Below are 144,179 nucleotides of genomic sequence, written 5' to 3'. Positions count from 1 at the left end.
TATTACTCAGAAAGGATTTCATCCAGGCCGTGGCTGAGGTCGAGAAGTGGGCAGCAGAGTGGAGGTGCCTACATAGGATCTGGTGATTGACCAGATCAAATGCCGCAGAGAGGTTGAGGAGAAGTAGCATTGCTAGTTTGCCCTTGTCCTTCAAGACCTCAATTTGGGTTTTCAGGTCTATCAGAGCCGTTTCAGTCCCATGTCTGGGACGAAATCCAGATTGTCGTAGACCTAGAAGATTGTTGGATTCCAGGTAATCTTGGATCTGAAGGTATGCTGCACAGTCTAGAATCTTAAGCAGGAACGGGACAGTGGTTATAGGTCTGAAGTTAGAAGGTATGCTTGGGTCTAGGGATGTTTTTTTAAGCAATGGGATCACCCATGCGTCCTTTAGGTTGTCAGGGACAATACCTGTTTTAAAGGAGGAGTTGATGAAGGCTGTGATGAATGGGGCCAAATCATGTGCGGAGTCCTTACTGATGGGAGCAGGGCATGGGTCACCTTGGCAATTAGATGATTCTCAGGATGATGTTTTCTACCTCAGCAATAGAGAGCGGTGAGAAGGCAAAAGGTTTAATGTTAGACGAGTCTAGAGGGAGGGCCCTTGCAAACTGTCTTGTTTGTCTTTAATTTTGGATTGTAGCATAGAGATTTTATTCAGTAAGGCTGACTGAATGTTGGCACACCATTTACTATCTTTAGCGCAGGTGTCAGGGGGGGTGGCTGGAGTTTCAAGCTCTTTTAGGATCTTAAAAAGTTCCTTTGTGTTCGAGTCAGCTTGCAGAATACGGTTATTAAGGGACTCTTTTTTTGCAATGATAACGGGATTTTTGTAGGTGAGTGAAGCAAGGAAGAAACCGTCTTTATGCTCATCAGAGGGGTGGCTTTTCCAGTGATTTTCAGCACTGCGTTTAGCTTTGCGGAACACTTTTAACTGTGGGATAAACCAGGAGTTGAGATGTGCCCGTGGTTTAGCCTTCCTGAGTTTGATAGGGGCTATAGAGTCTATAGCCTTAAGCATATTACGGTTGTAGGTGTCTGCTAGGGAGGTGGGATCAGAACAGGTGTCTGAGGCAGCATTGAGAGATGGGAGTAGCAATGGGAGGAGTTTCTCCATGGTTACGTCCTTTTTATTTCTAGTGGGGAGGGCTGGAGCTATCAGAGTCGGGGCCTGAGGGGTTGCTTCAATATTAAAGGTTATGATATGATGGTCAGACCATAAGCAGAGGGTATTAGCGAGGACATTAATATTGCAGTTGGAGCTGGCTAACCAGTCAACGGTCCTGCCTTTGGTATGAGTGGGTTCTTGAATGTACATAGTGAACCCGAAATCGGTTAGTACGTTCTCCAGATCTAATGCAGTGGGATCTTTCGTGTCACCAAGTCCCAGATTAAGGTCGCCTAGGATGATAGTTTACGAGTTAGCTTTGGTTTTGTCGAGGAGGAGGGAGGATATTTCACTGACAAAGGAGGGTGCAGGACCTGGGGGCCTATAGATAAGGTGGAGGGTGGCCGTTTGATTAGGCGTTAGTGATAGTTTGACTGACAGTGATTCAGCTGACTCAAGTATGGAGTCGGTTGATACTCTTAGACCAAGAGAGTTTTTATGGATGAAGGCCACACCACAGCCTCTGGATTGGGCAGTGATACGGTCACATCGCGTGATGCCGTAGTCAGGCTGTAAAGCCAAGGACAGTGAGGGGCCAGATGCAGAATGTAACCAAGTTCGGATATGGCAATGAAGTCAAGACCTGAGGTAGTGATGAGGTCAACAATGTCCAGTGCGTGCACTGGGAGAGATCTGGCGTTGATAAGGGCGCCCTTGATCAGAGGCGGTTTAACCACTGTAATAGTGGATTTGCAAGTAGTGGAGAGCGAAGGTGAGCAAGGTGGTGTGTGTAAAGTTTGCTTGGTGGTGTTGCTGCGGGTGTGTTGTAGGTGGAATCTAGTGCCTAATCTGTTGTTTCTGAGAGAAAGGGAGCAGGGTTGGTTATGGGTGGGTTTCTTGGCGAAGTGTTCCAACCAGAGAGCAGGGTGATTAAGGTATTGGTTGATGTGGTTGCTGGAGAAGTGTAGACCTGTGGTGGTGGCTGTGGGGCTCATTATAGGAATCACACTGGACAGTACCTTGGGTGTAGGCCCGGACAAACCAGACTATCAAGTGGCTGAATGAGTTTCACCCATGGGGGGAAAGTTATCACAGTGAGTACCTGAGCAACTGAGGCAGCCTGTAAGGCCAGAGTGTAGTACAGCACATGGAGCGCACTAATGAGCATGATGGTAGCGCTGGGTACCTTAGGTGTAAGATACCTGCAAGATAGGTCACACAGTAGGTGAAGGTGGGAGCACCTTGATGCTTAGAATTAGATTGGGGCTCAAGCAGACGGGACTATAGTGGTGCAGCGAGGTACAGCAGGGCAAGCGAGAGAGCAAACGCTGCGCACAGTGGTCAATATAATCAGTTTGTGTCTTGAAGTAAGGCTAAACTAGACAAGCGTGGCAGCGAGCCTGGTTACTTGTGGTGTAGCAACATAATGGGCCTCATTACGACCCAAGCGGTAAGGGGTTAACGGTGCCGTAAAAGGTGGCAGCGCCGTTAACCCCTTACCACCTAATTACGAGGTCCCTTTGCTGGTCCCTACCTTAACGGCTGGTTTTACCAGCCATTAAGGAAGGAACCCGCAAAGGGACTTAGGAGGTAATTACCGCCTTCCCCATTCCCATTGAGCCCTATAGGGGCAAAAATGGGAATGGGGAAGAGCCAATGGTGAATGGGGAATTACCTCCCCGCCAACCTTGGAATGGGGCGGTAATTCCGCCATGGCACAATCGGTAAACTTCTGGTGTCAACCATGGCGCTATTAGCACCATGGTTAACGCCTGGGTCGTAATGACCCCCAATGTGTACATGTGCACACTCAGCTGAGAAGCAGCACAGGCTCATCCAGGTTTGGGAATGAAACTATGGACTAAGTAAGCACAGAAAGGCTATTTGTGCTATGTTATGCAGTGCTCAACGCGGGGAGCAAGATGCATCATACAGTTTAATAACTTAGGCTATAACTGTTCAAATACAGTGTACCTAGTGTGTACTGGACGCTTAGTAGTATACCAAAACTACCAAGCATAAAGCATTACAAGCTGGGGGTGAGTAGTACAATCATATGCAGTTGATAGAACAACAAGCAACCTTGTGCAGTGCCTTCAAGTAATAGATGCAAGCATTTAATAACGTTAGGAGTAATAGGTGGCATTTGCAAAGAAAGAGGAAGATGGCCGGTGCGTGGTAAGTCTATGCACACAGATGGGGAGTTAAGGGACCATGATAGTGCGGGCTGTCGGTGCCTGGATCACCTATGCAGTAAACACTAGACAATTAGCACGGAGGCAGAGCACAACTTTCGTAGCAACGTGCAAGCATTAGTAATGGGCTCCGGTGCAGGTAGGAGATTAAACAAGCAACATTTAACGTAGGTACAAAGTTTTGCAGAGCCTAAACCAGTGGGAGATGCAGGTACAATGTTTCTAAGTGTGCAGGCAAGTTATAGTACTGGTCAGCCGAACATGTTACTATGGTAGGTCAAGAAGGACTTGCAAGCAGCAGTATGCAGTTTTATCTAGTGCAAAACGTTTGATGATATCGCTGTTAGCGGGAGTAATGGTAAGTTGGTATTGTCAAAATGTCGAGCAGGACATGAGTGGGATGAGAGTCTATCAGGAGGGTGCACTCTTACAGTACCTTCAGGTTTCTTTGTGATCCGGCAACGGGCAGGGGTCCCGGCAAGTGGCAAGTGAGCAGGCAATGACAGGCTAAGACAGGGGATCTGCCTTTGTGCACGCCTTCGTGCAGATGCCGGCTAGCGCCTGCTGGCTGCTGGTTGGTTCCAAAGTAAGTAGATGCAGCCAATAGCAGGCCGCTGTCAGCCTGGGTAGGCTCAGGCAGTAGGAGGCAGAGCCTAGGAGCAGCGGGCGGCCATCTTGGAATGGTGGACTCGTGAAGCAGATAATGGGGTCACGGATAATTTTCAAGAAATGTTGCAGATCGTAGCAGCTTCAATGATAAAGGAGTTACATCTGCGGTCAGGTGGCAAAGCGCACACGACCGCGCTGGTTCTTTCTAATTTTGCCTAATTCAGAAAAAAGGTAAAGTGAGCCCCGATGGCATACCTTGTGGGAGGAAGCTCCAGCTTAACTCCCCGGCAGAGCACTGCGCGTGCAATGTAGAGAGATCTCCTGATCCTCAGGGCTGTGTGCGAGTGAGCAGGCACAGGCTAAGACAGCCGATCTTTATTACAATTTGCTTCTGAGGACATTGCTATGTAGTATGATCAACTATAAACGGGATACGAAAGCTGACGCTACAATTCTATGTGCTCATACATAGAATTTTAATGACATATTAGCGTTGAACCTTGGAGAACTGAGTAATGGTTTACTGCCCATCTGGACAGTAAAAAGAACATTACACAGAAAGGTTATACCTGCGTTTCATTGTAATATGACACACAGAACATACAATTACAATGTATTACAATTACAATGTAAACCACAAATAATGCTCAGATAATGATAAGTTGATGCTCGTTCGAGTATAAAATCATCCAAATTAAACTTATATTACATTCACCATTTCCATTCTCTTGGCATAACTCAGATCGTAAGGCAGACACCGTGCGCACCAACAATTTTTCATAAACCTAATTTACATGTTCCTTAGTCCACTTTTTGAATACATAACCTTATCATATCTTACATTATAACAACCCTGCTTCATTCAATTCCTTTTGGAATGGTCCCTTTCTCTCCGGGTCAAAAAACAATTGAACCTTATACTGTGTGTCCGATGCGTGGGCTTTCTGAGCTCGCAAACAAATATTATAAAAATTCAAATCTGGTGACCTTCACTCAGAATCAAAATACATTCTTACTTTGCAACAACTTGCCACACCGCATCCATGAGACCTGTGATTCTCATGCACGTGCAGGGCGGTCTTTGCATCAGGCAGTGCAGGTGGCTGCCTGAGGTGTGACTGTAGGGGGCGCCAGTCTGACTCCATTATTACTTTAATTACATTTTAACACAGACATGAATAGCCCTTTCTTTGCCGCACTCTGGGTGTAGCACAACAACATCAATTAATAAACATCAAGCTTTTTAATTAAGAGTGTAAAATAGCCTGAAATTACTTCTATTTAATATTAATAAATATTGGACAACCAATATAAACAATATAGAAGAACGGGCATTCGGAATGTAGTATTACTCTGTAATACCACAAGGTAAGGTTGGCGTTGCAGACTGCAGAAGCAACAATCCCACATGGGGCTATTGCTAGAAACACTTTGACTCATTTTTGTGTACCCTCTACTTCAATGTTGGAGTAGGGCGCATTCTGTCATTGCAAAGTTTCTTTACCCCTTAGCAGTGGGTACTGTATCACTTCTCTGCACAGTGCTTTTAGCCTGCAACCTTCACTAATTTTCAAGTTGATTGCATTATTTGAGTGACAACACAGATGGTGAGTCAGAAACGTAAATGGCGGACTTGTAAACATAGATTATAAGTCAATCAACCACTTCTTCCGGTCCTGCACAGGACTGTTCCCAAACATCCAAACTGTTCGCACCTGTTTTTTGCTTCTTGCAGCCATATCCCATCCCATCCTTATCACCCCTCACCTCCCCAGAGATTATTAGATAAGTTTGACAAGTGCAATGTTGTGTTTTTCAAAATGTTGATACCGCGATGTCCGCAGGCACCAAGCACGGATCCAAGATGGCGGGCGTTTCCAAAAAAAAATCAAGGGACACGTCGCATGTCCGCGGACATGACGCAAGCTGATTAGCCATTCGGTGTCCTGCCCGCAGAGCGGACAGGGAATTGTGTCCACTTAGCGGACATAGATATCACTAATTATTTGTGACCTACTTTTTGATCGTTTTTAAAAAAAACTACCAGACAGATTTTCACCAAATTTACAAAAGCACGCTTTTGGGATCAAGCCGCTGCTCCTGCCGCAAATTTGGTGAAAATCCGTCCAGCGGTTTGGGCTGTAGGCGTGCGCACATTTTTTTACCCATTCAGTCTATGGGAAAAAGACATTTTGGGACCCCTCCTATAACTTTGCCCCCTGGATCAAACCTCACCAAACTTTGCAAACAAATTCTGAGTGGGCCATATACTTTGTTTTGCAAAGTTTGGTGTGCTCCTTGTTGCATTGGATTGCTCTTGCTCTTTGAAACAGCTGTGCTGATGGCATCCATGGCTGCTGCTGGTGCTACTACTGTCTCAGCAGCACCCCCACCCCTCCACCACCAACACCTCCCTGAGGGCCTGCAGAGGTGAATAGGCATCAGGATACAGAGGAGAGTGATGAAGAGAATGAAGAAGATGAGGTAGTAGAAGTCCCTACTATTAGTTCTCACCGTGAATCTTGGGTGTGGAGGTTATTTACCACTGTTAATGGAGTACCAAAAGCACATGCACACAAGCTGACCTGCAATTAGTGCAAGATGGTGCTGAGTTGTGGGAAACCAGGTTCCGACAGCTATGGTACTACCTCAATGAAGTGACACCTAAAATCGTTCCACGGTGGGGCTATTCATAAGGTTGTACCGTGCGATAAATGTAGTAGGTTGAGTTCCCTTGCAGCATCCTCTGTTTCCCCTTTCCTGCCACCAAAAGAGACTTTCCTGTGGGGCAGCGCATCCCTCCAGCTGCTTTGCAGGCCATACATGATGCTATTCATCCTTACCTTTCGAGGATCACAGTATTGTGCATGTACTGCGATGCAGTACTTTGCAAGTGATTTCGAGACTGTGGTCAAGGAGCATGAGAACAACTGCTAACTACCTGAATAAGACCCACCCTACATCTTCCTCTCTCCACCTGCCCTTTCTTATCCCCATGGTTGGTGTCCCTTCCTTACCCTCCTTTTCCTTCCTTTCCTTGTGTGTCATGTTTAAAAAAACAAAAAATATATACAGAAACCCCCCCCAAAAAATGCTCTTTTCAGAGCCGCCTTTTCTCAGTTCAAAAAGAGAATTGTTAATGAAATGCGCAGGGCCTTGTGCATTTTTACAAGTCTGTGAACTGTCTGTGGACCTCTAAAATCTTTTGGGTGCATGCTTGTCACAACCATTGCACTTTTCTCTGGGAGGAAGTGGTGGCTCTGAAAAGAAGCTTTTTGACGTGTTTTTTTGTGTTTCGCAAACTTCAAATGGTCAATACCTACTGTAAAATGGATTGCTTGGTTCCAAAAAAGGTTGAATGCATTTTGTATATTTCGCTGAAAAATCTGATTGCCGGTATAATTAAGATGTACTTCATCTCGGCGAAAAATGTGTGTACTACGAAACATAATGTTTTCATTGTGAAAAGAGGACATACCAACATCTCAAATGGCACAGACAGCCTTGTTAACATTGTGCCTTGCTTTCTCCAAATGAAGAAGAACACAGCCACATTTGTCTGCGCAATACGGGAAAAAATTACTCTGGAGTATGGATACATGTCCATGACTTTCCCAAGTCCTTCTTTCATTGCAAATTGCAAAGATTGATTGATTGATTTTTTATTTCTATCGCGCTCGTACACAAGTGTTTCAGAGCGCGACAAGGCAAGGGAGGGGAACAGGGGAGAACAAAACAGTGATCTTACTAGGCCCAGTGACATTGAGAACGCGCAAGTGCATGGGAGAGGGGGCAGGGGAAAAGTGCATGGAAGGGGGAGAGGTGGAAAGTGCGAAGCAGAGGAGAAACAGATAAATAACAATAAATAAATAATAAAGGCAACAAATAGTGGTAATGCAGCCAGCAATTTGCAAGAGATTCCAGAAACATGTCCTAAACTGTTCCTTCCACAATGAATAATAATAATGTCTGGATGACACTGTGTCACCAAAGTAGCACAAAGAGGTACCAAATCCAGCCACTTCATTGCACGCACTCCATGCCAGTGCACTTCCACATGAGGGAATCCAAGATGTACAGCCACTCGGCAATGATTTGCATGCACCTCCAACTAATTTGTCCACAAATCTCCAAAATCTAGACAATCTGCTTTCTTAAACACACAACCATAGCTATCTCTTCCCCTCTCAGGAAAAAGACTTTCTGACAAACTCTCTGCTCACACATCACACCCAGTAAACCCTATTGACCAATCCCTTGCCATTCTACGTCTCATTTTCATCCCCCTCAACCTCAAAAATCCTGTATGTAATACGCATTGTCCATGGACAACAGCAGTGTCCGCGGACAAATCGAAAAATCTGAGGGTGGGGAATTAAAATTTAAATAGTGTGCCTCATTTCCCCTTTGAGATTGATTCTGAAAAGAGCCTTTTTTTTGGCAGATGCTTCAGAAACACCTTTTATTTTGTCTTTTTTGTTTTTTTTCTCCTTATTTTCCTACAAAAATCTTCACATTAGCTTCTCCAAAGCAACCCATGTTCCAAAACAGCATGGCATTTCCCACAAAAGATAAAGACATGCCATCTTCTTTAAAGTAATCAACATTACCAGAGTCAATGTTGTCATTGTTGCAAAAGTACATGCCAGCTCTAAGCATAAAACCAAACATGCCTTGGTTGATTAAACCCCTAGCAATATTTTCCTGAGGACAAAAAACAGAACTACTGTCCCATATTGCCCTAGGTACCAGACCAGAAAAAATTGCCTTGGCATTTGGAAGTTGTTTCATTACTGCCTGAACCAAGTTTTCTAGATCTTTTAACAAAGTAGGGGCACTGACATAACCCAAATGCAAAGCACCACAGTGCAGGACTACCACATGTGGACTCTTAACCCTAGCCATATCTTGGCAAACGTCTACCATTGCCTGCAAATTGAAACCAGGCACAATGCTCCACACCACCTCCACCCACTCCTTTAACATCAACATTCTTTACCACATTCCTACATTTTGGACACTGCTCCAAACCATTCACACACATATCTCCAAGCACCACCACACTGACTTTCTCCACCTCCACCATCTTCACTACATAACTCCTCTCTCAATACGAAGCAGAACCTCAACACCTGATTGGCTATTCCTCAAAATACACTCCCATTTCATGCTCCGAAGTCCCAGATGTGGCATGTCCAGTCTGCAAATAGCTGTGCTGTCCACGGAGCACATAAGTAACACTGGGGCAGCCCTTCTACCCTTTCCACTTCACTCTCTGCACCATTCCCTCATTGGCTACTGTTAAGCAGTCACACAACCATCCACCAATCACATTTAAAACCTCTACAGCTAACTCCATCATCACAATTCAGCACTTTAGATGTACTGTTGATTACTCAGAGTACAATTGCGCTGTGACTGCAAAGCACCTACAGCAACTACTTGTAAACTCTCCAACATTTCTACTTGCAGATTCATGCACATCCACATGCATGAACACAAAGTACATGTATGAATATTTTTTGCACAGTACATCATACATTCCAACATTCTGACCCACCTGGGAGGCACATTTCCTCCGCAAATCGGGAGACAAGATTTGTGTCATAAGAATGCATTGGGCAAAGATGTATTTTCGGCGGGAGAACATGAAAAATAAAAATATTTTTCACTGCGAAATGGGGAGTCTCTCGGCGAAATCGGGAGGATTGGCGTGTATGGTACATGTACATCTATTGTATAAATGCATGTAAACAGAGTAACTGCCACTTACCCTCTGTAACCTGTAAAACAAGTTTACCGTCATTTCTCCCACCTGCTATGATCAAGTGTCACTTGCAAAGTTGTCTGCTATCCAAATTTGTATTTACCCATATTATTAACTGCAATGTGCAAGCTGTTATTTTCTTCATTCATTCTATCATTTCTGTAACCACTGCCACGTATTTAACCACATTTCAACCATGATAGCATTTAATGCATTATAGTGCATAAGATGTAAATACAATTTCCTTTTTATACATTCTGCATATTTCACATACATTCTATCATTTCAACTTCCTTTACAAATGACTATATTAGTAATCAGACACAACACACACAGCTATCTAACAAAGTGCCATTTCATGTTAAAAGATGGGATAAATAACAGTATAATTATGGAAAAAGGCTTTCTAGTATGTTATAAAATTACACGCAGCCAGGATGAGTACATGCATCTTTATTTATGCACACAGATAGCCAAAATCATTTGGAAGGCTCCCAGCTGAAACAACACCACTGCCTCTACAACTGTTCTTCCAATCTACACAGCTCTCTCATTACAGCTGGTTGCCCATTCCGTTCTAGATTTCACAACAGCATTCAACTATGCACAGGTGCAGTCATATCTATCACATCATCTACAACTATGTGCACTGTTGTAAAGCAAGACATACAACATCTCCCCCTTCCCTTCAGTCTGCAACACAAGCACCAGGTCCTTCCTTGCAACCCTTACTTTATTTCAGGCTCTCCCATCTCCAAGCACCACAGAATCATCCTGTACTTTAGTAATCACCTACTGAGTAATAAGCTGCTGACCCCATCAAATCCTTCTGATTTATTTCCCACACCTTCACAAATACATATATTGCATACTTTCCCATATAGTTCCTGCCATTTACCCTGTAAAAATAGCAAACATAGCATACAATTATTTCTTCTATCTCCTAACATCAAACAACACCGCCTTACGAAGTGTGCTCTGTGCGCTTTCTATTGCACACATTTCTAAAGCACATTCAACTAACAGATTCCAAATAAAATATACAGAATGCATATAGGCAAAGAGTGCATGTACATGCTATGCACAGTTATCAGAAAGCACTACTACTGCAAAAACAAAGACATCCATGTCTACATTAACAGCAGTGCTATTGATACACATATTTACTAACTTCTTTCACAATTTCAGTGAAGACCACTCTCCTGAAAAGCAGCAGCGTCTGAAGTACAAATGAGAACTCAGAAGAACCCTACTCTTTCCATCCAAAAAAGTAAATGCAATACTGCCATAATGTTCTAAATGTTACACAAACACTGTAGAATTATAGTATTCTAGAACAAACAATTGTATTAACCCTGCAACATTAGATTCAGTATTAGTGCTTCCCCTCACCAGCTCCATACTTTCTATTGCAATCTGAACACCAGTATAGTAACACACAAATACAAGAATAGCCTTCCCAGCCTGATTTAGCAGTCCATTGCACAATCACACACCTCTACATACATCCTTACCATCATACTCAGACACCCATGCACAAAGCACACATACACTGCACAAAATCCCAACCCACACTTTCTTTTTTCTCCAACAGACCCCAAAGAATGCCTACCAAAACGCAACTCTGTAGAAAGCAATGCAAAAGTAAACAAAATCAAACTAAAACTCCTTAAATAAGCATCCACCTCTAGCAGAATTTCTACAAAAAGTTCCAACAAAACAGCTGATACTGTCATTAAGCAAAACAAAACAAGCTTCCAGTATAGAAACTTTGTCTCCTTCAAAATGTAAAACGAAACAGAAAGTGATTAACAAGACTACAGCTACCACTAGTGCTAACACTGCACCTATAAAACTTGATGTAGCTGCAAGTAAGCATACCAAAAGAAATCCTTTACAAAAAATGTTCTACCACAGAGTCCTTCAGAACCTTATAAAAACAGGAGAGAAATCACGCACAACCCTTAAAACCTACCACAGAAAATTAATCCTCGAAACTTTTATAGACAGTGCAATCCTTCTCAAAAGGAAATTATTTATTTTAGTTTTAAACAGGATGACACCACTAACAAAACTAAGTACTAAACTACAAAAAAGACTTCTCAATAAACGGAATATCAACAAAGATAACTTCACAAACATCTGTGGAGGTGAATGGAGTCACACCACAAGCACAGCACCATATTTCAATGAAAAAGCATACAAACAAAACCAAATAAACCCAATTGCCATACATAGCAGTGGACGACGGTATGAAAAACTTAATAATAACATTATGGAACAAGAAACGCTGCTCACAAAAATATCCCCAGAAAACTCAATATCACCTGTCCATTTCACTGAACCAATACGTCCAGTCTACAAATGGCTGTGCACATCAATGTGTAACATTGCAAAAAAATCTTTCAAATCTTTACGCCAGTTCCTCAATCAGTATGTGAAAGGCAAAGACAAATTCCAAATTAAACTACTACAAACTATGGACCCCTATCCAGTGCGTAAATACACAGCACTACAGGGACATTCATTAGCCTACATTTCTGGACCTATTTGCAAAAGCACCCTCCATCATATCAAAATGATATCAACACATCATTCAACTGTAAGAAATATGGTCCATAAACTGTAATATGGCAAAAGTCCTGCTTTAGCACTAGCCAACTTAAATAACAATCTTCTACATGGTATAGCCAACCAACTACTCTAAGAAATAGAGCATATCCAGTGAAAATATTTTGGAATTGAAAGGCACTTACAAAATGCAATAGATTTACAAGAGACTACCGACAACTGTACAGATGGCAACCTTCTATTATACACATACAAAAAAGAAATACTAAAGTTTAAAAGTACATCTGCTGAAGTACCCAACCATTTGTGTGTATGTTGCCGCGGGACTTTTTATACAAAAACTGTAGATATAACATACAAAATAGAAGACAATGAAGATTCCAAATGGTTCCAATTATCTCTCTATCTTATAGCAGAAAACAAATACGAAATTACTGACCCCTTAATACTTTGGAGTTACTGCACTGCAAAACTTGACAACAACCAAACACCTTCACGTGCTATCACAAATAACTTGGAATCATTCCCATTACCAAAACCCCTGCAACAACTCAATTTATATCAGAGCCTCATAATTCAAACAGTGTACCCATTTCAAGCAATAACACGCCTTCAACCAGAAACAGCAAAACTACCTCCCTCTGAATTACTGAAAGACATTCGTGGCAAAATAGTTTATTTGCCATTAAATCTAAAAGAAAATGTACCCACTCTGGATTGCAACGTCTAACAGATCAATCCTTAATTATCTTAGTAAACGGCATACCTACAAAAGACAAAAATAATTTGGCAACAACTCGTGGACTTACATAAAGTTAGACAAGCCCTGCAATATCTAAAAGACAACAATGAATACTACAGAAAAATTAATATTGAAGAAAACCTGAGTAAACCACTGAAAAAATTCAAGAGTCATCAGAAACTGGTCAATTTCAACTTCTAGATCCTTCTACAGAATCCACTATTTTAGACCATTATACAATTCACCCATTACACTCTAAAGACACCATAGATGATGCACTGGAAATTTACCAAATGCAACATGCCAAAGGATCTCCAATTAGCATATGGGAAAAAAAGTATTGAAGCACGTGCCTTTCCTCTACTCTTTCCTACTGGAAAAGGAGGAAGTACGATGATAGACCCAGACAAATAAAAGCATCAGAATACCGCTCTTTACGAATGTATTCTGAAGACCCCAGATTCTGACAAAACGTGGAATACATTTTCCACCTTCTCTTTGAAAGTGAAATAACAACTCTATGCTACGGAGTTGCACACACAATGAAATCAGGTACCCATTTTCAAAATATGTCAGCTACAGAATTACTGCAAAAAGTGCAAGAAAAATATGAGGTTTTACAAATCTTTTAGCAAACATGCGTGGTACAAAAGAATACTGGTTCCGATGTCACGTAGATGTATGCTGTATGATAAGAAACCTTGGCCCACCCACTTGGTTTGTGACATTAAGTTGTGCAGAATATTCATGGGAAATTTTACATGATTTCCTACACATAGCAAACAATAACAAAACAAACATAGATATAAAAACACCAGGAGAACACTGCTCTCTAGATTCTGTGAATGTATCAAGATATTTCCATCATTGCTTCATTGCTATACTACACTTCATTTGTAATAAAATTGTTCCTCCCCTTGGAGAAGTGCAACACTTCTTTTGGAGAAAAGAATAACAAGCCAGAGGAGCACCACACATCCACATGCTTTTGTGGATTAAAGATGCTCCTAAATTTGGTCAGGATAGTGATGCCACTGTTTTGCAGTTCATCCAAAAATATGTCACTTCTGAAATCCCTTCACAAACAACACATAGTGACCTTGATGCACAAATTTTACAATTTCAACAACACAAATGTGGGAAATATTGTCGTCGCAAATATAAAAACAAGGGGAAATACTAAACCAAATGCTGCTTTGGTTTCCCTAGACCAGTTTCAACAACAGGTCAAGTAAACAACTTCAAGTCTTCAGTTAGACATAGTGTCAAAGGTTAATCACCTAAGAACACATATTACATAAAAAGAACAGAAGAATCAAAATACATCAATGATTACAATGCAATCATTGCCCTCCTATGGAATGCAAACGTAGATGTACAGTACATTGCAGACAATTCCACTGAAGTTGCACGATATGTCACAGAATACTTAACCAAAGCAGAGAAAACAGAGCTTCAGGACCTCTGGGATGACATATCATCTGACAAAACTCTATCACAGAAATTGTACAGCTTAGGCATACAAATGCTCTCTCATAGAGAATGTGGCTGCTATGAAGCTGCAGACCGTTTAACCGGTAGTGTCTTGTATGGACAATCTGACAATATAGTATGGCTAAGTCTTGGTCCTGCTAAATCTAGAAAAAGAGTTCTTAAATCATATGAGGACATACAAACAATAGCCAAAAATGATCCCAACAGCCAAGACATTTGAAAAACAATTTACTAGACACATACTACCCAAGTAGGAGTACCACTTTTGAAACCATTTGTCTCTACCACGTAACCCAAAACTTCACATACAAAATAATATTAAACTTGTTAAAAAGAAAGGTAGATACAGAGTAGCAAATTGTGAAGGCAGCTTAGTGAAACTTACCAAACGCAGCTTAATTAATCATATCAAATTGTCATTAAAAACTCCTCAACATAAAGAACTGTATTACATGTCCCTGCTACAACTTTTTAAACCATGGAGAAAAGAAGAAGAGTTACTGGATATGTATGACTCCTATGAAGACGCTTTCAGAGCAAATGAAAGCACTATAACAGATGTAAACTTTACACAGTACCAAACAATATTGCACAATGAACAGCAATAGGTAGAAGAACTCCAGGCTCAACTATATGTGGACACTCCTGACAGTAGTCAACCTTCTGTAACAGGAAGCCAAGAATCACTTGGACAGCCACTATTAGCAAATGAGGCAGAATTAGCCATGACAGAGTAGAAAACACCATGTGTCAGTATGAGCAATCTACAGAAAACTTTGCTGTACTGAAATCACAATTAAACACTGAGCAGCGTAGCATTGTCCAAGAAGTAACAAAAGAAATTGAACATGGTGTGCAACATGAAAATAAAAACTGTACTTGCCAAGATTACAAACCTATACTGCTATACGTGAGTGGTCAAGCTGGTTCAGACAAAACATTCTTAATCAAAATTATCAGCAAGTTCCTCCAACAATTGACAAACAACAAACTCTCAGCTGTTGTAACTGCCCCCACAGGTGTAGCTGCCTACAACACATGCAATGTCACTTTACAATGAGTACTACTTCTTCCACTAGAACACCAAAACATATTAGACTATTACAAACTTTCTACAGAAACTGTAATGGAACTACGCAGAGTTTTCAAAGAAATTAAAATGCTGCTAATAGATGAGGTGACCATGGTCTCCAACCTAATGTTGACTTTAATTCACCTCAGACTACAAGAGGTCCTCAAAACAGACTACGAGGAGCTCTTTGGAGCAAAACACATTGTTGTTTTTGGAGATCTTCTTCAATTAACACCAGCGAAAGCTGTACATATTTTTAAAATATCGGGCCCAAACTTTGCCGTAAAACTCTTGGCATCATAGGAAATGTCAACCTTTGGCAACATTTCCAATACAGAGAATTAACTGAAAATATGCGGCAGTATTCAGACCTGACATACGCCAACATTTTAAAAAGTATTGCAGTTGGTGTTCTCAAGAAGCACAAACTATATTAAAAACCAGACACATACCTGCACTCTATGGCCATAACTCATGTGCTACTGATGTCATGGAACAATTAGCACACTAAAATGTCAATTGTATGTCCTTGATGCCAACTCTTGCAAGCTGTTCAAAATGTAATGACACAATGTTAAAAAAAGAAATGCAACCAATAGTTAAAATTGCCTCCACAGACAAACTGGAAGTACATGGTATGACACTACCCATGTGTCAACAAGCCACGACAAGGCTAAACACCTTGAATCTCTAACACAGCTGGTTTGGAGAAAATATTAAAATTATCTTTAAACTGTAAGCTTTAAACTGTAAGCTTAAACGTAACCTTGACGTGGACCAAGGACTAGTTAATGGAGCACTTGGTACAGTTGTTGGCTTAAAAACATACCCATGTGACAACAATATTCAATTTGTCAATCGTCTCTTTGACAAACTATAAGAAGCTAAAAGGATAGTTTGCTCAACTGCCCGCTTCCTTCTTTTCAAAGACATGTATGTACGCAAGCAGAGAACAATTTTCTCTAACTCTAGCATACGCAGTCACCATTCACAAATCACAAGGACTTACCCTAGATAAAGCATTGATAGATAAAGCATTGTGGTAGCACAGTCTTTAAAGACGGCATGAGCTATGTAGCACTAGCACGCTTAAGTAAACTTGACAGACTATTTTTAATCAACTTTGATGCAAGTAAAGTAAATGCTGATATTTCTTGCATTCTAGAATACAATAGACTACGTTCACTCTACACCCCCATCTAAAAACCTATCCTGTTCCGCAAAAAGCAAAACTTTGTAAAAGAAAACTACTTCAGACTCAATATATGCAGGATCTCACAACAATTCCTCCAAAGAAAGTAAAAGAAGATAATACTTCATCAAGGACCACAACCAAAGAAGAATCCACTGCTCAAAGTAACTCAACTACCTCTTCAATGAAGTAACGCACACTCCCAACAAATGACTTGGACACAGAACTGTCAGGTCCATTCAAATTTTCAAATACAACTGGTGTAAATTGCTACACAAATGTAGCAATAAATATTCTATTTCAATTGCCACAAATTAATGACAACATTTACTTGCACGCTACAGACCAATTGTGTTTGCAAATGTTAGTCCTTCATAGAAATGCAACCAACAATCCTAACAACACTTACAGTGTTTCTGGAATAAGGCAGGAATTGGACTACTGTGCTGGAATGGTCAAATTCACTATAAACTCACAAGAAGACCCACACAAATATCTAATGTACTTGCTACAAGTACTAGAAAAGAAAGCATACCTATAAATGAAATCTTCCAGATTTCATACATGTGGAAACATACATGCACTCTTTGCAGGCATATAGTACAAGAAGAAGTTCCCAATGAACGCTTCGTGTATGTATCCATAACTAACTGTGAATCCATTCCATTTAAGCAACTTGTACAAAATACAAACCATGGCAGATTATGTACTACCTGCAATTCCGATAATCATTCGACCTTACAAATACAGACACATAGTAAATACGTAATAGTAATGCTTTTACATTATAATGCAGATGGTACCAAAAACAACTGCAAGCTGACTGGATTCACACATGGTCAAGCACCACTTGGTAAGCAAACCTTCATAGCAATAGGTATAATCTACCATGCAGGAGCCACAACCAATGCAGGTCACTACACTGCATATATATGAAAAAGAATTGTGGATGGTTCGAATGTAATGATAGGACCATTACTCTAAAGCAGAGATTACCAGCAAATCTTGTAAACGCTTACTTAATATTCTTAAAACCAAAATTTTATAACTAATCTGTGTATGAACATAAGCAAAACTTGAAATTCAAAACTATGACCAGTTAGAATACGCCAAAAGGTATCTAACTGCCCCAGGAATCTGCAACAAAGAAACAGATAAATGAATACCACTAAAATTAAACAAGAAATAAACAGTTAGAATATGCCAACAGGTATCTAACTGTCCCAAAAATCTGCAACAAGCCAACAGGAAAAATAAATAAACAAATAGAATACACCAACTGCTATCTAATTGCAACAATACTACCACTACTTCCAAATGAAAAACCATACACCTATTCAATTCATCCTATTGAAATCAATGAAAGAAATATATTGAACCACAACATAGAACATTTTCTTTTAATCCAGCATGGATTTTCTTCCCACAGACCCTATGATTTAATCAACAAACACAGGAACTGAGCAAATTGCGCAGTACACTTGTTTGAAATATAGTACTTCTAAAGTACTAACTATGAGGGTCGACAAAATACGGAAATGTCTACTATGCAATGCAATACTCATTATAAACTACCTACACTAACATGTGATTTTTTCTTTTATCACAGTGATTTAAAAATAAATGTGTGCTCCAACTACCCATGTCAGGAAAAACTGCATACAACCACAAAAAGTCAAACAGTAAGTATATAATGATTGGACTCACAAACACCACAGCATAACACACCCATCCAAGAAACCACCCTACCATAAACCACAATCCAAAATGTTTGCTTCCATGGGTATCTTATGCTGCAGCGCTTGTTGACAAACACTACAATCTTGACTGCATGCCCTGGTCAAAACTCTTCATACAGCCTCAACAAAAGAAACAGTATGACAGTATGTATATAATAATTAAACACACAAACACTGCAACATAACACAGCCATGCATGGCTGCGTGATGCCAGACACAATGGAAAGCTTGAAACATCTGATCCTCGATTGCACAGGTACAAACGCCAACCGAGAAATCCATCTTGGCCATCTATATTCAAAATTCTCAAGGTTGGACGAAGATCACTGGTGGACGTTCTTGATGAATGGGCGAAGTCGAAGACCAGTCATCGCAATGGGAAACTTCCTGCATACCCTTAATTTGGATTCCCTTTCTTGGAAGGCGAAACACTAAAGGACTTAGCCCTCGCAAGCCAACCCAAAGAAACAAAACGAAGAAATAACACAAAGCTAACGAGGAAACGTGTTCTTTTGTAAAAACTGTCGACACAGTTAAAAAAAAAATAATAATATTTAACAATCATAATTCCTTAAAGTCTCATTTTATAGCAGGCTGTGATCCCCATCATGAAGCTGCTTCAAAGACACCACTCCATGGATAACATATTAGCCATGACTAGATCCTGGCTCATGGCTGAATTTCATGCAGATGCCATGAAACCTTCAAGCCCAAAGCAGACCCAACCTGACAAGCTCTGAATGATGAGGGCTACCATTTACAACAAAGGACTAGGGCAAAGAGATGCTGCCGGTGTTGTCCCGCTCATGCTGACATGTACACATAGGGGTCTTAAACATGCCTACTTTGAAGAGGAAAACATGTAGCAACCATTTGAAGCAGGGACAATGAAGAGGTAGTCGTGATGTATGTATTGTGCAGTGAAATGGTTCGTGGGTATGAATTTAGCATCAACTGATCCATAGGCGTGGTCCTGCTCTGCATTGGTTATCGCCTCAGGATAAACACATTTGGAGGCAGCACAAACCTCACTGACTAGGTCTTCCCAGTGATTTTCTGGGAACTAGGAAAATAGGGAGAGTGGTGCATCAAACTGACCATCATTGACTCAGTAAAACCTGCCGCTGGAAACTACAGAGGTGCTACCCTTCAATGGAAAGAAACAAGTGGAGGAACAGCATCAACTTATTTTCGAAAAAGGCATAATTGAGCTAGTTAGTGGCCCCATAGCATGGGTCTCCCTCAGTATCTAAAAGATGAGAAGGCACAATCTGCATATGTGTTGACATGTGCTTGCCAAATCAGGATATCACAAGAGAAACTGAACCCTGCTTCTATCTATATTATGCCATTTGCTACACATAAAGGTCTATTCTGATAATAGCCCTTACGTGTTGTCAATTAATTATCAGTGGAGGTAAGTCAGTATGAAATAAGCAAGGTAAACAGGCACAGCCCTAACCGCCTAAATTATAGCAATGGCATTGCAGTGTTTGGTTTGATTCAAGAGGCACGTGATAACACACTCAGTAAGGTGTGCATAGATCTTAAAATGCACAATTGACTTTGAAAGAAGAGAAATATGAATTTAAGAAACCCACTCTGAAATGTTATGGGCATTTTTCCTCCCAGCAGTGGAATGAAGGCTGATCCGGAAAAGGTGGTGGCCCTCACGTCAATGTTTCCATTCCACAATTGTCATCATTGAGATATTTTATGGGCATATCAAGTTACTGTGCCTTTTACTTTCAAAATTGTGCATCCGTAAACAATCCCCTGTGAGAATTAATAGGATGGAGTTGGGAATATGCCTAGAGCTTTCAGTGTCAAATGGCTTTTCATGGTTCAAAACGGAGAAATGTGTCAGCTGAATGCATGACATATTACAGTTCTTATTTAGTCACTAAACTAATTGTCGGGTCAAGTGCCCTGGGTTTGGGTTCTGGTTTGGCTTAGTCTGGATAGTGTCAGGATACCCAGAGACACATTTCCTACTATACTAGTTGAAGCCTGGCTGGCTCTGAACCCTCATCCTCATAAGCTTAACATGGCGAGTTTGATTGTGGTCTAGGTCTATGAAGGCCATGAACATTTTCTATATGGTAAGTCTTTTATAATCAGGACTGATCATCAGGCTCTTGCCACCATTTAAGGGAATCCAAAAGCCAAGATGACACTGAGAATCAAGAGATAACACAGCATTTAAGATCATTCACACGCCAGTGAAGGAACACGGCCCAGCTGATGTCTTCTCACACTACCCACTTGACAACATCAAACAGCATAACGTCCATAGGGGAGACATACAACCATGTTCGCAATGCCAGGCCATTTCCACTTCCATAAATGAACCCAATGTTGACACTGATGTCTCTCTTATTTACTCAGAACGGGGGGGGGGGCATGCCCTTGAACTAGTAAGGCAATTACCAGGTGTAAATCTTAAATTTTATTTGTGTGTGCACCTTGATGTGTTCAAAGCACTCAAATTAATTCAGTCAGAACTCTTCACAACTCTGGATGGTCTCCTGCTAAGAAGCAAATTCATAGTAGTGTCAAACGACTTGAGGCACCCTCTCAAAGATGTTGCATAGGAAGGACATTGAACAATAGTGGCCACTAAATGCATGATGAGACAAACGATATGGTTTCCAACTTTGGACAACATGGTGGACAAAACAGAGAAAGCATGGCAAGAATGACAGAGCATTATAGGCAGGTATAGTCCTGAGCTGCTTCCAATATCTGCACTGGAATATTGGAAGAAGTTGCAGTTGATTTTTATGGGGCCCTGAGCACATCTTGGTGGTCAGTGATGAGTATTCCAGAACTCATGAAATTCAGGTCATTCCATTCACAGCAGCTCTGTCATTTATATCAACACATGACAACATATTCTCAGCTTGTGGAATATCTCACATCGTTAAATCTGATAATGGCCCTTCTTCTAATGGATCTGAATTCAGGTCGCTTGCTGGCTACTTAGGCTTTAGTGGCAACATCATGCCATGATGGCATCGAGCAAATGGGCTGGTGGGCAAGGTTATGGGAAATGTGAAGAAGATAACATAAGTCTCTACCCTCACTCATAAATCACTTGCTCCAACATTCTGACAGCTGCTCAGTTTACAGGAACAATCTACATGACACTACAAACAAGTGTCCCACTGAGATCATGTGTGGGCAAATTATTATAAAACCTCACCTCCCGCAGATCCACGATCATTCAATTTCCATCATTCCAGGAAATGGGGACACACTACAAGCTTGGATCCACATAAGAAAATTAGAATGACCAATCATGCTGATATGAGGTGACATGTTCAGAGTTCTGACATCAGGTGTCTGTGAAACAACCAACCACAAATAAAGCTGTGCTACAATTTCTTTCTTATCCACTGACTGAATCTCACGTAAGTGTCCATGATCACAGCAAGATGACCATCACCAGCAACCCCTCACATATCAATTGATTCAAGCAAGAGATGAATCTCCCTGAACTGACTTCAAGTTTAGAAGCTTAGGTGACCTTTGTGAGAAATTCACCATCTACTGAAACATCTATTAAAAATGTGCTCCTCTAAATCACGTAATGGACATGGGGGTCCATAAAGATAGAAGCCCTCAAAGAATTGTGATGCTTCCTGAATAAACAAAATGCAAGTTAGGTCACTGGAATAAGGGGATCACTGCGCTGATCAGGTGAACTCTATGATACCCTGGTGCACATGTTGGGGTTCAGGTGGGGAGGTACCCTTCTGTCTCCCAGGTAAGGTTTCAACGAATCGGCAGGTGGGAACCCTTGTCACTTGTGCTGGGTAATTGTTTGTTTAAGAATAGAATGCCTCTGATATTGACAAAACGCAAATCCAGTTGGTTTTAAATAGCCTATATTTATTCCTATAGCTGACACATGTTTTGACCCTCCTGTGCAATTATCAAGGCTAAGGTGAAGATGCATGTGAAGATAGTACGTGAAAAATATGTTCACGCGAAAAAGGGCTTTTCCAAAGAATTGGAAGACACATTAACCGCAAAAGAGTGCATCACAAATTCACCAAGAGTGTAATATGTTTGCATGTGAACACATGATATATCATAATTGAAGTCATCATTGAACCATGAAAAGTCATTAAAACCTGATCAGTAATAACTTGTTTTAAGTATAAACAATATAATGTAGATATGATGGAGAGAAGAGAGAAAGAGAGGGTAATGAGTTAGTGTGAAATAGACAGCCCAACTGGACATCGAGCACTGAGCTTACCAATCTTACATTCAGAGTTTATTACTCGATGAGGGAAGTTGCATAGCGCAATTTCAGGAAGTGGTGAGAGGATCTCTCAATCTGGGATCTAATCGGACCAATAAGGACAGGATGCCAACTATGACAATTGTTGCCTGCATTAATGTAGTGGTATATTTACTTGGTATGGTCACCGGTGGATGTGGCTGTGGTAGAGTCCTTCAGTTCGGACAATCCATCATGGTGATAGCCCCGTTATGTTAACAAGTTCAATGGTTGTGTGGGCGACCTGGAGTATGTGAGATATCAGAGAGGTTTTAGAGGAATCTCCTCGGTGCAGCCATTATCAGCTGTATTGCTAGAAATATATCAGATGCCCACATATATTTATTATGAGAAGGCCAGTGTACAGAGTCAGAATGGGACATGCCCTGCCACATGAGGGGATTTGAATGTGAGATTATAGGTGTGTTTGGAAAGGACCCAGTAGGGCAGATATTACTAGTCATTGGTTAGCATAGCCCACGCTATTGAGGCATACAAGTGTATGCAACTCCCACTGTGTTGTTAATTTACTTACATGGGTATCTGTGAGATAATGGTGCTCACCACAGTGGCTAAGGAGTCATAAGGCAGTCTGATCACAGTGTACATCACATTGGGTGTTCCCAATTGGTAACATTTTGTCAAGCAACCTTCAGTGTTTGCAGTGATACCCCGAGATGGATTTACTATCAGTGTATAACAATGATGAACGGATGGATCTGAGGATCTCATGAACAGTGGGAGACTGCATTATGGGGATCATGTGATGTGTATATATAGGCAATGATAGGCGAGGCACGTGTTGATAGAGGGAGGCTTGCCCAGGTGTTGGTTAAAGTAACAATCTTGATCGCAAATGCAGGAGAATAATAGAGACATGCACTAGCTGTTGTATCCTGCCTCCTGCAGGATGTACCCTGGGCCAGTAATTCACAAGCAGGAACCAAGCTGACCCAGGTAAGTGGAAAAGGAAACATGTTTTATTTCGTTTTATGTTCCATAGTACAAGTAGTAAAGTAGGAGAGATAGTCACAGGCCTCCACCCTGGTTCCCTGCCCCGCTCTAAGTCCCCAACTTCCAGTGGCAGAACTCCTGGGTGCCCCAACACTCCAAGCTCCACAGGAGCATTCCACCAGGCCCCTGCACTCACACAGAGCTCAAAAATAACATCCATAATACAACACTAGCACCAACATTGCAGAGACGTGAGATCAGAGTGAGCACGACTTGAGATAATCCCTATGAGCAGCATTATCATGCAGCATTTGGTGAAAGTAATGGATGTTAGAGGTGAAACCTCTGTTCATGAAATACAATAATATTATGTTGTAAAATTAGGAGAGGAGTCCAAGACTCCAATGCACATTATTTTTTTGTATAATTGTTTTTATTGTGCTTATTAGATAAAATAAAAACGTTTTACACATTTACATATTTAATACAGAACATGTTAAAACAGTAGCACAAATTTGTCTTAATAACCCCTAAAACAATCTCTTTCCATAAATAATAGCATGTAAAATTCATGACCACATTTTGTCCCATAAATAAATAAGGGCCTCATTACGACCCAGGCGGTAAGTTACCACCTGGGCCGTGACTTTACCACCATGGCGTAAACTACGTTTACGCCATGGTGGTTGGCGGACTTACCGCCCCATTCCGACCTTGGCGGGGCGGTAAGTCCCCAATCCCCATTTACCCTTCCCCATTCCCATTTTTGCCCATAGGGCATAATGGGAGTGGGGAAGGCGTTAATTACGCCACCGTAAATTACGGTGGCGTAATTAACTCCATGGTCCCTTAGCGCCATGGATTTTAACACCTGCTAAAAGCAGGTGTTAAATCCGCCATGGCGCTAAGGGACCTCGTACTCAGGCGGTAAGGGTCGGCGCTGTTTACGCCGGCGTAAACCCCTTACCGCCTGAGTCGTAATGAGGCCCTAAGACTAGAATTGATCAATATGAATAGAGTTCAAGGCATGCACCCAGGAACCATATGCTCTTTCATAGAAAGTATCCAGCTTGATAGAGTTAGTTTATAACTGTCCAATTCACATTATGCAATAGTTACTTTATACGAGTCAGGGACGTACCTTGGGAGACCGTGTCAGGCCTGTCTTCTCTGCCGAGCGGTGTGCACTTTCATAATAGTACAGACCGCCATGTTGAGTGTTCTGTTAGTGCTCCCTGAACATAGACGTAATGATGTGCCATTTTGTGATGTCATGCCAGTTTTAATGTTAGTCCGAAAAACAACGTTGCACAGGGTTTTCATTGTATGGAGGAGTTCCTCCTATATAATTGTGAAGTGCAGTCCCCCTGGCGATTTGTGCATGATTAGTAGTCCACATTAATGGCATGACCTTACTTATTGTTGGTAAGGGTTGGGTGATCGGGTTGCCACCTGGGGTCTGGTTATAAGGTGGCACCCAATTGCATGGCAGAGCATCTACCATGGGGGCTCGATATGATGGTGGTGAGTGATAATGGCAGCTGGTAAAGTCCCTGGGTACAAACTGACAAACTGACAGTATTGGTGATGTTTAATTGTTGATGAGGTGTCCATCTTGATAGGGGATAGCTTGTTTCTTTATGTCAGTGGTCATCTATGTACAGAATATTTCGGAAACAGAATTTTAAAAATATGTTTAAGATTATTCAGTGACTTGACTTATAATGTTAGTTAGCTTTGTGATGGCATCATGAAGCAAGACACAGACAACAGATTCAAAATTCAAAGAAAAATGGTTTATTAACTAAAATGATGGGATGGTTGAAGGCCTAACTTGCCCTATACTAAGGTGGGATTTCCCTACCTAAAGAAACTAAAGAAGGTCTGAGTCAGGAAGTTCAACTTAAAAGTCTGTGTCCAAAACCTATACTTACCCTCACAACTAAAGCTAAACAATGTGCAGGGATGTCAGTAACATAAGCAATAGTGTTCCAAATAAGGTTCGGAGCTTTGTCCAGCACCTGGTGCACTTTCAGCTCCCCTTCCCCAAGTTCAAGACGGTGCCACAAAGTCTCAGGGTTTCCTTCCCCAAGTTCAACCCAACACAATTTCAAAAAGGGTCTTGAGGTTCCCTTCCTCAAGCCAGCACCAAAGTTCATAATGGTGAACCCAAGACTTCAGTTTACCAACTTGTAAATAGCTCAATCTCTCAATATTCAAAAATAGTTCCAGGTCAACTTTACACTCCTTTTGGTTTCTTGACAGTGCATTCATATTGCTTTCCTCTGCTTCACTCCAGCAACCTCTTTTGGCTTTAACAAAATAGCCCCTCCCCAGTCTAGCCACAGTTATTGGGCCACACGGTCCACCCATTACAGGTCACGCAACCAGGAACCCTAGGCTTTCTAGCCCACACAGGTTCTTCGCTATCTGTACCAGTATGATGATTCACACTCAGTTGGCTTTTCCCTGCCAGCCTCTTGGCTTTAGCACAATGTGTTATTTTCTTTGCCAGTCTCTTGACTTTGCATAATGTATTTTCCCATAGAGTTCACTTTGTGATGCCCTTGTTCCTTCACCACATTGCTTTCATACTTTTCAGCAATATTCCATGCTTGCTTTCCACTATATTTCATAATGTTTGTGCTTTGATTTTCATATACGGTACTTGCATTTCACACACACACACGTATCATCTGTTCATAGGCTTAGTTCGGTATTCAATGATTTTAATCTTTTACATTGCTGATCACACTTTATCATGTCCTTATTATTCCTTACAACCCATTGCCTTGGGTTTATTGCATCTTGCACATACTTTTCATTCATTCGACATCTATTTTGGCCTCCCTACATCCCCCAGGAATGCCCCAGTTCGAGTCCCCTTCCATTTTCACTCACTGGTCCCTGGCATCTCCTCCGGGCAGCTGTTCTCACTCTGTCTGCTCTGCCAACACGTTTTGCTCTAACTGAAAGCCGTGCTCGCACTTCACCTTCTCTATGTGTGTTGCTGGCAGCTCTGCTTTCCCCCTGCAGACGCTGTCGGTAACTCGCAGCTTGCAGATCTCTTCTATGTCCACAGCTCTGGCTGCTGACATCTGACCAATGAGGTTCCCACTTTTGTGGTCCTCCCCCCCGCCCAGACCTTGTCTCTGCAGCTTTTTGTGGTCAGTTTCCGGCATCCTGGCTCTCCTGCAGGACCCACCTCAGCTGCCTCCTGACATGCAGGATTCTCCCTTCAGACCTGCAAGGATTGTCCCGGCTTCCCTTTTGCTGGTCCCCTCGCCCTGCTGGTCGCTCCACCTTTTACATGCCTGCAATCACAGGTGTGAACCAACAGTTTCAATTAACTGGCATAATTAGTGGACGACTCGGGACATGCCTGACACTTTTAACAGTCTGCAGGCCTCTTCCTCGTCTCAGTACTAGAGTGGTGAAATGACTTACTAGAGTTTACTACTCCTAGTCGCCTCTTCCTCATCCCAGTACTATAATGATTGGAATGAGGGTAAATGGGGCAGATGGTCTGAAACAGCCTATAAAGACAGGGGAGGGGTTGGTTTTCATAAGGAAAAGGGGGATACAATCTCTTGCCTGCAGATATCTATTCCTCAATCCCCAAGGACCCTCCACCCATGTGATCTTCCTCGCATCTGCACCGTGTTGGGTGTCCTGACCCACGTTTGAGCTATCATGCTGCAACATGTGGTGCTGTGGGCTTAGAAAATCCAAGATGGCCAAAAAGCCCACAAGTGCGCCAGAATCCAGGAGAACCACGCAGTTTGTGCGCACACCAAAATGTTTACCTCACTTGCCACCCACCAGTGTAAAGAAAGATCTTTGTTAACAAAATCCACTATTATTGATGTCAAAAAGTTGCTGAAATCGTGGCTCACCGGACCACTTTAAAGATTCAACCCTTTTGTGGGGTTCCACATAACCATTTTACTGTAAGGAGCCCCATCAAAACAATGTTAAGCAAGGATTTACTACCATGTAAGAACCATTCCTGTTTGGAATGCATTAATCCAAGAAAAATCCCAAAAATGGTTGCATTACCAGTACTCACCACTATCAGAAAGCCTGCGTTTTAAAACAACACCAGACATTTGTGTAAAACTGAATAAATGAACCCAAAGCAGGCCAAAGAAAGACTTACTGAGAGGTGGATACAATGTAAAGTTATATTCTGAAGTGACTTGAAGGTTTATAACAAGACTGGCTGAGCTCTGCAGGTCTGCAGCGGCTTAAACTGAAACTGGATTTAAAATTACCAAAAATCGAAATGTGTAAATAAACTGAGGGACAGACTGCCACATAGTTTGTCACTGTTAAAATGTCATAGTTTTGAACTTAGAATCAGCATTCTAGCTGCATATGTAAAAATTGTCTTGACTTAAACTGGGGAACAAAAAGTGACATTTTATCTGAAACCTGGCTTAATGAAACTGAATTCTGCCCACCAGCTACCCCGACAGGAGTTGAGACTTGCACAACAGCTGTGTTCCCAGGCCTAGCTGCCTTTTGCTGTTCCCACCAAAAGGGATATGACACTTCTCTGCTTGAATTACCTGGGCTCTGCAGGAAATTGAACAAAGCCCTGTCCTGACTCAGGCAAATGTTTTATTATGGGGGCCGTAAAAGTGGCTTCCTCCTGGAAGGAAAGGGGAAGAGCACTGCCTGTGAGAGCAAGCTGGCTTGGCAGAACTGGAAGAACCAGAAATTCAACCTTGTGCTGGGGGGAAACCACACCCCTGTAGCCAGAATATGGTTTTAGAAAAAGATGAATAACTCATAGTACGGACTTGTCATAATTATTTAAATGATACCATAATTCTTGTGATTTTTCTGTGCACATTTGAAGAAGTGGTAGGACCCGGTGGTATGTTCAGGGGGGTTTTAGCGGAAAAGAGGATATTACTCTAAATGTATGTATGTTAAAAATCTGACACTCCACCACCTAATGCCCACACACCATGGGCACATCTGTGTAAATGCGGGGAAAAATCCAATATTGGTAACCCGCCTAAAAGTGAAATATGTTGCCATTTTTGAACCCAAGCTCCTAGGAAGAGCAGATTTGGGACAGAGACTACCTCATGTGATAGGTAATATGCACATGCAATGACAAACTACTATGTATTTGAGAAGTCTGTATTTGAATCAAATATAGATTTGTGGGCAAACTGACCAGGGGAGGATCCTCTGACCCATAAAACCTACAGCATCACTCTGACTCACAGTTCCTTCCCCAATCATGGGAGAGGGGAGAATTGGGCCAATGGGCAGTTGAGAGAGGGGCTGGCTAGTGATGCTGCACACACACCCACTTTCAAAACACATAAAAGCAGACAGTCAGGACAGATAGGGGGATTACTATTCCATCTGCTGCGGGACGCTCTGCCGGGAAAATCCATACTTTACCTCCATCAACCTCCAGAGAGCCAACATAGAGACTTCAATCTATCCACCTTCAGAGACCAAGACTTTACTTCAGAATTTGTAGCAGAGAGGTCAACTACAAGCTAAATCCCTCTTTAGCAGGCCTCAAATCATTGCCATTATCACAGCCAGGCGAGCTGTTTGAATTCTTTGCAAGAACTCTTGGCATTTGCCAGAGAGCAGTGTTGTATCCAGAGAGAGACCAGCTGAACCGGAAACCACTGTATCCGGACCCACAGACCTGATCAGAACCAGAGACCCAGACCAGACCAGCAGAGTAGAGCTGACCCCGACGCTGTGCGCAGAAACCGTCCGTGGCGAGGCCTATTTTAAAATATATTGTGAGTACCTAGCAGAACTGTGCAGAACCAATCTCTTAGTTAAAATAATATAATTCAATCTATTTTAATCTAACCAGAACTGTCTCCTAACTGTCACCTGTCATTTGCAAAGCTGTCACCTGTCATTTCTAGTTGCTAGCTGTTACTTGTCACTTTGAACTTTAAAATTTCAAATCTGAAAAACGACCTTTACCATATCGCTCATATCTCCGTGACCGTTTGTCTTAGAGACTTGCAGTAACTTTCCTCTGAAAGCTGGCAATCTTGGCTGTTCAACAAACCTAGATCCGCATTCCTATTCCCTATACTATTGCCGCAATCGCGAAAAACGCACTCGCGAATTTTACCGCGATTTGCAAATTTCTCCACGTGTGAAAACAGCAGCTTCCTTGCTTTCCTTGCTAAAAATTCGTTTGCCTCTTAAGAACCATCCCTGAATCATTGCTAGATTGAGCCTGGACTAATATTAACTTGATACCACTCACCCTGAACCTCTAGAGGGAATTAAAAGCATTTTAGCATATGTTTCACTTCATTGCCAGCACATATAAAAGCATTTTGGGCCTGTGTTTCAAACTTCTGTAGTCTAAGCTTGCTGGGGTGAACTGAATTACATTTGATTGCATTTCTGAGAACTGTGTGCTTTCCTTCCATTTCCTTGCATTGCATAAAAGGGGGGTTAATTGTCCAAGAAAGTGATTACATTGTCTTTTGCTGAAGTCCTATCAAGTCGATTTCTGTGCTGCATTCTTTTTCATCTGTGCAATTCATTGAAACCATAAAGCATTCTCTGATACTTTATTCCCCTGTTCCTAGTCATAAGTCACCAGAACTGTGCTATTGTAGGATTACTTATTGCTGATTACCGTTGATAGGTCTAAGTGTGCTAGTGCCGGACTATCTATTATTGATTACTGCTCAGATTAAGTGTGATATTCAATTCTTAATTTATTATAAAGTGTGATATATATATATATATATATATATATATATATATATATATATATATATATATTGTTTAAATTATCAAATAAACCTTTTAAACTTGCAAAACAGAACTACTTCTTGGCTCAGTGGGGTCGGGGGGATTCCAAGAGAGGGGTGTTATATAGGGGTAGTCATCCAGAACGCATGAACTGGACGTAAAGATATATCAATAAGGGTTTCCATTCAGTATCCCAGACTAGGCATTGACTTAGCTGTAGTGTTGAATTGAATCCTCTTACAACCGCCAGGGTCAGGATCTGAAAGCGATGGCCTTTCCCTGGCCACCTGAGAAGGGGATCCTAGGGGAGCAGGTGTGAGGATACCCTCAGGTTTCTCACAGCGTTAAGGTATGGTGACACACATCTCTGGTACAGGAATCTGAAACATCAGATCAATTTAAGGTTGATGCAGATTTTTGTAAGAAAGCATAGTCACATACTTTAATTTCATGTTCAGTATTCAAAACACTAGTAACTAGTCTGTATTTGCAGATGAGTCTTGCTTCTCTTTGTCTGAGATGCTGTTCACGGTCCCCTCCTTGGATGTCACATGTGACCATTTCCAGTGCTGCAAAATGAATATCTCCTTTGTTATCCAACTCATGTCTTTCCTGCCAGTGGGTTGTAAGCAGAGATCTTGGGCCTCATTACGAGTTTGGCGGCAGCCATGGAGGTATTAGCTCCATGGCTGCCGCCAAACCAGGCTCCTTTACCGGGTTCCCAGAATGGGGAATTGCCGGGCCATTCCGAGTACGGAGGGCCCGGTAATTCCTCTCTCTGAGAACCCGGGCCGGGCCTTCTCCATTCCCATCTGTGCCCCCATAGGGCTCAATGGGAATGGGAGAGGGAGCTAACAACGGGGCGATTACGAGCGGCCCGTTGTTTGCTCACTCTTCCCCTCGCGGGACCTGGTAACAATGCCTGGTTTTGCCAGGTGTCCTTAGCGGGTCCTGCGAGGGGAGCTCGTAATTTTGCATAATGGCATTAACGGATCCGCCTCCTTTAGCGGAGCCCGTTAACCCATTACGCAAAAGTCGTAATGAGGCCCCCTGTGTCTTCAGAGCTAAGCAAGGTCAAATGTTCCATGATACTGACACAAGGTTTTCTGATAGTACTTCCTATGTACATGAGATCACAAACACATATAATAACATATGCGACAAATTTAGAACTGCAGTTCATGAACTGCTTGATGTTGTGACTGGTTGTCCCATTGAAATATATTTGGTTAGTGCTCTTAGCATGGGGACACATAGAACATGTTCCACATTTGTGGAACCCCTGGGCATGTGGTGTTTGTAACCAGTTTCTGCAAGATGCAGGGATGGGTGACATGAATGACAGGCTAAGGCTATTCATTATTGTAGGCACTTTTTTTTTTAAAGAGAACAGGGGTACTTCAGAGTACCATTTCTTAATGTCTGGATCGATTTGTAGTAAATTCCAGTGTCTTTTAATTAGATTCTGTAACTGTCCTGTATTGTGTCACAAATCTTAAACGGGTATCCTGTGACAGTGTACGTTTGTCCTTGGGGGTCAACAGTGTTTCTGTAATGATTTAGCATCTTCCTTTTTCTGTTTGTTCTACAATGTTGGTGGAGTTGCCTCTGGATGTAAATCTATCTCTGAGCAGTTTGCACTCAGTCTGGTAGGCTGGTTCAGTCCTGCAGTTTCTTCTAGCTCATATACATTCCGCCTTTGCAATGTTATGTATGACACATTTCTTGTGGCAGCTTGACGCACGTAGCACAGAATTGGCTTCTGTTGGTTTGCAAAACGCTTTGGTGTCAAGTCCTTCTGCACTCACCATTAAGCAGATGTCCACAAAATTAATAGTTACATTGCTGTGCTTGCATGTTAGAGTAATGCCAAGTGTGTTGGAGCTTAGATAAGTATTGAACTGGGCTAGTTTTCTTTCCATGCCCGACCATATCATTATGACGTCATCATTGTAGCGATACCATTTGACAATGTTTTCATTGAATTCAGAGTTGGCCAAGGCATGGACTTGCTCAAATTTATTATAAAGAGGTTTGCTACAGCTGGAGCATAGGTATCAGCCATAGCAATACCTTTCTTTTGCCTGTAGTATTGGCCATTGAACAGGGACACATAATTAGTCAGAGAGAACAGTGGGAATTCTTTCATCATTTCCAATGGGAGAAAAAAGAAGCAGGCCCTTTGGCATAAATAAAGTCAACAGTTTCAAGGGCTAGAGAGTGATCTATGGATGTATACAGTGTTTGGATGTCTAGCGTCACAAGCAGGTAGTCTAACTGCCTGTTAATGTCATGTATGATTTGGAGTATATGCATCTGTCACTTATATACCTAGGGATTTTGGTCATATTCTTGTTTTTATGTTGTTGATATATTTGGCTGTGGGTTCAGTGACCCAGCCCATGCCAATTAGTATTGGTCTCCCTTCCGGGATGCGGTCAAAATTTGTGTTCACCTTTGGCAGGAAATATGGCAGGAAATATATGGTGGGCATCCGGTGATGCTCTTCCACAAGATATTGAGCCTCTTCGTCAGGTAGCAAGCCTGCCCTGTGCCATTTGTTTATCATCTTCTTTGCTAGCATGATTATGCTTTTGCTTGGGTTGGCTGGTATAGATTCATAGCCTGCAGGCGTCTCAAGTTGTTTAAATGCCATTAGTATGTAGTCTGTTTTGTCACGCATAACGAATTTCCCCCCTTTGTCTGCTTCCTTTCTTATGATCTTGCTGTCACTTTTCAGTTTGTCCAAGGCCTTTCTTTCAGTATTGCTGAGGTTCTGTGGTAGTTTCTTCTTATTGCTCCTGTTCTTGTATTCCAATTAGTGTAAATCCTAGATAACAGCCGACTGGAAAATATCAACAGCATCGTCACTTTGTAGGTTAGGTGTACATTTGGATTTCTGTTTTAATTCCTTGATGTTGATACATTGTTCTTCAATGTCCAGATGTTGTATCAATTCCTGTTTAGAAATCGGGTTGGCATCTTCAGTTTCTTCTAAGGATTGTAGCAGGTGTGTGTGAGTAAGATTTTCAATTGTCATATCGCTGATTACTGGTCTAACCATTGGAGTTGGTCTCCATGAGATTTGTTTTCGAAAATAATGTTTTTCATCTCAATTTTCGCATATATTTCAACAGGTCTATATGGGCATCTGTGTAATTGGTAGTGCTATGAAAAAGAAAGTCCTTTGTTGAGCACAGAATACTCCATTGAAGTGAGTGTATATCCTGATATGTTCAACACTAGACTTTGTGTCTCTGTTTCCTCTGTTGTCTCTGGTATCAAGATCTGGTGATGCGTTGATCTCCTTCTGTTCCTGTCCCTGGACTTGTGTTTCCTTCCTCTCTTTCCCATGGTCTCCCTCTGTGTGTTGAGGTATCTGCTTCTAGGGGGTCTTGGAAGTGTACATGCTTTGTAATATTTTCCTGTTCCCTTTCCTGTAGCCCTAAATTACTCCTTTGAGGTTGTCTATAGCGGTGACTAGCCTTCACTTTTCCCGGTCTGCATGTTCTATAAGCAGTTCGAGCATGAATTTGGAACCGGACGTTAAGTTGCCCTCTCATTTCTGCGCGAGGTCTGCATCCTCAGGGTTATTGAATCAGAACCCGGAGCCCCTAGGGATTTTATCTTGTTCCATGTAATTTTGTAAGGTACTCTTTTCCTAGAATGTGTTGATCTCCCTGGTACATAGTCTTCCTGAATGAATGATAGGAGAAGTGGAATGACACAGTATTTGCAGAGTGTCATGTCCACCTTTCAACATATTGGTGGTAACAACCCATATCTGACGTTCAGAACAAGGAAGGGTTAAGAGGTGTAGGAAGAGGAGGCGCAGAGTTAAGAATGCATGAGAGATAGCAGGATGCACACGCACACCACGGTCGGTGTCATCTGTAATACATGACAGTGGTATTCATGTAATAGAAGTACAGTGAATGAGGGATGGAGTGGACAGGATAGTTATGAGGAATGCGCTAGAAAAATAGTGCCCCAACTCACTCCCATCATGCAAGCCGAATGAGAAAGAGTGTGTGATAGAATGAGCTGCCCGGGGGCAGGCATTTTAAGGGGGGAATACAGGATTTGGTTAAAAAAAAATCTGATGAAAAGATCAAGTTTGTTACAGACAGAGTGAACATTGCAGAGTGTAATAGAGTTGACGTCTAACAATGCGATAGGAATAGTCGAGAGATAGAGTTGTCAGGGGACGAACAGGGAAGGGAGAGCTTTGCAGGATTGGTTTATTAGACGTCTTACAGACAGATCTATGTGCATAAGAAACGGATAGGCCAGCTGCTGCAGTGAGAAGTGTAACAGGATAGTGGATATGTCAAGGCACATGAAGGACCATCCTGAATGAGACCTGGTCTCTGGTATGGACCATTTCAGACAGGTGTTATCTGTAGCCCTTCACATCTATTCCTGGGATTGCAGCACCCTATTGGTGGAGTAGAAATGCAAGGCCTCCCCTGGTGTCCACATGCTCCAATGATGAGTGATCTGAGCCTTGTGCGTGGCTCTGTCTCCCAGAATGGTTCGCAGGGGCTCCTCCCCAGGGGTCTGGTTGCTGGAACACTGCTGGTTGGTATAGTGAAAGACCGATGCACTTATTGTGGGACCTCCCCCAATGATCCATTATCTGAAAGAGAGAGTTGAGGCGCCCGGGTCAGGTGGGGAGTTTTACCTTACAGAAGGCTGCAAGAGTTAGTTCAGAGGGGAAGGGTCCACGACTGGCACAGGCCTCCTGCCACAGTCTTGTAGGAGTCAGCATGGTACTGTGCAAGAGCGCAGATGCTGTAATGGCACTGGTGATAGTACATATTTTTCTCTTTCTCTGCGCTCTTCGGTTTTCAGATTTATTCCTGAGCACTGTGCGGATTATGTAAAAAGTTAATAACTGCAAATGCATATTTAACCTTCAACATATATTTTTAAAAGTGTTTCTCACATTTCATTCCTTTTGTGCCAAAAAGCCACCTGGGGGTAATTTTCTTTCATATAATTTAACTATAGATCATACTCTATTTTCGATGTACTTTTTGGACGGGAATTGTACAAGAATTATTGCTCAAACTTGAAACATGGATCCCCTGTCCAGGAAAATGTTGTGGCAGTCTGCCGATTCCGGAGTGCACCCTCCGCTATGAGGCAATTTGTACAGATCATCGCCCATCTCCAGTGTGGATGAAGTCATACACTGTCGAAAAATCAAACCAGACTGGGAGAGCATTCTTTTCTTACATTTCATCAGATCTGACCAGTCATAAACAACTGCTTCACTCTGTTATATTGATCAAACGAAACATTTTAATCCAGTCCAGATTGAGGAAACACACTAGAATGTGGTCTCTGGAACAAATCATCAAAAATAGAAAACAACAATATTGCTCTAATTCCGCACAGATTAGGAATGCGCTTCAGCGATATACAGTGCTTTAAACACAGGTGTATTCTATTTGAAGATTTGCTCGGAGGAAGATTAATTGATGAGACAGGTGCATTCCATGTTACTGACATATGGTCACTTTAATTGGATGTATCCTTCAGAGCGGAATTATGCATAGAACGGCTAAGGTTTGAATTACTTGAAAATGTTGTGGCATAGCACTCGACGCCTTCCGGGTGCTTCTCAGCTTGCTCTTCGGAAGTACCAAAATAGCCTTTAACGGCTAGGGAAAGAAACTGGAAATTTCACATCGGTCTTTCTGTCAAGATTAAAGGTCTCCGCCATACATGAAAAGCTATTGGTCGAATGGTCTATATTGTCGGATGCGGCATTGTCTATGTCAGGGGTGTGCAACCAGCGGCTTTTGAAATGTGTTGAACTATGACTCCCATGATTCTTTACCACAAACTATGCTGATTGGGGTTATTAGTAGTGGTAGTTCAAGACATCTAGACTGCCACAGGTTGCAGACACCTCGTCTATGCGGTCCAATTTCACAGGCCCAGCAGCTGCCTGAGATTTTCTCAGAGTGGCTGGGTAAATGTGGTCAATATTTTTGCCTGTGACTGATCTGTGCTTATTCTGCGTAAAAGAGGTTTTAATAAATCTTTTTATAAATTGAGGCTGGAAGGAGAGGGGAAAAGTAAACAGGGCGGCACCTAATTTGTCAAGAGTGGAGGAAACATGAGACTGGGGAAATGAGGAAGGAATAACTCAAAAAAGATAGGAGTGGGAGAGAAGGGAAACATAATTGGGGATCCAATTGAGCAAACTACAAAATCACCTGAAAAGTGATAAATGTAAAGCAACATTTCTAAAACACAGAAAATCAACAGATTAATTTCTGGTCAGGAAGGACCAAAACCCATCTTTGGCAAATAGGCCTCATCTTTATAGGATTATACCAACCATATACTGAGGGGCTTACCAGTGGTGCTGCTTCCTCTGCCGCCGCAACGTGTGAACCTTCTTTATGCTCAACAGAGCAGAAGTGAATTACAATACTCCGTTATGGGTTGATGGATGCCATATTAAATGGGGTATTTATATCATGCTTCATGCCAGACTCCAACCTCTAAACGCGTTACCATATATGAAATCTCTTTTTCTTGGTGCTGTCTTGTTCTCAAGATGAACGCATTGCTCCTGGGCTATCATCCCTATCGAATAAATATGGGACTGTTCATGCAACGTGTCTATAAAACAAGGCCATCCAATTTCGCAAGTTTGACTTTTGACATGCCGATTTCACTGAAGCAACCACCTAGATGCATGCTGCCCTGTCTATACATTTATATATGCAGTAAACAAACTTTGTGAAAGGGACGTTATAGTTAAGTTGCAAAAATCAAAACAATGAATTTCAGTGAAAAGATGTTGTTAAAGGGACGTTATGGTTACAAGTGAAACCAAAACTCCCCAGAAATTCACCAGTTATGGTAAGCTAAGCAACCGTGACTTGCAGCAGCACGGTGCACTGCTAAAACTAACACCCAGGACATCAAAGATGAATGCATTGAGTGTGTAAACATACACAGTCATGGACAACAGTTTCAGTACTCTTTTGGTACCACTTCCATGCGCCACCACACCTGCTCAAACCACCTGTTCCTTTCTCAGGAAGTAGTAGGCTGTCTTCCTCTACCTCATCTTTCTCAACCACTCTTGCCACCAGACAGGCTACTCCTGTGGGGCAAAAGATCCCAAAAGCTGCCTTGCAAGCCATAAAAGAGGCTGTTGATTCATATCCTTCCAAGACAACAGTACTCTGTATATAAAGCGACACAACACTCTGCAGGTGGGAGCAGTTTTGAAGTGCTTTCGAGGCTACAATCAAGGAGAATGAGAAACACTGCCCCACCAGAGATTTAAGGCACACCCAACATCTTCCCCTGCCTAACTGCCCCTCCATATCTGTGGTTGGAGCCCCTTCCCTCCTTTCCCTTCCCCATCTTACTTTCTGGCCTCTCCTGCAAAAAAGAAAAAAAATGCAAAATCAAAAAACACCAAAAGATGAGGTTCTTTGTGTAGCCACCTTTCAGTTAAAAAATAAAACTAAAAATAAAAATCCTTATAGACTCCATCTGCTTTACATTGTGCAATAAAGTAGTTAGACTCAATAAGATTCTCCAACATTTCCATTACCATGTTGTACTAGGTTAATGGAAGTAATGGAGAATTGTATACTACAGAAAAAGGAAAAAGGGCAGAAACTATTTTCTGTCACAAATACTATTCTCTAGCATACAATAAGGACCATAATCCATGGACCTTCATGACTATCTGCGGTCTCTGCCGTCCCTTTTCCATGCCAGGCATCGTTAAAAGACCTGTATGGCACATGCACACCATCGCACAGGACAGCTCTTTTACCCTTTTTACTTTCATTTTTGTAACACTCCTTCATGGATTGCTTTCGACATCCATCCACCAATCACATCCAAAAACTGTACATTTAAACCTGTCAACATATTATACTTCCACACACCAACTGCAACTTAACAATATTCTAGAAATATGTTGCATCTGCATTTCCTTTACTTATAAGAATAAATTGTACGCACATATGCATTTTTTAACTTTCAAAAAAATGCTCCTAAAAATAAACATTTTTAAATACACAACAATTTCCATTTTTCATTACAAATAAATGTCATACTTTCCAACCTTTCTCTATCCATCCCTTATAGTGCCACCATTCTCCACCTGCTCACGCATATGTGTATGCTACCAAAGTATCTATATACAACACTTGACCTAACAGATAAAGTACTGTTCTCTTCCAACCACTACTATAAGACAACACAAGCTGCTCCAACTACAATCTGCCATTGCATTACCACTAGGCCACAGTTTCCCTTTTCTTTAGAAATACTGCACCACAAACACAGCACTTATCCAACTAAGTAACCATACCAAGTATTATCCTATGTATTATCTTCACAAATAAACAAATACATATTCCACAAACACTATCCTCGATTGTTTGACTATCATAAATCCTGTGTACACTTCAATTATATCCCTAAACCATATTACAAATGCTGTATACTCACCCTACAATACCTACAATTACTTCACACATATTACCATGTGTGTGGCCAGTAACCAGATTCTTGGGTGCAAGGCCTAGATGTGATAGAGGCCTTTAGTCTTACAAGGGTTGAGCATATGGCAGCAGGGATTGCAAGAATGGCAGTCTGGAGTGGGCTAGTTCTTTTCTAGGCAGTTAGGATACTTTGATGCCCATTAATTCTGTAGATTTAGTACTCTTCTTGGAAGTTGCAACTGATCTTTACTTTGCTCGAGAATATTTCACTTGTTTCCTTGACAGGACTCACACCTCACATTGCACAATTCTAGACATACTGTAGACCATGTTTTTATTGCACAGCTGCGATTGACAGATCAGTCACAGCCATACCTCATTTCTGGATGGCAATAAGTCTGTCTACTTTGTCGTCATCCTCCTCTTGCCACCCTCTTCTCCTTACCACCCACCCCTCCAGGAACTAGAGGATAAGCACACCCGTGACCCTTGGTGAAACCTGTCCTGTTCCAGCCTTCCCAATGGGGCAAGCATGTCTGGGTGACATACGATCAATGTAGGGAACAGATCTCCAACAGACTGGACACACTTGCTAGTTTGAAAACGAATAACTCTAAGGCTGCTGTAAAGATTACTAAGCATGTCAGTGAAGAATAGTCATCTCCATCTTTACGTATAAGCAATATTTGCAAAAAAGCATATTTTTTGGCAAGGGTAACTATTGCGATCAGCATTCACAGGGCCATTTTTGTTTTTGTGCATATGGTGGCACTAGCACCACCTATGTGGCAAAGCATTGCTAATATAAGAAAGAAGCATGAGTGTTCAGAAGCAGGCTCTGGTTGACATTGTAACTGGAACGGCTAAAGCATGAATTTTCTGGAACAGAGAATGTTCTTTTTAGTGTCCTTGGACCATTTAAACCAATGCATGGGCGTTTTAAATGTTTGTTCCAATCAGGAGTCTTGTTTGAACGCACATGCTTTTATCCTGTACTGGAGCAGTGATCGTTCCTTGGCATGATCACCCACCGGTGTAACAGGATCTCCTGCAGCCTGGCTTTGCTGGGGAGCATCAGTGCAGGTTGGTACCCCCAGATGCTGCCACAGAATAGGGACTGCAGGGGTCTCTGCTTCTGCTAGCAGCCCCTCAATGTCTACAGTTCGGGCATCAACATAATTTTTAACATGGTTTTGGGCCTTTTCCTAAGGGATTTCATGATTGCTTCCATAAAAATGGAAGTAAAAGCCTGAATTCCGAAGACGAGTCCAAACCCACAACAAGGGTGGGGGAAGGTTAATATATTCGATACCAGGACTGCAAGAAGACCGCAAGCAACAGCATTGGAAGGTAAGTAAAATAAAAGTATTTATATATATATATATTCACTACAAAAAAAACTCTATTGAGGGGACGTTATGGTTAAGTTGCCCTAAAAACTAAAAAAAAACCTGTTCACTTCACTAAAAAAAAACTTTCCACCTCCCCTTTATGGTTCAAATTAAAACCGAAAAACCCCTGAAATTCACCAGTTATGGTCAACAAAGCCCCCAACCCTGCCACCACCCCTGTGCACTGCTAACACTGACACCCAGACCATGAAAGATGTCATCTCACATGTCAATGATGCCATCAATGACAACATCACTTGTTCAGCCCCTTTCTTTCCCTACCCTGCCATACATATATATGTACATTTACTAAAAAGACTTCACTAAAGGAATGGTACACTTCACAGTGCACTGAACTGCACTGCACATTCCCCCTTTATAGTAACCTAGGCAACCATAACTCACACCATCTACGTGCATTGCTAAGACTAACACCCAGAACATCAAAGATGACATCACAAATAACATTGATGACATCACTGATGACATCACATGTTTGCCTCACTTCTTTTGGTGCATTGAAAAATGTAGGCTAGGTGGTTTTAATCACTGGCCGTGCACAATGTCCCCCAGGAGTTCAATCTCCTTTTTTGTTAATTGCTATTGCAGCAGATAGATCTGTTTACAAGGTTTGGACTTCATTGAACATCATTTCTTTTCAATTGTATTTTAGCCAGACACATTGCAAATCATGTTTCATAATCCCTGGTGGTCCAGTTGTCTCCAGAAGCCAAGGAAGTTCTCCTCTAGTGGCTAAAATGCATGGAAGCCTGGAACAGAGAAGAGCTTTCTGGGGCCCTCTGCAGTATAGATTTACAATCAGATGCCAGCAATCTGGGTTTGGGTGAGAGAAGACAGGATGTTCCCAACAGGGGAAATGGTCTGTGGAGGATTGACAACTTCATATCAATCTGTATTGAACATTTGGCAAGTTGCTTTACATTGAAGGGCTTGTTAAAGGATTGAGTTAATTATTGTGTCCTTCTTCACATATCTCTCAGTAGTTTGATACATAAACCACCTAGGGGCAACAGAGTATAAGGGTTTGATGGACCTGGCAAAGACTTGTTGGTGTTTAGGCCTGGATAATAATGTTGTTGTGTGGGCAGGATACTTCCCAGCGTTGCCCTGTAGAGAATGGGATCTCCAGGTACCTGTAAAACAGGAGCAACTGTCTTCTCCAAAACATTTGATGTACAGTGGAAGTGGACCTTTTTGCTTCCTGTCTAATTTTTTAGGTTCCCCATTGTTTTAGTCGCTGTCTTCAGACATTTCCCCACGCGGGAAATACTCCGCCAGCCACACCACAGAACTATCAATTTCTGAGTCAAAACAACAGAAAGAAATTATTATTTCTGCACCACATACCAAAAAAAACACACGCACATAAAAAAATGGCCTGCACTCACTCTTTTGATGTAATCTCCCTTCGTCCTACTGCGTCCATCCACTGTCGTTCCAGGCTGCCGAGTTTCTGTGAAGGGCTTACACAGGAGGCATCCTTTCTTTTTTTTTGGTTCCATCCACTTCATTCTACATGGTTATTAAATGTGTCATTTTCTTTTCACACCTTCAGTTTTCCATATTTACTGATTACTACACACCTACATGAGAATCGTGCCCTCAGAAGTTAATTTAAATTTAAACGTGCCTACATTCTTTTCTAATAAACCTATTTGCCCTTCCTCGTCTTTATGTAGGAGCTGGAGGCATTTTGACTACTCAGGGCCCGATTCTCATGTAGGTGTTAAGTACCGAAAAGGACATTAAAAGGCTTAACAACCTTTTCGGTACTTAAGACCTATTCTGAAGGTGGCGCATTCTTCCGAAGTCGGAAGGAATGCGACACTTTTGGAATACATGTGGTGGTTGCTAGGATGGGTTGGAAACCAACCTAGCAACCGCCACATTCGTAAAGTAGCTTTTTGGAAGCCTATTCTTGTGGCACTCCTCCAGTTTAATATGTGCGCTAAACTAGTGCACATTTACGGTACCCTTTTGGTGCCGTTAAACTGGAGGAGTGCCACAAGAAGGCTTGTTTGATGTAGATGGAAGTGTCCCTACACCCGTGTTGTATATGGACACTTTCATGTACACCAAAGCAAGTAGCTTCAACGTTGCAGCAACGTTGAAGCTGCTCTCCTTGATGTAAATGAAAGTGTTCATATACACCACACGGGTGTATATGAACACTTTCCTATACACCACAGTAAGCAGCTTCAACATCCTGCAATGCTGAAGCTGCTCACTTTGGTGTATAGGAATTGTGTTCTCGGCAGTATTTTCGTTAAATAACGATTGCCTCGTTATTTAATGAAAATGCTGCCGAGATTCTGCAATCTGCCTGTTTCCATTAGAAACAGGCAGATTACAGCGAAAGCACTGTCGTGCTTTGCGAAGACGCCCAGGACCACATGAGAATAGCAGTGGTGCCTGGGCGTCAAGAAATGGCGCAGTGAGTCGTGCTTTTTATCACGCTCACTGCGCCAAGATGAGAATCGGGCCCCAGGTGTGCTAAAGACTACGTCAAGTGTGTGGCCTTTAATGTGGGCCAGGCCAGTAACCTTTAGTTCAAGACCAAAGGATTTCATCCCCTCAGACAGGTGTGACACAGAAGGCAGGGTCTCTGCCCAAAGGATAAAATAACTGAGTATCAAATCAGGGCCAGCTGAGACAAAAAGATGGGTGGATAGACCCAGAAATGGAAGATATCATAGGAATCCATTGAAAATGTCCCCTATAAGAGAATATTGTGGCAGGAATGTATACATCTTTGCAATGTGACGGCAAATGGGTTTTAACCTGGATACACCCTGTTTAACACATATTTTCTGCAGTTCATGGTGCAAATGATGAGAATTGCAGGGATGGTCCGAAAGGATGTGCACAAGTTGGCGGTCTAATCCATGCACGTTTCTCATTTTAGAAACCAACCCCTGATGATTTTCCGATCCCCGCAAGTGCCCCAGCTGCTCATTTTTCATGGTAAATCTCACTGTCCGAGTTCTTCTGCCACTCTTGCGTGTTTGGTGCGCTGAGTGATGATGGAGACAGGGGATGATATTTCTGTCTTCGGGGCTCACTCAGCTAAGGAGGCATCGCTTCTATATCAGATGTCATGGGAGGGAGACTAATGGATGCTATGAAAGAAGCTGAATGGTCATGGGTATAAACATTGACGAAGTTTTAAAACGGGCATATTGGACATCTATCTGATAATGTATGGCAATAGCTTTGAAATTGCTTCCAGTCTTGATAAAGAATGTCTAATCTCCCTCACTATCATGAGCAGAGATTTATGTTATATTAAATCTAGGGGTGCACTGAACAGCATATTTAATATTTCATCGAATACCAAATAGTATTGCAAGTATATGGACGAAGCCCAATAAGAATCCATCACTCTTTCATTGAATAAATCATTTTTCAAACTTGAAAAACACACTTTTTTTTAAAGTTGCCATTGTGAAATCACACACTGAAGTCTCCTGTGGCAGCTGAGGCGAAAAGTGAGTTTCAAACCTTCCTTGCACCTCCCATACAAATGTGCAGTTTCTGTCCATTCTTTTTTAAAGAAGGGACTCCCGCCACATAGTCCAGGACCAAAAAGCTAAAGAATGCACTTGCCTGTTGGGAAGTCACTGAATTCCACCAATTCGCAATCCATGTCCGCTTAAGCCACTGCCTTCCTACAAACACTACAGTGCGGAAGACTCTTTTACTTTTTCTATGTCTCACTTTCTCCCTCAATCTCTCAAACATCATCAGCAGATGTTCACATAAACGAATGCTCTTATCTCTCACGTTGTTTCTGTTGGGGCAGAGTGGCTTATAAGGTGAGCCAGGAAAAATTCCCAATAAGCAAATTCTCCAAAGTGGGCAACATAGGATGGGAAATGCATCCCACATCTTGCGCTGCTTCACATGTCACTGACAAGTCCCCAGCCCTTATTGCTGTAGAAGAGGCAGCCCACCATTTGGGACGTCTTCTGCTTCCAAACATTCTCCTTCTATACTAGTTTCAACAACAGAGAATAGCTCTTTACCTGTGTCCCATACATAGTCATCACACATAACACGCCATACTCCCTGTGGCAGCCTGGCCCAGAGGGGAGCATGAAATGTTTCCTCTGAGGGGCTACTTAAGGGTGGGCATGTAACTCCCCCTGTTCCACAACTACCCTCAAAATCCGACTAGTCTTGCCCACCTGTTGGGAATTCTTCATGCTTCTCCATAAGCATTTCCCGTAGGAACAAACCTTGCTCACCACTCACTTGTTCTCACCACTTATAATCTCCAACACACAATTTATGGCCTTGTTTCTATTTAATGAGGAATGCTATCCATTGCATTTCGCAATCTGCACTCCATGTTTGCCTCATTGAGTTGTTACATTGCATTCAATTGTGAAGACCAAGTATTCGGCTGGATCTGTACAACAAATTCATATTCAGCCGAATACTTATTCAAAAACAAATTCAGCGCACCCCTAAACAAAACATGAGACAAGTATCAGCCCACCTCCCTTTATCCTTTTCTGCTTCAATAGCTGTGTAATGATCAGATGGGTGTGGCTCTAGAAGACACCTACATTTCCTGGGAGGGTTGGATGTGGGCGTTCAACCCGTTGACGGGGTGATATTTGTTGGAGGTCATTGAGGCATTTGAGATGCCGGCCGATGATAATGGTGTACTGATTGCAATCACTGAAATACTGTTGGACATGTTCCCATTGGTCGAGATAGCGTTATGACCCTGACACATTTCTCTGTAAATTTGACCCAAAAAAGTCGTTTTATGGTTGGTAAGTTCGTTTCCTTGGGTGCAGGCAACTGGGAGTATAAAGAAGTTATAGTGCGAGTGTCTTGAAACGATTCTAAACTTCTTCTCGTTATAGTGAAGTTTAGACATTATCAAACAAGATCATCCAGTCTCCTTGATCTCGCGATACCCATCTATTTCAATTAGTGAACCATTAAAAGGGCAATGAAAGGCAGACCTAATAAGGAGTGACTTTCTTCCTCGTTTAGAGGGTTGCAAACAGAGGTAGCTTTGATAGGATGAGGAGAGTTATTCCTAAAACAAGAACGCCATTAAATAATTGAAGTGACATTGGGGAAAAAAATATGAAAGTCCTGTCTGACCGCTCAATTCGCTGTGTGCAAGATGTCCTTTCTAGCTTGTAGAATGATTTAAAGGGTGCAGCCTGAGGGAGAAAAAGAAAAACGGAAAAAACTACTCTGTAATAAAACTTGCAGATCGTTCCAAAATGAGTCTCTGTCAAAATGTTTCAATACCTTTCTTGTTGGAAACAAGCCTGCCAGCTTGAGCCACTTCATATGAAAATTGGAACCAGCTATGATTGTTTATAATGTGATGTATCTCTAATTTCTATTATGCTTGTATGTACCCAAGAAAAGTGCCCAGTTGCCTCAGGGCTTGGCGCGCTATATAAATCAAATACAACACAAAACATTACAGTGAGGTATTAAAAAACATCTATAACTCTTGCTAGAGAAGGAACCAAAATAGGAAGACATCTAGGACGTAATGCAGGGTGCCAACTGTGTCGCCATGGATGGGCAGGGAACTTGTCAAATTATGCGTCTGGTTGGGCAGTATCCCACGTGACCTCCCACTAGTGGGAAGCTCCCTCTGGCTGTTATGCCTCAATGGGGAGTGAGTTGGGCCCGCACAAAAACATTGCTAAGTACAGTCGTTTCCTCTAAAGCCACATTGTTAGACGAAGTAAGAAGGCAGGCACGGGTGACCCCACTTTCTGCTTCATTGATTGAGAAAATGTGTGCATCCGTTCCGCAATTAAAACCATTGGCCAATCATACGCACGCTGGCATGTGCTTTGATAATTCAAAGCTTCGGGTTGTTATCACTTTCAAAACTTTTTGTGTTTTGCATCCTGCTTCGTTTAGTCCAAATCTCTTGGCAATTATGATTTCAGTTGGTTGTTTTATGTCATGAGAATTTCAAGTCACCGAACTATATTTTGCAAGGTAGGAAATCACCCACTGGCTTGCCTCTTTTTCGCGCCATCTGTATGGATCTGGTTATAGGCATGCTCAGGGAATGAGTGGTCCACCATATGACAGGGGCTTGTTTCATAAGGAACCTGAGACAGAAGGGTTACATTTCCTATTTGTATATACACGCAGACACTGACAATGTTGAATACTTTTAAAGAATGCATAATTATGTTTTGTGACTTTAAAAAAACATTTTTAGACATGAGGTTTGGGGTTACTTAAATAATATAGTAATTATAACAAAACTCAAAAAGAATGTAGCAGGATATTCGTTTCAAAATATTATTTCATCAATCCTCTAACAATGGCTGATCACCGTCCTATACGGGTTCTGGCAGCAGCTTCGTGTTCGGAAACTACATTTTCTCAAATGATGTTCATTATGGCTGCATGTTTCTACCGCCTGAGGAAATTGATGTATTATGTAACTAGTTCGGAACAGTGCCCTGATGCCTTAGGGTTTAGGTGCTTTACAAATGAAAAAAAAAGAAAAACCTAAAAGATGTGTTCACATGCACTTATCTTCTTCTCTGGGCCAGCACTCTGCACTCTAGTCACACAAGAGGTCGTTTTTAAGCAAAGCGAGCGCATTAAGGGCCTGATTCACAGAAGCATTTTATAACAGCGCAATCCCATAGGAGAACAAGCTGTAAATTAAGTCCTAAGTATTTGCCCTATTCCCTGCGTTCCTTTAGTTTGAGACAGCGCAGAGAGCCTATTAAATGCAATTGAGAGGAGACTGCGTAGTGGAGATATTCTGTGATTTTTTGTTTTCAAATATTGACAACTTTTTATAGTTACATGATTATTGATTCTGAGTGTGTGTTGTAATACTAGCCTGTGTTGTAAGAGTATGAAGTATAAGTGTGTCTGTGACATATGAACATGTTGCATAACATTGCATGGCATACGTAATTGTGTTTAAGTGCATGTGTTGTAAGTTTGTGTGTCGTAAGACTGTGTCATAAGATTGTGTGTCGTGTGAATTGTAGCAGCATGTGTTGTGGCAGCATGTATTGTAGGAGCGTATATTATAGAATTGCGTGTCATAGGAACACGTGGTGTAAGTGTGTCATTACAGTGGGCCTCATTAGGACCCTGGCGGTAAGGGGTCTACGCCAGCGTTAGCTGCGCCGACCGCTTACCGCCAACTACGAGTTCCCAAAGCGCCATGGTCACTTCTACGCCCGCTTTTTGCGGGCGGAGAAATCCATGGCGCTATGGGACCTTGGTGTTAATTACGCCACCGTAATGTACGGTGGCGTAATTAACGCCTTCCCCACTCACATTGAGCCCTATGGGGCCGAAATGGGAATGGGGAAGGGTAAATGGGTCAATGGGGACTTACCGCCCCGCCAACCTCGGAATGGGGCGGTAAGTCCGCCATCCGCCATGGCGTAAACGGACTTTACGCCATGGCGGAAAAGTCCGCCGATGGCGGAAAAAATCCGCCAGGGTCCTAATGAGGGCCAGTGTGTGTAATAAGAGTGTGTGTGGTAGGAGCATGTGTGGTAAGACCGTGTGACATAGATGCACCATCGACACATGCATCTATGACACATGCACCTACGACACATGCATACGTCCTATGTGCATGTGTGTACTAGGTGCATGTGTGAGTACGTATTGTATGTCCACATGTTATATGTTGTAGGTGCATATGTAGTATCTGCATGTGTTCTAGGAACATGTGTCATAAGTGTGTGTGTTGTACGAGTGCTTGTTACCTTATTCACTATTCTTTTTCTTCATCATTACACTTTAGTATATGTGTCTATTCAAGTGATCATGTTGTACATGCTTTCTTTATGGTCAGATACAGTTCCACATTAAGAAATGGAATGAAAAACATGTTTGTACTTGTAAGGGTGTCAAAGAAGGAAGCTGACACAGAGGTGGCATGTTTGTGGTTAAAGACTTTTATTAATGTAACAGAAACCCTCACTATCCCCATCTTCAAGAGGGGTTTCCCTGCCTCACACTAAATCTCAAGCAACTGTCAGAATATCCATCCAAATAAAAACCCACCGTCCTGTGTCAGAATCTACTTCTAAGCCTTACACTACAACTAAAATTAATATTGTCCAACAGAACGTTATTTCTCCAGGAGAATGACTCCTTTCTCCTGGTGTATGGGCAGCGTGCCCTCAATGTTCTCTTGCAAAGACAATGCCAGGGGTAATGACTCCCTTGCCCTGGCCTGCAGCAATCTCACAGAACGTTCTCTCCACAGGAGAATGACTCCCTTTTCTTGGTGTATGTATGATGGTCATAAAAATTTCCTCTTGAATACAACTGCCATGGGGAATTACTTCATTCTCTTGGCTGGTAACTCCAGCACTTTGTACAGTCAACTTTCTATACTTGGAGAACGGCTCTCTTCTTGTATTGATTACCACTCTCCAATGCCAGGGGAAATTACTACTTTCCCCTGGCACCTCTTCAGTGTAATTGACTGGCTTTGATTTACCCACCAGGAGAGTGACTCCCTTCTCCTGGTGTTTGAGGGTTCTTTTCTCACTGGTATTTTTCCTTGGCACCTTTTCTATGGTGGTCAGTGGGCTTACCTCTGCCACTGGTACAAAGAGGATGTCCTCGGATGCACACTTCTCTTTCATTGGGGTCCCAGACCCTTCTCTGCTGGTTAGTGGTTTTATCCTCGCCACTGGTATGAGGAATATTTCCTTGGATGCACTCTTTACTTTAGTTCGGGTCCCAGGCGCTTCTCTGGTGGTCAGTGGCCTTATCCCTGGCATGACTAAGATTTCTCAGGATGCACTCTTCACTTTTACTCGGGTCCCAGACCCGTCTTTGGTGCGCTGGTCTCTCCAGGGACTGGTGGGCGTGTCTCCTTCCCGCTTCCTGCTGCCGTCAGCTTCTTTTCTGCTTCTGCAGTGGCTCCACATCTTGAGGCTTCTTGCAGTCTCAGCAAAGTTCGGGGACCACACAGTCCACCTTCTCCTGGAGTACGTGCTACTGCCTCACCTATTTGTAGCTGACCTCGGTGCACGCAGTTCCCCTCGAAGACTCTCTCAGATTCCTGCCGACATCCTCTGCAGAACCATTCCGTCGGGCTCACCACTTACTTCGAAACTCTGAGTTCTCTAATCTGCAAGTAAAGTGAAGACCTTGAATCCTTCTTTGCTTTCCTTCTCATGGGGCTTGCTCCGCCCCAGCATAATGTCAACACCTGTTGTCAATGGCTCATTTGTACTCCAAATGCTGCTGTGACCCACCTTGTCTCAGTACCAGGAAAGTCAGTAATCCTTATGCTTTCTATGTTCTTTTTCGTCCAAGTACTTTCTATCTTAGTTGTATGCCTGGTTTAACAGAAATACATTGGTTTACTATCAATGTCGTGGTTGGCAATTGATGGGGGGTAAGGCATGTGAGGGAGTGATGTTATGTAATGTATTGTACCCAAGGTAATCGTCCTTATCCCCAGAGGAGGAGTCCCTCTGCATGAGGTCCTCCTACATTATAACACCTCTAGGGGGACTCTTGGGTAGCAACGGCACCTCCCTAGACTCATGGGAAAGGGCTCCCCATTGGGGAGAAGTGACGATACCCAGCAAATCGTCACATACTATGTCGCCATTTGGCTCAAACATCTGATTTGTGTCTATAACAATTACTTTTTTATTGGCAGCATCTGTATATATTAAAACTAGTGTAAAGGCCTGTGCACACAGGCCAAAGATGTGTTGGATGGAGGTTTCCCCATCATTGTTTTTGTTACATTTCTGTTGAGCAGCATTTTCTTGATCAGTGATGCTGGCACGTACATTTTTGTTGTGTTCACGATTGTTTTCCATTTCAAGGGCTCTTTCTGCGTCTGTCATATTTATTCTACGGGCTGCAGAATGTGATTGTTGCATGTGCCGTTGGAGAACTGTTTCCCGAGCTGTCAGATTGGCCCTATTTTTTAATTTGCTTGCAGTATTCTCTTCACTTTGACTTGGCCTATATTGCTCAGTCTATTTGTCCAATTGATACGTTGAACCTCATTTCTTTGTCGTTTAACATTTTCAGCATCTTCATGTATTAAAATTCTCTTATGAGGCATTATGGAGGCATGCTATGCTGGAAATAATTCTATTTACAGAAAGCCCTCTATATGGGGGAAAAAGTGATATGTTTTGTTATGTTAAATGTATATATTTATTAGTGTGATGTTTTCATTGTCATAGAACGTTATCAGTGGGATACAGAAGATACAGTAGATGTTCATTAACACAGTAGTACCACTATATATCCTAAGATAATAGCTCCCTCTAGCAGTGACAACAGGTGAAGCTACTGCATCGGAAAAACACAGAGGGACAAACATACAAACATACATCTGGCCTTTTATTATATTGTTAGATTGTGCTTATCTAGTTAAAATATTTAGGTGTCATGAAAATACAATTTGTTTGGTGTGTTCTTCAGGTCTCTTCTATTTGTAATGTTATTTATTTATTTGTACATTTATAAGAAGCGCACATAACCCGTAGGTATCTAGGCGCTGGTTACAGAAAAAGAACAAAAAAGGGGGACGAAAGGGAAAGGGGGATGATAGAATTAGTTGAAGAGAAAAGTCTTTAGATGTTTCCTGAAAGTTTAGTATGAAGGTTAATTTTGCAGGTGTGGAGGAAGCTCATTCCAGATTGCCGGTGCATAGGCTGTGAAGCTTGACCCCCACTGCTCTTTTCCAGTTGAATCTTGGTATAGTATCTTGGATAAATTAATCTAGATAATAACTAAAACGTAAAACGTGTTGTTGACATGTTATCGCTATAATAATGTTTTCAAACTCTTAACCATAAAGGGGGCTTACCTTCCTTTGCTATTTGTTATTGACTTTCAAACCCCCTTTAAATTCATGAGAGTTCCTTTTGCTTTTCTGTGCTACATCAATGTCAGCTTTGACTTGCCTTTAATGTGAGTTTTTAGGAGATGTTAATTTTGTAAGATACCAACTGTAAAAGTCATACGCTCTGTGTACGTGATTGCAACACATGTAGGTGCCTCTGTGTTAGGAGTATTTGTTGTAAGAGTGTGTGTCATAGGGCCATGTGTTGTAGGATTGCATCTCATAGGATCACATGACTTAAGAGTGCATGTCATAGGAGTATGTGTTCTAGGAGCATGTGGGTGTAGTAGGAGCGGTGAGTGGTGTGTGTTTCTGACCATCCTGGGCCTTGATTTGAGTATTTTTGTAATTCCTTAATGCCCCCAGGCCCCTACGTCCCTGCTTGCCTCCGGTCCCTTTTCCGTTTTGTTTTCTCCCTTCCCCTCCCTCCCTCCTCACGCCTCCTAGCCCGCCCACCTTCCCTGATTGGCTTCTCTCCTTCCAGGCCTACTGCCGGTACCACTGTGCGCACACCATTTACAGCAGGTGTGTTGCAGGTGAGTGGTGTGGGTTTCTGACCCTCCTGGCTCTTGATTTGAGTATTTTTGTAATTCCTTGAGGCCCCCAGGCACGAGCGTCCCTGCTTGCCTCCACATCCCTGTTCCATTTTGTTTTCTCCCTTACCCTCCCTACCACTACCCCCCAGTCTGCCCACCTCCCCTGATTGACTTCTCTCGTTCCAGGATTACTGTCGGCACCACCGTGGACATGCCATTTACACCAGGCGTGTTGCAGGTGAGTGGTGTGTGTTTCTGACACTTGTGGGCCCTGATTTGAGTATTTTTGTAATTTGGTGAGGCCCCAGGCCACGGCGTCCCTACTTGCCTCCACGTCCATGTTCTGTTTTGGTTTCTCCCTTTCCCTCCCTCCTCCTGCCCCCATCCCACCCACATCCCTGATTGGCTTCTCTCCTTCCAAGCTTACTGCCGTCATCACTGTGCACACGCCATTTACACCAGGTGTGTTGCAGGTGAGTGGTGTGTGTTTCTTACCCTGGTGGTCCTTGATTTGAGTATTTTTGTAATTCCTTGAGTGTCATAGGGCCATGTGTTGTAGGATTGCATCTCATAGGATCACATGACTTAAGAGTGCATGTCATAGGAGCATGTGTTCTAGGAGCATGTGTGTGTAGTAGGAGCGGTGAGTGGTGTGTGTTTCTGACCGTCCTGGGCCTTGATTTGAGTATTTTTGTAATTCCTTAATGCCCCCAGGCCCCAGCATCCCTGCTTGCCTCCACATCCCTGTTCCATTTTGTTTTCTCCCTTCCCCTTCCTCCCTCCTCCTTCCCCCCTGCCCACCCACCTCCCCTGATTGGCTTCTCTCCTTCCAGGCTTACTGTTGGCACCACTGTGTGCATGCAATTTACACCAGGCGTGTTACAGGTGAGTGTGTGTGTTTCTGACACCCCTGGGCCTTAATTTGAGTAATTCTGTAATTTTTTTAGGCCCCCCGGCCCTGACGTCCCCACATCCCTGTTCCATTTTGTTTTCTCCCTTCCCCTCCCCCCCGCCTCCCAGACCACCCACCTCCCCTGATTGACCAGACCTCTGCTTTATCTGACCTACCCAGGGAAGCCCTCTGCCCAGCAGCCCCTCCCGCTAAGGGCCCTAAGGCAAAGGGCGGCTCCCACTGAGGCTGCTCCAGCTAGTGTCTGCAGGTGTCAGCAGGGGAAGCCATTCGCCAGCTGTCAAACAGCAGCGACTAAGTAAGTGACCTGGGTTAGGAATAAAGCCTCACTCTACCCTGAAAACCTGGCCACATAGCAGACTCTCAGACTTCGATGTGTTTTTCCCAGTATTTAAAAATTGCATTGGGATAGTATTCAAAATTGCTTTGTGTAACCTAGGCCTTTTCCCCAATATACAGGACTCTCAGACTTAGGTGTATTTTTCTCTGGTATTTAAAATTTGCATTGTGATAGTATTTAAAATTGCTTTGTGTCACCTAGGCCTTTTTCTCTGGTATTTTTTAAAAAATATATATATATTTATTTATTAATTTGTACATTTATAAAGCACACAGAGCCCAAAAGCAACTAGGCGCTGGAACTTAAGAAAGTGGTTACAAAATGTTTCAAGCTTCCATGAGAGAAAATACATTTACATAGAAATGAGAAGAGTCTGTTACATATCCAGGACATACAAAAAGTGGATAGCGACAGTTACTTTAGTTGAGTATACTTGGTGTTATTATGTCATAGTGTTAGTGGAATAGTCGACATGGGCGCTGAAACTAGGTGGCACAGTGTCTGTGCTTGAAGGTCTGAACTGAATAGTGGGGTTTTTAGGTTTTTCCTGAAAGAGCAGTAAGACCTGTCGTTTCTAAGATTTATTTGAAGTGCGTTCCACAGTTTAGGTGCAATCACCGGAAAACTAGAACCTCCCACTTTCTGTCTTTTAAATCTGGGTGTGATGAGTAAGTTACTGTAAAAAGACCGGGTGGGTCTATTGGATTGAGTTTTGCAGATCAAGTTGCTCAGATAAGCCGGCGCCTTATTAGAGATACATTTGTGTGTGAGCATGAGAATTGTACATTTAATTCTGTCAAGGACTGGGAGCCAGTGATGTTCCTCCTAGTGGACAAGATATGTTTGTTGAAAGGGATTGTCAGAGCTGCTCTGATGGCATTGTTTTGTACAGTTTTTAGTTTTTTTGATATTTCTAGAGCTTGTTCAAGCAAATAGTGAGTTACAATCAATCCTGGAGAGTATCAGAGCTCTAGCCAGGGTGATGGAGTAGTGCAGGGAGAGGAATGGTCCGGCTCTAATCAATTTATCTGTGCAGGCAGCAGAGGAGACTATTGCGTTGACCTGTCTGTTTAAAGTGAGGGAAGAGTTGATGTAGGCCCCAAGAGTTTTTATTTCGTTAGCGACCAAGTTGGAATTGCAATCGATGTTGAATGATTTATACTCTTGTAGGAGATTTCATACTTTAGTTTTGTCTCCTATTAGGATCAACTCGGTCTTGTCATCATTAAGACACAGTTTGTTGAGAGCCATCCAGGCCTGGATTGCAAGGTAGATTTTGTTGAATTTTTCCAATCAGTGTTGTAACATTCAGTAATTGGTATGAGATTGTGTATATCATCCACATATTTTGTATACGTGATGCCCATTTTGTCAAGCTTGTCGAATAATAGCTTAGTCAATGCATTGAATAATGTCGGTGACACACAGGATCCTTGTGGGACCCCGCTGGGCTGCTGAGGTATCCGGAAAGACCCTCATGGTCCGATTAGAGAGAAAGGATTGATCCAATGAATTGCTTCAGGAAAAAAAGGCCGCTGTTTCAAGGTGTTGGCACACGATGTCATGACTGACCAAAACGAAAGCTGCTGATAGGTCAAGTAGAAGGAAGATGCACAAGTCACCTTTGTCTTTGTATTGGTCCATTTGTGTCTTCAAATCTAGAAGCACTGTTTCCGTTCCATGGCCAGATCTGAAACCTGATTGTCTTAGGCCGAGGAGATTGTTGCCTCCATGGTCCAAGATTTTTAATAAGAAGGGTACAGTGGTAATGGGGCGGAAATTGGTAGTGATGTTCAGATCTAATGTGGATTTTTTGAGTAATGGTAGAACCCAAGCAGTTTTTAAATCTTCCGGGATAGTATTAGTAGCAAAGGAGCTATTGATAAGGCTGGTAATGAAAGGTGCTAATTCGATTGCACATTCTTTTACCAAAGTTGCGGGGCAGGTGTCGCCCCTTGCATCTAGAGGGTTTAAGGCCTTTGATAATATTGATAGTGTCAGAGATGGGCAATGGTGTAAAGGCAAATGTGTTAACCTTGAGGAGTTCTGTTGAAGGAAGTGTCAATGGGAAAGATGGGTTGAGATTGAGTTTGGATTTTTTTAAGGAATTTATTTGTTGTAGTAGAGAGAATTTGTCGGCTAAGGCATTTTGGACATTAGAGCACCATTGTTCATTTTTGATGGTATGGTCTGGGGTAGGTGCTGGTGATTCCAATTCATGGAGAATTGTCAATAGTTCTCTGGGATTAGACAGAAATGTGAGATTCTTTGGTTATAGACTTTGCTCTTAAATGTAATGTTTTTTTTGCAACTGTATGCTAGAGTTTGGAAGTGGGCTTTGTTTGTTGATGTAGGCGACTTACACCAATTGTTTTCTGCAGATCTTTTAGTTGTACGCAGGGTATGTTCAGGAATTGATATGTGCGATAGGTTTGGCTTTTCTATTTTTTAGAGGGGCTACTTTTTCAATAGTCGCAACATAATTTTATTGTAACTGCTGACCAGTGCCAAAGGGTCAAGGTCAGAATGTGGCAGGTCTAGTAAGGGTGTTAGGAGTGGTAACATGTTGTCTCAGTTTATATTTTTCATACTTCTAGTTGATACCATGGGTACTGTTATGGGGTGTTTGGCAGTTCTAGTAGTGATAGTGGTGGTGAAGATTATGGTGTTATGGTCGGACCAAGGTATAGGCGTGTTAGAGAGGATGTCAGTAATGCAGTTGGTGTCTGCTATCCAGTCTAGGATACATCCTTTTTCATGAGTAGGTGAGCAGATTCTTCAAGTAAAGCCTTGGGCTTTCATAGAATTGGCTAAAAGGCTGGCATGGGTGTCCAGTGGGTAGTTCAGGACTAGGTTGAAGTCACCCATAATGATGACTTTAGACTGGGGTTTCATATTATCTGCCAAAAGGGATGTAATGTCATCTTCAAATGTGGACAAGGCGCCTGGGGGCCTATATATGATATGTAGTGTAAGCGTACGGGATATGTAAGGGATATTTTTAAAGTGACGATTTCACATGCAGTGAAGGGGAGTTCAATCGAGATTCTTATGTTCAGCTCTTTCTTAGCTAATAAGGCTACTCCACCTCCTTTAGATGTTGTTCTGACCTTCCTGAACATAGCATACCCCTCTGGAATGGCTAGGGAAAGAAGGGGGCCTGAAGCAGTGTGAAGCCACGTTTCAGTGACTGTTATGAATTCAAAGTAATTATTTTTAATGACGCCTGCAATGTCTAATGCATGGGCTTTGATAGAACTAGTATTGATGAGCACGCCTTTTAGTGAGGGGTCATTTGTAATGGCTGGGGACTTGGGGTTCGGATGAGCCTCTAAGATATATTTTGAATCGTCTGCTGTGTGTGCCATAGGTTGGATTGGGATAGTGCTGGAGAGTTCTTTAGTGGTGACTGGATTGTTGTTGGAGTCTGGGGTTGAAGCTGCGCAGGGAGTGCTATGAACTTTAGACTTTTTTTGGTTATTGGTGCTTAACATTTTTGTCTTATTAGGCTGTCGGAACGTAAGGATAGTCTAAATCTTCTAATGTGACCCATGACAGGATGTGAGGCGGGGGGTAGGGTAGTAGATTGAGGGTCGGCAGATGCAATTGTTTGAATGGCGCTGGCCGATGGTGAGTAGCCTGTAGCATTATGGGGGTATCCCTGGGCTGTCTGCGCAGATAAATGGTATCCTCTTTTCCGTGTATCTGAGGGGAGAGAAGTTAGTGGACAGGCGTTGGAGTGGGGGCATGGTCTTGTGGAATCCTTTGTGGGGAAGGATGTTTGGGTCGAGGGTGTCTGGGAAAGGTGCCATTGGGTTAAGGAAGGGAGTTACAGTATTCAGTGACTACTGATGAGATTCGTAGACAATTCAGAGCAGTAAATGGGGTCCGACTGGATTCAGAAGCAGTGCTTGCATCAGCATTAAAGGGATTAACTAAGGCATGGTCAGTACAGTCCCAACATTCTGCACATGTGAATGCACAAATTGCACTGTGAAAGTTGTACCGTTCAGTGGTTTGCATCCTAACATAGCATTCATCTAGTGAACTTTTCTACCATTATCTAAGCTCCTGTCATCTTGTCAAATTGTCTACTTGCCTCGTCTCGCTCAGTCTTGTCTGCTTGCACCCTGTCCTGTCTCCTTCCTGAGTGTTCTTCCCACTCACCCTCTCACCTTTCCTCTTCTCTCCTCTCCCTACGTACTCTATGGTGCTCTCTGTCTCTCCTATCTTTTCTAATTGCTTCTCGATCGACTATCCTGCTCTCCTCACTAAATCTTATGGGAAGAAGTATAAAGGAATATCCTGGTCTTCAACCCAGGCCTCCCTATCACTAATACCTATACCTGTGCCTCCTCTAAGCAAACCCTCACCAACATCCTCCTTATCGTTCCCTTGCCAGACCTATGGACTCTACATATGGTCTCTGTGCTCTCTCCTTTCTCTTCTTCTCCCATTATTGGTGGGAACCCAGTGGGAGACCCGCCCTCTCACCTTTCCTCTTCTCTCCTCTCCCTACGTACTCTATGGTGCTCTCTGGCTCTCCTATCTTTTCTAACTGCTTCTCGATCGACTATCCTGCTGTCCTCACTAAATCTGGTAGGAAGAAGTATAAAAGGACATCCTGGTCTTCAACCCAGGCCTCCCTATTGCTAATACCCATACCTGTGCCTCCTCTAAGCAAACCCTCACCAACATCCTCTTTGTCGTTCCCTCGCCAGACCTTATGGACTCTACATATGGTCTCTGTGCTCTCTCCTTTCTCTTCTTATCCCATTAATGGTGGCATCTGGTGGGAGGCCCTCCTGGCCTCCTTCCAATCCTCCAAGGTCATCATTAATGTTTACCTGAATGGCACTGTCTTGGTCCTAGGCCCTTAGCCCAACTTTTCTCTCTTTGACAGATGCGTCCCATGCCTCATCAATTTCCTGTCTTCTCCTGCTGTCCCTTCTCTCCCTTCTTCTGCCTCCTTGCCTCCCCTTGCTGCCTCCTCCTTGGCTACTTTGCCCTCTGCTCCTTCCTCTTCATCCCCCCCTCGGGCTTCTTCTACAGCTCCACAGGGCGTACCTCCGATTTGTACCCCTCCCCGGAAATCTTTCAAGGACAGCAACCTTGTTCATATTGCCACTCTTAACTCTCACTCAGCTGTCAAACAGTCCTCTGACATCTGCCAACTCCTGGAGGAACTTGACCTCGATGTCCTCGGTCTCACGAGACATGGCTTATGGCCAGCTCTGTCACAAGCTTTGACACTCTCCTCTCTGATGGCTACAAGATCCTTTTTGTGCCCAGATCCAACCGTTCCGGGGGCGGGGGGTGTAGCCCTGATCTTCCCAGTATAGATTCCTGCCTCCGTCATTCCTACACAGGCCTACTCATCTTTCGAATGCTTGTCTGCAGGCTCTCTCTCTGAGTCATTCCCTTACTGTGGCTACTTTTGACCACCTGGTCAGATCCCCTCCTTCCTCTCTGAGTGGGAGGACCTCTCCTCTTCCCTCCTCTCCTCAACCACTCAACTCCTCCTTCTTGGAGACGTCAACATCCACCTGGATGCTTCCTGTCCTTCCTCTGGACTCTTTCTTAACATCTGCAATTCTCTCTCTCTATTCTCCGCTCTGGCCTACTCACTCTGCAGGGCACACCCTGGATGTTCAGATCTCTTCAAACCTTCCCCTTTCTCCTCTCACCACTCCTCCCTCCTGGAGGGATCACTTTCTCCCTTTCTCCCAGCTCACCCTCTCCACCCCTCAGGCCAAGCCAAATCCAGCACTGCCACCTACTTTCTCGGTTATCCGACCCATGAAGAGTGTGTCAGTTGAGGCTTTTGCTGCCACTTTCTCCCCCCCTCCTCCCCTGTTGGCTGACTCACACCCTGACACAACCCTCTCCATGCTTCACTCTGCTATATCTGATACTCTCAATGTTCTTGCCCATGTCATGAGGATCTGCTTGAAGCCCAAAGCCAACTGCAACTCCTGGTATGACTCTGACCTCCTCACCCTTAAACGCAAGTGCAGGGTGGGTGAGAGGAAATGGCGGACTTCTGGTACATCCTCTGACAAACTGGCCTGCTGCCTGCTCCAAAGGCAATGGAGGCTCTCTGTCTGCACCAAGAAGAGAGCCCACATCTCTGCGGCATCTAACAACTAAGCCAAACTCTTTAAAATCTGCAATTAACCGGCGAATACTGTTGCATTATCTACCTATCAGGTCCCCTGCAAGGCCCTCTGCACGACCCTGGCTTCTCATTTCATCTCTAAAACTCAGGACATCCTGTCCTCTCTGTCTCCCTCTCCCCCTCCTCCCTCTACTCCTTGCTCTTCCTCTGGCCCTTCTTTCGGCCACCTCTCCTCCCTCCTTCTCTGCCTTTCTCTTGTTCTCCCCAAGCGAGGTTTCCAACAAGTACGATCTATAAAAGTCTTGTCAAAACAGGTTCACCCCTGTTCATCCAAAACCATCAAGGACCACATTGACACCATGGATCCTGCTCTGGCTGACTTCTGCAACCACTCCTTTACCACTGGGGTCTTCCCTTGCCCCTGAAGCACTCTCTTCTGCACCCTCTTCTTAAGAAACCCTCTCCCGACCCTTCCTGCCCAGCTAACTATCGCCTAGTCTACATCACTCCTTTCCTAGGCAAACTCTTGGTAAAGCTGGCTATCTCCCAGTGTAATCTTCACACTACATCTGTTGGTTGTCTCCATGGCCATCAGTCTGACTTCAGAGCTACCAGAAGCATGTAAACTGCTCGACCGAACTTCCGTGAAGACCTGCTCTCCAACCTTGATTCCAACACCCCAACCTGGGTCCTTCCTCTCCTCTATCTCTATCTCTGCCTGTGGTGTTCTCCCAGTGTCTAACCTCTCTCCCTGGCTGTTCAACCAATACCTGGCACTTCTTGCCCACCATATTGCCACTTTCTGCCCTAACTTTCAGGCACATTTTCAGGCTCCCTTGTGCCACCTCTTCTCCTTCTCTTATCTCTGACTGTCTGTCTGCTATCCAGGAGTGGTGTGCCACCAATGATCTTCGCCTTAATGCCAGTAAGACAGAGATTCTCCTCATTTGCACACCTGCTCCCTCCTTTCCTGTCCCTCTCTGGCCGGCCTCTCTTGGCCCTCTTCCTGCTCCCACTTGTGAGGCTAAAAACCTTGTGGTTATCTTTTGACTCCACACTCTCCTTCTCTCCTCACATCTCCGACATCTCTAAGAAGTGATACTACCAGCTGCACCTCCTCAGAGGTATTCTTCCTTTCTTCTCCTTCCCCCAGAAGCTCACTGTCTCCAGAGCTCTGGTTCTCTCTAGGCTGGACTACTGCAACAGCCTCTTTCAAAATCTGTATGCCTCTACTCTCCCCCCTCTGCAACTCATCCAAACCAGGGCTGCAAGACTTGTCCTTGGCCTCAGGCCCAGGGATTGTATCTCTCCAGGATTGAAATCTATGCACTGGCTCCCAGTGGTGGTGAGGATTAATTTCAAAACCCTCTGCATTGTCCATAAGGCCTTCTGGGGCCTGAGGCTTCAATACCTTCAACTCTCTCTTCCTAAATATTTTCCTTCTCAAACTCTAAGTTCATCCTCCTCCAACACCCGAAGGGTCAGTCGCTGCTCCAAGCAATGAGTTGGTGGTAGATCTCTTTCTTATGCTGGAGCCTCCCTCTGGAACAACCTCTCTGCCTCTTTGAAACTTGAGGAGAACCATCTCCGGTTTCGGAAGCACCTCAAGACCTTCCTCTTTGCTTCTGCTTTTTCTCCTCTGCTGATCTCCTGGTTAAAACTGAAACTGCACTGGTTTACCTGGCTACCCTCTGATCTTGGGCCCAGATCCCCTCCCCACCAGTTGCACACCTGCACTGCCCCCCTGGCAACCCTTGCATTCAGGGACTGTTTTTGTATCCCTACAGCCCCCTGCTAGCACTTGACACCTGATGTCTGCCCTTAATCTTGCACTTGCCACCAGCTGGCCGCAATTCTTATTTATTGTTTTATTTATTTTATTTATTATGTATCTTTATTTATTTCACGTTTATTTTATGTACTGCACTGCCCGTCCCCCTTCCTTGCACTTCCCTCCTCCCCCCCTTCCCTGCACTTGCGCGATCTCAATGTCACCTGGCCTAGTAAGATTACTGTCTCTGTCTCTGTCTTCCCTCTGTTCCTCCTCCCTTGCCTCATCGCGCCTTCTAACACTTGTGTATAGGCACGTTATAAATGCCATATATTATCATATTACATAGAAGCTGCATGTGTCATAGGAGCATGTGTTTTAGGAACGCATGTTGCAGGAGTGTGTGGTGAGTATGCATCTTAATAGTTTCCCTTGTTAAAGTGTGTGTTGTTAGAGTATATGTGGTTGGAGTATGTGTCGTAAGAGCACCTCTGTGTGTTGTAAGAGTGTGAGGTAATTGTGTCAAACAGGTGTGTGTGTGTGTGGCCGGGGCAAGTGTCACAGAAGCTTGTGTCATAGAAGCATGCGTTATATGAGCATGTGTTGTAGGTGCACATTTTGTGTACTGTTTGTATGAAAGGTTTACATGTATCCCATCACCTTTTGAGTCACATTAATGTCAGCTGACACTTAAATGTGAGTTTTTAGGCGATATTAATTATGTACCTAATGTAAAGCTCATACTCTCTGTGGACTGTTCATGATGAAAGTGTACAATTTCCACTACCTTGAAGGGGAAGATCTTTCAGGAATTGTATCGGCAAATGCACAGGGCATGTATGTTTGAGCATATATCGATCTATCAGAAATGTGTTTCCAATGCATCTCACCTTAGATTTTCTGACATTTAGACATGCGAACCTCATGGGTCCTAAGCATGCACCTTGTGATGATTTTATTCGTTGATAAATCACGCTAAGTTCAAGTGCCCTTGTGACAGTAAATAATAACACCCACCCCTCAAGTTAACATCATTAGAGGTTTATGTCCCTTGTCACAATGCCAGTGCATCTCTCATTCAAACTTCCTCTGTGTGCAATCTATGATGTGTCGCCATAGAAAATCCAAGACACCTCTTTCCTCAGTAAGTATCAACAAACCTTTTCTGATCAGACAACATTTGAGTATCTGCTGCCTTTGTGCCTGTCTATTTCATTCTGAGCCCCCACGACTCTTTCTTAGCTCTATTCTGCTAACAAATATGAGAAATAGAACCAAAAAGTTACTTACACTAGCTCTAATGGCTTTTCTCTCCAAGTGTTTTAACTTTCAATAATTATTATATCTTTGACAAATGTCTTTGCTAAACCATATTTAAATTGAATATTTAGATTGGTTGTTTTTTTCTGTGGCATTGAAAACTTTCCTACTTTGAGCCTATTTCTGTTGTCTTTGCACTATGCGTTTTTATAACAAGTCTGTTACTTCTCATAATCAACACCAATGCATTATTTTGTCCAAATTAATAAGTGTTTGTTTTCTCCCACAACTGAATTTCTACTTCTTCATTCCTCAATACCTATAGCCTTATAGCCTCAATTCAACCATACCTTTATGAGCCTGAGTATACTGAAGCGGAAAAGTGTGAGAGAGAATGTCAACGAAAAGATGGTGAATTCGGTGAAAGTCGTTATGATCGCTTGCAGCATTCTGATCCTTGTCACATGGAAGATGTTTCCACTTGGTGTATGTGCCATTGATGTAGAGGTAATGTCAACTTTGGTGGAGAACAGTTATTGCTGAGAAATGTCTGCCTACTTAGCCTACATAGCTGAAGAAGAGCCTGCACCTCTATGCATTACCCAGCTGCATGTCTTCAGGGCAACCTGCATTACAAGATCTGTGTTGAGAATGCCAATGGTGCAGATGCACTAACCTATAGCAACTGTTCACCATTGTGCTCTCAATAATGAGTAAGTACTAGGTCTATCCACTTTATCTCTGACAAGCTTGCACTATAGCCTTTTATGTTGGTCTTCTAGCCCATTGTGATATCATGGGTTCACTCACCATATATATTTTGTTATATTTAAAAATTGATTGTTCTTTGTTCATGCTATACCATTCCATCTTCTATTTTAAGAGTCAACAATATATGTTTTGTCAATTACAGGCTATGACCAAATAATTTTCCTATCTTTATTCCAAGGCACTTACACATTACTATAATACCCTTATTTCAAAACTACTGGATTGTGACTACTTTATCCACAAAGTATGTTTTTTAATTCCTACCAATGCCTAATTCTTGACAAGAAAGGCCAAAAAAGTTCAATGCAATTATTTGAGTCATTCAACTAAACTATGTATCTATCTTTTACACAGATGGTACAGGCTTGTGGCCTATCAAGTGTTTACCTGGAGGAGACACAGAAGACTGGGATTTTCTGCTCAATGTGTTGTACCTGCCTGTGTCATTCAAGCCATTCGTGAAAAATGTCCTAGTGCCTCTGGACACTACAAGGTTTTTTTTACAGGCAGTACCACTACCAGGTCATTATAATTTTTAGTTTGTATACACCATCAAATCTTTTTTTTAATAATGTACTTTTTATTAAAAATGTTTATTGTCAATAAAATATGTATTTAATAATTTCCCATTCTTTGCTTTCTAAGTATTTCAAGTCAGTTTATTTCATTTCAAGTTTATAGTTCTTGCGAATTTCAAGTTTTCTCATATGTTCTCCAACAATATACAAGGCACAAACCAAGTCAAAATACCAAATACTCACTTCTTTCATTATACAGGGAATTAAATTTCTTCTACATATTTTGTCACATGTTTCTTCTTTGTTTCAAGTATTCTAAATTTCACAAGATTCTACTTAGGAATACACAAATATTTTATTAAATGTTAACAAGCATCAAGCTTTGACAATCATAGGAAATGAAACCAATTAAGTAATATGATGACAAGTGAATGAAAGTGATTGTCAAAGTCACCAATACCACCAGGTATAATATTAAAAACAGTATGCTATACCATCAAGATCAACAAAGTTTATTGGTACTGCCATGAATATGTTTGCAATATCAATCACACTAGATCAAGATCTATCCAAACACTTCTCCTTTATCAAAGCACTGTTATCATTTTTTCAATGCCTTTTCATTTGGTTTGGCGTTTTGGGCCAGCAGGTTCAACAGAGTGTAAGTGAATGTACAACAGTGTCTATGCAATCAACTTGCCTGTGCGTAATTTGACAAGGTACCGAGCCTATTCTGCTCGCAACACCCAGATTCATCTCCCTTCGTTATCAAATAAAGTTCTCATGTGGGCCAGACGCTCACAATGGGGCTGGGTGGCTAGAAATGCACAAAGTGCTGAATACCATGTACAACTGAAAGGGGTTTTTCGCATGGGGACCACTGGCTACATGGCCACCCAGACCCGGTGTCTCCATACTTCCCTTTGAAGACCTCGCCCCAGCAATCAACATATCTCTTTGTCCTTTGAGAAGTTGCCAGACATATTGCACTTACCTTTTTCTTAAGTTGTTTCTTTGGAATGTTTTAAAGGATTTATGGATACAGAAGAAAAGATGTGAACTTGTGCAATAAATGTTGCTGTTTCTGTACTGACTTGTTCTTTTAAAAATATATCTTTGACTACTTCTTCTGTAACATTACCAATAGTTGGAATAATTAGAATGTCATCAGTGGCAATGTTTATTTGAACTTCCTGTTGGCTAGTGATATGTTTGCTTTTATGTTCCTTTTTTATGTGTGCCTTTTTTAAGAAATCTTTGTGGTGTTTTTCTTTTATTTTCTTTTACCACTTTCCTTTCATGCTTGTGTTTTCCCTCTGAAGTTTATTAAAGGTCTATGGCCTTCATTACGAGGTTTCTAGTAGGCTGCTGGTAGTACCTGCAGCCAACCGGACACCACAGCTTACCATTTACACCACCCGATATTCCGGTAATGCCGGGATATTACGGGTGGCGGCAGAACAGTAAGTTCCCATTCCCATGGAGTCTCATAGGACTCCATGGGAATGGAATCACAGATGCACCGACACCATTAGTAACAGTGCCGATGCTTCAGTGAATTATCTTCCAGTAGGGGCCTGAACTCCCAGCAGGTTAGAGCTGCCATAGATCACAGCCCCTTGCCATAGATCGGAGTGAGCCGGTCCGGAAAAAGTGTATTTAACATTGTTACCGGCACCTTTTTTCTGGACCGGCTCACTCCTAATAAGGGCCTACGTGCTATGTGCTTTGTTTTCAATTGATTATTACGTTTTTATGTTTAAAAACAATTGTGTTTTTGTTTTTGTGAGAAACTTAATTTTTTTTTACTGTTCTTTAACCACAATTTTGTTTTACTTTTGTTATAATTGCACCTGTTTGTATAATTAAATGTGTTTTAATAAAACATAATTGTATTTTACATTTATTGGACAAAATAGTTTTATTTTTTATTATTACTTGTGAGTAGCCGCAATTTGGGATTTTACAAGAAAGAGAAACCTTTAGGTGATCTCTGAATTCTCACACAATACAGTTTGGTTTTACTTTGTTAACTGTGCAAGTTTTTCTTTTTATTCTCTTTATTTTAATAAAGAATTGTACTTACAAGACTTATGGTAATGCGTATGTTATTTTTTTCTCAATATTTGGTGGAATTGTTTTTTATCTTCTCTTAATGTTGATGTTTCACCTATAAAAAAAACAGTTTGGTTTGACTTTTGTTAACTGTGCAAGTTTTTTTAAACTCTCTTTATTTTTTATAAGGAATTATACTTGCACGACTTATGGTAATGCTCATGTTTGCTTGTTTGTTTATTTGGTAATGTGCACCAAACCCTTAGGTTGCTGGGCACAACGGGTACAAGGATACTTAAGGCTTAGTTACACAATGGAAAGTACAATAAGGCAATAGGAAAATACAGTTCAATACAGAGATAAGATACAGTAAGTTGCATGCATAAGCAGGTACACAGGTAACGTCTCTATAAGGGCAGGGCCTGCTGTGTCATGGAGCCATGATTCAGTGACTTCTAAGATGTTCAGAACATCAGCGGATAGGAGGTCTGCTATTTCAGTGGCATGTGCAACTAAAGATCTTGCATTTATAAGAGCTCCAGCAATCATGATCATATTTTTGGGCTCTTGAGGTCTAGTGGGGCTCAGTCTAGATTGCTTAGTGCTGGCGTGAGATTTCCAGGGCCAGTCGTGGGCAGGGTTCTGTGTTTTGGGCAGGGACTCATAGTCAGAACTAGAAATAAGTTAATCTTAGTTAGTCAAATCTTGCTGTTTCTGCTTTGTGCTAAAAAGTCAAATCTCGCTGTTTTTGCGTTGCTCTTAAAAGTCAAATCTTGCTGTTTTTGCTTTGCTCTTAAAAGTCATATCTTGCTGCCCAGTGCGAAATTCTCTGTATTTTGCTTGTATACTGTTTCTTCTCTGTAACTTGCCAGCCCAGTGACCTCACCACTCTCTTTTGTCTCACACCTACCTGCCTTAGCCCCCCCAGTATCTCCATCCTCTCCTTACTTCCACCCCAATGGCACTTTCTGTTTCTCCTATCTTCTCCAATTGCTTCTCCATTGACTATACTTCCCTTCTCACTAAGTCTGGTAGCAAGAAGTTCAAAAAGGATATCTTGGCCTCTAATCCTGGTCTTCCCATCTCCGACACTTACTCCAATGCTTCCGCCAGACAGACCCTTACCGACATCCTCTTTGTCGTTCCTTCGCCAGATCTATGGACTCCTCATATGGTCTCTGTGCTCTGCCCTATCTCCTCCTCTCCCATTAATGGTGGAACTCGCTGGAAAGTTCTCATGGCTTCCTTCGACTCCTCTAAAGTCATCATTAATGTCTACCTAAATGGCACTGTCATGGTCCAAGGCCCTCAGGCCAATCTCCTCCTCTTTGATAGGTGCTTCCCTCGCCTCATCAATTTCCTCTCATCTCCTGCTGTCCCCTCCTCTCCCCCCTTGGCTACCTTGCCCTCTCTCTCCTCCTCCTCCTCTGCCCCTCCAAGGACTCTTTCTCCTCTGCAGGGCGTACCTCTGAACTGTACCCCTCCCTGGAAGGTCTTTAAGGCTGGCAACCTTCTTCATATTGCCACTCTCAACTCTCGCTCTGCCATCAAACACTCCCCTGACATCTGCCACCTCCTTGAAGAACTAGACCTTGATGTCGTTGGTCTTACTGAGACATGGTTCACGGCCAGCTCTGTTACGAGCTTTGACACTCTCCTCCCTGATGGCTACAAGATCCTCTCAGCACCCAGATCCTCCCGGTCCGGTGGGGAGGTAGCCCTGATCTTTCCTGAGTGGATTCCTGCCTCTATCATTCCCACTCAGACCTACTTCTCTTTTGAATGCCTTGTCTGTAGGCTTTCTCTCTTGCCTACCCATTCTCTTACTGTGGGTACCATCTACCGGCCTCCTGGTCAAATCACATCATTTCTCTCTGAGTGGGCAGACCTCTCCTCCTCCCTCCTGGCCTCTACCACTCAACTCCTCCTCCTCGGTGACCTAAATATACATTTAGACTCTCCTTGCTCCTCCTCTGTACTCTTCCGTGACCTCTGCGACTCCCTCTCCCTGTCCATCCTCCCCTCTGGCCCGACTCACTCTGCAGGGCACACACTCGATGTCTTGATCTCCTCTGACCTCCCCCTCTCCATCCCTCTGACCACTCCTCACTCCGGGAGCGATCACTCCCTCATCTCATCTCTCCCTCTCTTCCCCCCAAGCCAAGCCCACCCCAACACTGCCACCTACCTTCTCGGACATCCGGCCCATGAAGCGTGTGTCAGTTGAGGCTGTTGCCGCCACTTTCTCCCCCCCCTCCACCTTTGGCTGTCTCTCATCCTGATACAGCCCTGTCTCTGCTCTACTCTTCAATTTCTGATACGCTTGATGTTCTTGCCCCTGTCATGAGGATCCATTTGAAGTCCAAAGCCAAGTGCAATTCCTGGTATGATTCTGACCTGGCTATACTTAAACGTTAGTGTAGGGCAGCTGAGAGGAAATGGAGGACTTCCTGTTCATCCTCTGACAAACTGGCCTGTCGCCTGCTACAAAGGCAATACCGACTCTCTGTCCTCACCAAGAAGAGAGTCCACATTCAAGCTCGTGTCTCTGCGGCATCTAACAACTTGGCCAAACTCTTTAAAATCTGCAAGGAGCTGGTCAACCCTGCTGCAGTCTCTACCCCTCCTGTTGCCTACCAGGCTCTTTGCAATGCCCTTGCCTCTCACTTCATTTAAAAAACCCAGGACATCCTGTCCACCCTCTCCACCCATACTCCTCCTCTTCCCTCTCCATCTGTGCTTGCTGACCCTCCTTTAGCCACCCTCCCACGATCATTCTCGTCCTTTCCTCTTTTCACCCCTGACGAGGTTGCTAGACAAGTCCGATCTATGAAAGCCTCTTCAAAACAGGTTCATCCCTGTTCCTCTAAAACCATCAAGGACCACATTGACACCCTTGCTCTGGCCCTTGCTGATTTTTGCAACCACTCCTTTGCCTCTGGATCCTTCCCCTCCCCTCTGAAGCATTCCTTTGTGCATCCTCTTCTCAAGAAACCCACAGCTGATCCTTATTGTCCAGCTAACTATCGCCCAATTTCCATTACTCCCTTTCTTGGCAAACTCCTGGAAAAGTTGGCCATCTCTCAGCTTAACCTTCATTCCAATTCTGTTGGCTGTCTCCATGACCACCAGTCTGGCTTCAGAGCTGCCAGAAGCACGGAAACTGCTCTCCTAAACATCCGTGAAGATCTGCTCACCAACCTTGACTCTAACATTCCCTCTGTCCTCATCCTCCTCGATCTCTCTTCTGCCTTTGACACGGTCAACCATACCATCCTGCTCAACCGTCTCTGTGAAAACTTGGGTATCACTGATCAGGCTCTGGCCGGGCTGATCTCCTTCCTCTCAGATCGATCCTCCCAGGTCCAACTTGGGTCCTTCCTTTCATCTATCTTCCTCTCTACCTGTGGTGTTCCCCAGGGGTCTAACCTCTCGCCCTGGATTTTCAACCAATACCTGGCAACTCTCGCCCACTGCATTGCCATTTTCTGCTCGAATTTCCAGTGCTACGCTGACGACACTCAACTCATTTTCAGGCTGCCCTCTGCCACCTCCTCTCCCTCTCTCATCTCTGATTGCTGGTGTGCCGCCAATGATCTTTGTCTGAATGCCAGCAAGACAGAGATCCTCCTCATCGGCACACCTTCACCATCCTTTCCCCTCACTCTCTGGCTGGCCTCCCTTGGCCCTCCTCCTACCCCCACCTGCGAGGTTAAGAACCTCGGGGTCATCTTTGACTCCACCCTTTCCTTCTCCGCCCACATCTCTGAGGTCTCTAAAAAGTCAAAATTCCGACTGCACCTCCTCAGAGGTACTCTGCCTTTCCTCTCCTTCCCCCAGAAGCTCATGGTATCTCAAGCTCTGGTTCTCTCTAGATTGGACTATTGTAACAGCCTCTTTCTAAATCTACCTGCCTCTACTCTCCGCCCTCTGCAACTAATCCAGAACAGGACTGCGAGACTTGTCCTTGGCCTCAAGCCCTGGGATCGTATCTCTCCAGCTCTGAAATCTTTTCACTGGCTCCCAGTGGATGCAAGGATTAAATTCAAAACCCTCTGCATTGTCCACAAGGCTTTCTGGGGCCTGGGCGCAAAATACCTTCAGCTATCCCTCCGCAAATACCTCCCCTCTCGAGCTCTTCGCTCCTCTACCTCCAACTCACTCAAGGTAAGTCGTTTTTCTAAGAAACGAGCTGGGGTAGATCTCTGTCTTCGCCTGGGGCCTCCCTCTGGAACAGCCTCCCTGCCACTCTAAAACTTGAGGAGAACATCTCTGGTTCCGGAAGCATCTCAAGACCTTCCTCTTTTCTTCTGCCTTCGCTCCCTCTCTCCCCTGCTGATCTGTTCTCTCTTGGCACCGTGCACCTGGCCACCCTCTGTCTTTTGGGCCCAGGTACCTGCTCATCCTGTCACCCTCCCGCACTGCCTCCGGGCCACCCCTTGCACTGGGGTATGTATCTGTACCCATACAGCCCCCCCTTTTTCTTCCTGCACTTATCGGGCCTACCCTGTCTGCTGCCTTAAACCTAGCACTTGCAAATTGCTGGCTGCATTACCACTGTTTGTTGCCTTTATTATTTATTTATTGTTTTTTATCTGTTTCTCCTCTGCTCAGCACTTTCCACCTCTCCCCCTTCCATGCACTTTTCCCCTCCCCCCTCTCCCATGCACTTGCGCGTTCTCAATGTCACTGGGCCTAGTAAGATCGCTGTTTTGTTCTCCCCTGCTCCCCTCCCTTGCCTTGTCGTGCTCTGAAACACTTGTGTACGAGCGCGATAGAAATAAAATATCAATCAATCAATCAATGTCGTGGGGCAGTGGTGTTATAGTTGAGGTGGGGATAAGATTCATGTTGCTGTTAGTTCTGGGCTCATAGAGATGGGGTATTCTGGCTCTGAGTCTGTTGTTTTTGTCGGCTACAGGGCAGGGTGAGTGCCTAGCTTGGGGCATTGTTGTGATGATGAAAGCTAGGATCAGTAGTAGAGTATTCAACAGAGTCTTTCTGGCATACATAGTTAGCCCTAGTAGCTGTGGTGGCGTGAAGGCACGTCCAACAGTTAGCCTCGATGGGTAAGCTAGCCCAGTTAATTAGTATAGTCAGGCACAGTCTGTGGAGAGGGCATACACTAGTAAAGCCCACAGAATAGGCTAGTCCGATACTTAGCAAGGGCAAGCACAATCAGTGGAGTGGGCATAGGTTATTATGAGCAACAGAATAGGCTAGATCGGCAATAAGTCTAGGCAAGTAGGCTAGTTTGACAATTAGCAATGGCAGGCACAAACAGTGGAGTAGGCATAGGCTATTATGAGCAGCAGAATAGGCTAGTCTGGCAATAAGTCTAGGCAAGTAGGCTAGTCTGACAATTAGCAATGGCAAGCACAAACAGTGGAGTAGGCATAGGCTATTATGAGCAGCAGAATAGGCTAGTCTGGCAATAAGTCTAGGCAAATAGACTAGTCTGGCAATTAGCAATGGCAGGCACAAACAGTGGAGTAGGCATAGGCTATTATGAGCAGCAGAATAGGCTAGTCTGGCAATAAGTCTAGGCAAATAGACTAGTCTGGCAATTAGCAATGGCAGGCACACACAGTGGAGTAGGCATAGGCTATTATGAGCAGCAGAATAGGCTAGTCTGACATAGGCAGGTGCAATCAGAAGAACATAGTGTCGATATGAGGTCTGAGGTGTGGTAATGTAGCGATTAATATCCTAGGGGACTGGTTGTTACAGTAATAGACATTGCAGGCTAAACCTCCCAAACCATCATATAGCATGCAGTTTTAAGGACTCAGGGTGTTCAGGTCAAAGATGCATCGTGACAATGTTGCGCTGGTAAGTAGACAGGGTGCTGAATATCTAGAAAGAGACAGAGTGCACAGGAAAATACAGCAATTATGAATGTGTAGAAGCAATACAGTAGGTGTGAAAAGCATTTAAAGTTTTGTTCAACCAGCTGGTCAAGGACCGCATAGGGGCAAATGCAGAGACGCAAGGTGGGCCAAGGGCTAGTGTTAGTTCTGGCGGTAGGGTGGGGGATAAGAGTTTGTGCACAGAGTCGTAAGATGGCTCGGTTTTCACAGTGTGCTCATATAGTCGCTGAGGTACACACATGCTTTGCAAGTGTTGTTGGAGAACTGGTAGTCAATATGTAGTTTGGATCGTCATGGAAGGAGGTTGGCCCTGATGCCTAGTGGTGAACAGGGGCAAACAGGGCCTTATACTGGCATTGGATGTGGCCGGCTCTTCCGCCTGCCGGCGGATGTTTCTGCTAATAACACAGACGTTGCTTAGCAACCAAAAAAAAGCCGAGCCTCGTTTTCATGCCGCATCGCGCCAGACATTTTGTAAAAGTGGGCAAGTCGGCGTGGTGCGGTTCCCATGATCTTTTTTTCTCAATATTTGGTTGAATTGTTTTTTTATCTTTTCTTAATGTTGATGTTTAACCTATAAAAAAGAACACATGTTGTAATATGTAAAAGGTTAAAATCAATAAGATACATTAAAATATTATGTGTGAATTAGTATGTTTTGTAGTTTAAGCGTACAGTTTTACGAGCTGTACATTATGTTTCATGTTGATGATGTTACTGTTTAACATACACATGTGTGGAAGCTGTTTCTAAAATGTTATGAATTTAACAAGAATTGAAAGGAAAGTAGAAATTATACACATGCAAGATTATTTATGTATGCTCATGATGTTATATGTCCTGTTTGGGCTACATATCTTGATGTTACACATATTCAGGTTAATTCATAGAAATTCGCACAAAAGTGGCGCATGCGACTGGCGCACAGCATGCCTGTGTGAATGTCTGCGCCAGCCGCGTGCGCTAAAATCGATTTCCGCGCACAGCGTATTCATGGATTTTCGCATCCAAAACCAGCCGCGGCGCAGCGTGGCGCAGCGACCCTGCAGCAGCGCCAGTTACGCCCCCAAGAACGCCCTCGCGCAAGGAAAAGCCTTCAAAATCCCCAAATAATCGCAAAGGGCTGCGCTAACCCTGGACCAGTTCACAGGGCTGGCAAACAGCAAACGCCAAGCGGGGAACGTGTATTTCAGTGGTTCGTGGGAAGTTCCACACACGATTGTCCTGTGTACGTGTGCATCAGGGATGCGCGGGAAGTTTCACACGCGATTTCAGCAGGGTACGTGTATTTCAGGGGTGCGCGGGAAGTTTGACACGCGATTGGCCCCGTGCGAGCAGGGTACGTGTATTCCAGGGGTACGCGGGAAGTTCCACACGCGATTTCAGCAGGGTACGTGTATTTCAGGGGTGCGCGTGAAGTTCCACATGCGATTCCATGAGGGTACGTGTATTTCAGGGGTGCGCGGGAAGTCCCACACGCGATTGGCCCCGTGTGAGCAGGGTACGTGTATTTCAGGGGTGCACAGGAAGTTCCACACGCGATTTCAGCAGGGTACGTGTATTTCAGGTGTGCGCGGGAAGTTCCACATGCGATTCCATCAGGGTACGTGTATTTCAGGGGTGCGCGGGAACTTCCACACGCGATTTCAGCAGGGTACGTGTATTCCAGGGGTGCGCGGGAAGTTCCACACGCGATTGGCCCAGTGCGAGCAGGGTTCGTGTATTCCATGGGTGCGCGGGAAGTTCGACACGCGATTTCAGCAGGGTACGTGTATTTCAGGGGTGCGCGGGTAGTTCCACACGTGATTTCAGCAGGGTACGTGTATTTCAGGGGTTCTGGGGAGTACTACACTTGAATTGGCCGTGTGGGTCCTCCCAGGTGTTCGCTCTACAACCTCCATGGCCCCTGCAGGCAGCCCACCCCACGGGGGACTACCCTGCACCCCTGCTCATGTCCCGCAGGCAGCCCATCCACCATGGGCATGCCCCCCAGCCAACCCACATGTCACCTTGCACTACTGATCAAAAATGCATGTCTCCCACCACCCCCACCCCCCAGCAGTCAGGGGCACCCTCCACAAGGCCCCCACACATGTCTACCACCACCCCCATCCCCCAGCCACCAGGGGCAGATTCCACCAGGCCCCCACTCATGTCTCCCACCACCCCCACCCCCCAGCAGTGCAGGGGCAGCCTCCACCAGGCCCCCACTGATGTCCCCCTGCACCCCCACCCCCCAGCAGTGCAGGGGCAGGTTCCACCAGGCCCCCACTCATGTCCCCCTGCACCCCCACCCCCCAGCAGTGCAGGGGCAGCCTCCACCAGGCCCCCACCCATGTCTACCTCCACCCCACCCCCCAGCCACCAGGGGCAGCCTCCACCAGGCCCCCACTCATGTCCCCCTGCACCCCCACCCCCCAGCAGTGCAGGGCCACCCTCCACCAGGCCCCAACCCATGTCTCCCACCCCTCCCACCCCCCAGCACTGTGGGGCACCTGCCAGCAGGCCCCCACCCATGTCTCCCACCCCCCCACCCCCCCAACACTGTGGGGCCCCCTCCACCAGGCCCCCACCCATGTCTCCCACCCCCCCACCCCCAAGCAGTGCAGGGGTACCCTCCACCAGGCCCCCACCCATGTCTCCCACCCCCCATCCCCCAGCAGTGCAGGGGCACCCACCACCAGGCCCCCACCCATGTCTCCCACCACCCCCACCCCACAGCAGTGCAGGGGCAGCCTCTACCAGGCCCCCACTCATGTCCCCCTGCACCCCCACCCCCCAGCACTGTGGGGCACCTGCCAGCAGGCCCCCACCCATGTCCAACTCATGTTCCCCACCCCCCCCCACCCCCGAGCACTGTGGGGCACCAGCCAGGAAGCCCCCACTCATGTCTCCCACCACCCCCACCCCCCAGCACTGTGGGGCACCTGCCAGCAGGCCCCCACCCATGTCCAACTCATGTTCCCCACCCTCCCACCCCCCAGCACTGTGGGGCACCTGCCAGCAGGCCCCCACCCATGTCCAACTCATGTTCCCCACCACCCCCACCCCCCAGCACTGTGGGGCACCTGCCAGCAGGCCCCCACCCATGTCCAACTCATGTCCCCCCCACCCCCCAGCACTGTGGGGCACCTGCCAGCAGACCCCCACCCATGTCTCCCACCCCTCCACCCCCCAGCACTGTGGGGCACCTGCCAGCAGGCCCCCACCCATGTCCAACTCATGTTCCCCAGCCAATATGTCATCACAATCTAGATCCCTGGTCCCTATGGTCAGCCTGCAAATGCAAAACACCCACCTGAGTATTGCATCCACCCACTCATAATTGGCAATTACATCACAGAACACCAATTGCAAGTTCCGAAACAAACACATTTCCCTCACATACACCCAATGGGTGTCAGTGAATCTCAAAACCCATATCATGAAATGCATGAAACCAATGAGATACCACACATTGAGGTTCACTAAAAAAATATGTATTAAAGGAAACATAAATAGAATCAAAAATAAAGAAACAGAAATGTGAATGTACAAAAATGAAAAGAAGCATGTCCGTGAAAAAAAGCAAAACCAAAAATCTAATTCCAAAGTAATTGTGTCCAAAGTCACTGTCCACAAAACAAAATCCAATGGGAAATAAAAAAGAAAGCCATTGCTCCATGGTTAAAATGTGAAAGAAAAATACAATCCAACAGTGAACTATGTACATGGGAACAAGCCAGGGTCCATTATGCCAACAAAAGAAAGGAAACCTATCTAACTACACTAACTAATAAAATAAACTATATACAAAAATGTGGCCAATGTCCGAAAGGTCCAAAATAAATCCAAAAAAAAATGAAACCTAACACTACCAACATAACTATGTACAAGGGCAGCAGGCTAGTTTGACGGCTCACTTGTGGATGTCCCGGGCCAGGGCATCATCGAACTCCTGCTCAATGTCCCGGAGTCGGTCCTCCTCCATGGCCCAGAGGGTCCGCAGGGCCGTCGCCGTGTCCACCTCCAAACCTCTGCGGATTGCCTCGAGGCACTCGGCCCGCCTCAGGGCCCTCCGCATGGAGTTCTCCGCCCTGACCATTGTGAGCCGTGCCTCTTCCGCCCGCTGCCGCTCCGCATCTATGGCGTGGCCCAACCGCTGCCACACGGAAGACACTCTCTGTCCTCGGTCCTCCTGCCCTACGGCCGATGCCTGCCCCTCCGATGTTGAAGGCCCCGAGCCTTCATGGCTCCCACCACGTTGCTGCTGCTGCTCTGCCTCTGCCCGTGCACTGCCTCCTGCTGCTTGCACATCCTCCGCCGGCTGGGGTGCAGTCATTGATGTGGCCACCCCTGTTGGACGTCCGACTCCCGACTGTGGCAGGGATGCCTCCTCCACCAGCCTGGCCGCACCGTCAGAGGCAGCTCCACAGGGCACCCAGGTGACTGATGGGTGGGAAGATGGCACGGAGGATGACTGGCGCGTAGGGGGTTCAGTTGAGGAGGGGGTCGTAGCAAGCCCCAGCAAACGGAGGAATCCGGCCTGGGTGACCTGTCCCAGCAGGCTGACGTGGTCAACGAGCCATTCAAGATGACGTGCTGTCTCCTCATGAAAAGACTGCAGGTCGCCTCGCATGGCCCGTTGATGCAACGCCACACCAGCCAGGACAGGCTCAACCCGGACCCGGATAGCCACGTCCGCAGGCAGAGGAAGGCCAGTTGACGTGAGCTCATCCCCTGCCTGAAAACGGGTCTGGACGTAGGCATCCCTGCTGGTGCAAGATGATGCAGGGACAGGATCAGGGACAGGATTGCACACGGGCACCTCCGCGGCGGCAGGTGCTTCCTCCTGTCCCTGGTCCTGCACTGCACCACTAGCACCAGTGGGATCCCCACCTCCAGACCCCGACTCTGTTGCTTGCACGGCCTCCTCCTCCACCAAACCCCCCACCAAATTGGATGACTCCATGCCATCTTCCCCCATTGGGCCCTGTGGGGTCCCAGCTTCCCCTTCTGCTGCCGAGGAGTCCAACTCCAACCTCCGCCTCTTGGACCTCCCCCCGGCAGCTGCGGCCTGGGACGCGGCACCGGACTCCTCACTCCCCGACGAGATGACAACATGGGAGGGGAGCCGGGCCTTGCATCTCCGGCTGGCGGTGGGATCCCCGCCGCTGTGCTCCACAGCACCATTTCCGCCCTCTTCATCAGTTGACGCTGCAGACAGGGAGAAATAAAACACAGGCATCAGGGCACTGTACAATGGACACATACACACATGACAGTTGTACATGAGTGGCATTGGCAAACCTCAGACATGTCATCACAATCCCCAACACACATGTCATTTCAACTCGCACACATGAGCCATACCACAGCCATATCGCAACTGGCAGCACCATCCATACACATACAACAGCATGAGCAGGCAAAGGTGAGCCAGACATCACATGCAACACAGGAAGTGCACCACACATGTACACACACCACCACACTTGCATGCATGTGTACACCTCTGCCAAGTGTCGCAGTGTTCAGATGGGCATCCATGTCACATCTGCCCATCAGGCTTCCACATACCGCTGTCACATGCATCCATGTTGCATCACTGCTGCACCCTTGTCAAATAGACACACATGCACATGTACACAGTGCTGATACATGCAGCTGAAAACAACATACATGCGTCACATCACGGACATGTCTACTTACATACACATTCATCCAAACATGTGCGCCTACACAACTGCATTTGGCATGCAAGCCTACACACACAAGCACCATCCATGTCTCACACATTCCAGCCCTCGCATGTGTTAGCCCCACGGCCCTGTACACCCCCACCCATACTCGACCCCATACAAACAGATGTGCAACCTGCATACTACTGAAAAATCACCACACCCACAGATCACAATCTGGATGCATGTACACTTACCGCTCGACTCCAGACGGGTCTGCCTCTCAAGGACTTGGACGTGGAGCGCTGGGGATGTGCGTTCCAGGACCCTCATCTGTTCTTCTGACAAGTGGCCCCGGCGCCCCTTGGCATCCGCTGCCTTCAAGAGACGCCGGGCCTTGTTCAGGGTCCTGGACCTGAAGTCCTCCCAGCGCTTCTTGACATGTTGTAAGTCGCGGACTGCCACCCCCTCCGCGTTGATGGCAGTCACGATGTAAGTCCAGATCCGAGTCCATCCTTCCTTGTCGGCGCAGGAACTTCCGAAGAGGGCATCATACTGCCCCAGGACTTGCTCCACCAGGACACCAACTTCGGTGGCACTGAAGCTGGTGCCCCTCTGCCTCTCTGGCCGGGGGTTGTCAGTGGTCTCAGATGGTGTTTGCCCCGACATGACAACCCCAGAGGCAGAAGTGGGTGGGCAACTGGGTCCTGGGGCTGGGCGGTGGAGCAATGGAATACCAGTCGGGAGTCTTCAGTTCCAGCAGGGGTGGTCACAGCAACAGCACCCCTGGCTGATGTGCAGGCAGCAAATGGCAGGGCACGTGGGCAGCAGGCAGTCAGGCAGCAGCAGATGGCAGGTGGGAGCATGCTCGGGGCTCTGGGGGGCAGTAGTTCAGCCTTCTGGGCAGGAGCGTGGTCTTCCGTGTGCTTACGCGTGGCCAGCTTGATACAGAGTGATTTGGCATGTGAAAATCCTGCACGTCTGCGTGTAAATCGAGGAAAGGCCCTTAGCGCGTATGCACGTCAGCACGCATATGCGATTTCATTGGACCAAAGGCCCTTAGCGCGTGAGGACGTCTGTGACGTGAGGCACGCGGATGTTTCCCTCATTACACGTGATGACAGAGCACACGTGAATTTCCACCAATCGCGTGTGGAACTTCCTGCGCACCCCAGAAATACACGTACCCAGGCCAATCGCGTGTACGCTCACTTGCCGCCGATTACATGCGATGACACTGGGACGTGCAGTTTTACCATGTGTGCTCGCATATGCGATTTCATTGGCCCAAAGGCCACCATGCGCAGCTGTGACGTCACGCGCATGGCCGTAGAGAATGGCGCGTGTAAAAATAAAGAGATACAGGTCCGAGTGTCAAAGCGCGTAATTGGTAGAAATGGCCTCATTGCGTATGCGCGTCTGTGACGTGTGTATAAAAGGTACGTGTAGAACGCCATTTCCTTGTACGTGCTTTTCGTGGAGAACGAGTGGGTGAAATCTGTACTTCTTGTCAGTTCACACGCGATTTACTTCACAGCGTTTCCAGTTCGTACTCCCTGTTACCTCTGGCAGCTTTTTCACTTTTCCGCTTTTTCCTGGGCCTGTTTCCTCAAACAGCTTCCCTACTACTGTTGTCCTGTCTCCTCAGACAGCGTACAATTCTTCTTTTGGCGGGGGTGTTGCCAACACGCACACGTGCATATTTTTCACGCTTTTGTTCCTGGCAGACGGTGAGTCGCGCACGTATCTAACATCTGTGCTTGCCCCGTGTGTCGCGTACCCCTTCAGAGGTGATTCTAGGCTGCGTGTGACATGCATACGTTCATTGTTGTGTTCCTGGGTGCCACAGCGTAGTGCAGGTTTATTTTTCCACGCACGTGGTCTAGGAGGGGTTGCGTGCACCTTACTTCGCTTTTTTGGGGTGCCTGTGCATTGCGTGACCCGTCATCTTTCCCCAGGGGTGACATACAGCCTTGCTAGAGCACTAGGGTACGATTACCATCTGGTACCCAACCCCTTTGACCCCCAATTGCCAGGACAATAGTTCACATCGACTCCCATACGCACAATAACATCAGTGCCATGTCTGGGAGGCGAACAAGCCGTAAGGGTGGCAAAGGTGGCCGAGCCCCAAGTGGTGGCCGTGGTGGATCCGGTAGGGGATGTGGCCGTGACTTGCAGGGTGCCCCTAGCCCCCCATGTGTGGAGGAGCAGTCAGGGACACCCATGCCCCCCCCCCCTGGTTGAGGTTACCGTGGCTGACACGATCCATGCTCAGCCCTTGTTGGACCAGCCCACTGTGGAACCAGACCTGGCACAGGGTGACTCCATGGCTGACTTCCAGGTCAGCAGGTCTAGGCCACGTGTGCCGGTGAACGTTGGTGTCATCAGGCCACGTGGGTCAGGGGCAGCTAGGTCATCTGCTGCCCTGCGTAGGCAGGCTGGGGAGGCTGCAGGGGCAGCTGCGGCTCCATCCACCCCACCTCTCACACACCCATCCAGGACAGTGTCAGTCCAAGTCCATCATGCTGACATTCCCCCTGACACCATCACACTTGAGATAATGCCTGCACCAACTCCCATGCTGAGTGTGCAATCCCACGCTCCTGCCCCTAGTGTCCAGAGTGCGCAGGACACTCCGGATCCCCACCACCTTCCAAGCGGAAGAGGAAGAGTGCTCGTCCAGTAGAGGCTGATGCCCCAGACACGGCTACACAGTCTGGCCCGTCAAGGAAGCCCAGCTTCAATGAGGCCGAACTGAATGCACTTGTAGAGTATGTGTCCGCACATGACCGTGAAATGGTGATTGTTGCAGGATCCAAGACCACACCTGCACAACGTCAGGCACACTGGCAGACCATTGCGGACATCATAACTGCCCTTGGAATCGTGAGGCGCACAGCTAATGAATGCTACAATCGCTGGAATGACCTGAAGCGCAGGGCAAAGAATAAGCTGGCCTCAAGTCATGCCGCAACTCTAGTGACTGGAGGTGGGTCTCCAGCAGACGACATGGAACTCACTCCACATGAGCAGTTTGCTGGGACCTACATCACGGAGGAACAGATCCAAGGCATGGGAGAACTGGCAGATTACGAGGCATTGTCAGGTGAGTGCACATGCATGTGTGTGTCATCCATGTGCATGGTGTGTGTGGGAGGGCTTCTGTTTGGGTGCCAGGGGAGGGTTTGTGTGCCTGAGTGGTTCGGCTCACCCTTGTGCCTCTTCCTAAACATTCTTGGTAACAGCATTTGGGTATAGCAGCATCCCTTCTGCCAACATTAGACATCCAGCCCAACACCACGCCAGTTTCCCTTGGAGTGTCATCTTGCCACTACACTGTTGCTTATTTACCTCTGTTTATTCAGGCAGATTGTTTGCATACCACCACTTTTACTCGGGATTTCTCAGTCCTACTGTCACATGTCTGACATGGCTATGGTACAGTGGACTGGCTCAGTTTTGTGGACATGATTAGTTTGGACATGTCCCTGTGCTATAGGACCATTTTTGACTGGCAGCTGCATGTTAAACATTTGAACCATTACAATGAAAATAATCTATCATATGAACAAACTGGACTGAATGAACAATTGGTGACCTCCTCTCCCTCTTCACTTCATGGCTGGGGTACATGCCATCTGTGTGGTGGCATGTGTATTTGACCTGCCAATCACTGGCCAATGTGTGATGCCACTGCTAGGCAGCATGCAGCAAATGTGTTCATCTTCCATCTTGGTGTTATCAATGTGTGCCATCTGCCTCCCCATCACACGCAGTGAGAGTGCATGCATGGGAGTGTTTTAGTCATGTGGGACATGTGTCAATCAAGTACTGTTTCTGTAGCCTCTCAGCCCTCATTGTGTGCCATAGTGCTAATGCCTGTTTCCATTTGTTTTCTTTTATGTCTTTGCAGGGGAAGACGCACCTGATACTGCTGGGGTTGTGGAGATGGTGCAGACCCAGGAGGGGTCTGAGGGCCGACCGACCACCAGTGAGGGACGTGGTGTGGTGGTGGGTGAGAACCCCCAACTGTTACAGGTCGTGCTCTCAAGGGGTGTCTCTGGCTGCACCTCCCCCGAGCTGTACTGTTGATTCGGATGATGAGACCTACGTGCCGTCGCAGGTGAGTGTTCCTGGGAGGGATTCTGTTCTGTCCGACCCACCTGCACCAGGGTTAGAACCCTCAATGGGGATGTCAGTGTTGGCAGGTACGCCTTTGGTGGTTACGGATGCAGGGTCACACTCCGTGACATCTGATCCTGTTCCTGGGCCAGCAGATCAGACGGGGAATGCAGTCCTGCAGCCTCAGGCAGTGCCGGCACAGCAAGGCGCAGTTCGCCTTGCCCCAGACAGGTGTGGTGCCCGCCGACGTGGTGGCCGTACGCCACCTGGCAATACCGCATGGGAGCAATCCATTTACGGTATGGCAACCCAACAGGCAGCATCATCAGAGATGATGGCTCAGGCCATGGATAGGGTGGCCACTTCCATTGTCCCCCCCGAAAGGCTGATGGAGCGACTACAGCAGGCAACCGACTCCATCTGCCAGTCACACAGGGAGGACATGTTGGCGTCCGACAGGGACAGGCGGGCGGCACTGGCGACTCTGTGGGAAGCCATCTCCATGGAGTCCCAGGGCCACAGGGAAGCCCTGAGGCTGGAACTCCTTCACCTCAGGACGACTCTTGTTGAGCTTGAGGCTTCAACAAACCGAAGGACAGAACAGCAGCTGGAGTGTCTCACCCGTACGCTCTCAGCTGAGATGCAGGCAACTAGGGCGGGGGTCTGGGCATTCCGTGAGTTGTTGCATGGGGACCTCCGCATACTCATCCTCCAGAACGAGGCCTACCACACCCTCATGCTTGCAGCCATGGAGGAACAGACTAGGGCTTTGCGTGGGCTGCCTCCCATAGTGCCACCACCTCCGGATGCAGCTGCAGAGGGTGAGAATAGCGACAGCAGTGATACTCCCACAATAGGGTAGCCGTGTAGGCCATGAGCCCATGGAGGTGTTTTTTTTTCGCAAGATCCACACAGGTGGGTTTTGGTGTGCACCCTGTCCTCAGACCTCCTGGGTGGCCTCCCCAACCCGCCCCGGGCCCATTAATGGCCATTTTTGATTTCTTTTTTTTTGGGACAGTGTGTTGCCTTGTGTGGCTCCCGTGGGCATACGCTGCATTGTGGCTGGGCACATGCAGGCTTGTCATGGATTTGGTTCAGATGCTTGGGTTTTTGTCACACACACCCCTCCTGCTTCCCATTTTCATGGGCTTGCAAAGGGTGTGCCCAAGTGACATTGACGTACATGGTGACATTGGACTCCCATGAGCTGTGTGGGCAGTCTGTAGTCAATACTGTGTATACATTCATAGTGCATATTGTTGTTGTGTTGTACACTGCGTGGTGTATTGATATGTGCCTCTGCATCCTTCTCATCCTCCATATTTGCAGGTACATTCCTCATGTCTTCACAATACGGTCCACCTTGGAACTGGAGTCCATGTTGTAAGCAGTGCACCTACACTCTTGCGTGGCGCTAATACTGTATACTTGCAAGTGTTCGGAGGGTTGTCATCATCAGGTGGTGAGGCTAGCTAATTTTTAAGTCTGTAATGGCATGTTTAAGGTAGGTTGGAGGTTGTGTAGGTGATTGGTATTCTTGGTAAGTATTTGGTAATGTGGGTTGTAGGTCCTGCATTACTGTGAGCATTTCATGTGTTGGCAGGTTTCCATTAGGGACACTGTAACTGCTGACACTTGGGGCATGTTGTGGGGATTCATTTCTTTCCTCTCACATTGCATGACATGCCATGGTGTGTTGTGTGGCCGTGCCGGGGAGGGGGTGGGTGACATGGCACTGTTTTCATGTAGTATTTTGCAAGTGGGTATTCATTTCTGCAGCATGGAAGTGTCTTTTCATGACACTGCATTGGTGGTGTTTGTGTAGGTAGGGATGCACACATTGTGACACTTCCACATGAACAATCTCAGGCTGCTATGGTTCTGACAGTTGACAGTCCCTTAGTTCGCCTTAATTGTCAGGTCGAGTCATCATTGCTTATCAGATGATATGTGCCAGGCCTGTGTGCACTCCACTGGGGTGTGATTTCTATGTGAAGTAATTAGCCACCAGCTGCGTACAGGCTGCCTAACCCCGTGCCCTCTCCCCTCCCATGCGCAGTGGGCGTGCATGTGGTTGAGGATGTGGGGGCACCACCATGTCCACGGCCAGGCCCGGCGTGTTGCAACATTGTGCAGGACACATGCTTCCACTATGATCCTGCACACTACTGGGGGTGCATATAACAGCTGCCCGCCAGACCGGTCCAGGGAGCGAAAGCGTGACTTGAGCACTCCGAATGTGCGCTCCACTATGCCCCAGGTTGCAATATGGGCTGTGTTGTATCTTACCTCTGGAGGCGTGATGGGGTTCCGAATTGGCGTCATCATGTGGGTGCTCAGACGGTAGGCACTGTCCCCTGGTGAGGAGGTGATGGGTATCATTAGTGGGGTAGTGACATAACTCTGCATCTGACATGCATGCATGTGCAGTGGCATTCATACTCACCAAGCAGCCATGTATCGCCATGCCGGCCAGCTTCTAGGTCCCGGCTTAGGGTAGACATTCGGTAAATGAAGCTGTCGTGGGTGGACTCTGGATAGTTGGCATATACTGAGGTGATGATTCCCTTAGCATTACATACTACCTGCACGTTGATGGAATGCCAGTGCTTGCGGTTCCTATAGATGTGCTCAGATGCCCTGGGGGGACATAGTGCCACATGGGTGCAGTCAATGGCACCTAGCACTTTTGGAAATTGTGCCACACCGTAGAAATCGAGGGTGGCAGCCTGCCTTTCTGCAGGTGTCCTGGGCAGGTATATGTGCCTACGGACTGATGGGCGTGCAGTGATGATGTTCAAGACCTGGTGTAGGCAGCGTGACTGCGTGGCCTGTGACACCCCACCCACTATGGCACTTGTCCGCTGAAATGATCCTGTGGCCAAGAAGTGCAGTACATTGAGGACCTTCTCCAGGGGGCTGAGTGCTTGGTAGCACAGGGTGGGTGATGTGAGGTCATCCTCCCACTCACTGACCAGGTCCAGTATTATGTGTGGGGGAAACCTGTACCTCCCATACATCAGGCATGCCAAAAAGGCTGGTTCTGGGAGTGAAAATTCGGGCCCTCACTATCCTCCTCCTCCTCCTTTGGTAACCCACGCCCACTGCTGCTAGGAATGGTATGTTCATCCTGGCGTATGAACTTGTTTGTTGTTTGCACGCACTTTTATGCTGCGCGGGTCGACGTACGCCTACTTCATGCTGGCGTACGTATCTCAGGATTGGACCATTTTTCGGCACGTCGTAGGCGAACGTGTGAATCTTCCCGCCCACAACAGGAATACACGTAGCACGCTCTCACAGGCACAGTCGCTGGTAAATATTCCCGCCCACCCCTGGAATACATGTAACCCACTCTCACAGGCCCAATCGCGTGTGGAAGTTCACGTTCACCCCGAAGTACACGTACCCAGGCCAATCGCGTGTGGGACTTCCCGCGCACCCCGAAGTACATGTACAATCGCGTGTGGAACTTCCCGCGCACCCCGTAATACACGTACCCAGGCAGATCGCGTGTGGAAGTTCACGCGCACCCCGAAGTACACGTACAATCGCGTGTGGAACTTCCCGCGCACCCCGAAGTACATGTACCCGGGCAAATTGCACGGCTGGAGGATGGGGGTGGTGGGAGACATGAGTGGGGGCCTGGTGGAGGCTGCCCCTGCACTGCTGGGGGGTGGGGGTGGTGGGAGACATGAGTGGGGGCCTGATGGCAGGTGCCCCACAGTGCTGGGGGGTGGGGGTAATAAGGGACATGAGTGGGGGCCTGGTGGAGGCTGCCCCTGACTGCTGGGGGGTAGGGGGTGGTGGGAGACATGAGTGGGTGCCTGGTGGAGGCTGCCCCTGGTGGCTGGGGGGTGGGGGTGGTGGTAGACATGGGTGGGGGCCTGGTGGAGGCTGCCCCTGCACTGCTGGGGGGTGGGGGTGGTGGGGGACATGAGTGGGGGCCTGGTGGAGGCTGCCCCTGCACTGCTGGGGGGTGGGGGTGGTGGGAGACTTGAGTGGGGGCCTGGTGGAGGCTGCCCCTGGTGGCTGGGGGTGGGGGTGGTGGGAGACATGAGTGGGGGCCTGGTGGAGACTGGCCCTGGTGGCTGGGGGTGGGGGTGGTGGTAGACATGGGTGGGGGCCTGGTGGAGGCTGCCCCTGCACTGCTGGGGGGTGGGGGGGTGGGAGACATGAGTGGGGGCCTTGTGGAGGCTGCCCCTGCACTGCTGGGGGTGGGGGTGGTGGGTGACATGAGTGGGGGCCTGGTGGAGGCTGCCCCTGCACTGCTGGGGTGTGGGGGTGGTGGGAGACATGAGTGGGGGCCTGCTGGCAGGTGCCCCACAGTGCTGGGGGGTGGGGGTAATAGGGGACATGAGTGGGGGCCTGGTGGAGGCTGCCCCTGACTGCTGGGGGGTAGGGGGTGGTGGGAGACATGAGTGGGTGCCTGGTGGAGGCTGCCCCTGGTGGCTGGGGGGTGGGGGTGGTGGGAGACATGAGTGGGGGCCTGGTGGAGGCTGCCCCTGCACTGCTGGGGGGTGGGGGTGGTGGGTGACATGAGTGGGGGCCTGGTGGAGGCTGGCCCTGGTGGCTGGGGGGTGGGGGTGGTGGGAGACATGAGTGGGGGCCTGGTGGAGGCTGCCCCGGCACTGCTGGGGGGTGGGGGTGGCGGGTGACATGAGTGGGGGCCTGGTGGAGGCTGCCCCTGCACTGCTGGGGGGTGGGGGTGGTGGGAGACATGTGTTTGTGATCAGTGGTGCAAGGTGACATGTGGGTTGGCTGGTGGGCATGGCCATGGTGGATGGGTTGCCTGTGGGACATGAGCAGGGGTGCAGGGTAGTACCCTGTGGTGTGGACTGCCTGCAGGGGCCGTGGAGGGTGTAGAGGGAACACCTGGGGGGACCCACATGGCCAAATCACCTGTAGCATTCCCCGGCACCACCGAAATACACGTACCCTGCAGAAATCGCGTGTGGAACTTCCCGCGCACCCCATAGTACACGTACCCAGGCCAATCGCGTGTGGAACTTCCCGCGCACCCCTGAAATCCACGTACCCGGCCAAATCGCGTGTGGAACTTGCCGCGCACCCCTGGAATCCACGTACCCAGCCAAATCGCGTGTGAAACTTCCCGCGCACCCCTGAAATCCATGTACCCAGCCAAATCGCGTGTTGAACTTCCCGCGCACCCCTGAAATCCACATACCCGGCCTAATCGCGTGTGGAACTTCCCACGCACCCCTGAAATCCACGTACCCGGCCAAATCACGTGTGGAACTTGCCGCGCACCCCTGAAATCCACGTACCCAGCCAAATCGCGTGTGAAACTTCCCGCGCACCCCGAAATACACGCACGCGTTATTTTTCAGCCCGCGGGTGTCCGTGTTTGTGGGTACCCCTTTGCACGTCATTTGTCCTGGAGGGCCACATTATAGGACATTCATCATAGCTGTATATAGGTGCTATTTGTTGGCGCACCTTTTGGCGCACATTTTTTACAGGCGCAGGGACGCTACCGCCTGCTTTCTTGTGGCGGTCGTTTTTGTGCCTGTGCGCTGGTTTGACCGTGCGCTGTTTTGCCCTATTCGATTCCATGAATACGTGTTGTAGGCGAGCGTGTGGGCGTTCCGCGCACTTGCACCCTCTACTTCCCCCGTGACGCCGACATTTTGGCAAGTTGTTCCCCATTCCGAGTGTTACGCCCCGTGTTCCTCCTACTTTTGTTGTGTGCGCCGCGCCATGTGCGATTTTCGCTGTGGCCTGGCGCACGCCGTTAGATGGCCTGTGCGCCAACGTGCGCCGTGCACTTTTTTAGCGCACATCAGATGGTTTTTTCACGCACGCCCTTCCATGAATCGATGTGCGCTGCTTTTCGTGCGATTTTCGCACTTGCACTGCGATTTTCGCTATTCCACTGCGATTCGCACGTTTTTGCCCACTTGCGCCGCGCTAATTATTCCATGAATCGGCCTCATTGTTTGACTTATATAACCATTTTAGGTGTAAAGTGTAATAAATGTACGCAGTGCTCGCAAAATTACATTAAGCGTACATGAGTCATTATTTAAGGCATGTTATTTCATGTAAGATTATCTATACATGAATACACTTATGATGTGAAACATGTTGTTTTCAAGCTATGCATTGTGTATTATGTTAGTTTTTCTGTACACACTTGTACCTTATAATAGTGTATACACTTGTACCTTATAATTGTAAGGACACTTGTTAAATTAATACGCTTATGATGTGAAGCATATAGTATAAAATCTGTACATCGTAGTTTTACCAGCTGTACATTATGTTTAATGTTGGTAAGTGTGTTTCTGTGTACGTTGATGCTGTTATAGGTAATGCTTAACATACATATGTGTTGAAACTGTTAGTAACATTTTCCAATTTTAAAAAGAGTTGAAAGGAAAGTAGACATTATACAAGTATAAGATTGTTTATCCATGCTGATGATGTTATACATTCCGTTTGTGCTATACACCTGGATGTTGCATGTACTGTTTGGCTTATACACCTGTTGAAGGTGTAAAGTGTATCACATGTATGCCGTTCTACCAATAGTACATGGTTAATTATTTAAGGTATATTATTTAATGGAAAATGATGTAAATATGAATACGCTTATGATGTGAAACATATTGCTTACAAGCTGTACATTGTGCATTATGCTAGTTTTGCTCTTTAGTGCATATACTTGTAGATTCTAACTGTAAGTATTCTTTTTGAATGAATACACTTATGATGTGAAGCTTAACGTTTACAGTGTTATACATAGTATCTAAGTGCCTAGATATGTATTTATTTGTATGAAGCATTACAAACATAAGATCATTTTGCATACACTCTTAATGGAGCTATGCAGATTATAAAGGGTTTACATTATTAGAAAAAAACACTATGCAACTGTTTTAAGTTTTATTTCTTGTATTGCATTGTTAAAAAAGTAACTAAAAGGATTGGTTTTATTATTTACAATGTTCACATTTAAACAATAGTTACATTTACTGGTAAATGGCAATTTTATAGACCTTACTTTACTAACCTAGCACCGATGAAGGCTCTAAAGGAGTGGTTGTGGTAGAAAGTTTCAAATTTGCTGCAATACAATTGTAATACATGATTTATTTTAAAGGATGAATTTGGAAAATTACAAGTTTAAAGTTATGTATACAACTAGTGGTTATTTTTATGAAAATTGTATCTAACTTTGAATCTGTACTGGTTGCTCTCTTCAATTGAAGTGTTAGATATTGATAAAAGGCGTGGTTGGAAAGGTTCTGTGGTTGGGCATGTGTAAAGCACAAACAACACATGCGCTTGTATATGTATTCTTTTGATAGTTTACGTTTTGCTTGCTTTGCTTATTTGTCATTGGGCATGTGTTTGTGCATGCATTGTCCATGTGTGTATAGTGATTGAAAGCATTTTATTTTTCTTTAAATCTAGGAAAAAAGGGTGTTTACAATTGTGTTTTTTGCCTGGAGCATTACATTGTCAGACTGCAAATTGCAAACAGCAAACTGCATACTATATCTAAATGTGGAATAGCATGACTAATGCGTTGGAAAATGGACAACATTATCGAGAAACTTCTGTATCATGAAAGTGGCAAAATCCTAGATGTCATTTTGATTCATGCGGGAGGGCACAATTTGGGATTCCACAGAGGAAATGAATTATGTTTTGAAATTTAAAATGATTTAGTTTGGCTATTAGTATTGCTTCCAGGAACAAAAATAGTATTTTCCTCATTGGCAGCACTTCGGATTTGGATGAATGGAGGTGCAAACCATCACAACATGAACCCTGTGCACAGCACTATAATCAGGAATATCTATACATTTTCAGTTCAACATGCCCTACATTTTCTTTTTCACCAGAAAAGTCCCATTGACAGCGTTTTTAGGGTGGAAGGAATTAATTTAAGTAACAAGGATAACATTTTATTTTGAGGCAATATTGTTGAATGCCCATGTTATGTTTTTATGTTTTGCATTAGGAGCAGCTCTACTTTTGTTTTTGTTTACAGCATAGTTATGTTTTTTTGGTTGGGCTGATGTACTTTTTTCTTTGCAAACAACATAGATATTTTGTTATAAAGTATTATGTATTTCATTGCTTGAGTGATGTTGCAATGTGTATGCAGTGTTGGTGGGCGTGTATGTTGTGTGTGTGTGAGTTCTGTATGCAGGGTAGGAGGGAGCATATGTAGTATGTGAATTCTGTATTTCCTTGTTTGAGTGTATGTTAGAATGTTTAGGCAGTGTGGGTGGGTGCATTTGTTGTGTATGTGTGTTGTATGTGAAATATACATTGTCTTACTTGAATGTATGTTGGAATGTGTACGCAGTGTGGGTTGGTGTGCATGTTGTGTGTGAATTCTGTGAGCACTATGGGTGGGCTAATATGTTGTATGTTTGTGTTGTGTGTGAATTATGTATTTCCTTCCTTGAGTGCATGTTGGGATGTGTATGTGTGTTGTGTGGGAGTTCTGTATGCAGTATCGGTGTGTTCTGTAGGATTGTTTGGTGTGTTTTTGGAGTACAGCGCCACTACACAAGATCAATTTATAACATTTTTTCATGCAGCACCACTGCATGGGTTTGGTGCATTGCTACAATGTGGTACAGCAAGACATGTGTTATTGAGCATTTTTTTTTATGCAGCGCCACTGCATGGGTTTGATGCAATTGCTTCAAGCTATGTGTTGCCAGTGCAACATATGGATATGTAAATGAAGACAGGCTACACAGGTTAAAAACAAACCATTTTCTCATTTAAAAGCACATTTTATTTTTCATATTGAAAATGCACACACATTTTTTTTTCTTTTCATCTGAAATGCCTATGTTGCAAGAGACACATTTGAAGATTAATGAACTAATATAATTAACCGTACTAACATGATTCTAACTTCTTAATAATATAATGTGTTCTCCACTGCAAAATGAGGCAGGCTGAAACTCATTTCAGACTGTGTGCAGATTTTTTTTTTTCTTCTTGTTTTTCTGTGCTGCTTTGTCCACAGTATTTGCAGGAAGCAAGGATTCGAATAGCAGGAAATCAGTTTTGTTACAGTTGCTTACTGTAAAAGATTTCTATTGTGTGCAGAGGGTGGATAGGACATGATAGAATTGTATTGGTTAGGATCCTTTGGTAGGAGGTAACCAGAGTTTTAATGTATAATCTCGGGGACAAAGCTAGCAGACGACATCTTGACACAGCTCGGAGAAGAACTGGGTTGATAGCTGGGGATGCCTGATTCCTAAAGCAGATTCAATACTGCTACAGAGGCTGGGATTTCCAGTCAACAAGTCCCAGTTTGAGTGACAGCAAATGCTTTTCCTTGCTGGGTGAACCCTCCAGAAGGCGACCAGCCAAAGAAGTTACATGCTGAACAAGCCTGGTAATTATCTCGCTGAAGTGTGGGGGCTGTGCGTATGTGTGCAAAAATATTCAGTCAGAGTAGGAGAGGAGATTCCTGTGTTTTAACCACATGTTTAATGTTGCAAATTGAATTCTTGTTTCTCGCCACTCTCTTTTCATTTTGTTACAGATAATGTTGTTACTGTGAGTTTTCCATTTATTTCTGTAAAAAAAGAGTAAGCTCGTGTTGAAATGCAAGTTTTATAATACAAAAAAAATTATCTGAAAGCAGGCGGGAAGTGTGTTTCATTTTTATCTTGTCCTTTGTGCATCTATCATTATAACACTTGTAATATGGGAAGATCTTTGCACAGTGCAATTGTCATTTTTAAAAGTTGCTAAAAGATAAGACATGGCGGTAGCTGTGTGCATGAATCCATTCAGTGCATGAGTGTGTGTGTGTTTTCTGAATGGAACATAATAATAACAAAATGAAATAGCCTGCTGCCGAAGGTCTCTGAGTCGGCAGAAAGAGAGACCCTGGACATAGCTCACCAAACGTAAATAAGTTGGTGATAAATACCACATATAGCTTGCTGTCGTAGATAAGTCAGTGAGAACAGCCCATGGTGGCACTCCAATTGGAAATGTGGTGTTTCTGAAATGCAAGCCTGAGGTCACTCTAGTGATCACACGAACAAACTAAACAAAAATAAGGTGTTCTGGATATTGTGGTCACATATATAAAAGAAAGGATTTATGCTCACCCATAAATACCACCAATAACGCATACCAATATAATGTATACCACTAAATGTATCAGTGTACTGAAATAATGTATGTATACTATAATACTATATACCAAATCTAATCTGAATGCAAAGTGTGATTATTACTGAATTATTTTCATTTTGGCGGTAAGAAAATACCGCTACGCCCCAGATCTATACAAAATACCCAAAATATTTATGGTGCGTTGCAGGCCGGGAAAGTGATCAGAGAGCACCTACTGGGCGGTGGCAAGTGTGTCTCACACTGCCATCTGTACATTAAGGGAACCCATTTTATAATAGCAGTGTGTTACTAAAAACGAATTTCAGAATGTCACAAAGGGAAACCACATTCTCAGACCTAGTGCAATATTTAGAGGCAAAGTTGTTTGCACATGGGACTTTTTCATCGAACAGTACCTTGGAATGGCATGACTGCATTCAGGGTGAGGTGCAGAAAGAAAAACTAGACAATATTTTTGCAGAAGGCAGCATAATTCAGGTCTGCCTTACAAGGTTATTGAATGCAGCCGATAAAACTGCAGAGAAAGACTGTTTAATACGGCTATGCGCCAAGATATGGTTTATTTTGAATAGGTCCCTGCGAATGCAAGAAAATGAGAACCAGCTAATTAACAGGTTAAAGACTGATTTAGATGGGGCAAGCAAAAAAGAGGAGATGTTAAGAGCAGAATTGGATGTATGCCAAAAAGACATGCAATTAAAATGCAGAGATTTTGATGCTCAGTTGTCCAAAAGCAAGAAAAAATTTGAGGACAGTGAGCAAGAATTGGTACACTTAAAAGCCTTAGTGGACCACATTAGACAGGATAAAGATGAGATTGTTTCAGAAATGCAGATTTTACAAAAAGAACATTTTGAAGAAGAAAGCGATCTCCAAGGTGCAGAGCAAGAAATGGTTAAAATGATTCAAGAAAAGGACAAGAGAAACAAAGAATTCAATGAATGCCAAATGCAAATGTGCGACATGCAGGAGGTAATAAATAAAATGAGTGATGAAAACAACTATCTGGAAAATGAAGCACGCAGGCTCCTTAAAAAGTGCAAAGACTTAGAACAACAAATGTGCATTCCCAGGTGCCAGGAGAGGCGGCAGGGTACTACATTCAATGAAGTGGAGGTGAATTCTAGTTCTGCCCAAAGAGCTAGTGCTCCAGTGACTGGGCCGGTGACTGAACTTGGTTGCAGCGCCTTTGGGGGATTTGATACTCCCATTGGGGGCAGGCACAAATCCCATACACCTGAAACCAGGATTGAATCACAAAGTGGTGCAATTCCATGCATTGCAACAAGTAGCCCCATAAAGATAATGAAATCCATTAAAGCCCTGATCAAACCATTTAAAAAAGGAGGGGAATGCTGCATTGAGGATCACTTAGAAGCGGTTCATGACATTTTTAAAGCACTCCAGATACCTAAGGAACAGTACAGACAATATTTTCATTTAACTTTAGATGCCCCGACGGCCAGCATCATAAGGGGATTAAATGAACAGCAGAATATGACATGGGTGGAGTTTGAAAAAGAAGTTAGGCGTCATTTTTCTCCTTTTCAGTCATTGCCGGAGGCAAAGAAAGTCGCTTATACAATCACTGCTGGGCCTAACACATCCCCTCGCCAATTTTTACAGGACTTAAAAAGGGCATTTTCCCGCTTTGATGTATCTTTTGACCCCAATTCCAATGAGTTTAAAACTGCCTACTTCTATGGGCTACAGAAAGACATCATATCACAATTGGTCCGTGAAGTTGACCGTGACAAGTCTCTTGAATGGATTGTACATCAAAGCACAAAACTATATGAGGTACTCTATTGTCAGGGTAAAGAAAGTGATAAAATGAAAGATATTAGACCTAAATCTAAAGAACCCTCAGCCACAGTGATGGAAATCAGGTCAGCCAAAATGTCCCTTGAGTCTGCTCAAAGTCCAGGCAAAAATAATTCGGCACCTGAACAAAGGGTTAATCAACAAAGGTCATCACACTCTGCACCAATCTTCCAATCACATGATCCTAGTAATAGGGAGAGCTACATCAGCCCTAGGTATTTAGGGAATAGACCCCGGGCAGGATATCGGCCTGATATGTCAGGTATGAATAATAACCAAAGACAAAATCAAGATCAAAGAAATGATGGTCCCTACCAGACATTGGGGACACAGAGCATATTTGATCCCAACACCATGATATATGTGGTAATAGGATAGACCCCGATATGTGGATCGATTTGCTGATAATGGGAATCAACATAGGGGTCAGTACCCACAACATGAGAGACAGGACATGAGACAGAACATGAATTATACTCCACGTCAGTACAATGATTCCACACCAGGGGACTACAACCAAAGGATGGGTGCACCCCGCTCCCCTCCACAAATGAATCAAGAGTTCAGGAACCATCCCAATAGAAATCACTCACCTGAGAGGTATCACAATAGATCCAATCAGGGGGAAAACAACCAATATCGACCTAGGCCACAGAAAGAGGATTCTAGAGAGATGGAAAGGTTCCAGTGCCTCGAGGCCCAAGTGAAAATGTTAGCTGAGCAAATAGGGAAGCTCTATAAAGCGCAAAAACAACCATCCAAAGAGGGGGCTGATGGCCATAGCAATGACCGGGGGGCTTCTTCTGAAAAGTGACTAAGTACTCATTATACCTACAGCGCCGAAAAGACAGATTACCCTAATGTAATTTTGCATAATGACTCTGAGATGCCTAATGATGTAAAAGTGAAAGCACCAATGAATGAACATGTAATAGAAAGTACAAATAATTCTAAAAGAGAGGTACGGTTTAACCTAGAGCTAAATCAAACATTGGAGATTTGTACAAATGAAATAAGAAAACCTGAAACTCCAAGAGAACAAAGAGACAGATTTAAGAAAAATGACTCATGCATGGGGAATACCAGTGAACAGGGAGTAAGTGGGGATGCTATAGCTCCTTCCCTGGACAGTCAAAACGGTGAACAAACACAGACAGAAAAAGGAAATACTCAAAAGGAGGGTACAAATCAATCACCTGAGGAATTCTTTGAGCCACATATTTTGGAAGAAGCTGAAAGGGCTGGTAAAACACTAAATGATCACAAATGCACAGAATTAAACAATGACACATTACTAAATTATGTTGTTACACATGTCCAGTTGGAAGGTTGTAATGTGGTCCCTGGTGATACCCAGATGGGTGGCCGAACAGTGGCCACACTGCAAAAAACCTCTGAACATGGAGAAATGAATAAAGTCTCTTGGGTAAAAAGGAGGGAAAAATGTCTTTCCATTTACCAATGTGCTGAGCCAAAAGTGAAAAAGGCCTGAGAAAGGTGAGCCCTGAAATCAGTAAGAATTCATACTTTTTATGTGTATTAGAGGAAGTTGAGGACAGATATTATGCACCCATCACTGTAGAAGAAAAATGCCAAACATTTGCTCTGATTGATACTGGCGCACAGGCCACAATTATGTCCAAGGAGCTGGTAAAGAGTATCAATGAAGGGAGGCCCCCACAGAATCAGATCACAATGAAGGCAAATCAAGGTCCAGTGCATAACTTTAATGGGGAGGAGGTGCCCATCATAGGTGTAACTGAGGTTGACATAAAAATAGGAAAGCACAGAATGAAACAAGAGGTATTGATCACATCTATTTGGGAAATTCCATTTCTGATGGGGACAGATTGCCTGAAAAGATTGTCTCCTCTCATAGATGGGGTGAATGGAGTGCTGTGGTCCTTAACCAAAAAACCATTGAGAGCTAAGAAACTAAAATCACAAAACAGCAACATAAATGAATGTCACACCGTTGCCAAAACAAATGATGCTGTGGAGGTATATCTCCAGAATAGTTGCATACCTAGTGTCACGGTTATATTAATGTGTCAAGACAAAATGCAGAGCGACAATGAAAAACTACCTGTTCAAATATACTTGGACCCAAGGAAAAATTGGCAGACTGACATAGATGAGCACACATTATGTTTTTATATAAAAGAGAAAACAATCAAACAGAATATTGCTCCTAAAACAGTTCAGAAAAACACATTACCACTCTTGCTGAAATACACATGGAAGATGAGCAACCATGGGTTCATGTTGGTATAAATGACTGTTTTAAAACAATAAAAGCCTCTTTAGCGCTTGAACAGGAGAGGAGCTTCATTAATGAGAAATTGTTGCAAAAGATAATGGAGAGGGAAGAGATGCCGAAATTTAGGGTTAAAAACCAATATGTTTCTGGATTGGACAGTCCAGACTTTGAAAACCGAATTGCAGGCAGATGCATGCTTAAAATTAGCATTGTGCAGAAAACAGTTTACCATAATGTATGGATAGTGAGTGGAGCACAAAATGACTTTTACATGGGCAATGACATCATGCATAGAATGTGTATGGTGTTAGATTTCCTTAATCAAAAAATATGGTCACGCCTAGGTGGGCCGGCACCTGAATTTGAAGACAAAAGAAGGGCTTATCATTGTGCATAACCGGTTCCTTATGCAATCGAATTACAAATGAGGAAAGATACTATTATTCCTGCATTTACAAAACAGTTTGCAATAACACTGAAATGCAAAAATGGACAGCAGATGATGCATTTGTATGCCTGAATGAATCCATAAAACAGCAAGGCCTGGATTATGAATACATTCCATTGGTAGATATTGGTGAAGGATCTGTAAAAATTATGGTAAATAATAAAGGTTGTCAGGATATTCATTTAGAGGAAAACTCCCCATTAGGAATGGCCATACAAAAATCACATTATACGGCAGATTTAAATAACATGGTGATTGGAAATATCCCTGAAAAGTATGTAGATGTCAAGGGTGAGTTGCCAGAACACCTGGACTCTCAGCCCAAAGGAATATTTAAAATTCATTCTGTGTATCCTTATGATTCAAATGAGACAGTGTACTGCCATCAAGAGGATTGCATAACATTTAATTTAAATGAAAATAAAACAGAAAATCAGCCCATTGAAGTGGAAGCTGATATGCCAAAACATTTAAAAGTGGCAGCTTTACAAAGAGACACAGCCACACAGAGGAAAGCGCCGAGATTCCCTTACCAGAAGATTTTCCAGAATTTTCCAAAATGGTAGAAGAGCAGATCTCCTTAGCAGATGCGTGTGACAACGATGAGGATAGGAACGAACTGAGAAAGATATTTATGGAATTTAAAGATGTATTTGCAAAAGACGCTTATGATTGCGGTTTAACTGATTTACATGTGGCCACACTTCCGGAAGGTTGTAGCAGAAGTCCAGTATTTGTACGCCAGTATAGACTACCGCTGGCATGTTTAGAATCATTAGCAGAGATTATAAAGAATTTGGAAGCTCGGGGAATCATCAGGCCCATTCATAGCACATCCAATACACCTATTTTAGGTGTGTTAAAGCCAAATGGTCAATGGCAGTTATGTGCAGACTTGAGGGAGTTAAATAAAAGAGTGCCAGTATCCAGATGGCCACTGCCATTCATTGATCAGGGCCTATCTCAGGTACATGGTTCAAAAGTGTTTACCACATTAGATCTCACCTCTGGATATTGGTGTGTGCCATTGGCAGAGGAGATACAGAACTTATTTTCTTTTACATTTGACAGGACTCAATACGCCTGGCTTAGAGCTCCGTTCGGGTACATCAATAGTGGGAGTGAATTTGGCATATTTTTGAGAAAGGCCATGCCAGATGCAGCGGAAAGAGGAACCATAGTTTATGTGGATGATGTCCGGATAAAAAATGAAAGCCTGAAAAGCCATTTTGATGAAATAAGACATGTGGTTGGCCAATTGCAGAAAGCAGGCGCCAAAGTGTCTTTACAAAAAGCACAATGGTGCAAGAAAAAAGTGAACTTTCTAGGCCATGAAGTGACTGAACATGGGCTAAATCCACAAAAGAAGAAAATAGAGTGCATACAAAAACTAATGGACCCTAAAAATGTGAAAGGGGTAAAAAGTTTATTAGGGATGACAGGCTATAACAGAAAGTTCATTGAAAATTATGCTGAAATCACTCAACCATTGACTAAACTGCTTAAACTGAATACACCCTGGATATGGGAAAAAGAGCAGTCTGAGGCAGTAGCTAATTTGAAGGGATGTCTTGTAAAGGCACCATGTTTAGCATATCCCATAAACGGTAGGGATTTCTTTATAGAAATAGAGTTCTCTGAACATTGTATGTCAGCAGTGTTATCACAAAAACATGATGTGAATAACAAAACCATTGCATATGCAAGTAAAGCATTTTCCCAAGTTGAAATGAAATGAAATGAATGTGAAAAGGTCCTATTAACCACTGTGTGGGCGCTACAACATTTCCACCCTATTGTTCAGGGAGAAAAGGTGATTATTGAAACAAATCATCAACCTTTGCAGTTTTTAGAGAGTAAAAGAATTAGGTCAGGTTATCTAGCGCAGTCCAGAATCACTTCATGGACACTGGCATTACAAGGTTTTCCTGTAGAAGTGAGATATGGACAAAATAAAAAGAGCCCAATTGCTCAAGGGTTAGCTGACTTACATGACTGTGCAGCTGAACAAGTATCAAACGAAATGGAAGTGGTACCCAGTTTGCAGGAATTTGAACAATAACCACACAAAGCTTTTGATGAAAAAACATGCAAGGATCTGCCAACTGTATATGTGGATGGTTGTGCTTTTCACATTGAAAATGAAAGTAATAAACAATTAGTGTCAGGAATAGGGAATGTCTGGTTGAAATGTGAAGGCGTCCCCAGTGTAGGGATGAGGATTGGAGCTAGAAGCAGTCAAGTGGCGGAATTGGCGGCCATTTATAAAGCAATTGCTACTGCAGTTGATAATAAATTCAGTGAAATTGTCCTGGTGACTGATTCTGACTATGCACGAAATAGCTTTGTGGAGTATTTACCTGGCTGGAAAGCGAGAGGCATGGTTACATACAACAAAAAGCCACTTAAACATGGAAAAATGATGCAAGCCATAGACAAATTGGTGTCAGAAAATGATTTGACAGTATACTTGAGAAAGATTTGTGGGCATTTAAAAACACCCGGAGAGGATAAGGAGGGAAATGATAAGGCAGACCACCTGGCTAAAATTGGGGCTGTGATGGGAGAATTGCTACCTATAGATGATTTACTGGGTGAAATACAAATTGATGCAGTAACACGTTCTAAAGCACCAAAGGAGGTAGATCAACCAGTGGTACAGTGGGGTCATGATATGCCAGACCAAGATTTGATTGGGGCACAAAGAATGATCGAATTTTGGGAATCTATTATAATCATTTGATAGATCCTGAACAAAACCCTTTAACAGAAAATGATTGTATGGGAAAAGAAGAGTTGAGGGTGCTATTAAAGAATAAAAAACGAGTTAGACTGCAGGATGAACTCATGATTAGAGAGTCCATAACAGGACAAATACAGTGGGTGCTACCCCTTTCATTCAGAGGGCTAATGCTACAACATGAACATGATGCAATAACTGCAGGCCACAGGGGTTCACAAAAAACATTGGAAATACTAAAAGATTATGCTTACTGGCCACATATGTCCCAAGATGTGCAATTATATACTAGAGGATGTCTAGTATGCGCCCAATTTAAACCTGCTTCACCAATGCATAGAGCCCCATTGATGAAAAGAGGCCTAACGCTTCCATGGTCAGATTTGCAAATAGACTATGTAGGCCCTTTAAAAAGGTCGAGCAGAGGAAACCGTTACATTTTAAGTGTGATATGTTTGATGTCGAAGTGGATTGAATGTATTCCTGCACCAGATTGTAGTGCGCAAACAGCAGCCACATTGCTGGTGAACCATGTGTTCTCAAGGTTTGGGTTGCCACAAAGAATTGAGTCAGACAGAGGAAGTAATTTCACAAGTACTCTAATGAGTAAGGTATGGCAAATACTCGGTGTGAAAAGGAAACTACATATTGCATATCGGGCAGCCTCTTCAGGTGGAGTTGAACGGAGCAATAGGTCTGTTGTGGACTTATTAAAGAAATTTGTGGCAGAAGCAGGTTCCAGCTGGGATTTACGTTTACCGTTGGTTTTGATGGCAATCAGATCAACTCCTGCCAAAGCAACAGGTATTAGTCCACATGAGGTCTTAACAGGTAGGAAAATGGTGTTACCACAACACCTACTATACAGAACACATGAGCAGACACTTGTGAGTGCATCCACAGTTCATGAGTACATTGATGAATTGAGGAAGCATTTGCAACATGCATTTGCTTTTGTGCAGAGAAATCTAGAAAGAGCTGCTGACAGTGCAAAGTCATACTACGATAAAAGAACATCAGTGAGAGAATACAGTGTAGGGGATCAGGGGTATAAGTTTCATTTTGGAAAAAGTAAACAGAAAAATTCTAAATTTCTAGCAGCCTGGCAGGGGCCATTTCAAATTATAGATAAGGTTTCTCCTGTAGTTTAGAAAATTTTAAAGACTGAAGGTGAAACAACAATAGAGCAATTTGTGCACGTAAATCAGATTAAGCCATGCCATCCCAGACACGAGATCAGGCAACTTCAGCATGTAGAAACAGATAAAGTCCCTTGAACATAAAAAGGTGGAGTGACTATGTCTAGTCAGGAGGCAGTGACGGAGAAGTTAAAAAAAAAAGATGGTTGAAATGGTACATAAACACTGTAATATATGTAAATATATATAAAATGTAAATAATATAAAAAGTAAATAAATAAAAAAAAATAATGGAAGCTCATGGTCGGTGTGGAGAATGAAAATGCATTAAATATTGAATGTTGTTTTATGTATGCTTGCTCTCTATAACCTGTGCTTAATTTCAGAAGGCGAAAGAAAAAGGGCAAAATATTTTACAAGGCGTGTTTTATTTTGGCAAAAGGGTGAAATTAGTATTGTGCTATATACTTAATCTGTTTCTTTTCTATTTGATTTAGAATGTTGTTTTCACATCCCAAGCAGAACCAATTATGTTACTTGTTAAAAAAATATTAAACCTGACACTTAAGTCCTTATTGCTGGCTAGATGTCCCTATCCAGAAGATGAACTGTCCCTTCTGATGTAATATCCCTAGTTGGACGCTGGTGTATCGACTAACCGGGGAAGAAGGGAAAAAGGGGAGAATGGTTAGTGCTCTCCCTAGCCTGGCTCATTACTTTCCTATGCTCAAAGGCTGCACACTGGGGTCAGTCAACCATTGATTTTAATAGTGTTGCTGACCTTTTGTGTGTCTTACCATAAAATACGATGGAGCTGCCTCCATCTCGTGGACTAATTCCACTGTAATTGCTAAAAATATCTCTATGTCCTATATAGCAGACCTCTACAGAGTTATTGTATGTCTGGTAGGTTGGAATAGCAACTGGTTCAACCAATGTCTCTACAGAGTTGTTGTGTGTCTGATAGGTTGGAACAACAACTAATTCCACCAATGTCGACCCGTTTCAGCGGGATTCTATATTGGCTGCTTTCTTCAGGACCTATTATGCTGATTGTGCTTCAACATAATGACATATGTCCCATTGTTTAAAACAGTCCATTTAATTGCTGTCTTCTGATTCCTTTTTCTGGAGCGGATATCTTCCGCAAAGTAGTGACATCTTTCTTTTTGTGTCCTTTTGCCTGCAAGGCAAAATGTATACATATCAGGGGACTAGGCTTGTATTCTTATGACTACTGAATATTCTATTCCGATGTCCCTGTTCATCCTTACCCAAAGCTTGTTGCCTGTGTGATCTTGGCTTTTGCTTCGGTGTCTTCAAGAGGGTGGGTAGAGCCCTACAATATAAGTACCCAATCGTGAGTCATCTGTGCATATATTTAGTAATTCCAACTCAGTATCACATAGTATATAATAATTGACACTTACCCTGATAGAACAGAGGGAGTTCAACTTGTATGTGTGGTGAATTTCCACGATCATTTCGCTGTTAAATTACAACTGCATATTGATTGCAGCATTTGCCTGCAAATGACATGGCATCGTCAGGTTAGATAGTCTCATATTTCTCATGGGTGTCTAGAGATTATTAGCAAGGGTTTTTTAGCATAAGTTTCAATCCGTTCCTTTTTCTATATATATGGATCTTGTATATCGAGTTCTCTATCGAATTTTCAATCAATCCCATGTTCAGTATTTTATTCTGCCCATTGGTTTGTTGAGCGTTACTACATGACTCACAAGATCTAAATGCGTGTGTGTCACATATGTTTATGGGAGCCAGACTGTTCCATTCATCGGACCGAGCAAACCTTGCGGCTTAAAGCGAGGACTCGTTGTCATTGCCCTAACGGTTTGTTGCTATGCGTATTCCTTTGTAAGTCTATGTTCCCATCTGTTTATGGGAACCAGATTTTCCATTCATCGGATCGAGCGAACCTCGCATCCGATGTTGAACTGTTAACACGGGCTCGATATAATTACCCTAACGATTTATGGTGTACAACGGTTATTGCTATGCGCATTCCTTTGTAAATCTGTGTTCTCATCTCAACAAAAAAACATGTCCGGTCTTGCATCTTACCGCGGAACGCCTAGGGTTGGCACTAACCTTTTCTGGCAGATCGGTTGTTGATCTCTCATCTTGTATCGGCTTCCGCAATACTCGCGGCCACCATCTTGGGAGGGTGCACCATTTATGCTCGTCTCTATAGCGGTAGTCCCTTCTTTGTTTCTGTGTCTGGTATGGTTAATCTGGTGTCTCGTGTTACTGACCCATCCATCATCCTGTCAATGCTGTAAAGTTAGCGGCCAAACTCGCTATGGCGACACATTGTAATTATTGAAGAAGCACTCATAGAGGGATACATATGTCAGAAAGAGGCTGATTTCTTATGCCCTAAATATCCAAGATGCCCAGTGTTTTACGCTTTACCTAAAATACACAAGGATACTACGCCCCCGCCAGGTCGCCCCATAGTATCGGGCATAGGTTCAATATTGGAACCCTTATCCCAATTTGTGGATTATTTTCTGAAGGAGGAAATAACACAAATGAGATCCTACACAAAGGATACCACAGAGGTACTGAATTATTTGGAAAACCTCACTTTAGATTCTGACAACATCCACATCGTCACCATGGACACAGAATCGTTTATTCTAAGATACCCCAACGCGAAACCCTCAAAATTGTGGAAAAGACATTACGGGCAAAAAATCCTGAGATAACAATACCTATCTGCTTTATCATGCAACTGGCAGAACTAGCCCTGACAAAGAACTACTTCGTATTGGAGGACAGGTCTTTGAACAAATATCAGGGACAGCAATGGGGGTGACATTTGCCCCATCTCTAGCAAATTTATATGTCGCAGATTTTGAAGAGCGGACGATTTATCATCCATCGAATCCGTTCATAAATAACATCTTAAGCTGGCGTTGATATATCGACAATGTGCTGATGTTATTTAGGGGTGATGAAAATACACTCCAGGGGTTCCAAGAATGGCGCAACTCACAAAACCCCTTCCTCAGATTTACGTCAGAGAATAGCAAAGAAACAGCGACCTTCTTGGACTTGAAACTACAGAGAAAAGAAAGAAAGATTGAAACTACGGTCTATCAAAAAACAACTAACCGGAAGTCTCTGTTGGAATATAACAGCTTCCACCAGAGATCACTAAAAACTTACCCTTCAGGCAGTTTCTTAGATTCCGACGCAATTGCTCAACCCGGATCGAATACGACACACAAGCAGAAGGTCTGGTAAAAAAACTATGGGAAAGACATTATCCCGAGAGATTCATAAGACATGCTAAGAAGAGGGCTTGAAATATCCCGAGGGAGGTCACATTAGAACAGCATCCCAAGATAAACAGAGATGAGAACCAGATAACAGCCGTGTTTAGTCATTCACCTATAGTTAACCGCATCAATTTTCATCTTCACAACAAGAATGTTAATTGTATTGGATTGTTACATTTTGAAAGAAGAAAAGGAGCAAGTTGGATTTTTTCCAATTGTGGCTCGGATTAGCCAAATTCTCAAAAAAAGGAGGGGATATGTAGGATTGTTTGGTGTGTTTTTGGAGTACAGCGCCACTACACAGGATCAATGTATAGCATTTTTTCCTGCAGCACCACTGCATGGGTTTGGTGCATTGCTACAATGTGGTACAGCAAGACATGTGTTATTGAGCATTTTTTTTATGCAGCGCCACTGCATGGGTTTGATGCAATTGCTTCAAGCTATGTGTTGCCAGTGCACCATATGGATATGTAAATGAAGACAGGCTACACAGATTAAAAACAAACCATTTTCTCATTTAAAGGCGCATTTTATTTTTCATATTCAAAATGCACACACATTTTTTTTTTTTCATCTGAAATGCCTATGTTGCAAGAGACACATTTGAAGATTAATTAACTAATATAATTAACCGTACTAACATGATTCTAACTTCTTAATAATATAATGTGTTCTCCACTGCAAAATGAGGCAGGCTGAAACTCATTGCAGACTGTGTGCAGATTTTTTTTTCTTCTTGTTTTTCTGTGCTGCTTTGTCCACAGTATTTGCAGGAAGCAAGGATTTGAATAGCAGGAAATCAGTTTTGTTGCAGTTGTTTACTGTAAAAGATTTCTATTGTGTGCAGAGGGTGGATAGGACATGATAGAATTTTATTGGTTAGGATCCTTTGGTAGGAGGTAACCAGAGTTTTCATGTATAATCTCGGGGAAGAAGCTAGCAGACGACATCTTGGCACAGCTCGGAGAAGGACTGGGTTGATAGCTGGGGATGCCTGATTCCTAAAGCAGATTCAATACTGCTACAAAGGCTGGGATTTCCAGTCAACAAGTCCCAGTTTGAGTGACAGCAAATGCTTGTCCTTGCTGGGTGAACCCCTCCAGAAGGCGACCAGCCAAAGAAGTTACATGCTGAACAAGCCTGGTAATTATCTCGCTGAAGTGTGGGGGCTGTGCGTATGTGTGCAAAAATATTCAGTCAGAGTAGAAGAGGAGATTCCTGTGTTTTAACCACATGTTTAATGTTGCAAATTGAATTCTTGTTCCTTGCCACTCTCTTTTCATTTTGTTACAGATAATGTTGTTACTGTGTTTTCCATTTATTTCTGTAAAAAAAAGAGTAAGCTCGTGTTGAAATGCAAGTTTTATAATACAAAAAAAAATATCTGAAAGCAGGCGGGAAGTGTGTTTCATTTTTATCTTGTCCTTTGTGCATCTATCATTATAACACTGGTAATACGGGAAGATCTTTGCACAGTGCAATTGTCATTTTTAAAAGTTGCTAAAAGATAAGACATGGCGGTAGCTGTGTGCATGAATCCATTCAGTGTATGAGTGTGTGTGTGTTTTCTGAATGGAACGTAATAATAACAAAATGAAATAGCCTGCTGCCGAAGGTCTATGAGTCGGCAGAAAGAGAGGCCCTGGACATAGCTCACCAAACGTAAATAAGTTGGTGATAAATACCACATATAGCTTGCTGTCGTAGATAAGTCAGTGAGAACAGCCCATGGTGGCACTCCAATTGGAAATGTGGTGTTTCTGAAATGCAAGCCTGAGGTCTCTCTAGTGATCACACGAACAAACTAAACAAAAATAAGGGGTTCTGGATATTGTGGTCACATATATAACACAAAGGATTTATGCTCACCCATAAATACCACCCATAACGCATACCAATATAATGTATACCACTAAATGTATCAGTGTACTGAAATAATGTATGTATACTATAGTACTATATACCAAATCTAATCTGAATGCAAAGTGTGATTATTACTGAATTATTTTCATTTTGTCGGTAAGAAAATACCGCTAGGCCCCAGATCTATACAAAATACCCAACAGTTCATATGTTGTGTGTGTTTGAATTCGCTATTTCCTTGAATGGGTGTGGTCATGGTGATGTTGGCTGCATATTTTTGCTTAAAATATGTATTTCCTTGTATTTATGTAATGTGTACACTGTGGGGGTGAGGGCATAGCTTATTTTGCATGTGGTCATGATAATGAGGTGGCTATCAGGATTGTTTCCAGAAGCAAAGATTGTATTTCCCTCCTTGGCAGTACATAGAAGTTGGATGCGTGTAGGTGAAAACCATCGCAAAATTAATCCTATGTGCTGCACTGTAAGTAGATGTAGGCTCTGTTGAACTGAAAATGTATAAATACATTTTATTTTCCACCAAAACCTTCAAGTCACATTGATAGTATTTTTAGGGTGGATGGAGTTCATTTAAGTAATGAGGTGAACAGTTAATTTAGGCAACATTGATGAAGGGCCATTAGGGTGGATGGAGTTCATTTAAGTAATGAGGTGGACAGTTAATTTAGGCAACATTGTTGAAGGGCCATCTTATGTTTTGCAGTAGGGGATTCTTTACATTTGTTTTTGTAAACAGCATTGCGCTTTTTTTGTGGGCAGCTTTGGTTGGGCTGCTTTACTTATTTCATGCAAACAACATAGTATTTTTTTTAAATAAATAGTTCTGTAATTACTTGTTTTAGTATACATATTTTCTTTGCTTGAGTGTATGTAGGAATGTGTATGCCATTTGAGTGGGTACGTGTGTTATTGTGTATGATGTTGCTCATAGTATAGCCTTTATACCGCTTAGCTTCTTCAAATATCTTCAAATATCTTATTTGCTTACTGATAGCTACTTTGAAGCAGCACACACTTTCAGGCAACCTGGTACCCCTTTCCATTCTCCTGGGCTTACTGGGTGCACCAAGTGTCTCTCGTGCCTCTCTGCTTCGGTCTTTATCGTTTTATGGGCTTGGCGTGTGACCTGTCATCCGCTGCGCCTCTGCTGTTCTGGTCATCGGTTTCTGATGCCTTTCCATTGTAGGCAGCATGTCATCCGCACTCCAGTTCCTTCTACTGGGAAGATTCACTTTGGCAGCGTTTACTGCAGCATCTTCTTCCCCAACATTCCAGCTGGAACTTGTGCAGGTAACTGCGCAGCTCAGCATCTGCATCTCTCTTCCACTGCTGTCAGCTTTCAGTGTTTTAAATCTTCCAGTCTGATTAAAGAGTTTCCCAGCTAGACCGCAGTGTAGACGTCCCTTTCTTAGTGATTCTTATTAAGCTTTGTCTCTTTCCCACCTCAGTAGTTGATGGAAGATTCTATATCTATTATTGAGGAAGCTGGTATGGGACATTCTCTAGAGTAATCATTATTGCTCCCTGCCTCTTCCTCGTCTCAGTAGTTAATATCTTACTCTGATTGTCATATTGGGGAACATTATTACTGGCTCTAGTACATGAACAAGGATGAGTGGTTCAATAAGCACATAAGGCTAGAGGAATTACTGAGGGAACATCGCCAAGAAGGAATGGGGGTATGCACCTTTTCCCAATGGTGCACTCCCCTTTCCCCAAGCGTCACCTCCACCCAGGTGGCCCTCCCTCATATAGTTGCCCTCAGGGTCAGGATCAGGTAGCAGATAGTGTGCCCTGGCCAACTTAGGTAGATACTACCTCAGGGAAAGGAGTGAGGGTTTCATTAGATTCAGCACTGTGTGTGGTCATGATAAGGTTGGCTGCATGCTTCCATTACTGATACATCTTCTGCCCTCTTGTAGTGAACAAACTGCATTAGAACAGGTGCATAGTCTTGTTAGTGGTATGGATAATACAAAGGTTTTCGCTTTTTATACTGTTTTTTCTTTTCCTGTACTCCGCGCATTCTAAAAGTAAGGTTTTCAATGCATCTTGCAACAAAATACCATTGCCAATGTTCGACAAAGACATGCCATTGTCAAAGAAGAAAACCGCATTTCTACACTCAATGATGTCATTGTTGCAGAATAACAATCCAGAATTGCTCAAAAAAAGTAGCAATGTTTCCATTGATGGTACACCTTTCGCTCTCTGGGTGGGAAGAAACTCCATTCCAACAGGCCTACATTCTTCTTGGCGGTATGGATGAGAATAGAATTTTCACAGTGGGAAAGAAATGCCTCAATGCTGTCAACAATCTCTTCAGTTGATGCACCACATATGAAGAAGGGGCGCGACCCACATGCTGAGCTTCATAGTGTAGCACGACAACATGAAAAGGCCCAAAAGTGACCACTTCTTTGCAAAGGTCAATGACAATGCAAAAATTGCATACGTCGACAGTGCACCACAATGCCTCCACTCCTTCCAACCCGAAATTGCCTTGCAAGTCTTTTTCCTGTGCATACCTGTGCAAATCCACCACAAAGCCATCAGCACTATCCGTCTCTCAATTTCTACCAGTCTGAGTGCAGGAAGTACAGTAACAATGTGTTACCGCTCCTTCCTGTGAGGCGGAACCTAAGCTAATTAGATAATCCCGACAGGCACATTCCGATTGCCCAGCATGCTTACATGGGCACAATGTGGCACGTGTGCTCTACGAACTAGCGCAAGGGCCTCGCCCGAGTGAAGCAGGAGGAGTCCTTCTTCCTGTTGGTGCGCTTTCCTGTGACGCACTCCCTGAGCACCTGATAGGACAATCTCTACAGTCCCATTTCCATAGGCCAGCATGGTGAGAAGTGACGACTGTGGCATGTGCGGCCCGACTGAAGCAGGAGTCCTTCTTGCTATTGCCACACATCCTAAGCACCTGATTGCACAATCCCCACAGTCCCACTTCCATGGCGACCACCCGCAGAATCACCGGATCTGCCTTTCCTGCTGTGTGAAGGCGTGGGCAAAGAGCTTGCAACCAGGGTAGGGGGAGTTTGTGATGAGGGCCAGCTCTTAAAACAGCCTTTTTTGTTTTTTTTCTTTGTAGAGGCTTTTAGAGAAACACCTTTTTTCTGTTTTCACTTGCCGTTCTGTTTTCTTGTGCTCACATTACTACAGTAAACTCTTTACTGCATCCTGTAGACGTGCAAACTAAACTACATTGCCAATGGGTGAGAACAAAATGCCATTTTTGGAGAAGAACTCAGAATTTCGACAACTACTCAGGTCTTTGGTGCAGAAGAACATTGCACGAGCAGACAAAAAAGTATGCATGCCTCTGTTGATGAGACAACTTCCTGCGTCTGGCTCGGAACAACATCCATGAGCAGTGGCCCATACTGTGCGTGGTATTATGCATGAGAAAAGAACATTGCCGCTGGGAAAAATCATCTCATGCCATCCAGCAAATCTCCTCAGTCTACAGAACAAATCTAAGCAAGCGGGTAACCCATATGCATGCCACCATTGTGGATCACGATAACATCTACTGCTGCAAAAGTTGCCCGGTCTTCGGAAAGTGCATGGATATCCAGAAAATTGCACTCATACACAGCGTTCCACAATGCGTACACTCCTTCCAAACCAAAGTAACTGTGAAAGTGTCTTACCATGGCATAGTTGTACACATCTATGACAAACTAATCACCTACAGTCAACACAATGTGTTTCGCCATGTAAGCCACCCTCAGTACGCAGAGTATAATGTACAACACTTTCTCTGCCCCTTCCTGTTAACCACACCCACAATACCTGACTGGATAATCCTCACAGTGCCATATCCATTGGGCGATATGGTGCGAAGGGCAGATTCTGCACGTGAGCCTCCCAAAGTACCGCAAGAGCCGCATCCATGTAAAGCTGGAGCAGTCCTTCTTCCCTTTGCACTATCTTCTCTGCGGCATTACCTCATTGGCTTATGCGTTAATAGGCACACACACATCCACCAATCGCATCAAAGCCACCATCATCCAACACTGTCACTCCTGTACAATACTTCAAATGTACCATTACACATTTATAGTACAAGTGTCGTGCCATTCCAAAGCACGTTCACTACAAAGTTCTGTAAAACTATGTACGCTTTCTTCATCCGCATATATCCACATGGCCACCCAGGATGTGGCACGTGTAATCACTACCTTTTCGTGATAATGAGGGTGGATGTAGGGGGTGGTGGGTTAAGTAATATCCGTCGTAGATCAATACAGTTTTTTTTTATGGGTGCGCGGGCAATTTTTTTTGTTTTTTCTCTTTTCTTTATATGTGTTTTTGTTTGCCTCTGCTCACTCTTTTACCACATTCTGATCAATGTTTCTTGCACAGCGTAAAAGAAAACGGCATTGCCAATGGTGCTCAAATAAATGCCATTTCCATGGAAACACTGCATATTGTGCAACCTCATCACCTCATAATGGGTGGAGAACATGCCAGCAGTCTGCATAAAATCACGCATAATTCTGTTTATAACACGCTCTCTGACCTCTGGCTGGGGACAAATTACACCGCCATAGGCCATACTCCTCTTAGTGTTATGCATGAGAGAACAACCTTAGCAGTAGGACAAATCTGCATCACTACATTCAGCAACCTCTTCAGTTGGCAGATTAAATGTCCACACGACATGTAACCCAAATGGAGACTTCCATAGTGCACGACGACAAAGTAAACGTTCGTGACGGAGGCCACATTTCTGCAAAGTTGAACCATTCCACCAAAACTACAGTCACCCTGACAGCCCCAGAAAGCGTCCACTCCTTCCAACCCAAAATTACCAGCAACGCCTCTTTGCACGCAACACCTGCACAGATGGCGCCCAAAGGTGTCACTGACGATAAGCACTGTACGTCTTTCCACCAACCTCACGAGACAGTATTGGGATGATTTGGTACCGCCCCTTCCTGGCAACCACACCCTAAACTCCTAATTGCCTATTTCCCACAATTCCATTTCCATTTCTACCATGCTTATAATGGCAGACTGTGGCACTTGCACTTGCTTACTCCATCTTCAATTAGGGTCACAGCCCAGTAACGCACACACATTACTTCTTCCCTTTGCACAACATTTTTGCTGCACTCCCCCATTGGGTGCTGGCAAATTTTCAAACATGCATGCAGCTATCACATACAAAGCCTCTGAATAGCACACTATTATATCTGCCCACCACTCTATATTTACCATTACACGCTCTCAGTACACGTCCTGTTTCATTCCGAAGCCGCTCCACCAGAAACCTCTGCTAAAGAATGCATGATTGCAGCATCCACAATTATCCAGAGACGTACCCATCACACCTTTGCCCATGCACACAACAGTGCAGCTCTTTCCACACCCACGACACACTATGGATCCATGCATACCACCATTTTGCCACCTAACACAATGCACAAATGTAACATATGTAGCGTCACTTCTACCCATCTCTCTCACACCAAATAACACCCATTCACGGAAAAGTGTCACAATTAGCAGAATCCACAAACATGCCACAGCTCGAACCATCCTATCCACTGCCATTCACAAAGTATTGTGTCACTGGCAACCTATTCACAACAGCTGCACAACATTGGGCCTACTTCAATAAATGTGCACACATCACAGTAACTAAGCCCATGTAAGCTGCACTTCAACCATACCCTCTTCTATAATCACATTACATAAACACTGCACCCTGTGGCCACACTACCCAACTTTGTACTGCACCATTTCCTACCCTATATGCACCCAATAGTCCAATCCTTCAAGATACCCACCGCAAAGAAATCTACACACAGCACAGTAACCAAGCACATGTAAGCGGCACTTCAACCATACACTCTTCTATACTCACATTACATAAACACTGCACCCTGTGGCCACACTACACAACTTCTCACTGCACCATCTCCTGCCATACACCAAATACTGTACCATGTTGCAACTATCACCACAACCATGGAACACACAATACACCCTTTGGAACTCACTTGTGCTGCTGTAGCATGTGAACAATGTGCTCCACACCCATTCTCCAAACATCACCACCCTGTGCCTAATGCACTGTCAAACCTACAAGGCTGCAGTGGGTGTGCTCCTTGCACACATTCCACGCACCGTAACCATACCATTCATTTCAACATTTAACCACGTACCACTATGCACATACACACCACTGGCACCAGCACTCCTACCCAACCACCACACTGCAATGCATATGCACAGCATTAAATGCAACAGTCACCATAATGTACTCACATTACACTGTGTCCGGCACCCATGTGCCCTTTCATTCACATACTATTGTCTTACCCACTTCCACTCAGAAAGTATTGTGTCACTGCCAACCTAACCAAAACTACTCACAACATTGCCCATACTGCAAGCAATCTGCACATAGCACATTATCCAAACACATATAAGCTGCCCTTCAACCGTACCCTCTACCATACTGACAGGATGCAGCGTCAACAATACTTTAGTTCCGTCATTCTGCTCAACGCCGAGGCTCTTGAGTGCATGGCCTCCGGCCTAGGGCCTTCGGCCATGCACCCAATAGTCTAGGCCTTGCATACACCCATCCGAACATAATGTCACCAACTACCACAATCCACATATCTCACCAGCACTCCTACCCAACCTCTGCACCGCCATTGAGCTATCCAGTACAGAATTGCAATATTTACCTGTGCCCTGTGTCATTCACATACTACGGACACACCGACTTCCATTCACTAAGTATTGTGTCACTGCCAACCTACCCACATACTTTTCGCAACAGTAACCCTACTACAAACAATCTGCACACACCGCACTATGGACGCACCCCCCTCAACCGGATACAGAGTCTGACAGGCATTGCTACGGTGGGTGAGCTCAAGCCCTATGCTCTTCAGTGCATGACCACAATGCAGACAACCCTGTCCAAAGTGCAGCTCTGAAGACGCTGGTACAATCCACATGCTATGGAGTTGCGAAACAATTGCTGGCTTCTGGAAACACGTATTACAAACACTGTTTGCTATTCTATCAATCCCGTCAAGACCCCAACCGCTGAAATACCTCCTAGGAGACATTGGCAAAGCAGACAATAAAACCTGCAGACTGTTTAATCTAGGCTGTATCATTGCTAAGATATGCATCCTGTTAAAATGGAAGTCGAGAGACGCCCCGACACTCAATCAATGGCTCTGGGAGATGACACTAGTGAACGAAAATGAGGATGGATATGTGCAGACTGTAGTCTCCACTTCAAGACCTAAAGACATATGGGCCCCATTTTGCGCATACCTGGAGAAACAACTCTGATTTAGACAACAAACAACATCAATATTAATCATCTTGCAACTTAACAATATGCTGTAAAATAATATAAATCTATTGTACGCTATCAACATGTATTGTAAGCTCATGCCACTTGTTAAGTAAAGCTTAAAATATATATATATATATATCTTTATCCATCTGTGGCCAAGGTATGTACTGTGGCCTAGTGTGATGCTGGAAATGCATCGGAGGGACAGGGCCTCCGTATCCTTGTCCTTTACTGCTTTTTATTGTGTGTTCTGTCGTGTTTTCCACGCAGGAGTTCATGTGGGACTCCTGGCGGTGCAGCTCTCTTTCTTTTGGTTTGGTGAACGGACCCATGGGATACCCTTATGGCACCCATGGGTGGGGGTACAACCCTGTGCCCCTAGTGTATGTTTTTGGGCACCTGTGGGTGGCCCGCAGAGCAGGGTATGGGCTGGTGGCAGCTCCATGCTGAAATTGACAGGTGCGCGGAGTATCCTCCAGTTTGGGATACCCCGGCCCTGCCATTGGGATCCGTTGATTCCTGATGGAAAACAAGATGGCCCCGGTGGCCTCTTGCTTTCTATTACCCATTACCTTGTTTTCCCAAAGTCCTGGGAAGCCCTGACTCTGTCCCTTCCCCCTGACTGGCTGTTGGGTGGAAATGCCAAATATGGTGTTGTTGTGAAGGCCCGGCCAGACTAGCTGGAGCCTTCCCGGTGATGTATGTTGTGGGTACCTCCTGTGGGTGGGACCTGGGTGAATAGAGTGTGTGACGAATATGCATTCTGTGTTGTGGGTGTCTAGTATCTGGTGGTTGACACAATGACTGAGACAACCCTGCCCGAAACCGGTATGAATGCGGCTTGGAGTGTTGAATGGCTTGGTACTTGTCCAATTCACATAACTTGTTGTAAGTGTCTGGAGAGAAATGAATGGCCTGAATACCTCGTGTGCCTGATTGGCTGCCGGCCTGCATGAATGCCCGTAGTTGTGATTGGATGCTTGAGTGTGACCCAGCGGAATGAATGGGAGATCAACAGTATATCTGGGGACCTCTCACTGCTAGGAATCGTGTTCAGAAGCTGAAGTCCACTACGACGAGTAACTGGAGTAACTGACGCTTGAACTTGAATCCCCTGCTGGACGAGAAGGAGTGCTGTGGCTCTCCCTCGCAATCTGAAGGCTGCTGTGTTTCCAAGGACTGACCCAGAGAGGACCTGGTAAGGCGCCCTCTTCCCGAGCTATGAGGGACCATTGTGCATAGCTGATCTTTGCCAACGCTCCCTGGTAGACAGACCTTCGACAGGCTGCCGACCCGATACGGGGACTGCTGCGGAACTCCAAGGAGAAGCACTCAGACTGTTGTCCGCCACTGTCGATGACCACCATCGCCGACTGGAGCCGCCGTGCTCCTGTTTGCCTAAGAACTTCAATTGATCATCGGACGCTCTTGTCTGCATCGTCATCCGCTTGTCTCCCGCTGGAGAAGGCCCGACCGTCGACGCGCCGAGGAGCATCCACCGGTGGGTTTCTCGCCACCTAAAGACCACAGAGACGCCGACGACTCGACGCCCTTGCTGGGCCACAGTTCTTCATCATCTCTTTGCGGTCCAGAACTATCGTCACCGAGGTGCCCTGCATGCCTCTTCCTTGCAGGACTCCAACGCTCTGTCATCGACGAGCACCGCTAGAAACAAAGCTGCCACTTCCCTGCCGTAGTTCACCCTGTTCACCGTTGGACGTTCGACGAACGCCAAGTTCCCTGACACCTCTCGACGATCCGTGGCTCCCGCCTGAAAGGGAGGCACTCAAGAAGGATCGGTCAACACATCGCCGGTGAACTCTACTCCACCAGGTACATTGGGGGAGTAAAACCTTAATAGGAAAGAGTAAGGTTATCGAACATTATATGTAATGGGCTTGTGCTATATATCTTTATTTACAGGTTGCCCAGGTGGGGGATCTCCACACAGAACTGTGCCTAAGGGTAGGGGTCAGAATTCTGCCTATTGTTTCAACCATCTTGCATTCCATCCTATCTCTAATGCTGGTGTACTCGTTATTGATCTGGGTGACATTTTAACCGTACAGTTGATGCACTTTAATGAGATTCGATAACATTAGTGGTACCACTTTAGAATTGTATATATTTATCATTATTGACTTCTGAGTACAAAGTGCATTAATGTGATCGTGTACATACCTTTGAATATTAATTATATAAAGACTGTGTTTTCAGTAATACAGTGTGTGGACATTCCTTTGTGGGGGTTCGGGGACTACACTGTACTTAAGAACCAGCCTGCATCACCTCCTGAGAAGCTAGGCCTTGATTGCTCGACCACGTACCAATAATAGCGAATCTTGGCTGGGGTCCTCTGTGCCTCTCTACCATATAGAGAGCGGAAGTACAGACACCCCCTACCAGTCTTTACACCTAGCTCCTCCCTTTTCTAACAAAGGAAACTGCAAGCTCTCAAACTCACATTTGTCTCTCATCTTCTGTCTATCCATAGCATGGACAATGGTTCTGCTCTGCCTTCTACCTGGCAGTGACCTTAACCTGCTCACATAAGGTGACAAGTCCCCCCTCTCACCATGGGATAGCCCTCTAGGTGGATCTAGCCATCTCAATGATTCTGACACCCAAGATTTGGGTATCGCTAGATCCAACCATCTTACTTCCTTATCCATTGAAAAACATCCTTCAGGGCCACATGCATTGCCTTCCTCCTCCCCATGGAAGGTTTCCCTGTCCTCATCTGACATATCCTGTCCCCAACTCGTGTGACTTCTCTCCTCTTCATCTCTATTCAGAGTCAGTCTATCTAAAGACAGCTCCTTTGGCTCAAACTGCATGAGGGTCCTTCTTTGCGTACTCTCAAGTCGATCATGTTTACCCTTCCCTTGCAGCACTTTCTTACTCCTCATATCATGATGGACTTAATCGATAGTGTCCTCAATGTGTCTAGAGCCAAACTCATCCTCTAGATGTGCTCTAGACGGCCCTGCTATTGGCTCATGTGCTGGGAAGAACTCTTCTATGTCTTCCCATGCCACTACTGGATTAGGATCTATGAATTCCTCTTCCACACGTTCAAGATCATGTGCTCTCTGCCTCCTCTTTCTTTCTAGTTCATCATCAAACTCTCTCTGTTTCCTTGCTTCTTCTCTTACTTTTGCTTCCTCTTTTCTTTTCATATCTCTACTCTCATTCGCCCTTCGTATCTTCTCATGTTTTTGACTTTGTATTCTTGTATCACTTAATTTCTGTTCCTCCTCTTCCTCTCTATTTCTTTCTGTTCTTTCTCGATCTTCGATTGCCCTCTGTCTATTGTCATACTGTCTCTGCTCCTCTGCTCTTTCCTGCTTTCTCAGTTGCTCCTCTTGATACAACTATTCCCGTCTTTGTCTGTCCTTCCTTTTTGCTCCGTCTTCTTTCAATCTCCTCTCTCTTTCTCTATCTTTTTTGTCCTGTTCCTCTCGATCGTCCCTTTGCCTTAAGTCCTCAATGCTGCTCTTACCATTGAGTTTGAGCAAAATCTGACCACCAATCAATTTGTTCTGTATAAGTGCTAACTTATCAGTCTTATCTTTTTATCCTTTCCATCTCTTTATTTCTCATCCTGTCTCTAAGGATGTTCTTGGTTGATCCTTTCTCTCCTTATCGCGTCTCTCCTTGTCCCTCGGGACCTTAGAGATTGCATCTCTCTTGGATATTTTCTCTGGGCCCTCGTTGCTGCTTTGCGCAGGCAACTCATATGCCAGATTACTGTACCCCGCTGCTGCCTTAAACTCTCTTAATGGGTATAACCCATCATCTTTCTTACTATCGCCGTCTGCTCCAGGCACGGCGGATGGAGCACAAGGCTCCTCACTCCCATCTTTGCATATATTCAATATCCAGTCTTCAGGAGGTGGCTCTTCTCTCACCTCCCGGTTCATTTTCCAGAGCTAATCGTTTATCTAACGTTTTTCCTGTATATGTTGCATGCAAATACATCGTCATATGCTGAAAAGTGCCTTTGATAAAAATCCCTCTTGTGGCCGTGGCATGAAAATGTTGTCTGCCGTTCCTCGAACCCATTCCGCACTGTACTGTATAATCTTGGGTGCGTGTTTCGGCAACTGTTTGCAGAGGTGCATAAGTGGAGTAATATCCTCCATTCTGACTCATCACACTTTACTGTCAATACTCACGTTTACACTTTTCAAAAAATACCTTTCAGAAAAACAACACAATATAAGCGTGCACCAATCGTCGAAGGCTCCAAACCCTCTATATCACGTTTTTTACTTTAGTCTACTTTTTCATTAAACACCATTGATTCAATTTCCACTAAATAAATAATTAATTCTTAAATCGTGTGTTTTCTTTTCACATCTATCAATTCCTCTTTGGTTTTTTCACCATTTTCAGTCACATAAAACAGACAAACGGATATACTCGTCCAGCCACATATATTTCAGTCCTCTCCGCAAGACTGACCTTTACCTACCCCTAAAAATAGCCCAATTACGATGTGAATCATCCTCTTTAACTGAGTTCGTAGTCTACTTCACCCCTCAATAGGGCTCTTGGAACGATTCCTTCTGTGTCTTTACAACGCAGGAAACTGGGCATACTCTTTACCGTGGCACCTTCCCTCACAATACCTTTTAATAGCTTGGCCTCTCCTCAAGTCAATTACCTGATATATACCCATCACACCTTTGCCCATGCACACAACAGTGCAGCCCTTTCCACACCCACGACACACTATGGATCCATGCATACCACCATTTTGCCACCTAACACAATGCACAAATGTAACATACGTAGCGTCACTTCTACCCATCTCTCTCACACCAAATAACACCCATTCACGGAAAAGTGTCACAATTAGCAGAATCCACAAACATGCCACAGCTCGAACCACCCTATCCACTGCCATTCACAAAGTATTGTGTCACTGGCAACCTATTCACAACAGCTGCACAACATTGGGCCTACTTCAATAAATGTGCACACATCACAGTAACTAAGCCCATGTAAGCTGCACTTCAACCATACCCTCTTCTATAATCACATTACATAAACACTGCACCCTGTGGCCACACTACCCAACTTTGTACTGCACCATTTCCTACCCTATATGCACCCAATAGTCCAATCCTTCAAGATACCCACCGCAAAGAAATCTACACACAGCACAGTAACCAAGCACATGTAAGCGGCACTTCAACCATACACTCTTCTATACTCACATTACATAAACACTGCACCCTGTGGCCACACTACACAACTTCTCACTGCACCATCTCCTGCCATACACCAAATACTGTACCATGTTGCAACTATCACCACAACCATGGAACACACAATGCACCCTTTGGAACTCACTTGTGCTGCTGTAGCATGTGAACAATGTGCTCCACACCCATTCTCCAAACATCACCACCCTGTGCCTAATGCACTGTCAAACCTACAAGGCTGCAGTGGGTGTGCTCCTTGCACACATTCCACGCACCGTAACCATACCATTCATTTCAACATTTAACCACGTACCACTATGCACATACACACCACTGGCACCAGCACTCCTACCCAACCACCACACTGCAATGCATATGCACAGCATTAAATGCAACAGTCACCATAATGTACTCACATTACACTGTGTCCGGCACCCATGTGCCCTTTCATTCACATACTATTGTCTTACCCACTTCCACTCAGAAAGTATTGTGTCACTGCCAACCTAACCAAAACTACTCACAACATTGCCCATACTGCAAGCAATCTGCACATAGCACATTATCGAAACACATATAAGCTGCCCTTCAACCGTACCCTCTACCATACTGACAGGATGCAGCGTCAACAATACTTTAGTTCCGTCATTCTGCTCAACGCCGAGGCTCTTGAGTGCATGGCCTCCGGCCTAGGGCCTTCGGCCATGCACCCAATAGTCTAGGCCTTGCATACACCCATCCGAACATAATGTCACCAACTACCACAATCCACATATCTCACCAGCACTCCTACCCAACCTCTGCACCGCCATTGAGCTATCCAGTACAGAATTGCAATATTTACCTGTGCCCTGTGTCATTCACATACTACGGACACACCGACTTCCATTCACTAAGTATTGTGTCACTGCCAACCTACCCACATACTTTTCGCAACAGTAACCCTACTACAAACAATCTGCACACACCACACTATGGACGCACCCCCCTCAACCGGATACAGAGTCTGACAGGCATTGCTACGGTGGGTGAGCTCAAGCCCTAGGCTCTTCAGTGCATGACCACAATGCAGACAACCCTGTCCAAAGTGCAGCTCTGAAGACGCTGGTACAATCCACATGCTATGGAGTTGCGAAACAATTGCTGGCTTCTGGAAACACGTATTACAAACACTGTTTGCTATTCTATCAATCCCGTCAAGACCCCAACCGCTGAAATACCTCCTAGGAGACATTGGCAAAGCAGACAATAAAACCTGCAGACTGTTTAATCTAGGCTGTATCATTGCTAAGATATGCATCCTGTTAAAATGGAAGTCGAGAGACGCCCCGACACTCAATCAATGGCTCTGGGAGATGACACTAGTGAACGAAAATGAGGATGGATATGTGCAGACTGTAGTCTCCACTTCAAGACCTAAAGACATATGGGCCCCATTTTGCGCATACCTGGAGAAACAACTCTGATTTAGACAACAAACAACATCAATATTAATCATCTTGCAACTTAACAATATGCTGTAAAATAATATAAATCTATTGTACGCTATCAACATGTATTGTAAGCTCATGCCACTTGTTAAGTAAAGCTTAAAATATATATATATATATCTTTATCCATCTGTGGCGAAGGTATATACTGTGGCCTAGTGTGATGCTGGAAATGCATCGGAGGGACAGGGCCTCCGTATCCTTGTCCTTTACTGATTTTTATTGTGTGTTCTGTCGTGTTTTCCACGCAGGAGTTCATGTGGGACTCCTGGCGGTGCAGCTCTCTTTCTTTTGGTTTGGTGAACGGACCCATGGGATACCCTTATGGCACCCATGGGTGGGGGTACAACCCTGTGCCCCTAGTGTATGTTTTTGGGTACCTGTGGGTGGCCCGCAGAGCAGGGTATGGGCTGGTGGCAGCTCCATGCTGAAATTGACAGGTGCGCGGAGTATCCTCCAGTTTGGGATACCCCGGCCCTGCCATTGGGATCCGTTGATTCCTGATGGAAAACAAGATGGCCCCGGTGGCCTCTTGCTTTCTATTACCCATTACCTTGTTTTCCCAAAGTCCTGGGAAGCCCTGACTCTGTCCCTTCCCCCTGACTGGCTGTTGGGTGGAAATGCCAAATATGGTGTTGTTGTGAAGGCCCGGCCAGACTAGCTGGAGCCTTCCCGGTGATGTATGTTGTGGGTACCTCCTGTGGGTGGGACCTGGGTGAATAGAGTGTGTGACGAATATGCATTCTGTGTTGTGGGTGTCTAGTATCTGGTGGTTGACACAATGACTGAGACAACCCTGCCCGAAACCGGTATGAATGCGGCTTGGAGTGTTGAATGGCTTGGTACTTGTCCAATACACATAACTTGTTGTAAGTGTCTGGAGAGAAATGAATGGCCTGAATACCTCGTGTGCCTGATTGGTTGCCGGCCTGCATGAATGCCCGTAGTTGTGATTGGATGCTTGAGTGTGACCCAGCGGAATGAATGGGAGATCAACAGTATATCTGGGGACCTCTCACTGCTAGGAATCGTGTTCAGAAGCTGAAGTCCACTACGACGAGTAACTGGAGTAACCGACGCTTGAACTTGAATCCCCTGCTGGACGAGAAGGAGTGCTGTGGCTCTCCCTCGCAATCTGAAGGCTGCTGTGTTTCCAAGGACTGACCCAGAGAGGACCTGGTAAGGCGCCCTCTTCCCGAGCTATGAGGGACCATTGTGCATAGCTGATCTTTGCCAACGCTCCCTGGTAGACAGACCTTCGACAGGCTGCCGACCCGATACGGGGACTGCTGCGGAACTCCAAGGAGAAGCACTCAGACTGTTGTCCGCCACTGTCGATGACCACCATCGCCGACTGGAGCCGCCGTGCTCCTGTTTGCCTAAGAACTTCAATTGATCATCGGACGCTCTTGTCTGCATCGTCATCCGCTTGTCTCCCGCTGGAGAAGGCCCGACCGTCGACGCGCCGAGGAGCATCCACCGGTGGGTTTCTCGCCACCTAAAGACCACAGAGACGCCGACGACTCGACGCCCTTGCTGGGCCACAGTTCTTCATCATCTCTTTGCGGTCCAGAACTATCGTCACCGAGGTGCCCTGCATGCCTCTTCCTTGCAGGACTCCAACGCTCTGTCATCGACGAGCACCGCTAGAAACAAAGCTGCCACTTCCCTGCCGTAGTTCACCCTGTTCACCGTTGGACGTTCGAGGAACGCCAAGTTCCCTGACACCTCTCGACGATCCGTGGCTCCCGCCTGAAAGGGAGGCACTCAAGAAGGATCGGTCAACACATCGCCGGTGAACTCTACTCCACCAGGTACATTGGGGGGGTAAAACCTTAATAGGAAAGAGTAAGGTTATCGAACATTATATGTAATGGGCTTGTGCTATATATCTTTATTTACAGGTTGCCCAGGTGGGGGATCTCCACACAGAACTGTGCCTAAGGGTAGGGGTCAGAATTCTGCCTATTGTTTCAACCATCTTGCATTCCTTCCTATCTCTAATGCTGGTGTACTCGTTATTGATCTGGGTGACATTTTAACCGTACAGTTGATGCACTTTAATGAGATTCGATAACATTAGTGGTACCACTTTAGAATTGTATATATTTATCATTATTGACTTCTGAGTACAAAGTGCATTAATGTGATCGTGTACATACCTTTGAATATTAATTATATAAAGACTGTGTTTTCAGTAATACAGTGTGTGGACATTCCTTTGTGGGGGTTCGGGGACTACACTGTACTTAAGAACCAGCCTGCATCACCTCCTGAGAAGCTAGGCCTTGATTGCTCGACCACGTACCAATAATAGAGAATCTTGGCTGGGGTCCTCTGTGCCTCTCTACCATATAGAGAGCGGAAGTACAGACACCCCCTACCAGTCTTTACACCTAGCTCCTCCCTTTTCTAACAAAGGAAACTGCAAGCTCTCAAACTCACATTTGTCTCTCATCTTCTGTCTATCCATAGCATGGACAATGGTTCTGCTCTGCCTTCTACCTGGCAGTGACCTTAACCTGCTCACATAAGGTGACAAGTCCCCCCTCTCACCATGGGATAGCCCTCTAGGTGGATCTAGCCATCTCAATGATTCTGACACCCAAGATTTGGGTATCGCTAGATCCAACCATCTTACTTCCTTATCCATTGAAAAACATCCTTCAGGGCCACATGCATTGCCTTCCTCCTCCCCATGGAAGGTTTCCCTGTCCTCATCTGACATATCCTGTCCCCAACTCGTGTGACTTCTCTCCTCTTCATCTCTATTCAGAGTCAGTCTATCTAAAGACAGCTCCTTTGGCTCAAACTGCATGAGGGTCCTTCTTTGCGTACTCTCAAGTCGATCATGTTTACCCTTCCCTTGCAGCACTTTCTTACTCCTCATATCATGATGGACTTAATCGATAGTGTCCTCAATGTGTCTAGAGCCAAACTCATCCGCTAGATGTGCTCTAGACGGCCCTGCTATTGGCTCATGTGCTGGGAAGAACTCTTCTATGTCTTCCCATGCCACTACTGGATTAGGATCTATGAATTCCTCTTCCACACGTTCAAGATCATGTGCTCTCTGCCTCCTCTTTCTTTCTAGTTCGTCATCAAACTCTCTCTGTTTCCTTGCTTCTTCTCTTACTTTTGCTTCCTCTTTTCTTTTCATATCTCTACTCTCATTTGCCCTTCGTATCTTCTCATGTTTTTGACTTTGTATTCTTGTATCACTTAATTTCTGTTCCTCCTCTTCCTCTCTATTTCTTTCTGTTCTTTCTCGATCTTCGATTGCCCTCTGTCTATTGTCATACTGTCTCTGCTCCTCTGCTCTTTCCTGCTTTCTCAGTTGCTCCTCTTGATACAACTGTTCCCGTCTTTGTCTGTCCTTCCTTTTTGCTCCGTCTTCTTTCAATCTCCTCTCTCTTTCTCTATCTTTTTTGTCCTGTTCCTCTCGATCGTCCCTTTGCCTTACGTCCTCAATGATGCTCTTACCATTGAGTTTGAGCAAAATCTGACCACCCATCAATTTGTTCTGTATAAGTGCTAACTTATCAGTCTTATCTTTTTATCCTTTCCATCTCTTTATTTCTCATCCTGTCTCTAAGGATGTTCTTGGTTGATCCTTTCTCTCCTTATCGCGTCTCTCCTTGTCCCTCGGGACCTTAGAGATTGCATCTCTCTTGGATATTTTCTCTGGGCCCTCGTTGCTGCTTTGCGCAGGCAACTCATATGCCAGATTACTGTACCCCGCTGCTGCCTTAAACTCTCTTAATGGGTATAACCCATCATCTTTCTTACTATCGCCGTCTGCTCCAGGCACGGCGGATGGAGCACAAGGCTCCTCACTCCCATCTTTGCATATATTCAATATCCAGTCTTCAGGAGGTGGCTCTTCTCTCACCTCCCGGTTCATTTTCCAGAGCTAATCGTTTATCTAACGTTTTTCCTGTATATGTTGCATGCAAATACATCGTCATATGCTGAAAAGTGCCTTTGATAAAAATCCCTCTTGTGGCCGTGGCATGAAAATGTTGTCTGCCGTTCCTCGAACCCATTCCGCACTGTACTGTATAATCTTGGGTGCGTGTTTCGGCAACTGTTTGCAGAGGTGCATAAGTGGAGTAATATCCTCCATTCTGACTCATCACACTTTACTGTCAATACTCACGTTTACACTTTGCAGATTTCAAAAATACCTTTCAGAAAAATAACACAATATAAGCGTGCACCAATCGTCGAAGGCTCCAAACCCTCTATATCACGTTTTTTACTTTAGTCTACTTTTTCATTAAACACCATTGATTCAATTTCCACTAAATAAATAATTAATTATTAAATCGTGTGTTTTCTTTTCACATCTATCAATTCCTCTTTGGTTTTTTCACCATTTTCAGTCACATAAAACAGACAAACGGATATACTCGTGCAGCCACATATATTTCAGTCCTCTCCGCAAGACTGACCTTTACCTACCCCTAAAAATAGCCCAATTACGATGTGAATCATCCTCTTTAACTGAGTTCGTAGTCTACTTCACCCGTCAATAGGGCTCTTGGAACGATTCCTTCTGTGTCTTTACAACGCAGGAAACTGGGCATACTCTTTACCGTGGCACCTTCCCTCACAATACCTTTTAATAGCTTGGCCTCTCCTCAAGTCAATTACCTGATATATTTCAATGCGCAACATTCTAAAGTTACTTTACCCCAACCTCCCTCCATTACTAGTTTTTCCCTTATCACTTTCTTCACCCACTGCCCATTCACAATTCTGCCACCTCACTCAGTTTTACTTACTCAACTTCCTACTCTCAGGATTGTGTGCCTCTTTAACAGCTGTTTCAACTTTCAATTTTTTCAGGTTCCTGTAGACGCTGGGAGAGGTTTCAGCCTGAAAACAAGGGACCTGTATCACCTAGTTTGAAATACTTGCTTTAAACTAATATCCGCTATCTACAGGGAGCTTCACGTCCTTTCACACCGAATGGCAGAGGTTGTGCAATATTTCCGGGCACCCAAAGCATACTATCTCGATGGATGGATTTTTAACCATCCTCTCCGCTACCACGTGAACTGGTGGACTCTAGCCCTTTAAGATGAGGTAACAATACCCTTGAGATGGAAGGGGATGCAGAAGTTACTCAAACATCAATAATCAAAACGACTCAGGTAGTTGGCAAAAAGGTAACTGTTTTAATATCAATTATATAAAACAGGGAGTACAACGGACATCGACAGACGTCTCAGTGTAAGGTCTCGCAATACATCTTAAAAAAAAACATTCTTTTATAGCATCAAATCATCATTGATGATGTTAACCTACATATTACTAACATCATTCTACGTGGCAAACTACAAAAACATAGTGGCAATTGTGATAGATTCTTAAGGAACCTCTAAGTATACCATCCATACTCGTCTGAGAGTGAAGAAAAGTTATACGTTTCTTAACATCAGGTGGGGCAGTAAGCCCTCCCCTTAAACAGGTCACTATCAATGTCACTAAATACACAATGTCCCATTGATTACACAAACTATAGGACCTTTAATCACGTGGTCCCCTACAATTGGTTGGCACTCTAACACTTATGTTAGCAGAATGCAGGCTGGTCTTCCAGGTGCTGGTGAGGTAGTCTTAACCATAGCTTCCCAATAATTAGCATATTCATCTATCATCATTAATTAAGACTTTGAACTTGTCTATAGGTACACTCTCATAATTGTAGTTGAGTTTAATCCTATGAAGTGCAAAAGCATTACAGTAGTAATATGCATGAAAGTGCAACATATATTTGCATAAAGTACAAGTATTAAAATGAGTAAACCTTGGTACTCTCCAATATAATCTAATATAAAGTGCCAATGCAAGTGCAATTTGCAAGTGCACACACAAATCTACCAAACAGTAATTGCATGTTGAGGTATCAGAAAGGAATAGGAAAATAAGTAAGAAAGAAAAAATGATAAAATGGTAGGAAAAGAAGCAAACTAAAGCTGCTTGAATGCAGTACATACAATCATATGTTGTTGAGGAGACAAGAGGTTGAAGACAATGTTAACTGAGAAACACATACATTTCAGAATCTACATTAAGGCCAAGTGGTTTCAAAGTATCATATTTGAATATTAATTTTGCCTCAAGTTGGCACAATTTCAATTCGCTGTTCCCCAATCTCTTATAATGAGGGACATGGGCCAAACCACAGACGTCTATTTCCTTAACATTCCAATTATGTTTTTTCATAAAATGTAGTGTAAGAGGGTAGGTAAGGTCCCCATTTTGTATGTCTCTCTAATGTTGCAAGGACCAATAGTGGATTCAGTGTAATTGAGACCACAATTGCATGAGATGACATATACTATACATTAGGTAAGACATGTAATTTTATGTTTGTATATCCATATTCTGCCACCCAGGCTGGTAAACGGCATTGAATGACATTCTAAATGACATTGCCATTCAGAATGCTGAAATATTGAGACAGGCACTCCTCAGAACCATCACATATGATAAAGAGATCGGCAATTTAACGATACCACATCACTATTTGTTGAGAGTAAAATTCTAGTTCTTCCCTCAATGCCATTTTATTTTCTGAATCTAAAACTAACCATTACCACAAGCAAGGAGGAACTGGTATTTCTGGATATTAAATTTTAGGTTGTCAACAATAAACTGAAGTCCAATTTATGTACAAAATCGACGAGTTCCAACTCTACCCTGCATGCCAAGAGCCATCACCCCATGGCTCTTAAGAGACCCATACCTTATGACAAGTTCCTCAGTGCTAAACACATTTCTAGTACAAATGTGGATTACCAAACAGAAGCCAAAACAATTGCCCAATGATTTGTCAATAGAGGCTATGGACATACCACTGTAGAGCATTGCTAAAGTAAAGCTGAAAAACACACTAAAATTGCCTGTTTCAAGACCAAAGTTAAGCTCAAAGATAAAACTATTAGGTTCATTGCGGGCTTTAAATATCAAGCCAATGAAGTGAGGGCCATCATGAACAAGCACTGGAAAGTACTGACATGTGACAGAGATCTTAACAGAGTATTAGGCCCTTCCCTAAGGTCACTTTTCGCAGAGCTCCTACTTTAAAGAATATCTTGTTCTCCAGCTTGGTCAGCATGGAAAATGAATTCCAAAGCTGGCTCCCTATTAGAAGCCAGACAGTGGGATTTAAAAAATGTTCGAAATGCAAAATATGTGACTTTGTTACCAATGAGCCGTTTACCAGCTTGGGTGGCAAAATATGGATATAGGGACGTAAAATGACATGTCTTATCAAATGTGTATTATATGTCATCTCATGCAATTGTGGTCTCAATTACATTGGGTCCACTATTGGTCCTCTAAAGTTACACTTATTGCAATATTAGAGAGCCATACAAAATGGTGACCTTACCTACTCTCTTACACTACATTTTATAGAAAAACATAATGGGAATGTAAAGGAAATATCCTTCCGTGGTCTGGCCCATGTCCTTCAACATAAGAGACTGGGGAACAGAGAATTAAAATTGCGCCAACGTGAGGTCAAATTAATATGCACATATGATACTTTGAAACCACTTGGCCTTAATGTAGATTCTGAAATGTATGTATTTCTCAGTAAACATTATCTTTAACCTCTTGTCTCCTTAACAACACGTGATTATATGTACTGCTTTCAAGCAGCAGTAGTTTGCTTCTTTTCCTACAATTTTGTCATTTTTTCTTTCTTCCTTATTTTCCTATTCCTCCTTGATACCTCAAGATGTCATTACTGTTTGGTAGATTTTTGTGTGCACTTGCACTTTCAGAATGCCTATTGCACTTGCATTGGCACTTTATATTAGATTCCATTGGAGAGTACCATGGTTTACTAAATACAATACTTGTACTTTATGGTAATTTATTTTGCACTTTCATGCATATTTGTACTGTAATGCACTTGTACTTTTGATGATCAAACTCCCTACAATTATTAGAGTGGACCTATTGATATACAGTATTGTTGAGTGGTATCTTTTAGTGAATGTTCTTAACAATTTCTTTTTAACCAAGTGTTCAGTTTTTTTGATATTAGTCTAAGACTGCATGGTAACATTGAGGCAGCTGCTGCCTTTCTATAGCTTTCTCACCAACCCGGGTAAGCTGCCCTTGTGCTGGCATTAATACCAGCGATACGCAGCAAATTTTTATAAAAACGTGCACTTGCACCTTATGCTTGCATTATTTACAAACGAAATGTTAGCGGTCTGTCAGGCGAAGCCTCTCATTTTCCCTTAAACATCGTGCTGCATATCAGTTGCATTTATACTCACCGGCATTATGCAGCTCGGATATGCACTTTCAAACATTTCTGACTACTTTCATTAAATATGATGCATTCTATCAATAAAGTAATTTTCTGAATTAAGCATGGTCTCCAAGTGCTCGGGGCATTCTTGTTTCCCGTTGTTGCCAGTCAGGTAATTACCTGCATGGTTGTGGGAGATTGTTTATGCTTACTTTGAATGTCTCCCAGACTGTGGAGCACTTGGGGACAGAGTTTTTGTTTTCAGCAAAAAAAGTCTCCATGTCTATCCTTTGTGTTTCCACAAGGGAATCATTGAGTAGTGCTGACAGGGGCATTCGACATGGGGATCTCGGCATAGTGGAACCGTCTTCTTGTATTTCGAGCACTATAAGTGAAGGATCGGACCAGGTACGTGGGAGGATCGGGGCGTTACATCTATCCATTGTCCAGGTGTTCTCGATGTCCTGGGACCCTGATTTTGCCTTTCAGCACCTCTTCCACTCTATCAGGCTCTCCTGGACATTCTGGGACCCTCTGGGACCCTGTGGCATTTCAGCGAGAGTATTTGAAGCAGCAGGCAGGAGGCAGAGTCAAGTTCATCAGGTTTTATTTCATGCCAGACTAACACAAACAGCATTGTTGTAAAGTACATGAACCCCTGCTCCCTGCCGAAAATGGAGCTTCCTTTTATACTTTTCAGAGAAAGAAGAATCGAAACCCACCCTTTTCTAAACATGCCCAGGCAAAGCTCTCAGCTGACTATACTTGTGCACAAGGCAATTATTCCTTACCTGTTCAACCCTTCAAATTGAATTACATTCTGGCACACATCCTTGGATTTTCCCAGCCACACTACTCCAAATATAGTCAAGCAGCTGCATCCCTTGGTGAGAAATCCAGACATAGCCTCATTATACAGGGCACTGTGGCCTTAAAGGCATTGACAGTTAAAGGCGTTGTTGGTTACACAGATGGTAGAGTTCTTTTCTGTCTGGGTATGGTAAAAAACGTAATCATTTTCCTACTCAATTTTTTATAATGTGCATTATGTACCCTGACTGCTTACTAAACCATTATAAAAGCATTTTCGACTTTATACACATAACACCATTTAAAATACCAATGTTTTTTAACCCTATGAGTTCTCTTTTCACACATTTACAGTACTAAATCATTCCATACAAATTTCTCTGCCTAGCTTTAAGTGGGGGGGGGCTGTCCCCTACTGCATTCAGTTGCTGGTACCTCATCTTCATTTTGGCAAATCCGTTATCCTCCCCCATCTTGAAAGTTCTTGGTTGCTAAAACAATTACTTCCAACCATATCCATGTCCATCCTCCTTGATACTTATCTAAAAAATATTCTATCACATTTCTACAATTTGTCAAATACTAACATATTATTATTATTAAAAACAAAACACGTGTGTGTCTCTAAACCCTTTTTGTCTTCTTTCATCTATGCCCCACCTTCCTTTCTCAATTTACTTTAAACTAACTGTATGCCTTAGATAATTTCACAGCCATTGTGAGACTCGAGAGGTTGGTCAAGCTTTGAGATAACCCATTAGCCCATTGTCTTTTCATTTGTCATATCTTGTCTGCAACTCCCACCCCAATGAAATACAATCTCTCTTTGATCTTCTTCTTCTGCCCATGCATATCTATACAATGTTTTCAGTGTATCCTTCCCCTCTTGTTCTACATATTTTCTTCTTCCGTATCTTCCACTTTATTCATCTTAGTTCGGCATTGGTGGCCCGTCTGTGTCCTGTTGCCTTTGTCCTTTCATTTGAACTGTTCTCACAGTCAGTCTCCCAGGTTCTTTGATGCTTAGACCAGGAGTCCATTGTCTTTTTTACTTTGTCATAAAGAGTACACTTTTTCTCGAGTGTCTCTCTTTCAATAAATACATTGTTCACATGAGTCCAAAAGAGAGGATGTTTCAGCATGGGGACATAAGTTTGGGGGAGTCTTTTGCAGACACAATTCAGACAATTAACCTTGGCCGGGCTTCCACTGGGTTTCTCTACGACCTCCCTCTTTCCTCACACGGTTGGATGTTAATTTCCTGAGGCATACAGGTCCCTCGACGTAAACCTGTAATATAAAACTGAATGAGTTTCTTTTGTAAAATAAACGTGTCTATTTTATTTGCCACATTCCCTATCAAACCATTTCCTTAAAAACCCCTCTGATTCTCATTCCAGCTCTCATACCCTACCTCCTAGAAAACCTACAAGACATTCCCTCTTATTGAACACCCCTGCCTCCTAGAAAACCTACAAGACATTTTTAATTAAACATTTCTTTTTTATGGATCATTCCTGCCTCCTAAACAAATTCCACCTCCATCTTTCACTCTGTGTCAGCCGGCTAGAACCTGAGTTTGTTTTAAGTAATATTATTTTGTCCTTCATGGGACACGTTTTTCACTTGAGGGTGACACATGTAACCCTAAGGAAACAAATATAACAATTAAAGAAAGACATCTTCTTTCTTTTCTGGTCTTCTAGGGACATCCGTAGTAGATGACAGAAACGTCCTTGGGGATCACTGTCGTCTGTAGAAAGTCAAAATAGGAACAAAAGTCATTTGGGCACCGGTAAGGGGTCAGGGTTTCTTTCCAACTTCAACCCTTTCCTCCTTTTCTGCTATCAAAAAATACTTTCTGGATAATTCTCCCTTAGTCATTGCGGCACATAAACAACTATTTTCCAACCACCCTGCAGGACACTTAGTTTAGGCTTTGTTCCTTGCTCAGCTTGGCTGCACGTTCTTCCTGGTTAGCTGCAAGTGCTTTGTGGTTAGCTGCAACTGTTTCCTCAGCTCAGCAGTAAATACTTGCTCCTTAGCAGCCAATCTTCCATTTTTCTTCTGTTCTTGGTTGGACCAGGGCCTTTGCTTGTGCTTTGCGTTCATCCTATAGAGACAAAACAGAGGCGTTTTGCTGCACATTGTCCCAGCCTAACTTAATCTAGTCCACCCCTGTTTTTCGAGACTATGGCACAAATTCTTACTATGTGCCTCATTTTTTTATCGTGCACAACAATGTTTGCCTCTTCTAATAATTGCATACTCCTATCACATCAACCTTCTTTGGCATTATGAACACAACAATAATTACTCACCTTCATTAAACTTCTGTTTTCTGTGGTTGTCTGAAATGGCAAATTTGTCATCTATTTTCTACTCTTACTACCTCTTTTCCTGTTACTCACCTGGATCTTCCTACTTTTGTTGCTGATCAATTGTGTGTCCACACCCTTTTAGTGTGAACTAGTACTTATCTTTTTCTTTTTCTCCTTAATTAAGGCCATGCAGACATTTCTCGTGCTTCCATGCAAAAGTCCACAACTTTTATCTGCAACATAAATCAAAATCGTTACAGGCATTCAAAAACTTGTTTTTTACTTACCTCAATATATATTCTTAAAATGGCTTTGCGTACAATTTACCTGTTTTGGTTCACCTAATTTTTTGTCAACCATACTCCATTTCTCAGTCTTCATGGTCACTGATGCTTTTTATTGCCATACGCTCCTTTTTACTGTTGGCCAGGAAACCTCCCTCATAAGTGCTATTTGTTTTCATTTTTTTTTATTTTCTTTGTCCGTTTTATGCTTTTGGGTTTATTCCCTATCCTTTTTTTCATCTGTCCAATTGTTCCCTTTCTCAATTTTTCTTTTATTCATTTTTTATTTAAGATAATCAATCATTTTCATCTTTTCCCAATTTATTTTTTCTGATCCTGTGTAACAGAGGCCCAAAGTCTCCCTAATGTTTTAAATCCTGTATTCTAATCATCTCTTATTTATGTTGAGCATTTATTTCATTATTTTTTTCATATATACTAAAACACACTTCCTTTCTTTTTCTGCGTGATGCTGTAAGGAAAGTACTATTTCACACTCCATTAAGCCCTGTATGGCTGTATTGTCATCTATGACATTGTTTAAGCTAAATCTTTTATCTGAACCATTACTGTCCATCATGATTCTTATTTCATTCTGTTTGCTTCTTAATCATTTGCCATGTTCCCCTGCATTATGACTGCCTCTAATTTCCTGGAGGTCATCTGTCTCTTCCTCTTGTTCATAATGTTCATGGCCTGCGCCTGAATTTATAAAATATTTTCAGCTTTTCTCCACCAGGTCACACAGCTGGCTATATTACCATACTGCCACAATAATAAAATCCTTTAGTTTTCACCCAAACAATCTCATTGGCCTTCTGCCATTTTCATGCCTTCAAAATTATGCACGTGTCTAAATGGTGCATGTCCCAAATACACAAACATGCGTTCCTTGGTTACCTAAACACCATCATCATGCTTTCATGCTCTGTCGTTCAATCCTTTCTTCAACCATCTGAATCCTATAATACTAGACTCTCAACTGTTAGTCCTGAATCAAAAAGTTTTCCACTATTTTTCAAGAACTCAAAAATTGTAAACTACTAACCCTGGTATAACACCATTCAGGCTTTCCCATCACACAAGGTGGAGCTCCTGAAAAAGGACCCTTAGGAGCACCCCAAAAACCCCCATTCAGTACACTGTGCTATCCTCAAAACTCCCCAAAAACAGGTCACAGAGGACCCAATAACCCCCTTTAACTTCAGAGGGCTTTCTAAGTCAAAAATAATAGAGAACATCAATCACATTAGACCATTCATCTGCAAAGGCGATGCCTGCCCCTGCCCGCACGTTAGTTTAAAAAACCAGTGCAAAATCACTTTCTCCGCATCTCATGGTGTGCACCAACACCTCCTTCAATCTCAACACTATTTATGCAGCTGTAAAACAACCCTTATGAGTGTTCCTCCACTCACCCTTGTCCATGTCATGCCAGGTTACATGCTACAATCTGTTCTGTTGCACTTATCATTTGAGTGCCATTGCTTACGCTTCACTACCACATTCACTAATGCCATCAGCCCTTTCCTTTCCCCACAAAACTGCTTATTCATTTCCCGTGTCATTATCAGAGTTAAATTGGACTACTACACTGCCATCCTTGCAGGCATCATAGCAAAAAATCTTCACAGGTTCTAAAAAGTGCAGAGTGATGCTGTGTCCAACTCGCAGTATTCTCAAAAGGATATACATTACTCACACCAGGCGAGCTGCTCACTGGCTACCCGTGAAGGTACAGTTAATTTCAAGATCTTAACCATCATGCATAAATGTATGTCTCACACAGCACCAGTATATCTAACTGATGCTGTTAATAGAGTCAGTTCACCCTGACCCAAAGGGAAGTCACCATGTCACTCAACTGCAAGTCTCTCTAAACAAAAGAGCTAATGCCGGAGATCTAGACCTCTCCCCACAATGTTCCCACCCATGGGATGCTTTCTCTAGCGAACTTAGAACAGAACCATGCCGCCTAATTTTTTCACCAAAACCCTCAAAACTACCCTGTTTAGCTACCCATATTAGTTCCCTCAGCAGTGTCTATACGTGTTCCCCCTGCTGCTTAATTATCCTTTATGCCATGTGTTTACTCAATTTCTACTCTATCCAATGTAAGCTAAACATGCAACTCATCCATTGTAACTACAGTATGTATTTATTTGTCCTATAACTGCAGGCAAAGCTGTGGCATGCTACCTCATATGTATGCCATTTTCCTTGTAATCTGTTACTGCCCCCCAGTGCCCAGAGCAGCCTCCCACGTGCCATCTGCTGCTGCCTGCCTGCCTGCCTGCTGCCACCGTGCCCTGCCATTTGGTGCCTGCACATCAGCCATCTGCAGGGGTCCAGTTGCTGTGTCCACCCCTGCTGGAACTGAAGACTCCCGACTGGGATTACATCGCTCCACAGCCCAGCCCCAGGACCCAGTTGCCCACCCACACCTGCCTCTGGGGTTGCCATGTCGGGCACTTCCACATCTGGCACCAGTGGCAACCCCAGGCCAGAGGGGCAGAGGGGCACCAGCTTCACTGCCACCGAAGTTGGTGTCCTGGTGGAGCATGTCCTGGGGCAGTATGATGCCCTCTTTGGATCGTCCCGCGCCAGCAAGGAAGGACGGCAGATGATCTGGGCCGACTGTGTGGTTGCCATCAACGCGGAGGGGGTGGCAACCCGCGACGTCCTGAAGATCAAGAAGCGCTGGGAGGACTTGAGGTCCAGGACCCTTGTGAAGGCCCGGCGCCTCGTGGAGGGGGGCCGGGGCCGCATGAGTTCCATCCAGATGAGGGTCCTGGAACGCATACGCCCAGCGCTCCACGCCCAGATCCTTGAGAGGGAGGCCCGTCTGGAGTTGAGCGGTAAGTGTCCAAGCATTACTGTGTGAGACAGGGCATGTTGCGGTGTGCTGGTTCTATGATACTTGCCTGTATGTGTGCCATAGGCTATGTATGCATGTATGTGTGCAGGGACATCATGGTAATGCATGTGCGACCAGTGATGTGTGACCCACATGGTTGTTGCATGTGTTCAAATGCCGCATGGGGAGCCCTATGCAGATTTTGAACATGAGAGCATGCCAGTCTCTGTACCTGGACATGGGTGGGGGTGAGGGATGGGTGCTGATGCCAGGTACATATATGGTAGCCATGTCTGTGTGCCTGACCTGCGTGTCTGTGACTTGTGCATGCCATGGATGCATGACACATGTGTGTGACAATGCACAGATTCAGTGACGCAGCCAAATTACCCTTGTATCCGCTGTGTTTGGTGTGTTTGGGGCCAGATGGATGTGACTGAGGTGAAGTGTGTGCATGTGATAGGCATGAGCCATGATGCATGTGAGTTACATATCATTGAATGTTTCAAGAGTCCATTGGACATGCATGGAAATGTCCATGGCATGCACCATGCCTGTTACTGTGTGTGTTTTGCCTGGACTGACCCATGTGTTGTGGAGGGACATGATGGAAGTGCACTTTGACAGTGGTGCTCATCTGCTATTGCTTCCTGTCTAGGGGACCATTGTACAGTGCCCTGATGCTTGTGTTCTTTGTCTCCCTCTACGCAGCGGCTAGTGAAGAAGAGGGCGGAGACGGCGCTGTGGAGCAAGGCGGCGGGGATGCCCCCACGGCTGCAGCGGAAGGGGTGGGTGAGCCCCCACACGGGCCTGCTACGGTGGGAGACGGTGAGGAGCCATCCAGGTTGGTGGTTTGCACAGAGGAGGAGGAGGCCGCCACTGGGGCACACATGGGGCCTGGTGGGGGCATCCCTGCTGGTGCAAGTGGTGCAGTCCAGGGCCAGGGGCAGGAGGCTGCACAGGTCACCGTGGAGGGGCCTGTGCATGTCGCTGTCCCTGACCCTGTGAGTGCACCACCATGCACCAGCAGGGATGCCCCGTCCCAGGCCCGTCCGCAGGTAGAGGGGATGTCCATGTCACCTGACTCCCCTCCACCTGCGGACGTGGGAACCCCTGGCCGTGCGGAGAAGGTCCTGATTGGGGTCACGATGCGCACGGCTGTGATTCGTGATATCGTGCGTGCTTCCCGGGAGGAGCACGCACGTCATCACGAAGTGCACTGTGCCGACGTGGCCCAATTGGGATCGGCCATGTTCGGGGGTTTCCTGCATGTGTTGGCCAATGTGGCGGCCCTCTCCTCCTCTGTGCAGGCTATCCACCAGTCGTTCTCCTTGCCGTCTTCCAGCCCAGATGCCACCAGGGCCCCCTGTGGACCTGCCCCGACCAATGCAGCCAGCTCGATGGGGATCCCATCCCTGGCACAGTTGGGAGTCGGAGGTCCAGCAGGGGTGGACAACACAGCAACTGGACCCCAGCAGATGGAAGATGTGACAGCATCATCGGGCAGGGCACGTGCACGACGGCGTCGGTGGTTTCCATCAGCCTGGATGACGTCGTGCTGGCAGAGGCAGTGGCGTCGGAGGCAGCAGCAGGCTCGACGTGGGAGGCATCATGGCTCGGGGCCATCAAGATAAGAGGGGCAGGCATCGGCCGGAGGGCAGGGCAACCCTGGGATGGTGGTGTCTTCCGTGTGGGAGCAGTTGGTCCAGCGGATAGGTGCGGAGCGGCAGCGGGCAGAAGAGGAGCGGCTCACCATGGTCAGGGCGGAGTTCTCCATGCGTCGGGCGTTGAGGCGGGCTGAGTGCCTCGAGGAAGCTCGCAGGGAGTTTGAGCTGAACATGGGGTTATCCCTGCGAGACCTCGGGGCCAGGACAGAGTCCCGCCTCCAGGACATCGACATGGAGTTCGATGATGCCCTGGCCAGCAACATCAACAAGTGAGCCGCAGGACTTGCCCGCTGCCTTTGTATATAGTTATATAGTTAGTTAGTGTTAGGTTTCCTTTATTTGTTTTTATTATTTTGGACCGCTCGGACAATGGCCACTTTTTTGTATATATTTTTTTCATTAGGTAGTAGTAGGTTTCCTTTATGGTGTTGGGCTCATGGACCCTGGTACATTCCTGTATTTAGTTTGTTTTTTGAAGGAACATTTTCTTTTTTTCATTATTGTGTTCACCATGTGGAAATGGTTTTTCATTCTTTTGCTTCTACTTGATATTGCTTTGGTCAACATTTGTTTTTGTATTCCTTTTTCGTTTTTTGATTTTTACTTTTGTTCTCCAACATGGACCATTTATTTTGTTATCCACATAGTTGTATGTTTGATTTGTTTACTTATTTTTAATCTTTAATACATTTTTTATTTTTACTTCCACTTGTGTTATTTTGTCTTTGGTTTCATACATGTCATGATATGGGTTTTGACATTCACTTGCAGCCATTGTGTATGTGTGTGTGACGGACATGTGTTCATTTACATACTTGCCATTGGGGTTGTGTCATGTAATTGCATTCACTATGTGGGTGGATGCAATCCTTGCCTGGGTGTTTGTGCTGGGTATGCTGCCCATTACTGCCATGATTGTGTATCGTCAGGACCTGGGGGCAGGGGGACATGGGTGGGGGCCTGGTGGAGGCTGCCCCTGGTGACTGCGGGGGTGGGGGTGGTGGGAGACATGAGTGGGGGCCTGGTGGAGGGTGCCCCTGGTGACTGGGGGGGTAGGGGTGATAGGGGACATGAGTGGGGGCCTGGTGGAGGCTGCCCCTGCACTGCTGGGGGGTGGGGGTGGTGGGAGACATGAGTGGGGGCCTGGTGGAGGGTGCCCCTGGTGACTGGGGGCTGGGGGTGATAGGGGACATGAGTGGGGGCCTGGTGGAGGCTGCCCCTGCACTGCTGGGGGTGGGGGTGATAGGGGACATGGGTGGGGGCCTGGTGGAGGGTGCCCCTGGTGGCTGGGGGGTGGGGGTGGTGGGAGACATGAGTGGGGGCCTGGTGGAGGGTGCCCCTGCACTGCTGGGGGGTGGGGGTGATAGGGGAAAAAGGTGGGGGCCTGGTGGAGGGTGCCCCTGGTGGCGGGGGGGTGGGGGTGATAGGGGACATGGGTGGGGGCCTGGTGGAGGGTGCCCCTGCACTGCTGGGGGGTGGGGGTGATAGGGGACATGGGTGGGGGCCTGGTGGAGGGTGCCCCTGGTGGCGGGGGGGTGGGGGTGATAGGGGACATGGGTGGGGGCCTGGTGGAGGGTGCCCCTGCACTGCTGGGGGGTGGGGGTGATAGGGGACATGGGTGGGGGCCTGGTGGAGGGTGCCCCTGGTGACTGGGGGGTGGGGGTGATAGGGGACATGAGTGGGGGCCTGGTGGAGGGTGCCCCTGCACTGCTGGGGGGTGGGGGTGGTGGGAGACATGAGTGGGGGCCTGGTGGAGGGTGCCCCTGGTGGCGGGGGGTGGGGGTGATAGGGGACATGAGTGGGTGCCTGGTGGAGGCTGCCCCTGCACTGCTGGGGGGTGGGGGTGGTGGGAGACATGGGTGGGGGCCTGGTGGAGGCTGCCCCTGCACTGCTGGGGGGTGGGGGTGGTGGGAGACATGAGTGGGGGCCTGGTGGAGGCTGCCCCTGGTGACTGGGGGGGTGGGGGTGGTGGGAGACATGAGTGGGGGCCTGGTGGAGGGTGCCCCTGGTGGCGGGGGGGTGGGGGTGATAGGGGACATGAGTGGGTGCCTGGTCGAGGCTGCCCCTGCACTGCTGGGGGTTGGGGGTGGTGGGAGACATGGGTGGGGGCCTGGTGGAGGCTGCCCCTGCACTGCTGGGGGGTGGGGGTGGTGGGAGACATGAGTGGGGGCCTGGTGGAGGCTGCCCCTGGTGACTGGGGGGGTGGGGGTGGTGGGAGACATGAGTGGGGGCCTGGTGGAGGGTGCCCCTGGATGGTGGGGGGTGGGGGTGGTGGGAGACAGGAGCAGGTGTGCAGGGTAGTCCCCTGTTTTGTGGGCTGCCTGCAGGGGCCGTGGAGGGTGTACAGGGAACACCTGTGAGGACCCACCCAGCCTAATCGCGTGTGTAACTTCCCACGCACCCCTGTAATACACGTACCAAGCCAAATCGCGTGTGATAATTCCCGCGCACCCCTGAAATACACGCGCCCAGGCTATTCGCGTGTGGAAATTCCTGCGCACCCCTGAAATACACGTACCCTGCTGTAATCGCGTGTGGGACTTCCTGCGCACCCCTGAAATACACGCGCCCAGGCTATTCGCGTGTGGAAATTCCCGCGCACCCCTGAAATACACGTACCCTGCTGTAATCGCGTGTGGGACTTCCCGCGCACCCCTGAAATACACGCGCCCAGGCTATTCGCGTGTGGAACTTCCCGCGCACCCCTGAAATACACGCGCCCAGGCTATTCGCGTGTGGAACTTCCCGCGCACCCCTGAAATACACGCGCCCAGGCTATTCGCGTGTGGAACTTCCCGCGCACCCCTGAAATACACGCGCCCAGGCTATTCGCGTGTGGAACTTCCCGCACACCCCTGAAATACACGTACCCTGCTGTAATCGCGTGTGGGACTTCCCGTGCACCCCTGAAATACACGTACCCTGATGGAATCGCGTGTGGAACTTCCCGCGCACCCCTGAAATACACCTACCCTGATGGAATCGCGTGTGGAACTTCCCGCGCTCCCCTGAAATACACGCGCCCAGTATATTCGCGTGTGGTACTTCCCGCGCACCCCTGAAATACACGTACCCTGGCTAATCGCGTGAAAAACTTCACGCGAACCCCTGAAATACACGTAGCCCGCTCCCCAAGGCCCGATCGCGTGAAAAACTTCACGCGAACCCCTGAAATACACGTAGCCCACTCCCCCAGGCCCGATCGCGTGAAAAACTTCACGCGAACCCCTGTAATACACGTAGCCCGCTCCCCCAGGCCCGATCGCGTGAAAAACTTCACGCGAACCCCTGTAATACACGTAGCCCGCTCCCCCAGGCCCGATCGCGTGAAAAACTTCACGCGAACCCCTGAAATACACGTAGCCCGCTCCCCCAGGCCCGATCGCGTGAAGTTGTACCCTGCTGAAATCGCGTGTGAGACTTCCCGCTCACCCCGGTATACACGCACACGTATTTTTTGTCAGCGGGTGTCCGTGTTTGTGGGTACCCCTTTGCACGTCATTTGTCCTGGAGGGCCACAGTATAGGACATTCATCATGGCAGTATATAGGTGCTATTTGTTGGCGCACCTTTTGGCGCGCATTTCTTACAGCCGCAGAGACGCTACCGCCTGCTTTCTTGTGGCGGTCGTGTTTGTGCCTGTGCGCTGGTTTGAGCGTGCGCTTTTTTGCCCTATTCTATTCGATGAATACGTGTTGTAGGCGAGCGTGTGGGCGTTCCGCGCACTTGTGCCCTGTACTTCCCCCGTGACGCCCACGTTTTTGCAAGTTGTTCCCCATTCCGAGTGTTACGCCCGTGTTCCGCCTACTTGTTGCGTGCGCCGCGCTATGTGCGAATTTCGCTGTGGCCTGTGCGATTTTCGCTGTGACCTGGCGCACGCTGTTAGATGGCCTGTGCGCCAACGTGCGCGGCGCACTTTTTTATCGCACATCCGCTGGTTTTCTCGCACACGGCCTTCCATGCATCGACGTGCGCTGCTTTTCGTGCGATTTTCGCACTTGCACTGCGATTTTCGCTATTCCACTGCGATTCGCACGTTTTTGCCCACTTGCGCCACGCTAATTATTCCATGAATCGGCCTGTATATGTGTTCAATTCTATCAGTGACGCCCAATCCTCAAGAGGAACTGAGGGTTGACATTAATATAGGAGGCAGATCTTCTTCTTTTTTAGGAGACACGGGTGCAACACGCTGATGTATACCAGAGGGGAAATGTTCGATGTCTGGAAAGGCCATGAATACTCAAGAGTTCACAGGAGCTACAAGCAGAGTTCCTTTTACTGAAGAATTCCCAGTCTCTATATGAGAATAAAGCAAAAACAAAGAGGTGATGGCTGGAAGGTGTAGAATGAATCTTAACCACTGGCATTGCTCTGGGCACCCTCCAGACCATCGTTCTTCACCTGCCAAGCAATTGCAGAAGGGGAAAGACCATATGCAAATCAGGCTTGGTCCCACCCCAAAAGGGGCAGTCCAGCCTGAACTGCTAGGTCACATCCCTTCTGCACGAGACCACAAGCATCCCCAAACATGTTTCGGCCTTGTTGGCCCTCATCAGTGAGGAGTAGCTTCGGTCACTAGGCCCAGCAGGCACGGGACCCACGTCTGGGCATACCCATCCCACTCGGGGTGACAAAGCAAAAACAAAGAGGTGATGGCTGGAAGGTTTAGAATGAATCTTAACCACAGTCTCTATAGGAGAATGTGACATGTCCTTGCTGTTTTTGTATTCAAGGTAGACACCTGTCAATATATTAGGTCGAGATTTAGTGACCAAGTTGAAAATGACAATTTCGTCCACTGATAAAGGCGTAGTATGTTCAACACCAGGAATGTATTATGTGAACGTGAGTGAATTTATTATAGCATTTGCAGGACAAATGTACATGTGAGGAGTACCGTTAGAACCAGACAGTTTTCACTATGGGGTACGCATTCTGTTGAGCTGGCTGCCAGGTTTAGTGGGCAGAACTATGAGAATACCTGATGAATTCTTATTCAGGCCAAAGATACCTATGGATGAAGAGGAAGGATGAATCTTTCCATTAGAATAACAAGCAGCCATAGTGCGAGGAGAAATGGATTTGCTTGATGGGAATGATTATGAAGGCAGAAGATGGTGCACAGTTATTGCCATTGAGGAAGGATGCAGATTGACTGACATCACTGATGAGGATATGTTTGGAGACCATCCATCAGATGATGAAGTAGTATTTGAGATGAGCATTACTTATTGGGTAAGACCAATTAAATGTGAGGTTCCTCAGAAAATGATGCTAGCACAGAAACGCCCCAAGTATTTTGATGAAGACATGGCAAATGTGCCAGTTTCATTATGGACAACAGGCCCCTATCACTTGGGCCTATTGAAGGGAGTTGGAGAAGTGAAGATTAAATTGAAACCAGGAGCAATTTTACCTCAAGCACAACAGTATCCTATGTCTCGCGAGGCAGATGAAGGTATTTTTAAGATAATATCTGCTCTGATGGAACAGGGCAAACTAGACTGGAAGAGGGAACAGTTCCTCTATTCCTTTCCCACTGAATTTCTTCTCAGAGGTGCCCATGGTGGTGCCCCATGACAATATTTCATGGATAGTTCTTGCAGTTTTCCTGTTAATTTTGCGCACATACCATGCGCTTGTAGGGAGAACTGCTTGTGTTCATCTGTTACTGCAAGATCCTAAAAATTGTCCAATCATGACGAGATTGCTTGCAGCTATCATTGAGCAAATCCTTCAACTTCCTGAGTACAGGTGGGAAAACGCAAATGCCCACATCAGCGCATAATGCACATAGACTGATCAGTTCGGTATTCTATTATTTGATTGAGGAATGCCCTCATCTCGTTGTGAGACAAAATGATGTCTGAACATTCCTGAGGGATCCGACGAATAATGCTGCACTTAATAAGATACTAAGAGACATCATCACACAGGTGAAGCTTTACTCTGAGAGAACACTGAGAACTAAATGAGACTTTCGAGGTGAGAGATCCATGAGGCTGTGGATTAAAGTACTTAGTTTCATACTGAAGGAAAATCTTCATGCTGTCTGGTAAAAGGCCAATTTGGGGTCTTCACTGGGAACTTTCGCTCATCATCACATAGTCATCCAGCTGAAACTGATCGAGGGAACTTGTGGAGCAAACTCAGCAGCTTCCAGTGTGTTGCATAATGTTGCCCGATTAAAGTTTATTTTTTCCTTCCTTAAAAAGGAGTAAAAATGGGCAGCAATAATAGTAATATCATTATGGCAGACCCTGAGTGGCGTCCACAATGTGTAAGAAGCTCTTGTTTTAAGTGGACTTACCTGTACCTAATTTACACTTATTCTATTCATAGTGATACTGCTCTCACTTACAGTACATACTGCTTACTATATAGATGTAAATGGGGCAAAGACTCCTCTGCATCTTCCTGTACAGAAGGAGGGTACTGATGTGGCAACTACAAGACAGCCGTGACCTTATGTGATTGTTCCTACTCTAGAGATACACACAGGGGCAGATGGGAAGTGAACAAAAGCCTGGAGAGTCCAGGAAAATCTGCAGAAGAAATTTGTAGATGGAAGAACAGAGGCCAAATGCAGATTTGGGGATCAGTGCTATCACCAGATGGATGGGAAGAAGGAGCGGTGATCTGCAGAGCCTGGGTGGTCATTGGTTGTTATCAACCAGCCATTGACATAGTGCAGAATGACTGCAACTATCTATGGCCAAGACTTCCTAAACTACTGACCTGGGACGAAGATAGAGGAGGACCCTTGCAGATAATGCCTTTGGAGAGTGCAAAGGTGTGCTTCAGAAATAATGGCACAAGAAAAGTTGAAGAGAATCAGAACTGTGGTTGAATGTTTGATGTACCAGGAATGAAACTTGGAACAGCAGTGATCATGGATCACTATTGGGCTTGTGGATCCAGAACATATATGAGGCTACCCAAGGATTGGGGAGGACGATGCTCACTAGTGAATGTTCATGTTCCAGCATTGATGATTCCTAAAAGTGACTTAAGTCTTGACAGTTTCCCAAAAGCAGATGCTCACGTGAGGAAGAGGAGATCTGTGGAGCTGATTAATCAAATGAAGAGGGAGAACTATTTCTCTGCCAAGTCAATAGAAGCTTTTGACTCCATTCCGTATGAGCACAGACTGTTCAGCCAGACTTCATCGGTATTTACACTGATCTTCATGCCGAGAATCCAGGTTGGAGCAAATACCAAATGGCTGCAGGTTACCAGATGGGAATTGCTACACACAATCAACACTACCATAAAGGGATTAAATGCTATCAGAGAAGAGATGAGAGCCATACGACTGATGACTCTTCAGAATAGATACATCCTGGACATGATTACAGATATGAATGGAGGTGTTTGTGCAGAAATCAAAGAATCATGTTGGACGTTCATACCTTCTCATGATGACGAGAATGGCACCTTGACAGAGGCCATAGAGATGCTAACGAAGCTACATGTCCAGATGATAGACTAAGTAGAAGATATTGCTGATGACAGCTTGTTTGGATTGCTTTTTTCTTGGGTTCCACAATGGATGGCAGACATGTTCAAGTTCCTTGGAGCCCTGATTGTGTTGGTATTGCTTGTATTCTGTGTGATCAAGATAATAATCTCACAATGCAAGAAAACAGCAAAGAAAGCCATAGGGATGAACATTATGATCGATGTTGAATCAGAATGGAAGGCCAGAGACCTGACAGACAAAGAAATCAGAGACTTTGTGAAGGCCAGTATCCATGCATCTGAGGGAACGAAGTTCCTGTATCCAAAAAAACATATGAAATATGTGGGAAAGTGGATCTATTGCAGTCCAAGTGGACAGTGCATGTCTATGACTTGGAACAAGGATGAGCATGAGAAATCAGCTGGATGCCTGAAGGGAGTCATAAAGATATGGATCCCCAATTAGCATTTCTACAGACACGGATGTCTAGATACGAACGATGATGGGCGAGTTGTCCATGAATCGCCCAGAGGGGGGAGCGTAGAGAAGGAGCCAAGTACCCCCACCTCATCCACTTCGCCTATATTGCATATATGTTAGGAGTGTGAGACATGTGAGGTCCATTGAAAATACTGATATCAAAGAGAATCCTGGAAGCAAGGTTCCCATTGAGAAAGCCATACATGCATATGAGACAGTATGATGGCCATTTGAATGAAATCCCAGAAGAAGCAGAACCAATGAATGTAAGGGAAGAATGGTGACATCACATGAGGAAAGCTGACGTACATGGAAGAGATGAAGAGACAAGAGAATGACGATATTCTATAAGGCATCTAGAAAGGATCAAAGATAAGTGACATCTTGGGATCAAGATGAAGACATCTATGCGGCAGAAACAATGAAGATATCAAGTTATTTTACACATCTACAGATGAAAAAAATGCAAGCAAACAAAGTATTCTTGAGGCTAGCTTTATAGTGAATAGATTGCAGCATGCGCCAATATATATATATATTGAATTGAGTAAAGAATGCATGTTTCCACTACGTATTATACAGAGCTGGACCAGAGAAGGAAGGCCTTTTTTCCAGGGTGTCACAGTTAAAAAAGCAATTGAATTACAGAAGCAGATCTCAGAAAGACAAGACTGGACGAGCCCCAAGAAGCCAAGGTCTTATTTGGTTGGGGTGAGCAGACATTGGATACAAATTCATCCTTCAGTCACATGGAAGGATGAAGTTGGACAAACACTTATGCATGAGGGCAGAGCGTGCCTTCACTCCCCTGAATTCTCCAGAGCAAAAGAACACTTCCAAGGACAAGTTCAAAGCCTTAATTGACAGCAGACCACTGAGGTGATGATTGATGAATATGCTAATTAGTGGCAAGATATGGTCAAGGCTAGCTCACCAGCACCTGCAGGACCAGCCTGCATTCTGCTAACCTAGGTGGAAAAGTA

Source organism: Ambystoma mexicanum, chromosome 5p (genome assembly GCF_040938575.1).
Source record: "Ambystoma mexicanum isolate Mex_15411 chromosome 5p, UKY_AmexF1_1, whole genome shotgun sequence".
Taxonomy (NCBI): Eukaryota; Metazoa; Chordata; class Amphibia; order Caudata; family Ambystomatidae; genus Ambystoma; species Ambystoma mexicanum.
The sequence above is the reverse complement of the archived record's forward strand: the minus strand, read 5'-3'. Positions refer to the sequence as shown.